Source organism: Lepidochelys olivacea, assembly GCF_965140295.1.
Source record: "Lepidochelys olivacea isolate rLepOli2 genome assembly, chromosome: 2".
Classification (NCBI taxonomy): Eukaryota; Metazoa; Chordata; order Testudines; family Cheloniidae; genus Lepidochelys; species Lepidochelys olivacea.
In genome coordinates, this window is record NC_140412.1 from 247,915,304 (window position 1) to 248,059,482 (window position 144,179).

Here is a 144,179-nt window from a genome sequence, read left to right on the forward strand (position 1 = left end):
TCACTTAATCTTCATCTCAGTTTATTGTGATATCAGTGGTAAATTAAAATTGTACTGTATTCATTTTAACTAGTTTCTTTAAGCACAAAAATCAATTTCATACAACGTTTTTTAAAAAAGGGCGTTTATAACCTGTGCAACAAGATGCAATTAAAGATTTGCTTATACGGAATTTGAAAAAAAATGGAAATAAAAGACATTTGAGCCCTTTTAAAATCTATATTGAACTGTCAGCATAGCAAATTACAACACAGAAGTCATGTTTTCAGGGACAGCTTTAGCCCTTTTCCAGCAGCAATCTGCCTGCCATTGCCTTGGAAACCGAACTAGAGTAGAAGAAAGAGATCAGGGTTGAAAATTATGATGGTGGCGGGGAATCATTTGATTGCTTTCCCATTGGCTGCAATACTGAGGTAACAGCAACACTAAGGTAATAAGGACAGAGTTTATGAACAGCAAGTTACAAAACTCTGTTGAATGATTTAATGCATTTTCAACCTGTAATGAAGAAAACACTAAACATCTAAAAACAATCAGCAGAATACAAGTAAATAAAAACAAGTCGTTTCACATATTTATAAATTCAGGATTTTTCCCCCCCAAAAAATTGGCTTTCACAGACTTAGACAACAAATAAGATGTTTCACACCAAATTATTCTGACTCTAAAGTATGTACAGAATTTGAGTCTGTGAAAACCAATATTCACTGCTTATGTTGAAACACCCTCCCCACCACAAAAGATCTTAGAGTTTGTCCAGTGATGCATCCAAGTGAAGTTCTGCATCAATAATGAAAATATGTAACAGCAACTTTCCTCCATTTTATGAAATGTTGGATATAATTAGTTCAGCACTGATTAGCTCTCTTTTGAACACTCTCGATTCCATGCATGACCAAAACTGAAATGCTTACACATGTTCAGTCAGCGTAACATTGTCCACCACCAATCTTTGCCTTACTGGAAAGGGAAATGTATGGCCTCAATATTTCATCCAAGTAGTAGAATATATAAAAGTTAAAAGATTGTACAGTCATTCAACTGATTAAGTATTAGTCTGCTCCTGAGAACCTGTCTCTAGCACCTTGGTTGGTTCCTCCACTCCATCCCCAGAGGAAATAAGTGTATACTTCTTTCTGATGTCAGAGCTTGATCACTCTGGTGATATAAAGGTCAGCAGCCACTGGAAACAATGACAATTAAACTGCATAGATTCTAATGGTTGTGTTACATATGTATATGTTAAATACAGTTTAGGATAGTAGAATCACACTATTAACCTTTCCTCCAACCTAAGTTTGTCAAGTCCAAGCAAATTAAATGGTTAATCATTGCTTGGGATACTGGATATGGACCAACCTGAAGCTGCTTTGATTCTATTAGCAGGAGGTGCACATGGCAAAATGTGAACTTTTTATTTATTTTTTTTAAGTATCCAAACTGCATCTGTGCTTATGTTTCTTTTCCTTCCTCTCTAACAAAAATATGTTTTAGTCTTGTAAAAAACATGTCTGTAGCCCAACACCAACCCAGTGTGTATGCCCCTGAGAGTAAAAAAAAAAAAAAAAAAATCTGATGAGAGTTTAAATTCTATCTTCCAAATTGTTAGAAACAAAAAACCACTTGACAATTACCGTAGATACTGTGACAGGGTCCTCTAAATAGAAGTCTTCAGTTACCAGCAATTAAAGCCTACAGCTGATCATCTGAACTCTTCACTATCAGGTATGAAAGTGTGGCAATTCTGAAAGACTCACAGTCTACATATATACTGTTACTCAGAAAAACATGTGTTTTGAAAGATCAAGCTACTGTAAGATGTTCTGCTCTATGAAGTCGCCACATATATGCTCTTTTAGTCTCTCCATTAACCACCTCACCCCTTATTATCCTTTCATAGTTTTATGCTTCAGTTTACTGCTAGGACCCCAATTTTTTCATAATTACTTAATGGTGCACTTATTCTCCCCTCCTACTCCACCTCTTTGCCTTCATATACTAATGAATGAAAGATCCGGTTAACAAATCAGCCTCTCAACTTCATTCTAAGCAGTGCTGTAGAGGACTCAAGCTCAGCTTTTGTTTCATATAATCATAAGAATGTGATTAGAAGATCATAATACTTAATATCTTATGGCAATCCACTTAAAATATCCTACTATATAAGAAGCCACCATCTAATTACTTTGATCTTTCATCTTATGCTGTGATATGTCACACACTTAGGGATAGAGCTAAAAGGTCGGTCTAAAGCAGCCTTCCTCTTCCTTCTGAAAATGTCAGCTGCCATATGCATTTGCTTATTTGAACAACAGCTGGGAATAACTCAACAAAATGCCAGTACAAGGCTAAACACAATGAGGAGAAAAGCCAGTGTAAGATCACTTGGGAGTAAGGAGGGAAAAGCTACAGAATTATTCCCTCTGGAATGGAGAAGGGACTGCAGCAGCCCTAGTTAGAGCTGAAAGAACAAAGATGACACATGATGTTTATCTGTGGTATTGCCCCACTAGCCTTAAATGTTAATCTTAAAAAATCACATTTGGCATGATTGTCTTTCTTCATCTTAAAGACAGTATTTCAGACACAGACCAAAAGCACTTTCTCGAGGTTATGGAAAGACTCAATTTATCCTGACCGAAATTCATTTTTTGAGGTAGTACTCATTTACTTCATATTGCTGGCTCAAAATAAAACTAGGGAAATGAACCCATTTAAAAACATGTTCACTGAAGGTGTAAAAACAAACAAAATTTCCTTTCGGGGTAAGTAACCAAAAAGTGTCAAATCCTTCCTATATAAGTCAACTCACATTCAGTGGAACATCTGAAACTTTCATAAATGGTTTATAACAATAGCTATAAACTAAAGTGCTTTAAAAATTTGCTTGAATAGATTTCAGTGATTAGAACCATAATATTCTGGATTTTTGCTAGTGTGAGATGATATAAGATTGGAATGAGCTTTATGCATGAAGGGCAGAATGAACATTTTCTTGTTCTTTTTCAAGAGAAAATGTGCAAAAACATCCTGAATGTTTTAACGCAGCATTCTATGCACACTACAAGAGGCTGCTTGTTTTTTCCTTTCTCAACTCCATGTTATTTCTCCAGTAACTAGAAATAAAATTGGAGTTGAAGTTACACTACATTGCAGCACTAAAAATCATACTTCAGACAGATGCAAACAAGAAAATGTTTAACATGATACTATTACTGAAATTCACACTTCTTGAAGTTCAGCCCTGCAGATTCCTTTTAACTCAAGGCAGATATGTAAAATTATGGAAAATGCAATAGACTACTATATATTCTTCACAATAAGTATATAAATTTCACATTTAAGTCACAAATGTAATGCCCTACTGTTCATCTAGCAAATGCTGAATAACTTACAAACACTTATGTGCTCTATATAACAGTGAACTCCTTTCTACTGACTAGTGGATGCCAAGATATAAAAGTTCATACACAAGACAAACTATTTTTTAAAAAAAGTCACATTTTCTGTACATTACATGCAAATGGTGCACAATGTGGTAACAACAAAGCACTCCTTTTAAGGGAGAACTTTTACAATGAAGGCAGACTAATATTCAGGAGAGTCTGCAACAACAAAAAAGTTTACAAGTCCATGGCAACAAAAGCAAAAATTGTTCCAGCATCTCATTTTTCCTGTAACAAGGCAGGGATGTTGATGTTCCAGCCAATAGCTTGACGATCAAACCCACAGGTAAATAGGTTACATATTGGATGGTCTTCACTCCAAGCTGAACAGCAAACCATTCTTCTATGGCCCTATTACAATTTAAATAAATAAATTAGTATTACATTAAACAAAGGTGTTTTAAAATTAGCAACCTATTCACTATACTAATTCATGATGAACTAATTCATGATGAACTGATACAAGTATATGTTTGCATTTACCAAATAAGCCTATTCAAATAGATTTTTTTTATATTATCTAAAAGGTCACACCAGGATGAACCTTCCAGTATCTTAAGCGCCAGTGTTTAACAGAACACTGGATGTTATTAATTTTTATTAAAAATTCCCAGTCTCTCTCTTGCCATGCATACTTCTATCAGAAAAAAATAGCTCAAATATAATGAAGTACATTTGGCAAGTTTTAGAGCACAAAAAAAATGTAAGAACAAGTTAGTTTGTAAAATAAAAGTTTATATGCCATGAATAAGGCTATGTTTTAGCATGGGTATTTTTAGTAAATGTCATGGACGGGTCACGGACAGTAAACAAATATTCACAGTCCATGACCTGTCCATGACTTTTACTATATACCTTTGACTAAAACAGGGGGGAGGGGGCAGCCCTGGGGGCACCACGGGTGCTGGAGGTGGTGTTCCAGGTGGTACGCCATGGGTCCTGGGGGCCATAGCCGGGGGGGGCAGAGGGGTGTGGGTGCTGGGGCAGGTTCCCTACCCGGCTCCTGGGAAGCAGTGACCTCCAACTCCTAGCTCAGTGTGCTGCCTCTGCTCCACCCCAAGCCCCAGTTCTGCAGCTCCCATTGGCTGGGAACCCCGGCCAATGGGAGCTGCAGGGGCAGCACCTGGAGGCAGAGGCAGCATATGGAGCTAGGAGCTAAGGGAGAGGAGTTCTTGTCGCCCTACCAGGGAGCCCCCACAACACATAAGCACTGCCCCACACCCCAATCTCCAGCGCTGAGCCCCCCCCATACCCAAACTTCTGTTGCTGGGGGTCTGGGGGCCCGAGACTTCCCCATCAGTGGTCAGTGCACCTGGCCCAGGGGCTACCTAGCTTCTCAGGCGGCTTCCAAGCCAGCCACACAGGCTGCTGAAGAAGTGACGGAATCCGTGACTTCTGTGACAAACACGTAACCTTAGCTATGAAGTCTGCTGTGGATCTCTTGGAATATTGTGAAAGAAAATAGCTTTGTTTAGAAAAGCAGGCATTGGACTTTCTATAGAAAGTTTCACAATCATTTTAGTATGACTGTACAGATCTGTGCTGCTGCTATTAAAGTACTACAAACCTAAAGGAGCATTCACAGTCTAGAAAAATCTACATCCTACAGAAAAATGTCAGAGATTTGTAAACATGGTTTCTCCAGAACAGCAAGAGTTCTGAAGGACTTTGGTCCTTTTACTTATTTCCTGTAAAAATGTATCTACAAATTTAACAGAAAAGAGCATGAAACTATGATCCCTCTCCCCATTTCTATAATCTTCAATATCTTAAAGATCTATCAAGTAGCACGAAAATCCTCAATTTAAGTATTACATCCTCTGTTGAACTGCTTTGCTGCGATCTACTTGAATTGCTTTCCTGATGCTTTTTAGAATTAAAAACAGGATTAATGCCATATCGCAAAATGTTTTTTAGTTATACCAAATAAAAGACAGAAACCACTTCTCTCTCAACACTGCCCCCTAAGGGTGTGTCTACCCAACAACAACAACAAAACCCTGTGGCAGAGAGTCTCGCAGCCCAGGTCAACTGATTCGGGCTTGCTCTACAGTGCTAAAAATAGCAGTGGAGATGTTTGAACTCAGGCTGGAGACCGTCCCACTCTCACTGGGTATCACAGCCTGCGCTCCAGCCCAAGCCTGAATGCCTACGCTTCTAAATTTAGTCCTGTAGAATGTGCCCAAGTCAACTGACCCAGACTGAGACATACTGCCACAGTTTTTGTTTTTTTGCTGTGTAGATGTACCCTAATAGGGACCCTAAAGATCATTTGTTGGTCTCACCTGAAAGGTAAGTTCTTCATCACACAGTATCACTTATAACCATGCTGGGGCACTGGTAATACTGGCCAATATAAAAGAGTATCACCAACTGAATCACCAGCACCCTGGGTCCTGCCTAATTACTGATCTTGCCCGGAAGTCTTAATCTACTTTTGTTTTGTTTTTTTAAAAAAGTATTAACAAAAGTTACTTTCTGTAAGAAAAATAATAGCAGCCTGTTCAGTGACATTCCAATGGCTCTGCACTCACAAGAGATTTGGTTTTGGTTTCTGATCATTCATTCTCTTAACAAAGAATGGCTAATACTACTGTGGAGTCATGACATTAGTCGCACTGTGGGAGAAAAATAATGTCTCACAACAGCTACCCCTCAAGTCAATTAACAAGCAGTCCCAAACAGAATCCTTGCCATCCCTCAAATCAAAAGGATCATTACTGCAGGCTGAAGCATCAAAACACCAAACTGAAATACTGACACTTCAATACTCCCCTCCCTGTTCCTTATGGTTAAGCTATTCTTAAAACCCTTCTTTTAAACTGTGTAGCAGTGTTTTACAGCTGTTGCATTCCACCCCCAGAGTGGGCTGCGTTTCAGTGGCATGCAATGTGATTTCTATACATCTACCTTCCAGGAATGTTGTGCGATGCAGAGTTTGTAACATGCTTTCAGGTCCTATGGAATGCTTGAAACATGCTATAGAACTGCAATATTAAGTAAGTTTATTCTAATTTTAAATGGTAGTTATTGTTAGAACAAGTGACTATATAAAGTGGCATCTTATTACTCAGATCTATTTTATGTCTATTGTGAGTCACACTAGCTAAATTTTTCAGGACTGTTTTGACTACATTATTCCAGTTAACTCTACAGCCCCTACACAAAAGGAGAGAAAAATGTTGCGGGGTTTTTTGTTGTTGTTTTTTTTTTAAAACCTACACATCAGCTCTCTTACTAAGTCCCAAGTCCAAAATGGATACTAGCACAAGCATGGGAAAAAAGCATCACTATTAAAAATCTTCAGTTTGCAGGATGGACTGCAACATTTTTTTTACTTGTAAACTAAACAAATTTAACAGGCAATCACTGAGAGACCTGGAACTTCAAGATGTTATGTAGTCAGTCATTTTTCAGAGCAGATCCATGTTCTAAGATACACTCTACATTTAGACTTCAAGTGGTTTTTAAGCATTCTTCACTTCATTTATAAAATTTTTAAAAGTCAGAAACACTTCAGCACAGAGAAGTCAAGGTGAAACCAGCTAAATTGAAAATATACATCATACATATTTTGAAGACTCAGTAAAAAAAATTAAAAATATTATATTAATTTATCTGTTCCAAAGTTTGCAAGATTTACCCAAATTTAGAAAACTCAAAATGGTTTTGTATTGAACACTAATTTTCAGTAACTGACAATATTTGCACTCCAGAAATTCAGCTACCTGTCTGTTACTGCGAGGGAGCCGTGCTAATCGCACTCCTGACATGTCGAATAATCTAACCTGACGGTTGTCATGTGGAAGGGCAATGATTCTTTGGCCAACACATACATTAATCCTGCACAGAAAAGATAAAAGTAGGTTATGTACAAAACTGAGCCTGACAAATAGGACTTGACAGTACAAGTCTGAGTTCATTGACAGTGATGTGGTTGAATATTTACTATTAAATTTATCAGTATTAATGAGTATATTACAGCAAAGATTTTTTTTTATTGGAATAAGCTTGATCATCTGTGGCACACACACACGGATGCACAACTACCACCAGAAACTCCAGGAAAGCAAAATTATCTGCTTTATAAGAAGGCTTTTTACAAATCCAACCAAGCTTTGTTTTCACTCTTGATCACTGAATTTTAGTTCAGGTTCAATACATTTTAATTGAAAATTTTTAGGGTTAACTCAATTGACTATTTGCTTACCTGTTCACTGCAGAGTCTGTACGGATAGTAGCAATAGGAGATCGCATATTTTTCAAGTCCCAGACTTTTACAGTACGGTCATCGCTACCCGAAACAACATTGTCACCCACTGTGAAAACAGCTGATGTCACGGTGCTAAACAATTGGAAGTAAAAAAGAATAATAATCAAAGCTTCAGGAAGAGTTAAGGAACCTTGATTTCAAATTCTTCTGTTAACTATTCTTAGGTTCTTTTAAATGTGTCATTTACAATAGATAATTTTAAACCAAAGTGACTAAAAATTAAGGCAATCTTCAAGTGACAGATATTAGACTTTGAATAAACTCTCAGTGGAAATGAGGGAAGCCAGGTCATATGGCACATAAAGCTAGACTGGACAAAGCCCTAGGGGAAAAAACAACACTGTAGAGAAAAGTGCTCCACTGGTACAGACAGACTAGAGAAACTAAATAGTCATAAGAACTGCCATACCAGTCACATCAATGGTCCATCTAGTCCACTATTCTGTCTCGAACAGTGGCCAGTACCAGAGCTTCAGGAGGAACATACAGAACAAGGCAATTTTGGAGTGATCTACGCCATCCTCCCCTTACAGTTTCTGGCAATTAGAGATTTGGGATTGCCCAGCCACAGGGTTGCATCCCTGACCCTCTTGGCTAATATCCATTGATAGACCTACCCTCCATGAACTTATCTAGTTCTTTTTTGAAACCAGTTATGCTTTTGGCCATCACAACATCCCATGGCAATGAGTTCCACAGGTTAATTATATGTTGTGTAGAAAAAAAATTTCCTCGTTTGTATTAAACCTGCTGCCGACTAGTTTCATCGGGTGACTCCTAGTTTTTGTATTGTGAAACAGGGTAAAAACACTTCTCTATTCATTTTTCCACACCATTCATGATTCTATAGACCTTTAACATATGTCCTGTCCACCCTTGTCTCTTTTCTAAATCCTTTCCTAATAGTTCCTAACACTGTTAGCTTTTTTGACTGGTGCTGCGAACTGAGCTGAAGTTTTCAGAGAACTGTCCATAGTGACTCCAAGATCTCTTTCTTCAGTGGTAACGGCTAATTTAGAGCCTATATGTACATGTGTGTAGTTGAGATTATTTTCTCCAATGTGCATTACTTTGCACTTATCATTGTTTAATTTCATCTGACATTTTGTTGCCCAGTCACCCAGTTTTGTAAGATACCCCTGTAATTCTTCAATCAGCTTTGGACTTCACTATCGTGAATCATTTTTATCATTTGCAAACTTTGCTAGTTCACTATTTACTCCCCTTTCCAAATCATTTATGAATACACTGAACAGGACAGGCCCTAGTACAGAGGACCCCACTGTTCACCTCTTTCCATCTTGAAAGCTACCTTTTGTTTCCTATCTTTTTTTAACTAGTTCCTGATCCATAAGCGTACCTTCTGTCTTATACCATGAGTGCCTGCTTTCCTTAAGAGCCTTTGGTGGGGATCCTGTCGAAGGGTGGTTGAAAATCCAAGTATAGTACATTGACTGGATCACCCTTATTCACTTGCTTGTTGACACCTCAAAGAATTTTAACAGACTGGTAAGGAATGACTTCCCTTTTACAAAAACAGTGTTGACTTTTCCCCAATAAATCATGTTTATCTATGTCTGATAATTCTGTTCTTTACTATAGTTTCCACTAACTTGCCCAATCTTCCACCTCTAATTTTAGTTATCAAATCATAACATCCCTAATGAAGACCTCTTCATTCACTCTGGTCACCCTGGCAGAAAATAAAGTACTAAACTATTCATTAAAATGGAATGAATGCTACATTTAAAGGTAAAATTAAACTATTTTAATCTCCCAACACCCAAGCTTCTATATTTTTCCTGCCAAACTGAATTTCTGTACTGCTTTAGTCATTTGTATTGTCCACATCAGGAAGACAATTAAGCTCCTTTAGAGACTTCAGATGAAGTTAGAAAATGTTTTGGTTTAAACTATTTAGATTTTATGGTACACACACGTAATGGTATATAGACACATTTCATGGGTACATTTCAGATACTGCTAGAAGTATCATCAGCTGATACTTAGGATCTGACCCATTATACCTAAATCTGTGATATGACAACATAAAAAAAAAATGTATCAGCACCCGTAAGGAAGAAAAATGGTGCCAAGAAATGTAAATACAGAATGTCAGATATATTGCTGAACTCTAATGAAGGATGAAGATGTTATGAAAAGTGACCATAAAGGAATACTCATTTAGTTTTTAAACTTGAAATGATAGATCTCAGGGGTTTTGGCCTATTTCTTCAATTTTATTTCATTAATACATACACAAATTTTCAACTAAAAATTTGTTGGCTAGTTTCCACCTATCCAATGTGCTCAAGGCATTTTCTTCCCTCTCCTAAACCATTAAAGTATGCTTCTCAGCTCAGTTTCTATGGATGTGATTTAATGACCTATCCTGTAGTTGAGGTCAGGCACATCAATTTCTTGGAATTTAGTAATTTTAATTTAAGATGTCAGTTGTTCCTGTCATTTCTGTTGTACTGTGAGAATTTGATTTCATGTCTATTCAGACTACTGATTGAGATTAGCACTATCCAGGTCACAACGGACCAGTTTACGCAAGCCCTCTTAATTTAAATTGACATCAAATTAAACTCTAATTAGGACTCAACTCCACTGTATTAATGATACAAAGTTTCTTAATGCACTATTAGAGTGCAACTAAGCTATCCAGGGAAATTCACACAGCATGAATCAAAGGTGTTCACAACCCAATCTTCAGAACTCCATGCTCCCCAGCACAAAAATAGAGACATCTGTGCACCTAAATAGTACTTTGGGGCCACAAATACCGAAGGCACAATCTGGCTCTCACCAACAATTGCAGGATGGAGCCCTTGGACAGCAAAGTAATAGATGCCCTAGACGACTGGAATGAATACCCTTTCATGGTAAAATTACTTCATTCTTGGGCTGGAGAATTTTATATGGTACATGTATTTTCCATACCATGCAACAGAGTTAAACAAGTAGTAAATCTTTCCTCCAAAGTATAACCTACAAATACATGGTTTCTGTATGATGCTACACTAGCTCTTTATGCAACTAAGAGACTTCTCAGTAGTAAGTTTGTCATAGGGTTTCCCCAGAAGCCATCAAATGAGATTTTTCCCCCTCCACCACATTGACTGTTCCCCTCCTGGATCTCTTCAATAGAGAGGCAAAGAGGGTATGTCTACATTGCAATTAGGCACATGTAGTGGGCCCATACCAGCTGACTTGGGCTTGTGAGGCTCAGGGTAAGGGGCTGTTTAACTGAGGGTCCCAGAGTCCAGGCTCCAGCCCAAACCTGAACATCTATACTGCAATTAAACAGCATAGGCCAGCCACAGGTTTTTAATTGCAATGTAGACATACGCAGAGAAGGTGCAGTTGCCACCACCTCCCTGCAGACAGACAAGCAGTAAATTATCGGTGCTTAAACTACTGTTAGATAAACAAGTTTACTAAGCACCAAGTCTAAGTTTCTTGAAGGTGGAACGCATTCAATGACACATTCAAACTGCTTGTAAATTAAATTCAGAAATGGGTGCAAATAATACCATTGGCCTAAGAGTGTGGGCCAGTGCTGCACTATTCTCATGCAATTCAAATCATAGCTCACTTGAAACTCCCTACTATTCCAATTTGGGGCTTTTCTTGATATGAGACTGGTAAAAATCACAAAAAAACTAAGGTTCTTTAATTTAGACAAAATAGGAACAACAAAAACCAACATTTTTCAGTTACAAACTAAAACAGAACTTGAACTCAGTTCCACGCACCAAACATTTGGAGACCTAGAAATTAAAAATAAATATATAAATATTTTTTAAAAAAAAAAATCAAGATTTAGCTGTACTGAATACAAACCATTAATGTAAGAAAAAAGGAAGAGATTAAATAACTTCTCACTTCTTCTGTATTTACTGGCCTTTAAGTGGTTCTAACCAAGTTAAAACTGTAGTTAACATCCCCTTGGTTAAATTAATAAAATGCATCAACAAAAGATCATTAGACCCTGTGTTAATGGAATGCTAAAAGACATTAGGTTTTTAATAACTCAAAAGGATGACAGGCATTGTAGGACAAAAAACTGGCAAAGAGGCAGTCGTCTTATAACACCTTAAACCGTGGGTCCCAAAGGGAGTTTGGTGTGCTACTACTGTTCTCCAGGAAAGCTTCAGACTCTGCCAAACCCCAGCAAAACTCATTTATCTTGTCGTAGCGAGCAGCCGAGCATATACTTCCAGCTGACAGCGTGGCACTTTCTCACCACACACCACTGCCTGATCTGGAACATTCTGCTCCCTCCGTGGGTCTCAATCAACGGAAATACTGTAATGCTAGCACTCCTCATTAGGACTAACAGCTGTCTCCCCAGTCACACAGAGACACAAAACTATTTTGCATAACAATCTGCTGAAATTTCACACACAGGAAAAAAAATGATGTTGAAAATGTTGGACCATGAAATGCTGATGCAGTATGCTTTTTGGCACCATATCAAAAAAATTAACGCTATAGTTTCCTTTATTTGCAGTACACACTATTTTAGGAACTGTTAAACATGTAACAATAATGCAGTGCTTTTTGTATCAAGGAAGATGCCTGGATGGTCTTTAACACTAAATATTTTGTGAGAAGTTATAACCAGGTACTAGGGTTTCGTTCAGGCCAGCCAGTTGAGCTTCCTTCTGAAACTGGACTTGCAAAGACAGACAACCCGGACATCGTGATTAACTGATTTTTTGCTATTCAATAAATTACTACTCAAAAGTGTTATTTTTATACAAATGCAGTGTAGTTATAGTTGGGTCGGTCCCAGGATATTAGGGAGACAAGGTGGATGAGGTAATATCTTTTATTAGACAACTTTGTGCTGGTGAGAGACAAGCTTTTGAGCTGACACACAGCTCTTTCTTCAGGCCTGATTACCTTTCCCAGACCTGAATAAGAGCTCCGAGTGGCTTGAAAGCTTGTCTCTCTCACTAAACAGAAGTTTGTCCAATAAAATATATTACCATGTTTATATAAAGTACAAGTTATAAAACTTAGAAACGTGACAGTTGAAAGAAAAAACCCCTACATTTTCTCTTAGTAGAGCAATAAGACACAGAATAGTTATTTAGAACATAAGGGAGATTTCCTATAACAATTCCTCCATATACCTGATTTTAATGCAATTATAACAAATGCTGTACACCACTATTATAGAAAATGACTATTAAAGCACTTTGAGATTATTAATTTAATTATGCTCTCTGGACAGAGATAACAATGTAAGAAAATGTCTAGTTAAAAATTCAGTGTAATGCTCCCAATAAAAACCAACATTACATATTTCATTATTTAAAAGTAGAGAAAGTACAGTTAGACAAATTTAAATTCTAATTATGTATCTGTATATCTCAAATTATAAATTTGAAATAATTTGCTCCGTTTACATTTTAATATTTTTCCCATTAGTTTAATAGTATTTTCCCACTGTAAGCATTATTAATTTCAAATTAGTTTAGTTTATAAACCAAAATGTGTTGTATTATTACAGCAAAAGTGATAATTTTTTATTTTCCTTCATTGGAGTTATTCCAAGTCAGTTGAAATGAAATGAAAAGAGACGTGTGTCCATTTACTGACAGGGGGAGGAAATGTATGATCTTTTCCATTCATCTGTATCTCAAATATCCTATATCAATTTAAAATCTTATCAACTGCCAAAATGTTGGTCCACTTAAAAATATTGTCAAAACTGGTACAAATAGAGTCTTTAGCCCACCTGCTGGTGAGGCGTAATGGCCAGTAACTGCCTCAACTGTCAGTTTCTTTTTATTGCAGTTGCGATGAAAAACTAAAGAAACTGTTATGCCCAACTCTACAGAGAAAAGGTGGGGAAGCGTGAGCACATAGGGAATATGTCAAATACTTGTAGTAATTCTTGTCAGAAAGCAGTAGGAAAACGATTTTTCAGAGCATATACTGTATTAGATCCCAATATAAAGACAACATCTCCACAGATGACTCTAAAAAGGCCATAAAAATAGGTAAACAAGCTTGGAAATTATTTATACACAAGAGTGTGGAAAGAGTGTGCAAGAACAAGTAAGATACCACAACTCACAACACTGCACTAGAGACATTCAAGACACGTTGGCCATACTATGCAGAAATGTCAGGAAGCTATTGGGGAGACACTCTAAATTTGGCAAGAGTAAAAACCATACTGCTTAATATACAGGTGTATAGACAACTTGATACTGCTGTTTTGCAATTCTCGTGGAACAGTTGTCTTAAGTTAGCATCACTGCACGTTGATTACATGCATATGTCTGATCTGTGAATGAACATCTAGTATTTAGATGTACAAGTTTAGGACACCACAAGTATACATGGAAAATCTGACTTTAGAAGATTCAAGGTATAGGGCTAAGAACTTATTTTCAGTGCTCAAAAGTGTGCCAGACACTTTACAGTACAGACAAAAATACATGGTCCCTGTCCAGAACAATTAATCCATTTACAGATGAATTGCAAAGCAGGGTAACAAAAACAAACAAAATGAAGGAGGAAAGACGAAGGGTTACAATTATAGGATCATACAGGTATTAATTAGCGTTTGAACAGATCATGAAGCTAAACATTTTAAGAAAAAAAAAGTTACATATGTAAACACTTGACCAATTTCTTATCGATATTGCATTAACAGAGAGGGTCTTAATGAGGTTATATGAGAAAGTAGTCTGGAAAAACCAGTCCTAGAGGGCATTCCATGCACAGGGACAGTAAGTAACTACGCAGTCATAGACTAAGGAGAAACTGAGAACAAAGCCTCAATGCTAGCATCACTAGCAGAGTGAAGGAGGGGGAATACCCTTGAGAAGTAGACACGCTCTAACCAGTTGTATTGGTGTCAACTTAAATCCGACTTTACAATATTTCGTTTGTGTGTAGGCCTTGTCCAGGTCCTCTGCACAGAGGTGAACTTCATTCCAAAGCACATAACCAGCAGATATTTCCAGCAAGGTTAGAATTGTATCTTAGACACTTTCATTTGGAAATTTTCATTGATCAAATACTGGCTGAAGTCCCCAATATCCGGGATGGGTGATATTAGACTTTTGGTATCAGAAAGTAGCTGGAAAAATACAAAACACTTGGTAGGTAGCATGGATTAGACATTTTTTGCAAGAAGGCAATGGATTTTTCAATCTTTGATATTCCAGATAGAACTGTACTCACGTGAGCTTGGCGGGAGAAAATTGGTGGGCTTTCCCAGATGCTGATTCAGTAGCCCTCAAAAATACTTAGAACCCACAGGTGTCCAAAGATTAGGGCCAATGATGGTAGAAGGCTGCTTATCCTCCAGGTCAGAAACTGATTGCTTACCTGTTCTACAGCCTTTCATAAACAAAAGGTTGGTACTGCTTGGGAGCATGGGGCTGGAACCAACAAGGGTTATTTGCAAGGTGTTCTGGACACCCCTGAATTCCTACTACTGCACTTTTAAAGGCAAGGGCTGGATGATTGCACCAAGTTGACAAAGGGTGGCTTTATTAACACATGTTCCACTCTTTCAAACCCCAGAAGCACATCCTCTACAAGAAAGAGGAGATGCTCTAGTTTCTGCTGAAATTTGAGACATCCCCAAAACCTGTAGCCAACACACGCCTAAAAGCATAACTCCAAGACAGCCACTCTCACTTTTGTAATATAAGCATCAGAAGCTGCCCTCATTTGATATTTGTCTCCAGTCCCCTCATTAATAAGGGTTTTTCAGGAAATGAGGAAATAAAATTTCAAGGCTCTCTTTCACAGAAAGAGAGACTCCCAGAGTTTCACAATTTCTCTTTCCCAATGAAGCTTGGTATTTTTTGCCTAGAATCACCACAGAGAATTAGTATACTGTCAATCAGGAGGGACGGTCACAATTTTCTGACAGTTCCAAACTTTCACAATTCTCTTCCTCACGAATGTTCCTCAGTTCCAATGTGATTTTATTAGCTAATCTCTCCTAAAGAGCTAAAGATCCTGTAATGATACTTTGGGAATTGGAGATAGGAACTGAGTATAGACAGCTACATAATATTGCAGCTGGAGTGTGAAAATAGGTAAGCTGGTAATGGGAATTACATGATTTCAAAGGTCTGACCTCTGACTGTAAAACAACCGAAGAGGACAGATAGCATTTGTCTGCATGCACGGTTTTTGAGGTAGCTATACTGAATGATGAAATAATTGGTAGGAGCAGGTTGAAAGAACTGTCACAGATATGAGGAGTTCACATGTACTTTGAAGGATCAAGTATGCTTCATTTCTGTGAGTTCTGCAGTTTGCATCAGCAGCTGCACATGGAGGTAGTCTTGTTATGGGGACTTTCAGCAGTCTGGTGGCACACACGACTTTTGTCTCTGGTACCTGGCGAGGGGTAAGCGGAGGCAATGTTTCTGCAGGAATCCTCAGGTCAAGGGTAAAGGCATGGTTTGTGTGGAGTAGGCAGGCTTGGTGTGAGTCTGACAGCTCATGTTGACTATGCGTAACCTAACCCCAATTTTGCCTTAGAACTACGGTGTTAGACTTTGTCCAAGTGCTCATGTATTCCATTCCCTGAGCAGTCCATAGCATGTGTGTTATTGGAATGTTGGGGCATCACTCGAAGAGGGCAGAGTAAGGTTGTGTTGTAGAGTAGCATGTGCCTTAACTCTATTTCCTGGTTTTCAGAGGTGCGAGCATATCTGAATGAGACCTGTGAGGGCCGGACATACTACTGAGCAACTTTAACTCTGTGTTAAAGTTCTTTGGCATTTAATTCCCTTTGTTTAAAAAAATTATTATTTTTTTTTCCCCTCAACAGACCCATGGATCACAGCCCAGCTCTCCTTCTCCACTACTTCTGGCTCCGTAGCAATGATTATCCAGGTAACTCAATGCCACTGGCTGTATGTTATTCCCTTCCCTGTTCCTGCATTGTTTCCTGTCTCTCCACTTGTCCCAAACAGCCTAGTCCTCCCTTCTCAACCCTCCTCGTCATGCAGAGACTGGTGCTGGCATGAAACTTGCAGGCTGAAGTGCTAGAGTGAGGAGGCAGGTACAGTGCAGGGACAAGCACAGAGTCAGTGGGGATATGTTTTGAAAGAGGACAGACCTTTCATGGCATGAGTGCAGTGGGGAGTTATGAAGGGTAGTGCTGAATCTGCCAACATCCCCCACTGAACAGGTCTATTCCCTCCTTTCCACTCCACTCTTCCCTGCACAGTTCCAGCACCTCCAACATTCTCCTTCTCTCCATTTCCCCTTCCAAATGCTCAGGCAGCGCTCCAATTCCAATACTACCTCCATCATACCTCCACAATTTGAGTAACCATGTGGATTTTAGAGCACTCCACAGCTCTCATTCAAAGCTTCTGAGCTGATACCAAACTGTATTTTAACTAAGAAAAAGACAGTTACCTTTTCCGTAACTGGTGTTCTTCAAGATGTGATGCTCAGGTCCATTCCATATTAGGTGTGTGTGCTCGCCACATGCACTGGTGCCAGAAGTTTTCCCCTCGGCAGTGTCTGTAGGGGACCGGCTCTGGTGCCCTCTGGAGTGGCGCCCGCACGGTGAGGTATAAGGGGCACTGCTGGCTCCCCGCACCCTCAGTTCCTTCTTGCCGGAAACTCCAAAAGTGGGGAAGGAGAGCAGTCATGGAATGGACATGAGCAACACATCTTGAAGAACACCAGTTACGGGAAAAGGTAACTGTCTTTCCTTCTTCGAGTGCTTAATCATGTCCATTCCATATTAGGTGACTCCCAAGCAGTACCCCTGGAGGTGGGTAGGAGGTCACAGATGAGAAGATTGCAACACAGCTCTGCCGAACCCAGAGTCATCCCTGGCCTGCTAAGTGATGGCATAATGAGCAGTAAACGTGTGGACAGAGGACTACGTTGCGACTCTACAGATGTCCTGGATAGGAATGTGTACCAGGAAGGCCACCGAAGACACCTGCGCTCTCGCAGAGTAGGCTCTGACAATTGGCAGTGGCAGAACCCGCACCAGGTCATAACAGGTCCTTATGCACGAGGTAATCCAATTGGAAATCCTCTGTGAGGACACCGGGTGACCCTTCATTCTATCTGATGTAGCAATGAAGAGTTGAGTCAATTTACAGAAAGGCGTACATTCTAAGTAGAGAGCGTTGGTACGTTCTAAGTAGAGAGCGTCAGGATCTCCTGAGCTGCTTGAAGGGCTTCGGGCGTCGCTATCTGGAGTCACAAGCAAAGCATGGGATGGGCTGCACCGCTTGACTTGAGCTGGGGCCCAACTGCCCGAGGGGGATGTTGAGCTGCCCGACACAGGCCTTGGCTCTCCCCATGCCCTTTCCGTTCCCTTGCAGGAGGTAGGGGATCTTCTCCTCAGTATCTTCTTGGGCAGAGCCATGGAGGAAGACTGGTGCTGGCTCATGGACGGCACCAGGGGAGCACTGTGCACAGCTTCTGCACCACTGTGCTCGGTGCAGAGTTGGACCACTGCTCCGGTGCCATTAGGAGTACTCTTAGATGGATATCGCACTTCTTCATCCTAGGTTTGAAGGTCTTGCAGATACGGCACTTGTCACTTATGTACACTTCGTCTAAGCACCTTAGGCGGCTGGTATGTGGATCGCTGACTGGAAGAGGCAGTTTGCAGCGAGCACAGGGCTTAAAGCCTGGGGACCGGGGCATGCCGCAACCCCTGGCTGGGTCCCGTCCCAGACTAATGAAGAGTTCAAGAACTAACTCCTAATGGTAACTAAAACTACGAACTATCTATAACTATTTTACAGGATTTCAAAGTTCACAAGAACAGAGAACGAAACAACGCTAGCCGAAGCAGTGGACGTACTAGCACCGTCACTCACGGCAAGAAGGAACTGAGGGTGGGGGGGAGCTGGCGGCACCCCTTATACTGCGCCATGCGGGCGCCACTCCAGAGGGCGCCAGAGCCGGTCCCCTATGGATACTGCGGAGGGAAAAACTTACAGCACAGTGTATGTGGTGAGCACACACACCTAATATGGAATGGACATGAGCAAGCACTTGAAGAAGAACTAGAACATACAAAATCAACATGGCACATATTAAATGGATTAAAAACTGTTTAACTGCAAATAGGGAATAATCAAGTGGTTTCTTTCTAACAAGGTCCTCAATGATTGGTTCTTGGCCCTATGCTATTTAATATTTTTATCAATGACCTGGAAGAAAACAGTATCACTAATAAATTACACAGATGATAAAAATACTGGGGACGTGCGAACTAAAGAACAGGACAGGTCACTCATACAGAGCAACCTGGATCGCCTAGTAAGCTGGCTGCAAGCAAACAATACGCATTCCGAAGCATTCAAATGTAAAGTACGTAGGCCATACTTACAGGATGGGACTCCTATCCTGGGAAGCAGGGACTCTGAAAAGGACTTGTGGGATGATAGTGAATAATCAGCTGAACATAAGATCCTAGGAGTATAAACTGGGGAAGAAAGAGGAGGAGTAGCAGAGAGGTTATTTTACCTCTGTGTTTGGCACTGATGCGACCACTGTTGAAATACTGTGTTCAGTACTGTTGTCCACAATTCGAGAAGGAAATTGAAGAATTGGAGGAGAGGGTTTAGAAAAGAGCCATGAGACAGATTTAAGGACTGGAAAAAATGCCTTACAGTGAAAGACTCAAGAAGCTCAATCTGTTTAGTTTAATAAAGAGAAAGTTAAGAGATGACTTGATCAGTCTGTAACTACATAGAGAACAGAAATTTGATAGTAGAGGGCTATTCAATCTAGCAGACAAAATACAATGGCTGGAAGCTGAAGCTAGACAAATTCAGACTCAGAAATAAAGTGCAAATTTTTTAACTGTGAAGGTAATTAACCATTGGAACAACTCACCAAAAACATGCATTCTTTGAAAGTAAGACAAGAATTTTATCATGTGCCTAGGACACCAAGTCTGGAAGTCTGATTTAGTTACCTTTGAGAATCGCCCCTGCTGATTTCTCTTAATTACATCTGGTATACATGGATCAAACATGAACGGTAGTCTAATTTTTCATTATGTTACCTTTTTAAGACACACAGCAAAAATTCAAGAAGTATTTTTAATGTAGAGTGCTTTTATAAAAATGTAACATGTTCTAGAATTAGCTTAGAACATGTGCAGCATTATAATAATTCAACGTTCAACTTGAAAGACTTAGAGGATAGCTCTCAGGAAACATGCTTTCTGCAATTTATGGTTTTAAAGATGCTCGAACAAAAATCATGTGACATTACACTTTGAACACAGATTTTAAAGACTGTTTTCCTTCAATGTGGACAGAGACACTGTACTTTTAAGTCATTTTACATTTTGAGTTTTAATATAGTGCTGAGAAAAAGCTTAGTTTATCATAACATCTAGTTCAGATTCCCTCCTTCATGCATCTTTCCAATTTTTTTTAAACAAGAAGCTGCTTGATGCATAAACCTATCTAAAACAGAGAAACTGTAGTGTCAGCCTTAAGTGGCTAAAGCAATGGATGCTTGAGGAGAATTTCATTCTGGTTTGTTTTCTCTTTTCCTAAATTTGGGACTCTTCTGGAGGCTGAGTGCCCAAGTGTTGTCATGGAACATTTTCAGCATTTAATAAAGGGTTATGGTGCCATCTGTTGGAAGATGATCTGAAAGCAGTTTGAACAAAATATTGCAAATATTTAACTGTAGGGCTCTGTGATGAATACTCTACATGGCACAGGTAAGAAGAGTATTCAGAATTCCTCTGAATTATAATTCTACTGAAATTCACATTTAGTCTCACATTACTTACTATCTCCTACTGATTAAGATGACAAAGCAGATGCTAGGCCCCACTTGAACAGGAAGTGCAAGGTTTTACTCCCACTTTAGAGATAAAAGTGACTGAAAAATCATTTCTTCTGATGGGGGAAGAAAAATGTACTTCTGATCCACGTACCAACAGGATCCAACCGTGGTTTTGAATCTCAACCAGAACAAGTGGGAATAACAATCTGTGACTTCAGGGGGAAAAACACAAAAGTGGCAAGTTAAATCATGTACGTGAATACTATCCATCCCTCGCAATCTACATCACCCACACTACTTTTATATATTTATACACATACACAGTCAATTTTTTAAAACTTGTAGGTTTTTTTAAAACTTGTAGGTTGTAGAACTTGTAGGTTCCCTTGGATCTTTTAGAGAGAAATAGGTTACATATTCCAAAGTTGATCAACCTATAAATAGCATGACAGTTCTTGAAGATGTCGTGTGAATAGTATCTTAGAAAAAAAATTTCTGGAATACACGCAGGAAAAAGGAGATTGCTCCAGTCACCCACCCATAAACTGACACTTAAATTGTTAAGCAACAATGCCAGAACTGTAAGCTTTTATGATTCTACTTCTGTCTTCAACCAGCTTACAAAACCGATGCTGACTCGGAACCACCAAGGACCAGGTCAAAAAACAAAAAACTACCCACTCCCAGAATTTAAAGTGACACACTCTCAAGAGAGCCTGTAGTTGTTCAGTGGAACAAGTTACACACAGTAAACTGTTGGGGATGAAGAAATAGTTTGGTCTACTCTAGGTTACCATCAAGGAGTACTAAGACTTTAGGTAAGATAGACATGCAAGCAGACTGTTTGAAAACCCTTTTTCTCTAAAAGATTTGTTCCTACTGCTAAACAAACAGTACTTCTGATGTAAGAAAGCTTATGGTCACTATATACCACTGGTCCAGACTCCCAAAGGGAAGAATTACAGGTGCCGAACTCAGACCTCTGGCTGATAACAATGAATACACAAGTACTTTAAGCCATGACATAGGCTACGAGTGGGAGAACTGCAAAATTCCAATCCTGGATAGGTAAAGACACAAGAGGCCCAACACCTGATGGGCTGCACTCAGAGATCCCAAGGGGGAGAGGCAGCTAGCCTTGTCACTATGACAAATGCACTACACCTTTTAATGTGTGAGCCTAATAAAATTCTCAGTGCTACAATGGGGTAATTTACACCTCCATCAAGTCCTTCTGTTATACCTCATTCCAGTAGGCAAAAGAGCTGCTCTCACTCTACATAATGGGAGCAGAGCATACCCAGCTATGCTAGCACATTGTGGGACTTATGCGCAGCACATAAAAACAGACAAACGGACCAGAAGTATGTCATCTATGAACTACGCGCTTTCCTCTTACAAGCGAGCTTAGGATCTCTCTCAGGTATAATATCCTGCTTAGAGCAAAGCATCATCTCTTCCACAAAGTAAGAATTCTAAGTATCTCTAGAATCTAAGGCTGTAAAAGCATTCTTCTGACATAAAAGGTACCAAAAATAAAGTAGATAAACAAAACTGATATACAGTAAAGTAAGTTTTCTAAATTAACTATTGGCAGGAGAGAAAGTGCTATATCAAATCAGTCAGATAATGCTGACCAAACTCCGATTCAGGACTCTAAAGGTGACAAACATACAAAAGAATGACACAAAAAGGGAAGACAAATGGAGACAGGAGTGGTGGTTGAAAGCTGAAGAAAGTGTGACCAAAAAATGGTCAAAATTTATTTCTACTGTTAAAAACATAGCCCCCACCACAATCTGCAATAGTTCAGACGGTAATTTTTCATCTTCAGTCTTCGATCCTTTTCAGCTTTTCCAGCCTCTCAAGATTCATGCCATTTGACATCACTGAGCATATAGTGAGGAATCTCGTACACCAATAAAACATTAATTTTCAAATCACATTTCTTCCCTCTGTGCTCAGTGTATATAATCTGTGAGTATTAAAGCACAGGGGAAAGGAGTATGAGCAGCACAAAACCTAATTCCTCCTATGTACAGGCCACAATTAACAGGTCCACAAACTAATTCAAGCCCTTAGGCCATGGTTCAGTCTACTCTACTGTAAGGAAAAAACAGATCAGTAAATGGCTAATTGTGATACACTGGCACCCATCATAGTTTGGAAGTATCTGAGTTTGGAACAAGGAGGTGGACACTTACAAAAACTATTGATACAGCAAATTTCAAATGATCATTAAGCAACAATGAAATATCTAATTGAGAATAAAAGGAAACTCCTATTTAAGTCAGTGCTCACCTTTTGGGAACCCCTGGCCCCCCCCCCCCCCCCACATCCTCTGGTAGTCAAGCTTTGCTTTCAAACTTCACAAGCAACAAGGGCTTTTAAATCTATACCACTTTCTAATTTGGGTAAGATATTTAGGATGTTTGCCTTCTGCTTTCCTCACCTCCCTCATTTCTGTTTTACTTCAAAAAAGGGTATGCTTTGCTACCATATTCAGAGACTCATACAGCGACCTCCGCTCATCTTCAGTAGAAGCCAGCAGATCAGCATCAAATCCCAAAACTCATCACAAAAGTTTTAAACACATCAGTCATTTTGGATAATGAAACAGTGTCTGAAATATCTGCATGCGTCTAGTTTGTAAGTATAAGTTGTGAAGTTAAAAATTACTGCAAAATGAAAAAGAGTATAGAAACTTAAAATGTTGCCTTGAATTTGTTTTCTTGGCTCTGTATAGGTCACCTTTATTTCACAATTAAGACTACAACAAATAAGGGAGGGGAAATTTCTCTTAATCAATATTTTACAGCAGTGTTCCTAAACTACACACAACACTGCTTAAACAAGCATCTACAGTAAATTTAAATGTAAAGAGTATGAACTACTTATTAAAGATGCCTACTTAAAAAGAGACCTATTGTGTAAGCAACAACAAGCAAGTGCAATTATTGCTTTTTTAGCATTTAATGCCAGTATTACATTTGCAGGAGAGTATTAAAGGGTTTCTGTGAAAGGCAAAGTTTACTAAACTAACACAGAGATGGTCTTAATATCATAAAAAGTACAGGAATCTTTTGGTACAGTTTATCAACTCAATACATTCATCCATTCTAAATACGTAAAAAACCTGTGAAGCAACTGTCACTTACTCTGTGTGGCCCTGAAAGACATTCACAGAATGGATAGAAGGATCTCTGAAATCCCACAGACGGAAGGTTGTATCACGTGATGATGTCACCACAAGACGTTGAGTGGGATGTGTACAACAATGGGTTAGCTCTTGGTCATGCCCTACAACCACAGATGAGAACATTTAAGGTAACGAAAACGCAAGACTTTTCATTTCCACAAACATTTGGAATGAAATGCTGATCAGACACAATTTTTATAAAAAAATAGTAATTGGTCTGGTAACAATAATTAGTAATGTTACTGCTGTTGCAGACATTTAGAGCTGTATTTGAAAGTTACAATTTAATGACTAGTCATTTAATCTGACCATTAAGTAGCCATATATTACTGCTACCTGAAGTAGCACAACAATGAAAAACAAAACTTAAGTACTAAGAAAAACTGCAGCACTAAGTTTCAAAAACAATTGCTCAGTTTTATAGGTTATACCAGATGCTCAAAGAAGAAGAATTACATGTTCATGGCATTCAAGGAATTAATATCATACATATATGTAATATTTATGCTTATGTTTTTTAAGTCCCTGCCTGCCCCAAAAAGACACATTACTCACTCAGAAGACTGTGATGTCTGGAAGGAGTGATCATTACCAAGAAACAAACCAGCAACCTTAAAAAGCTTTCATATAAGCAAAGAGATACCTGTCAGTGAATGGACAAGTTCAGATGTCTCCACATCATACAGATTTGCTGTCCTATCCCAGGAAGCTGTTACAGCTTGCTTCCCTCCAACCAACCAGTCAGCTGCTATGACTACTCCTTGATGGCTTTTCAGGGAGGTTAAGGGAGCTCGGATAGTGGGACAGTCACTGGAACCATCTGCATCTCCATCAGGTTCATCTTTATCTGAAAACTCAATTTCATCTTCCCCAGACATTTGCTGTTAATCACAAAAGTATAAATACGAACATTTTTTCCATTTATCAATGGAAACTTGTACTCCAAAAAAACACTCCCTTGACACAGCAATACCAGCAAAAACAAAACAAAAACAACAAAAACTATACACAGACAGCTATACATGGGGGAGATGGTTTAACCGTAGAGTATTCCTTTTGCTGGCATAAGCTGCATCTCCACTAAGGGGCTCTGCTGGTATAACTATACCAGTACAGCTGTTCCAAAAAAGCCTTTGTAGTGTAAGCTACTCCTTGGTAATGCACTATATTTCACTAGAACTTATGTATCTCTCAGATGACACTGAGCTATATATTATGATTAAGCACTAAATAATTAGGGTAAATAGCATTTACAGTATTACTGAGGGATGTAGGGGGAAGCAGAGGAGTTGAAGGCAAATATACGTAGAGTCACAGAGACGTGTAAGGGGCAAAATCAAGAGAGGGGAGGATGTGGAGGCGGAGAGGGGTCTAGGAGGAGGCATCAGATCACAGTCACCATAGACCTTGCCCCTCCCCATTTCTTACTCCACATGGCCTATCTGCAACTGGTGTTTAGGATCCCGGTGCCTCCCCGACACGAGCAACTGCTCCACTTCCCATCCCACAGCAGCTCCTGTGCCTTGTCCCAGCTACAAATCAGAGCCTCACAGTATCCACCAGCACCAGGCACTGCTGAGACTCCTTTCCTGGGGGTCTGTGGTTGAAGGAGGAAAGCAAGGGCCAAGCACTTCCTCCAGGGCTGGCTGTGCTCCTGATAGGTCCAGTGGCTACATCCCCAGTGCCACTTTGACTTGCACATGATAGTGGTGCCTCCTCCTCAACTGAAATTTCTCCCCAGAGGGCTGAGCTTTGGGGGTTACCTCGCTCCCCACCTTCCCTATGAGTCTCTGCATCCCCTTGACTCCAAAGCACCCCAAGCACCTTCCTGGGGACCAAGTCCAAGCCTCTCTCATTTTACTTTCACTTTTGCTGACATATCCCACTGCATAACGGAACAGGACTCAATAGCATCCAGGGCCAAAGCATATTCCCAGGCAGCCCCCCAATAGAGACACCCCAGCATCTTCCTGCCAAGTTTCCAACACCCCCAAGATCTGGGAAATCAGAGATTCAGAATCCTGAGCCTTATAATGAGCTGAGATCAAACACCAGATCCAGACACACTCTTCCCCTTACACCCCACTCCTCCTCCACATGCTGGGTGAGTCAAATATGAATTTTGGAACTTCCCCTGTTCTCAACCCCAATCATATCGGGATTTGGTCCCCCATGCAGAAAAGGCTGGCGATGCAGGGAAGACAGGTGGGAATAAGCGAAATCATCCAAGTTTACTGTCAACCCATGACATACACACCAAGAGATTCATTTAATGTGCGCGCGCACACAGTATGCAACAAGGCATGAGACTGATGCTTTACAGAGAGCCACAAGACATGGGATCAATGCATGGATGGTGCACACATACCAGTTAGATGTAAATAATGTGTATACCTTTTAAGTGAGAGTAATGAACTATTGAAACAATTTACAAAGGTGCAGGTGGATTCTCCTTCACTGACCATTTTTAAATCAAGATTGGATGTTTTGGAGATCTACTCTAGGAACTGTTTTGGGGAAGTTTTATGGCCTTTGTTATACAGGACATCAGAGTAGATGATCACAGTGGTCCCTTCCGGCCTTGGAATCTATGAATCTATTACCCCTTTAACTCTTCAACAGGGTTATACCAGCATAGCTATGGCACTGTAGCTATTCCAGTATAGCCTTCACAGTGTAGACATCCCTTCATTTTTTCATTTGCAAAATGAAAACGCTACTTTCCTACCAGATTTGGATGCTAGGAGGAGCATTTGTATAGATCTTTGATAATGGAAAGTGTCAAAACAAGTAAACCACCATATATCATTAAAATTTTCACCTTGAGTTTGGTAAAAATTTCCACTCAACCTTTGCCACTAGCTAAACTGACTGGGGAAACGGGCTCTCTCTCTCTGAAAATCTAAAATATATCCTTGCTAACTTGAAAGGGAATTTATATTTGCCATGACAGATCAGTGAGAAATTATCTGAAATGGCTGGCATTCAGACAGCTAAAAATGGAAGGTTACAATAGAAATACTGACAGTATTAACTACATATCCACTCATTGCTTGACTAAGTCACATATTAGCTCACTATTCTGTTTTGTCCGTAATTTATGGAACTAGGGTATAGGATTCTTTGCACAGAAATCCACTAGCAAAATATCCAGTTTAAACAGCTTTATTTTTTTAAGTAGGAGTATTTGGTTTGATAACAAGTTAGAGGGATTGATAAAAGGTTATGTGGTTAACAAAAATCAACAGAACACTAGCAATTTAGGTCCCAAATTTCAGTTATTAAAAAAAGGTTTTAAACACCTCTAGAAGTGTTTCCACTGAAATTTTAAACATGTCAAAGACACCACTGGAATGAAACATTCCTTTACAGTGTTTGTAATCGAAACACTACAGCATAAGTGCATGAGAATCAAAGTTAAAACAGACTAGTCTCTCACATCTGAAATCCTACTGTGCCATTATCACACTAACAATTCCTACATACCCTAGCCTCCAAGGACAGACTGGACATTAACCTGTACACCATCTAACTTACCCTATGCATAGGTCACAGATGTCAGAGTGGGCCTGAAATCCAGATACACTAGTACCATAGACCAGAAAGGTGGGTGAAGATACCTCATACAATGGAAGACCATACCTTTAAGTTATACATGCAACAAAAAACTAGGGTTTCTCGTGTGGTAACTGGCACATTTCAGCCTCAAAGGAAATGCCCACACAGCAAAGAAAAAGCCCGAGTCAACTGGCATGGCCCAGCCCCACGTTTTCCTCTGCTGTGTTGACATACCCAAAATGTACAGCACATACAAATACCCTGATGGAGCTCAGCCTCATTAGATTTTGTCTGTTTGGCAGATCAAAGAAAACACTGCACCAGAATCTGTACCGTAGAACACAGCAGCTTTGTGGATTAGCAAAATTAAGTTAGCAGGTGTCTGTGATAACTGATAGTTTCTCCCTAGTTCTTGGCAAAGATTTAATAGCAAAAGACTGAAGTGAGACCATAATAACTAATATTACACTACTTTTAGAAAATGTACTACAGTACATCTGTATAATGTTTTAAAATCAAAAAATGTAGACTGAAACTGATCTATACTTACTAAAATAATGAAATACATAGAGGCGTTATCCTTATTATATTTGTTCACTTAGGCCCCAATTCAGAAAAGAACTTAAGCACATGCTTAACTTTAAAACATATATTTAAATCTCTTTGAGGCCCATACATAAGTGCTTTGCTGAATTTGCGACTTATGTAAGCCCAGATACTGTAAGACTCACTAAATGTGAGTAATTTTACATTTGTGAATAGTCCCATATTTAAGCATTTTCAGGATCAGGGACTAATTCAGAAAATTTGGTAATCCATAATAGGTCTCGCTGTTATTAGTACAAATTAGTGAACTGCTACTGAATTCAATCTAAGTATTGATGAATGGATACAAGATAAAGCTAAATCCTGAATACCAGTTCATTATTCATGCTAGTTAAGACTGATACATATGGACCCATAAACAACCTACTAATGTGCCTCAACAATTTTTTTTGAACATGGTTAGAGGTCCACTCAACTTTAATCTCATTTTATACAAACTTTATTAACAACTATATTTTGGATTACAATGCAAAATTTTACTTGTCACTGTTCTGTTTAATTATGCAATTCTCTTTATTTGGAAATTAAAAATCAATGAAGTCAGTTGCACTTTCAGATTCAGTGCTGCAATATGTGTCTTGGAAACACGAAAGGAAGACCACAGAAATTAATCTATTGACTACAGAGTTTTGTAATTGTCTTTTCACAAAAATGTAACATTTGGCCCAAATTTGAGTTGAAAATATCCCTTGAAATAAGAGTGTCTATTACACTTCTACATGTAATTATGTCACCTAAATTGGATGAAGTTGACCTAGGATCATTTTTTAGTCTGTGTAAGTTTATTGCTTACATTGCAGTCTGCTGTTGGCTGAGGCATGGGCAACTGTACCATATATCTCCAAATGTGAGCCGTCTGGTCTCCAGATGCTGCACAGAAATAAACTGAGTAAGTATATTTCCATAAACACAATACAGAAAATGTTTTGTTTTCACATTTTGACAACGCTGCATGAACACCACTTTTTTCCTCACAAATTTTGGTAAGACTCAGCATAAATGGTTGTTTCCAAGGCTTGACAGTTTGCTGAGAACATGATTCATTACGCAAAAGGGGAGAAGTCATCCAACTTAATTACTCTTAAAATGAAAACATTCACTTTCTTTTCGGGAAAACATACTGTTGAAAACAGTGTATACATGAACATTTTATTAGTCTTCTGTTCCAAAACACTAAGATGTTACTAGCAAATTTTAATATGGATTTTATTTATCAGTAAAACAACTGATGTGTCCTCAATGTTTTAGGAAATAAAAAGGAATTTTCTCCCCATCTTCTTTCCCATTGTCATCCAAGGATTTTTATCATCAGACACAAAAATTAAGTATGATTATAAGAAGAATCCAAACCAACAAATAGGTTTCTACCTTAAGTAGCTCAATGTAGCATCAAATTTTGTAAGGTTACAGACCTACCAGTTGCTGCAACAAGGAAAACTAAATCTTGATAGCATATGTGAATTAGAAACAAGGTAACTCTCACGCACCCGTGGCCTATACAAGGTACATTCCATGAGGATTTCAAGTTCTTATGAAAGTACACAGGATATTGTGGGATCTGCTGCCCAACTGTGTAATAAGAAAAGGGTACAAGCTGATCTCTGTTACTGCCCCTATGAGAAAGTATGAAGCAAGATGGCTTCTGGCTCATAGTGGACTCTCCAGCACATGTGGTTGGTAGATCTAAATGAGGAGTATTCTTTGGCATGTTTTTTCATGAGGATTTGAGGCCCTACAGTGATGCTAGAAGGAGGAGGATTGGTAGAAACAAGGGTACACTCAAGGTTGGTGTTAAAACTTTATCTGATAATTTCCTACCTTCAGCATTCTGGGTTTATTTCTTTCCATTATAAATTCACTTCATACTAGAGGACAGTGTAGAAACAGCTAGAGGTTAAGAACTTTGCCATTTTTCAGCATCCCATATCTCAAAAGTGGCTTGTTTGAGCAACTTCAAATTAAACAGAGAAAACTCAGCTTTGGCTTTTGGAGGAAGGAAAATGAGGTTTATAATTGCTACAGTATTTCAACCTTACTGCTATTAAGCCTCTACCAAACTCATGGCCATGAAGAACACGTCACAGACCATGAAATCTTGTCTCCCCTATGCAATCTGGTCTTTTGTCTACTTTTACCCTGTACTATACAGGTTTTCATGGGGGAGACCTGAAGGGGGTCCCACCCCAAAAAGGGGCTACTGGGTGGTGATGAGGGGGGGTTTTAGGGAGAGGAATCACAATGTTATTGTAGGGGTGCCACCCCTAGCAGCAGCGCAGAAGTAAGGGTGTCAATACCATACCATGTCACCTTTATTTCTGCGCTGCTGCTGGCAGCGGCGCTGCCTTCAGAGTTGGGCTCCCTGCCAGCAGCCGCAGCTCTCCAGCCGCCCAACTCTGAAGGCAGCACCGCCGCCAGCAGCAGCACAGAAGTAAGAATGGCAATACTGCGACCCCCCTACAATAACCTTGCAAATCCCCCCCACAGAACCCCGTTTTGGGTCTGGACTGCTACAGCTACACCACTGAAATTCATGATTTCAGATGTTTAAATCTGAAAATTTACAATTTTTAAAATTCTATGCCCGTGAAATTGACCAAAATGGACCTGTGATTTTGGTAGGGCTCTAGCTATTATATAACTCTAAGCTTGAGCAGATTCAACTATAAATGCTAGAGAAAATCCACCACAAAAGATTGTCTGGGAAGAAATATTTACTTTCATAGGTATGTATATGGTCCCCATAACCCTTGTATGCCTCCCAATCTTGAACATATTTTTCCTCATCACCCCTGTTTAACAGGGAAGTTCCATTATGTCCATTTACCTATAGGGAAGTAAGGCACAGAGATATTAAGTAACTTGTCCCAGAGGTCACACAGGCAGCCTGTAGCAAAACAGGCAACTGAATCCCCGTCTCTTGAATCCTAAAGCTAGCACCTTAACTCTGAATCATATGAACTATAGGATTAACCACATCCTACAGATTTGAACACGATGCTGTATTGACGATGTTATGGCCAATGAAAAAGTTGTCACACTCATAACATATATCAGCCACTATACAGAGAATATCATTCCATTATTGCCTTTTGAAGTCGATACTTTTTAATATTAATGAAGAAACTATCATTAGGTTTTTCTTTATTTGAAGAAAATTAGAATAGAAAATAAAAATGTAAAATGGCAATGAGATATTTATTATTCTCATCTGCATACTAAGGACTACTAGATATTTCCCAAATCAGAAAAGACATGATCTCTGCACCAAAAGCTTATTAAATTAGAATGAGTTAATAAATAGTAGGGAATTGGAGAGGGAAAGATGGGGATAACATCAAAAATATCTGCTACTCAGCAAGAGCTAACACACAGTGTTACAGTAAAGAGTGGTTTGTTTTTACTTTCTTATGACTAGCACAATTCATGAAACAAAAATTCTACATACCTGTAAGGGCTACTTGCTCCGTTGGATGGAACTTTATAGAATTTACTGTGTAAAACAAACCAAATTTTAGGTGAAAGTTACAGGAAAAAATCTTTTAGAAAAGAAGTCAGCTTAAATGGTAAAAACATTTGAACAGTCAAATTTTATCCTGAAGGCTTGTGATAAGACAGTATGGTATAAGTACTAGTCAGCATGGATTTGTGAAGAACAAATCATATCAAACCAACCGAGCAGCTTTCTTTGAACGGTGACAAGCCTTGTGAACAGGGGAGAAATGATGGATGTGTATATCTTGACTTTCAAAAAATTTTTAATAAGGTCTTGCATGACCTTCTTATATAAAAATTAGGGAAATACAACCTAGATGGAACTACTATAAGGTGGGTGCATAACTGTTTGGAAAACTGTTCCCTCAGAGTATTTATCACTGGCTCAGCGTAAAGCTGGAAGGGCATATCGAGTGGGGTCCGGTTCTGTTCAATATCATCAGTGATTTAGATTATGGCATAGAGGGTACGCTTACAAAGTTTGTGAATGTTACCAAGTTGGATGGGTTGCAAGAGCTTTGAAAGATAGGATTAAAATTCAAAATGATCTCGACAAACTGGAGAAATGGTCTGAAGTAAATAGGATGAAATTCAATAAGGACAAATGCAAAGTATTCCACTTAGGAGGTAACAATCAGTTGCACACATACAAAATAGGAAATGACTGACTAGGAAGGAATACTATGGAAAGGGATCTTGGGGGCATAGAGAATCACAAGCTAAATATGAGTCAACAGTGTAACACTTGCAAAAAAAAAAAAGGGCAAAACATTCTGGGATGTATTAGCAGAAGTGTTATACGCAAGACATGAGAAGTAGTTCTTCTGCTCTACTCTGCGCTGATTAGGCCTCATATAAGAGTATTGTGTCCATTCTGGGTGACATTTCAGGAAAGATGTGGAAAAATTCAAGAAAGTCCAGAGAAGAGGAACAAAAATGATTGAATGTTGAGAACTATAAGGGAAAGGGTTTGTTTAGTCTGGAGAAGACTGAGGGGAGCACATAAAAGTTTTTTAGTACATAAAAGGTTGTTACAAGGAGGAGGGAGAAAAATTGTTCTCTTTAACCTCTGAGGATAGGACAAGGAACAACAGGCTTAAATTGCAGTAACAGCAGTTTAGATTGGACATTCGGAAACACTTCTTAATTGTCAGGGTGGAATAAATTGCCTAGGGAGGTTGTGGAATCTTTGTCACTGGAGATTTTTAAGGACAAGTTAGACACCTGTCAGGGATTATCTAGATCAGGGGTTGGCAACTTATGGCACACACGCCAGTTTTTAAATGGCATGCTGCTGTCTGCCAGACCCCAGCAGACAGCAGCATGCCATTAAAATTCCTGCCCGGCCTGCTCTTTTCCGCCCCCCACCCACCACTCTCTCCTTGCAGGGCAAGCAAGCTCCCCCCACACCTCTTTTCCCAGCATGCTGGATTCCTGCACCACCTTCTCTCCCTCCCCGCGGCCCATCAGCTGATGGCCCTTGCTACCTAGGGGGAGAGGGAAAAGCGGAACCGAAGCACACACTCTGCTCTGGGGACCTTGTGGAGGGGGGTGGAATCAGGGATATTCCCTCCAGCCCCCTGCCACGAGCCGCTTGGGGCAGGGGGCTGGGAGCACCCCCACGACCCCAGCCCACACCCCAGCCCTCTGCCCTGATTCCTGCATCCCCTCACAGACACCCCAGCCCCCTGCCCTGAACCTCCACACCCCCCAGCCCTGACCCCTGCACCCACCTCACACACCCCCAGCCCTCTGCCCTGACTTCTGAACCCTCCTCTCACACACCCAGCCCTCTGCCCTCACCCCTGCACCCCCACACACCTCAGCTCCATGCCCTGACCCCTGCACCCCCCCACAGCCCCAGCCCTGACTTCGGCACCCCCCACACATACCCAGCCCCCTGTCCTAAGCACCAAACGGGAGCTCCTGCACACACACCCCCCACATTCCTACCTGCACCCCTCACACCAAATGGGAGCTGACCAGGTAAGTGCTCCACACCCAAACCTCCTGCCCCAACCCTGAGCCCCCTCCCTCATTCTAGCTCCTGGCCAGACCCTGCACCCCAGCCTACTCCTTCACCCCCAGCACTGGTCTCAGCACACTCCCACCCTCATCTCAGTGCAAAGAGAGGAACAAAATGGCTAGAACCAGGGAGAAGGTAGGTACCTACCCTATGTGGACAGGGCCAGGACCCCTGACCGGCAGCGGACCCAGCGGGGCCAGCAGCCGGGACTCTGGCTGACAGGAGCCGGCAGACGGAACCCCAGACCGGCAGGGGATTGAGCGGCAGCGGGCTGAGCCACTCAGCCCACTGCTGGTCTAGGGTCCCGGCCGCTGGCCCCGCTCAGCCTCCTGCCGGTCTGGGGTTCTGACTGCCAGCCCCCTGCTAGCCGGGGTCCCTGCCGCAGGCCCCGCTCAGCCTGCTGCCGGCCTAGGTGAACAGAACCCCAGGCCGGCAACGGGCTGAGCGGTCGGCGGTGTAAGATCAGCATTTTAATTTAATTTTAAATGAAGCTTCTTAAACATTTTGAAAACCTTGTTTACACACGACAATAGTTTAGTTATACAATATAAAGACTTATAGAGCGAGACCTTCTAAAAAACATTAAAATGTATTATTGGCACGCGAAACCTTAAATTAAAAAGAGAATAAATGAAGACTCGACACACCACTTCTAAAAGGTTGCCGACCCCTGATCTAGAGAATACTTAGTCCTGCCTTGAGTGCAGGGAATTGGACTAGACCTCTCGAGGTCTCTTCCAGTCCTACAATTCTATGATTCTAAAATTATTAGCCACATAAACCTAAGTAGACTAGTTTATACATAAAGATAAAAGTTTCTCACTGTGACTACAATTAAATAAGCCACCTAGTGGATACAGCAGAAATATTTAATGTTTAATGACATGAGCAAGTAATACAAGTAACCTCGGGATTCCTTATGACTGGCAGATGGACCTTTTTCTACTTTAGTGAAAATATCTTAAGATCCACATACATTTGCAGGACCATAGAAGTCTTCACACTCAGTGTTGAATAATGTAAGGTAATGAAGAACTCTTTATACTAGAGTTATTGTATTAAATTCATTTTTACGTTTGAACAAGGAATGTACACTAGATTTCATGCTAGCTTTTTCATCTTCCTCTTTGGCCTCAGTAAAGAATTAGTTGTTTGCTGAAGGACTTCAAACAAACAACTTCCTACAAAGTTACTAATAAGTGCTGGTGAAACATTATGTTAAATAGAACATAATCTTGCAATAGCAGAGGCCAATATTAGGCCTACCAAAGTAGAATGCCAATAAATCCTTTAGACTATGTTCCAACAGCTGAGGGTCAAACATATTTGTTCACTACACATTTCTAATAATTTTTTTTGTATCTGTATATTGCCCTTCTGAAATGCTTCACGAAAAAACTGTCACTTAGAGTAACTACTCTATTTAGTAAAAAGTTGTTTAATTTTTTAGAATGCCTGTAATTTAAAAATATTACGGAAATTTTTTAAATGAGTTCTTGGGGTTTTTGTAATACATTTACAAAGCTAGCCCTGAAATTGTTTATAATTATTAATTCACAGAATCAATTCCACATTGCAATGATTATTGCTGTTCTACTTCACATCTGATGTATTCCATTTTAATTGCTCACAGAGTATGAATTAAGAGAGTCATACATGTCAATGAGAATTGTATTAACATGATAATTTAGGACCTTCATCGTGTTTAAGTGTTCTGCATATAAACTAAATAAATTTTAATTTTTTGTTTTAATAAAATTGACTAGAACCTTTATAACTTTCACATTTAATTACTTAGTAACTCAAAAATGAACATCTGTAAACAAATGAAGTGGTTGAAACTTTCAACATGATTTTTATAAAAGCTACCATATCCCTGGCAGCTTGATATATTCAAAAGCCCACGTAGTAACAAAGCATGTTTTAATTACAATATTATTCATTTTTATATGTTTTCAAAAGAATCAAATACATTTAAGAGTTTACGCAGGGCAGGCATCACCTCCCATTATCAGGTTTGCCAGATGCTTCCCATCATATGACTCTGTTTTTGACTGCTTATAACTTTGAAAAACTAACTGTTCAGACTAAAATTTTCATGCCAGGTGTCTGCCTCCAAGTGAGTATTATTAGATAATTTCAGCCAAAACAATTCTGCAATTTCCAAGAACAAGGCTAGGAAAAAAAGACACATTTTGCCCACATTAAAAAAAACTGTCAACTTCCTTTGAGAAAAGCTAGCACTCTCCGCTTGGGTGCAAGGACTTGAAATTTGAGAACAGGGATGCCGTTATGCCAAGGATGTGCCGTTTGCTATTCCAGTGAAAATCCACCTGTGCAACCTTTATTTGTCTGCCTTGTGCATGTGCATTATGATAAGATGTGATTATGTAATTAAAGACTTCTTTTTTCCCCATCCGATCTCTTTCATTCAGTGCACAGGACAGACCTTTTTTGGTAATGAATCAGCATTGTGCAGCACTGTACGCTATTTTCTGTTGGACCTGTAAAATGGAGATATCTCCTCATCTCAATGGGGGATTGTAAAACTAAGTTCATGCTTGTGGAACACTCATATTATAAATTAAAGGTTGCACAGGCCATCTTGATTCTAGCATATTCTACATTTGGAGTGCATGACTTGGCAATCTTAATAGTGTTCTTTTAACAGTTTTTGTCTATATAATGTATTTTATTCTCAACATTGATAGAAGTATTTTACAGGTTAGCTTTAAAGAGGAGCATTGTCAGAAAACATTTTTGTAAGACAAAGATTAGGGAAGCTTTACAATGGAATTTTCTAATAGAGTTGGGAACATTTATAATGGAAGGCATTATAGAAAGATTAACATGTATGTATGTGTATATGTATACATACATATATATGTGCACCCAAACCCCACTCCAAGCACCTTGTATGCTCTTACCTGATCCAACATGCCCTACATATTTGACAAGGCACTTTCCTGTTTCTATACTCCACAGCAAGGCAGTATGGTCTACAAAGGTTAAAGCAGAAGCATTTGTAAGCATTTCAAGTATATGCAAAATTTTATTTTTCAACTACTATTATACAAGCCTTACAGTGAAAAGCATAATTGCTAGCAGGACAAATGAAATAAGCTTCAATTGACTAAGTACTTAAAGGAAAGCTGCATTGTATTTTCAAAGTTTCCATTCACTGCAACTTGAAAAAAATGGTTAGTGTCAATTATAAAATTTAACAGGAAACTGCTACTTTAAATTAAGTTAGTTTGAGATGAGTTTTGACAGGCATGTTCTACTTCTAGAAGTTGTATTCTATTACTTAGAAAAAGATGAATGGAACTATGTACCCATCAATTTTAGGCTGTTTTTATGCCTAAAACATTAAAAACAACTGAAGTGATGGGGGGAAAAAAAGTCAACTTAAACGGAACCCACAAGGGAGTATTTGCTTCATTCACTCAAGAAGGCCTTTCAACAGATAGGAGTCCTCAGATTGCAAGTAAAGAGCATCCAACATGATCTGTTGCAGAGATGCAACAAAAGGAGAAAAGATGTTTCTAAATTCAACCAGGACCTAAAACATACAGGGCTTTGTAAATTAAAACAACTCATTTGTACCGAGAAGCAATACCCAGTTCAGTCTGTGGTGCACATATGGTAAGTGCTCCATACACTGAACACCACTAAGCATCTCCACATGCTGATCTACTCTCCAAGGTAACACCAATTAGAACATATCCAGCCTAAAGGTAACAAAGCTTTACTTTCTCAGTGTCCGTCCAAGATAGGGGCTGATATAGAGGTGATGCTGCTGTTGCCAAAAAAATATTTAAGTGTGAACTGACGGCTGTAGTATCTGCCTCGCAACTGAGGGACAATATACATTAATAAGGTCCTCAATCTGTGATCCTTACAGATCTTCAGCTGCTTCTAGATGCTTAGGTAGCATCAAAAACCTGGATTACTTTCAACTGTATGCCTCAGACACCATACAATTAAATGTATGGAAGCAATCACTACTGCACCTCTGGATCCCACAGAAACAAAGAAGACAAGTGTCATTAATGATATTAATGATACTGCTTCCCAAAGGGCTCATTAAACACACACAAAACCAGACACGACCTATTGTTAACTGTGTACATATAGCCTATCTCCCCCAATTGTAGTATCCCATGTGAGTACCCTCCAAGTTAACAACCACCCAAAATTACCTTATGGGACTTTTGAGAAAAGAAGGGAAAAAAGGAGCTCCCTAAATGATACTACATCCATTCCTTTTAGCACACTGAATTGCCATTAAATTGTAAGTGGATCACCGCTAACTCAGGACTGAAGGCTAACATGCAACTAGGATACTTGAACTTTCCCACATATATCCAGGCTAAACAGAATTTCAGATAAATTCATTTCATTTTGTTTAGAGAGTTTAAGCTCCTTAATATAAATCTATCATCAGGATAACTATCTAAACTACTTGAAAGGATAGTTAGCCAAACAAATGCAATTAAATCAAGATCTAAAATAAAAGACCCATGAAGACATTCTCATATATAGAACACAACTAAGCTTTCACTTATGCTTTAAATCGAAACACAAACATTGTGAGAGATACTGGAGTTAAAACAAAACATTACCAGCAGATGCCGTCCCCAACACCACTGGCTGAGTTTTCGTGACACTGACATCCCAAATACCATCCCTGTGGCCAACATACTCCTTCACCAGTTGACAGATTGCCCTCGATGTTGTAGTTTTGAAACTGGATACAATCTATAATAGCAGAAAGAACAATTTATTTTTCCTATCAATCGGCAGATAATTGTTAATCACCCCCCAAAAGGCACTATGCACAGCCTTTGTTAACATAAATAGATAACATTTTTCTCATAGTTCATTATTTATCAAGAGTTCCTTGACCTTTAACTGCAGGAAAATAAGTCTTTTGATGCATATGCTCTCAATGTTTTCTTATGAAGACAATGGGACACATTTTGTCCTGGGTTAGAATAATGCAATACAAATGAGATGGCACAGATACCACAGAACAGAATTTGGCCCAATGTCTACGCTTTCCATTCAGTTTGGTAGGAGGTCCTTGGTTATAAGAATTTCCCTTCCCCTCCCCACAAATGGGTATGTGCCTGAGGGTAGCTTATATTTTGCTGTCTGATGTGAACTGTATTGTATAATATAAGTCTGGGAAAATTTGTTTTCCATACAACATGTAGAGCTGCCAAAAATGCGTAAAAAAAAAATTCCAAAAATGTTAAGCCACTTTTCTTCAAAATTGCAAAACAATTCAATTAGTTTTAAGTCTTTAACATTTTGCAGTATATAAGAATTAACCAGGAAGCATATGCAGGCAGTTCAATTTGCATGATAATGAAGCATTCTTTCACAAAAGTGCCAAAAAAATCAGAGGCTAACAAAGTTATATCTGAGCCACTTGCTGGTCACATTCCCTTAGATTCAGTGCTGTTAAGAAGAACATTTTATTAAATCAAAATTAGTATTTAGATAAGTATTAACAGAACAAGAAAGCAGATAACAGAACCAAGAGAAAAAATACCCATCTTACAGGAAAATAAATTATTATATTAGTGCAGGAACGCTGAACACAGTGGTGACCCATCCATATTAGGGTATCTGAATCGGATAAATTCCAGATCAAAGGGAAGTGGAAGCAAGATAAAAATAAAATTTGCCTTGCCGGAGCATGACAGAGACATGCTGAAACTAAGCATGTACAAACAGAAAATCCCCCAACATAAAGGGGATAAAAAACAAGCTTCGCTCATTTATGATGTAGGCACTACTCCTTCATTTTCACAAACTTTGGAGCTTATTTAACAAGTATACTATGAGGAAGATGGCACCCCAAAGTTGGGTACAAATTCTGTAAATAATATATCCTGAAAAAATTCTTAAAATTATAATTATGAACAGATATTTTAAGTTATGTAGTCAGACACTGGTTAATTGAAACCCTAAAATGTCTGGAATTAAAAGCAAATAGGATCTTAAATAATTCTACATTTCAACTACAAAGAATTTCCTCTATCATAGGTTTTACTCTGGAAAAATATTATTACTAAGAATGAAGTCCTATTAATCTGTAATGACTGAACTAGACAAAGACATGGAATTCAAATATCATGTGATAAAACAAAGTGAAATTGTTCCAGGAAAGAGACTTCATAAAAACAGAAGAAGCCTGGAAGAATATTGAGAATTAAAATATTCCCAAGGTTTTTTTTGCATGTTGTCTTCTAATGATGAAATTCTCTATAAAGTCAAAATTTAATAGTTAATAAACAGAACAGCTTCAAATCAACAGAAGCAACAATCACTTAAGGATGCATTTAAAAGGAAACAGGTTAATCCTCACAAAACAAGGTAGAGATTAGTAGTTTAACCATACTGCAGAATTAATCAAAAAACCTTCAAGACAATCTTAAAATGCAGCTTTCAGATTTAATATACTCCTTAAAACAAAATGGAGCCATGTATGCAAAGCAGAATAGTAGAAGGAAGTTACAGAAAAAGGACTAACATACCTCTCAACTGTTTATTATTTCAAAGTTACATATATACACACCTTTCGGCTCTTGAGCCCACACTGCCCCCTTGAAGATGCCATTACAAAGTAACCTAGGCAAAGTTATTTTATCTTCAGTTTTTGAAAATGATTCTGTCAGTTTAAGTTCTTATGCATTTTCTTCCCATTGTCATTAAAGTCTCTCTGGAAAAGAGCTTCAACAAGGCAGGCTTGTCAAGCCATGTACTTAGACACATCATAGTTTGAGCATCTGGCATTTGCCTTCATTTTTAAAGCCCTTTTTAGTAGTCATTGCTATATTCTTCTGTTAGAAAAAGCCTTAAATTACTTACTCTTCAAGAGTAAGAATTATGTAAAAAATGGTGCCCATAGAGAAGAGCTAATTATTTACCTTGTAATACTGCTTCTCTGAAAACCATTTGGCAGAAATTCACTGATCCACTTCCCACAGATTTGATGGGTTTGTTTCAGGTGGTGTTTATGTTTGAATTCTAAGTTTGTGATTCTGAGCCATGATTTTTTCTATGCAGGAGTTCTTTGAGGATTGTCTTAGTTTTCTGGAAGGAGCCTTCCCAGCACCGCACCACCACCAATTAAGAATTGACTGTAATTTTCAAACACAGTAGCTGACTCTCCTCAGTTGGGTGTGTGGCCAACACTGATAGTTGACTTGCACCCAAGACCACTATTACTGACTTAGTGATAAACTTTTAAAGCCTGGGCAATTTTTACTGTGCCACATTTGGGAGCTAAAACTCAGGAATAAGAATTCTGAAACAAATATCTTTACAGGAGAGATAACAAATGAAATCTGTTTTCCTTTGCTTTCTCCCACTTCAAACACAGGTGATTTTATTTACTGGAATATTTTACTACTACTTCCACCTCCATGAACTACGGTGCAAAGAGGAAGCAAAAAAGTTATTCAAATACCACTGAATCGATTAAAAACCCTTTTCACAAGAGAAAACTTTCAGATATACCTTACGTGGATATTAATTTAAGATTTACCTATTAAAAATATGCCCTGTCACTTGCTATTTAAGATACTTTAGATAAAGTCTTCTTTCATAGAACTGCTCACTTTCACCTTCTTGATCTTGTATTGACGTCTTAATATCAAGCCAGTTACAAGTTATTTCCATTTCGAAAGGCGGATGTCAAAATGGCACTTAACTACACTACAGCATCAGTAGAAAGAAGAATGAAGAACCTGATCAGTCAAGCCCAATACAGCAGTCTGACACTTAAAGTGGAAAATTGAGGCTCCATTCCCTCTGACTTAACCATGCAGTTGCTATCCTACAGCTCTTTGGCAGATTCCCCTAAGGAGTTTGAGTGCAAGAGAATTTTATTTAACTTTAATTTTTTTTATTTTTTACAGATATTATTCTGTATATCTTTCCTGAACTTCTGTCTCTAAGTGCACTGTAGTTTCTTTGTTTTACAGAAGCCAAAGAGAGACTACATTCCCACTCAGAAAAGTGACTGTTCAAAATGAGCACACTCCCACAAACTGCAGAGGTTAAACTCAGCAGAACACAGTGGGAAGAGATGCTACTTCCAGTGCAGCCTTTTTTACTCTTCTGATTCATTGTTTTGTATATACAAGCAAGAGCAGTAAATGAGTAACAATGAAGAGTGCGAAGTCTTCTGACATGGTACAGTTGACAGATATGATACCCATGAAAAATTATGAGATTCTGCATGTTCCACCATTCGCCACTACTTAGCTGTACATGCATATTGGCACACTGGGAAGCAAAGCAGTTACCCATGAGTCTCCACCCCATATTTCCCAGCTTCCCACGTAGAAGTTGCGAGGTCCACCTGCTTTGCCTGGGAAAGAATTTGAGTGCTACATTGCAAGCAATTAAGAGAAGATAAGTATTCAACACCTGCTTTACAAACAGTAATTTCTGCATATTCATCGAAATGAAAAGTACTATTCTGTGACTACAAAATAGCTGTACAATTAATCCTATGTTGCCCATATTTTAACTAGCCTCGTTAATGAATTTGCAACTTATGCATTACAAAAAATGGGGGTATATGCTCATCACATTAGTACATGCAGACTGGTCCACAACAATAGGAACTTTATAAAAGTCTTCAGGGAGTAAGGGAATAAACTTGTTAGACTGGAATAAATAATAAAAAAAATACCTCATTCTTATCCTTTTGTTTCCCTGTATATGAATTTTGTCTAAAGAAATCCATGCACATTAAATACAGACTTTAAAGCCAGCCCAGTGCATCTCCTTACTTTTTATTTATCTAGATTATACACAAAATATTAACTTTGAATCACCCAAAAAATTAGCACTGTGTTAATTTAATTGGAAAGCAGACTTCGACTCCCTCAGGGAACGGATGGCCAGGATCCCCTGGGGGACTAACTTGAAGGGGAAAGGAGTCCAGGAGAGCTAGCTGTATTTCAAGGAATCCCTGTTGAGGTTACAGGGACAAACCATCCCGATGAGTCGAAAGAATAGTAAATATGGCAGGCGACCAGCTTGGCTTAATGGTGAAATCCTAGCGGATCTTAAACATAAAAAAGAAGCTTACAAGAAGTGGAAGGTTGGACATATGACATATGACCAGGGAAGAGTATAAAAATATTGCTCGGGCATGTAGGAATGATATCAGGAGGGCCAAATCGCACCTGGAGCTGCAGCTAGCCAGAGATGTCAAGAGTAACAAGAAGGGTTTCTTCAGGTATGTTGGCAACAAGAAGAAAGCCAAGGAATGTGTGGGCCCCTTACTGAATGAGGGAGGCAACCTAGTGACAGAGGATGTGGAAAAAGCTAATGTACTCAATGCTTTTTTTGCCTCTGTTTTCACTAACAAGGTCAGCTCCCAGACTGCTGCGCTGGGCATCACAAAATGGGGAAGAGATGGCCAGCCCTCTGTGGAGATAGAGGTGGTTAGGGACTATTTAGAAAAGCTGGACGTGCACAAGTCCATGGGGCTGGACGAGTTGCATCCGAGAGTGCTGAAGGAATTGGCGGCTGTGATTGCAGAGCCATTGGCCGTTATCTTTGAAAACTCGTGGCGAACCGGGGAAGTCCCGGATGACTGGAAAAAGGCTAATGTAGTGCCAATCTTTAAAAAAGGGAAGGAGGATCCTGGGAACTACAGGCCAGTCAGCCTCACCTCAGTCCCTGGAAAAATCATGGAGCAGGTCCTCAAAGAATCAATCCTGAAGCACTTACATGAGAGGAAAGTGATCAGGAACAGCCAGCATGGATTCACCAAGGGAAGGTCATGCCTGACTAATCTAATCGCCTTTTATGATGAGATTACTGGTTCTGTGGATGAAGGGAAAGCAGTGGATGTATTGTTTCTTGACTTTAGCAAAGCTTTTGACACGGTCTCCCACAGTATTCTTGTCAGCAAGTTAAGGAAGTATGGGCTGGATGAATGCACTATAAGGTGGGTAGAAAGCTGGCTAGATTGTCGGGCTCAACGGGTAGTGATCAATGGCTCCATGTCTAGTTGGCAGCCGGTATCAAGTGGAGTACCCCAAGGGTCGGTCCTGGGGCCGGTTTTGTTCAATATCTTCATAAATGATCTGGAGGATGGTGTGGATTGCACTCTCAGCAAAACTGCGGATGATACTAAACTGGGAGGAGTGGTAGATACGCTGGAGGGGAGGGATAGGATACAGAAGGACCTAGACAAATTGGAGGATTGGGCCAAAAGAAATCTGATGAGGTTCAATAAGGATAAGTGCAGGGTCCTGCACTTAGGACGGAAGAACCCAATGCACAGCTACAGACTAGGGACCGAATGGCTAGGCAGCAGTTCTGCGGAAAAGGACCTAGGGGTGACAGTGGACAAGAAGCTGGATATGAGTCAAGAGTGTGCCCTTGTTGCCAAGAAGGCCAATGGCATTTTGGGATGTATAAGTAGGGGCATAGCGAGCAGATCGAGGGACGTGATCGTTCCCCTCTATTCGACATTGGTGAGGCCTCATCTGGAGTACTGTGTCCAGTTTTGGGCCCCACACTACAAGAAGGATGTGGATAAATTGGAGAGAGTCCAGCGAAGGGCAACAAAAATGATTAGGGGACTGGAACACATGAGTTATGAGGAGAGGCTGAGGGAGCTGGGATTGTTTAGCCTGCAGAAGAGAAGAATGAGGGGGGATTTGATAGCTGCTTTCAACTACCTGAAAGGGGGTTCCAAAGAGGATGGCTCTAGACTGTTCTCAATGGTAGCAGATGACAGAACGAGGAGTAATGGTCTCAAGTTGCAGTGGGGGAGGTTTAGATTGGATATTAGGAAAAACTTTTTCACTAAGAGGGTGGTGAAACACTGGAATGCGTTACCTAGGGAGGTGGTAGAATCTCCTTCCTTAGAGGTTTTTAAGGTCAGGCTTGACAAAGCCCTGGCTGGGATGATTTAACTGGGAATTGGTCCTGCTTTGAGCAGGGGGTTGGACTAGATGACCTTCTGGGGTCCCTTCCAACCCTGATATTCTATGATTCTATGAATTTTTAGCATTTACTTTCTTATACTAATGTTTTCCCAGCTTGTTGGCAGGCCTTTGAGATTGTCAGACTAATTCTAAGGCGTAAAAGGGATCAGAGAAGAGAGTGGGGCCTGAAAAAGGTGCATAAGGTTAGGTCTGCTTCACCATACTGTATCCATGTTCCCACACTTTCAAGTAGAGCAGTAAATGGCTCCTGTAAAAATCTCCCACAATGCCTCTATACTCCCACAGCAGCACATAATGGAGCTAACCATGGGAACAGTTCAAGTATTTAATCTACAAGGTCGGGCACCATTTTTCATTGCAAACACCTCTACTGCCCTTTCCCATGAAGCGACCAATGAATGACCCTCACGCCAAGCAAAAAAGAGCAGTGTGTAGACATCTAGTGGTTTGGGAATGGGAGGGAGAAAAAGACGGGTAGATAAAAAAAAGTACAGGAATACAGAAAAATAAGACCAAAAATGGAGAGAAATGTCAACGTGGGGACATAAATGGTAAGACTGTGGCAATTGTGAAGAGACACAGTGCAAGAAGGGGTGCCTATCTGCCTATTGGAAAGGAGCATGATAGAGAGGTTAGGAACTTGAAGATCAAGAATAGACAACCTGTGATAGGACAAAGCTCAAAACCACACTACATAGACAATCAACCAGTTTAAATCAATTCAGCTGCAAGGCCTTCTAAGGATAGTTTTAGAGGTCATTCTCAAAGAAGTCCTTAGTCAAAACTTAACAGTTAATTTTGTATTTTCAACATGAAAATAACTCTTTTGTAGTTTACACTACCATAAAATCCCATACTCCAATTTCTATTAGCTTTCTTAATCATATTTTCCAGAAGCTTAGTATATCACTTCTGAAGTGAGGGATAATTGCTGAATCCAAGATAGATACTATTTACTAGGCATGTTTATTTACAAATGAAATTATACCACTTAACATACAATACATTATCACGTAGAAACAGCCACGTTAGTCTCATGAACGTTAAGGAGAGGTTTAGTTTGTCTCATACCTTGCTGGTAGATGCCTTGTAAGTGGTCTTCAATTTCTGTGAAAGCTGACTGGTACTATGACTGGCTGTTGAGACAAATAAGTTCAAAGGAAAATATTTCGGGTAATAAGTTTGTTAACTTATTTGTGCAATGGTATCAATTCCCTTTAACTAAATTGTAAATTTTGTTAAGCTAAGTAGGAAAAGCAAGCTACAGAAAACCTAATATTTGTTAATATTTATCTTACCTTTTGTTTTCAGTTGTCCTTTGCTCAGTTCAGCTCCGTCAATTGTCTGTCCTTCAACTGCTAAGCGCTCATTAAGTGTATCGATCTCTCGACGTACTAACAGTAGCAAAAAAAGTGAATATAAATAAGCAATTAAAAGCACATCATTAAAATACTGTACTCTAAGGAATTTCGTGGTATTAAGTCACCTATTTTATGTTATGAGTCACAAGAATAGTTTATTATATTCTTATAAAAGCAGTCTGCATGTTCTAAACAAAGAAAAAATGTCATGCTGAATTTCCCAACCAAAGATAAACCTTGACCCAGGTTCCAATGAAACTTTGCCAAATAGTCTTATCACTTCTCACTACAGTTTGCTAGCTGATGTGACCGAACACTAACAGGACAATACCTGTAATGTGTGTAGAACTCATGCATCAAAAACTCCACTCAAAAAATGGAAATTTGGGAAGTGAATGTAAGTCTGTGGCCTCATAGCAGTTATTTCATCCACAATTAGCAAGTCATTTCCAGGTTCTATTAAGTTATAAAGCAGAGTTTTTCCTTCTGTATGCTATTGATTTGAAGCTAGTGCATTGCTGAAAATCAAAAAGATACTGTAGGACAACAGCATATTGAAGCTAATAAGATTAAACAAGAACACTCATTACTCCTGGGGGAACTATGCGCTACTGTGCATTCGCATAATTAATGAGCCACGCATATTTTTAATTTTTTGCGCAAAAAAAAGCTTCTGCCAAAAAGTTACTGCAGTTCCACCTTTTGCCCACCATAGGGCGCTGTGGAACTAGAACACAGCAGCTCCCAGCCTGCCAAGAAAGAGAAAGAGCCTGCACAGACTTCTTCACAGGTCAGGAGACAGGGGCTACGGAGAGACAGACAGCGTGGGGGTGCTGGTGGGGGGGGGGGGGTCAGAGAGAGGCTCATAAGGGCTAGTGCGGGATGACAGACTGGGGCAGGGGCTGAATGGGAGTGCAGGTGCAGGTCCACATAGGGACGGGGGAGGTGGTTCAGGGATACATAGGGACGGGGGGAGTGCCTGGGTGGGGGCACAGAGCCACATGGAGATGGGGTGTCTGACTGTGGGTGGAGAGACATGTGGACAGGGGGTGCAAGGACACATGGGAGAGGCTGGAGTCAGCCAGAAGCTCCCTAACAATCCCTCCCAGCCCCCACAAAAAACCTGTTCCATACTTTTCCCACACATACCAAACACTCCAAGTTCACACCCAGGCTCCTTCCCAGCAATTTACTTCTCTCTCCCTCAGCACTTCTGTTACCCGACTCCCCCCAGCCTTTGCTCTGTTTCTGTGGAGTGCAGGAAAAACTGTTCTGTATAACAGTTTAAAATGAATTATTACTCAAGAGTTCTGTGTTAATATGCCTAGTAAGGAATCTATTTGTCAAAAAACATTCCCTGACCCTTTGTTGGCTCTTTAGTTACAGACATACTCGCTGACAGGTATTTTGAAATAAATGACCAAAAATAATTGAAACTGGTGTGATTGTATTGTGTTATTTTGACAAATAAAATATGCAGAATTTTAAAATATTGTGCACAGAATTTTTAATTTTTTGGCACCGAGTTCTCCCAGGAGTAACTCATTTTATTCCTAGAAGTATCTTAAGATTAACTTATTTTTAAAAGAAGAATTCAATGTTTGTACTATACATTTAATGTGTTTCATTCAAGTGTTCCATAAACATTTACTGTAATACAGAAGTAGTTTTTGCATGTAAGCATAAAAAACTATGTTCACAACATGAATGAGAATCTCAACAGCACCTCCGATACTGTGTACATACAGTATTGCACAATTTACTTTTACCATTACTTCTCTAAACCACCCATACTAACCATTTGTACTATACAATTTTTTATAAGCAGGGCTGATAGCACCACTAACTAAGGTTACCCAATACTTCCTATGATAAAACACACAGTTTTCAATGTTTTATACCTTTGCCAAACTTAATTGCTTGGCTGAAGTTTTCCATGCCTGGTGTCTGCCTCAGGCTAAAGTTTATTAGAAAATTTCAGCCAAAATGGTTCAGCCACTTCAGAGAACAAGGCCAGGGAAAAATATGTTTTGCACAAGTTCAATTATGAGAACTTTTTCTTCTAAAAGCTCTTAGCCCTGTATTTTAGAGCAGAGACTTGAAATTTGGCAGAGTGGCCTTTGTGCCAGGGATGTACAGTTTGCTGTTTCTGTGAAAATCCATCAACATCTGGCCAAATTACAGGCATTTGAAAAAAAATAGCAAGTTTGCACATACTCAATAGAAACCTAGATTTGAGCAGCTAAATTCCCTGAAGATTCCATCCACAATGGGCAGTCTCCAGCCAAGAACTGAGCAGGACTTTCCCTGAAACCACAGCTCTGGGTTGCTGGAGGCTGTGCCAGGTCTGCGCACCTAAATTGAGATCAGGAACACTCTCTCCCCTGTGCTCTCAATGACCACTCTGCTGGGCTCAGGCAGCATGGAGGAGGAAGCTGGTTGATTTGAATGTAGAGGGAGACAAAGCAGACCTGTTGGTTTAGTAGAACTGGCACAAGGAGCCCAAGGGGAAAGGGAGGAGGGACTAGCTGGACAAGGAGAGGAGGACTGGGAGCCAGTAGGTGGAAGAGGAGACAAATCAAATGAGTAACTGGGGAGAGAGCCTGGGCAAGGAGACCGTGACAATGGGTGCAGGAGCATGTGTATGTGGAGGGGGCGGGATGGACACTGAAATTAGACACGGAGCTTTGGCATGGGAAGCCAGAGGGGATGGGGAACATGCATGGGACGTAATGGTAGGCCAGGGCGGGGACAGAGATCAGATGAAGAGCTGGGAGGGGAAACCGCGACTGGCTGGGCACTGGGGCTGGAGACAAAGAGCTGGGAATGACTGGGCAAAGAGACGGACTGGGATTAGAAGCCTGAGTGGAGAGTGGGACTAGCTAGATGAGTAGAATGGAACTGAGACACAGAGCCAGGGTGGGAAAGAAAGAACTGGAACAGGGACAGATGGGGTCATACTGTGGGGGAAAAGATGGAAGAGCACAGTCCCCTCCAGAGTCTGGAATGGAACCCAAGACAGCCTGGTCCCATCATTCCCCTGTCGTCAGCAAATACCTGCAAAATCCACTGGCAAAATGTCCCATATTCCCCTCTAGTGCTAATTCGCACAGAGGATGGCAATCTACTATTGCTATCAGTTACTCCTAATTACAAAGGTGTGTGTGGTGGCTCTGAAGGTTCCAACACTGCTGATGAATGATGTGGGTGTCTACTAGATGCCAGATTTTTCTTTCCTGTTTGCTTTTTAAAAATACCAAGAAATTACACACACAGTGTTCAAAGAACTTTAAGGCTGCAGAGTTGAACACTCAAAAGTTAGGAAATATCAGAATTAAGGTTTGCTGTCCAAGCTTAATTTGAGCCCTTGTGTATATGCATTATGATACAGTCTTAAATTACATGATCACATACTTTTTTTCAACCAGACCCTAGGCATTTCCCAACTTTTGAGTGCTTGACTTTGCAACAATGGTCTTTTAATTTTTGTGTGTGTATAATATATACTAATATATACTAACTAATCAGAAAACCCCAGGTATTGAATAATGCTAATATATGTATTGTGAATCCTCTTTACTAAAGTAGCCCACACTAACAAAAAATAATGGTCTGTAGACATACTAGAACTATAATCCCATCTGATCTCACAACCTAATCAGGGTTACATCCAATTAATACCCTGATTGGAGACCTCTAAGAACACCTGTGTCATGCAGGAAGCTGTAGCGCTGATAATGGGAGACAGCAGGCTTCCCTTTGAGTCAATACTGAAACAATTCCCCAGTATGGTGCTTAGGAGCACAATGCTGTCAGAGTTTTATCTTTCAGGTAAGACACCACAGGAGTCCTAATTCCTTGTGGAAAAGATCCCAAGGCACTTTTTCAGAAAAGGGGCAGACTCCAATTTAGGGATATGATTTTAGGCGGTTTGTAAATCCTTCACAATGAAAAGTCCTAAATAAGGGTACATTACTTTCTAGCATACAGAGTATTTTATGACCACAATGAATCCTACTATAATCTAGCATACAGAGTATTTTATGACCACAATGAATTCTACTATAATCTAATTCCTTATAGTTGTTTTCAAATTATAAGAAAACCATACTCACATTCCAAATTTTCAATATAAAGGTTTTCAAACTCTCGCTCTATTTGCCCAAAAAGCTCCAGAAGTGTATTCCGAACAGATGAAGGAAGTTTAGTATCCTAGAGGGGAAAAAATGTTAACACTGATACCAAGTTTTAAGTTTACTTCTTAAACTATCGGCAGTTAATTCTGTAAATATTGCAGTTATGATATAATATGAATGTTGGGGTGCTGAGCACCAAAGACATTTGTTTTAATAAAAAAATCATTTCTGAACATTAGTTAGTTAGCAGAGCATTTAAATTATTTTTCTACTGTAGCATGCTTATATTTTCACTTAGTCTGATGCTGAAGAGCAAGACAAAATATGGTACTTTACTGTGGTGACCTGAATTTTTTAACTGGTATTTTGTTTAAATAAAGCTATTCAATACCTAGCAAGTTATAAAACAACATCATACATTTTAATTTCTTATTACATTTTTAATAGAGCAAGTCAGCAGATACATGGGCAAAAGTAAAAACATTAATTCTTCAAGTAATTTTAGCTGTAATAATTAAAAGCCTGAAACCCCAAGACTTCTTGGAATCACAAGTTCAACTGCTGTCAACTCACACCCTCCCGGCTGCATGAGATTTTTTTTTTTATTTAAATTCCAAAGGAAAGTTTGCTTTTAACAAAACATTCTCCAGCAGTGTTGGCACTCCAAATAATGCAACATTATGATAACTGGAAATTAAATTGAAGAGAAAGGAGTTTATTTTCTTTGTCCAAGATAAACTTTCAAGTTGAACTGAAAGAACGAACAGAAGTGGAGCCAACGTCCCTGCATGTAATGTTTCTGCACCAGCCCAAATATAGTGTAGCTGAAAACCAGACTCCATTTTCCTCTCATCTACAGCCTTTGATATCACCATCCTCCTAATTACCCAAGTTTTCAACTTGTGATTCTATTCCGGTCTCTCCCTATATATATAGGCTGTAAGCAAGTCACATCTGATTTCCTGACATCTCAAAATCTCAGTCATTCACACCTCCATGGCTAAAATTCTTGCTTCCTACTGACCAGTACAGCCCCTTCTTGCTCTGCTCAAGTTCATGAAAAATGCCATAGCTAAAATCTTCTTTTCCACAACTAACACCACTCCCTCTCAAGTCTTTCACTGGTCTTCTTTCAGTGTCTACATCAAAATTTCCTCATTCTCAGCTTCAAGATTTTGCACAGCTATCCACTGCCTACCTCTCTGTTCATTTCTTCCTACTCCTCCGCATTACCTTCACTCTGTTCAAGTCTCCTGTCCCACTGTTCCTTTTGTATCTTATGCTACCTTAATGCCGTCTAAATTCTCTTCATTCAAATACCTATTTTAAAAAAGGGGAAAAACTCACCAACTTTCCCCAAAACCTACCCAGGTTAACCACCATAAGAAAATTATTCTCCCAACTTTCAGCAAAAAACACAAGTGTGAGTGGCACTGAAACCTAAGTGTAGCTTCCCAGACCTAACTTAAAGGAGAGGAGATGTTTACTCTTTCAGAAAGTTTTTTCACCTAGTAATCTGGCATCTTCAGTTAAACAGGTTTCAACAAACAACTCAAAGGTATAAACAATTTGACTAAACCTCCCCTTGTAAAAGGGAAACTATAGCACCAATTTCAATCTCTTAACTCAATCTCAACAGTTCTCCCATTCTCCAGTACAGAGGAAAACTGGTATTTGTAATGTGAAACACAAGCAAGAAAACTCTTGGGCTGTATTTTACACATAATAAAGGCTTCATTTTCACACTGTTTTCCCTGTAAAGGAGAAATATCAAACCTGCTGGGTTAAATGAATTTCTTATTTTCTGCTAGAGAGCAATTTATACCAAGATGCTGCTTGTTTTTTCCTATGTAAATGGTTTTATAAATTAAAAGTGTGTGTATTATGTTATAGCTTAAGGTGTTTCCAGTTTATGAAGCAGTCATGCCTTGGAAGTACAAAAAATGAATAAAAAAAGTTGAAGAGTTTATTTGCTTGAGATGTGGTTATTACCTAAAACAGGAAGCACTCTCCAATTGTAATAAACAAAGTATCAAATTATATACATACAAAACAAAACGGGTTGCCAAACTTCAAAAAACATTCACTTTGAACAGTTAGCTATCCTGGCCACCCATCATCCATCTCCTCTCTCCTTTCATCTCATTATTTCTAATACATCTCCTTTCCTCCCTCCTCATCAAGACTCTTCTCTCCATAGTAAATGCAACACATTTCTTTACGCAGTATTCAGAACTGAATTCAAACAGATGAGCTGGGATACTTCTCTGTATACACAAATGTGACAGTTATTCAAGAGAGGAAGGGTGTTCTTGTGGTAAAAGCACTGGACAAGGACTTAAATGATCTAGGTTCAATTCTAAGCTCTGCCACAGAACTCCTGTATTGACCTTAGACAAATCTCGTTGTTTCATCGGCCCATTTGCAATATGGGGATATCTAGTACTTTTCTCCCACTCTATGTCTTATGTATTTAGATAGTGATGTCTTTGGGACAAGCAATTTTCTCACACTCTGAGCAGTGGGATTTCTCTGTGCTGTTCATAATACAAATAGTTCTGCTACCAAGGCCTTTAGCTGCTTTGCTGAAAGAAGGTGAGTAAACCAGAAGAAAGTAGGTAATGAATCAAAACGATTTAGCTTCTTTAAAAGATATCATTTCACTTTCATCAGTTTTACAGGACATTTTTTGTTTCATCAGCTTTACAGGACATTCTCTCATACATGCTGGAATCTCTTTAGATAGACTGAAGCTGAAACAACTGTCTGTTGAAGACAAACTACTTAGAATTGCTAAATACAAAAGTGTACTAGAGAAGGAGGATTATAAATAGCCAGAACAGAGTGAAAAACAGCTATACACAGTGATTATGCAAATCACTGAGTTACCTAGACTCAATGAATTGCCTATTTGGGGCAAAATTGTGTATTTATGTCTCTGTTAAAATATCCTTGCACTACGGATGAGACATTTCTCTTTCCTTTCTTCTGTTGTTGATATTACACAATAACTGAAGGTGAGCTATTAATTGTGTGTGTTATATTTTCAGTTTGCCAGTTGTAGGTTTTATTTTAGAGTAGTTTTCACTAAAGTGAGAATTATTACACTCAAGATATAAAACAGCAAATTTAGTAATACCTCTGAGTGCTTTAAGCATATGAGAAATAATTTCCATAGCTCAAAACTCTGAGCCCTTAAACCACAATCATCTGCCTGACCAGGTGTTCCAATAGCCAGTAAAAGGTAAGTAAACTTAAGTTTCTCCAAAGATACATTTATCAGACACTCCAAATGGTGATGTCTCTGGAAAATGGGAACTAGCAAGACATGTTATAAATAGGATAAAGACCACCAAGTGACAGCATCTCTTAAATCCACATAAACCCATGTTAATGCAATATTAAGGCTGAAAACTGAAAATAATCTAACATGAACTCACCTACAGGATTCAGAGTAACAGCCGTGTTAGCTCACGAAAGCTTATGCTCTAATAAATTGGTTAGTCTCTAAGGTGCCACAAGTACTCCTTTTCACCTACAGGAGTTATCCTGTGCACACCTGAATAAGTTTAGGTTAAAGTATGCAATACATGCAATGTAGCCACAATTACATTGAAAACATTAACTAACTTCCAGACTCATGCTTCAATTTGCAAACCTCAGAACGGGATTCATCACAAAACATTATAAAAAGAAAAGCGAAGAGGCAAAATCCAAATTTGTAATCATTTAAATTTCAAACCTCTGCCCCTATTTCCTATTTTAAGAAGCTACAAAGAGCACACTGTGCAGTCTGGTTTCAAAGTGGTAGCCATGTTACTCTGTATCAGCAAAAACAACGAGGTGTCCTTGTGGCACCTTAGAGACTAACAAAATTATTTGAGCATAAGCTTTCGTGAGCTAAAACCCAGTTCATCAGATGCATGGAGTGCAAAATACAGTAGGCAGGTATAAACACACAGCACATGAAAAGACCCCTCCCCACCAGTTAGTAAGGCAACTCCCATCTTTTCACATGCTGCGTATTTATACTTGCCTACTGTATTTTCACTCCATGCATCTGATGAAGTGGGTTTTAGCCCATGAAAACTTTTGCCCAAATAAATTTGTTAGCCTCTAAGGTGCCACAAGGACTCCTCGTTGTTTTTGATTGTGCAGACTGTATCAGGTAAAAGGAAAACAGAGCCAGGCAACAAAAGCAAGTAGGTGTAGTCCCAGCTTCTGTGTGAAGATGACAATAAAATAATGCTACCTACTAGCAGGGAAAAGGGAACTACCAACAGGCTGCACTGTCAGCTGCTTCAAAGGCTGTTTCGGAGAAAGCCTAAGCACTCAGATGAAAGGCTGAGGATAAAAGGCTCCCCAAGAGGCAACAACAGCTTACTTCACTTGGTGGGGAAGTGTACGCAACCAGGAAGTGAAGTACCTAGAGTCAGCAGTCACTGAGGACAGAGCAAGTAATACTGGAGAAATCACTATAGAACGGAAAAATCTAGGTTGGGGGGGGGAAAAAAAAAACAAACCTTTTTGGGGCTGGGGGTAGACGGGGGATGACGACTAAATTTCAGCAATGGAACAAATTACCATATATTTTCATAAAATAATAAAATTTCATCTAATCGGGATACCAAGGGGATTGACTTGATGACTCAATATACATGCCAACTTTAATCAACCTCTAGTCTCAAAAACTACTTCGTTTTTTGTACAAACAAAAAACGTCAGAATTTAATGTCCCAGCACAGTCCATGACAAGACAGGACTGCGGATGGACAAGAACAACTGTTAAAGAAGGGAGACAAATTAATCAAGTGTGATCTACAAACAAACTTATACTGAAACAAAAGATGTGAATTTAAATCAATTTAGTTACCTTTAGTGCAAGTTAGCTAAAAATAACTTGAATCACTTTTACTGTGAAATAAAAGTGTCCACACACAGACTTGATCTGAAATAATCTGTTTTATAAAACAGATTTAATTAAAAGTTTGTATGTAGACCAGCCATTAGACAGTGTCATACAAATGTGCTTGTCAGCAGAATTTAGCAAATTTACCAGGAGCCTACAACTAAAGAAAGAGCCCTAGTCAAGGTACTTAACCTAGGGTTAAAATGTAATGTAGACGCTCAAGCCCAGGGTTCCCTGACACAGGTCAGCTAACTCAAGTCCCACTAACCCTAGGCTTACATTGTTGGGCAGGTATACCCTTAGCTTAACAGCCTGCTAACTGTATTCTTTGATATTAAACAAAACTTCCCATCTTTAATTTAATATTTACCATATAAAAATACAAAATGTCAGCAGCTCTTAACCTCTCAAGCTTTGCCCTTGTTGTCCTGGTTGCTTTTAGACCAATGTCTGTAGTAATCCAAAATAACCTTTCTGCTCGGCCAGTATCTCAGCTGTCCCTTACCACTGCTTGTTTAAGTCAGGAAGGAAGGTAAGAAGATAGTCTCAGAAAGGACATTACCTACTCAGTACTTCTGAAAATATGAGACAAAAATGGATGTTTTATATAATGAGCTGAAAAAATACAGACTAACTGTAAGGTTTAACTTTAAACACAGTGAAGGTTTCTTTAGAAGTAAGTTACCAACTAATCCAAAACTTAGAAAAAGCTAGTTACCAACTCTAAATGAGTAACATTATGGGATTGATTACAAGGATTTTTGCTTCTGTCTAGCAAAATGAAGCAATATACCTTTGTCTCCACAGAAAGGGTAACTTTTCAGAGAGCCTTGCACAGTTAGACCTATTTTTCCTTTGAAGATTTGTGACTACAAAGAAGTTCATGACTTCTTTTTCTGATATTTTGTTCTTAATATTTCAAAGTCATCTCTCCTGGACAATCCAGTTAGAAATCTGATATTCTTTGCCAAGTCCATATTGCCCAGTATATGAAGTTAATGGCTGTTTGGAACTTAATCGCATTATGTTCTTCCCACCCCATTTCCTTACAAATTCTACATTTGTATTGGAAGAGTTACTAAAGCATTCAAAATCACTTCAGGTTAAAATGGAGTCAAGTTTGTATCTGTTACCAGAGCTCTGGGCAGGTAAATGAAAGTTACACAAGATTCTTGGATTTGTCTTTCTCTGCCCTAAAGGACGTGCACAATGATCTCATTTATACTTGAGCTGATTTGTACAGGCTGTTTTTAACACGGCTTGATTGTTAAAACCAGCTACCCAATAAATGTGGCTAGGCTATGTTCTTAGGGGCATTTATTTTATGGAAGGGTATTACAGCATAATTTGTAAAGTTTTCCCATTAACATTTGTCCACTTAAAGTTCCAGTTTAACTAGATATTCTTCATGACTTAAGTCTGTATTTATTTTTCTGTACACAAAGAAATAAGACAGTTCCATTATTTATTTGTAAAGAGTTTTAAGAAATTAGTTCTTGAATATCAATCTGTTCGTTTACCTGCCCTTCCAACATCTCTCTTTGCAATCCCGTCCTTTCTTGCTCAGAACTGTTGGTTCTTCGTATAGAAAGACTGTGCGATTTGCGCTTCTGCTTTGCTTGCCGAGCAGTTGCACAACTTCCACTTTCTGTGGGCATTACTTCAAGGAAATAACTTCACTGAGGCGCCTATGATAAACTAAGGACAAGTATAAGCATTACAATTTGCTCTAAGTAACAGGCCACGGTAAGAAGTATTTCTTGGAATGGAAACATTTAGGTCTATTGAATTCTAGTTTTGTTTTAGATTTCATTAAGCCCTTCCAGGAGGGACTGATTTCTATTAAAATTACAGCTGTAATTTAAGTAACTAATTTTTAAGAGTTTAAATATATGCATCTGAATAATCAGAAGTAGAGAATGGAATCACATTACACTGCACTTTTTCATTGGTTACTAACCCTCAACAAAATGAAAAAAATAATTTCACTATCTTGTGATAACTAACCACTTTCCAAATTAAAATCTAGAGATAGCTCCAAAATGCTTCCAGGAAACAACCAATATTCATATTGTATTTCACTGAAACACATGCAAAGTTAAAACCCAGCTGGAAAATGGAAGTACAGGGACTTGATAATTGAGGGACACTGTCAGGTTGCAAAATATATAAAACCACATTTGTTCGTCTACACAATTCCATAAGCGTGCTTGCTTTTTACCTCTAATGATAGTAATTTAAAGTAAGGTTGAAAAATTTGAAAATCTAGTTTTTCAACATTCACTCAGCTTGTAGAGAGAGACTAGCCTTGTCAGTTTCACGTTTGTTTATAGTCAATTTCATTTAATTTTTAATTAGTCAAAACATTTCTATAAATATTAAGTTTCATAAGGCTGTTTAAACAAAAGCCAAGTTATATACCTGACAGTATCTCTTCAACTAAATTTACTATGCATGACCCACTGTGTTTCTCAATTTAAGAAAATCAAATTATTTATTGCATAAACTATTGGAATATATACTTTGCTCAAAATTAAATGTTTTGAAACTGATACTGAAACCAGTTTTAAAACAACTGTTATAATTCCTGGATTTTTTTCAACATTAAACTAAATTTTTGACAATCTCAGTTTTACTATAAAGCAATTCAAATAACTTAAGTTCTCACTGATTTAAAACTTTGTTGATAATGTAACATTGAGATAACGGGAAAAAATATTCATTCTCCAGCCTTAATGATTTCTGAAAAAGTAATCACAACCCAAAGAATAGCTGCAGTAGTCTGCAGAGCAAAAGGAGAGCAGAGTTGGCACAGCTATTAAGGTTGAGTTATTAACTAAGTTTCCTAAAGAAGTTAATCAGAAGAAAAATTACATCAGATCCATGGCCATCTCCAGTTTAAGATCTGCCAAAATACTGAAGCTTGAGCAAGCTAGGAATGAGCACCATCACACTCTTTACAAGATTACATGTTAACTCATTTGGTTTTCAGCATTTTTAAATCCTGCATTATCAAATATTCAGCCAATGACAAAAGTAACTTACTGAAAAGTATTATGGACTAAGAAGACAATGTCCTTCAAATTGCTTTGATTTTTATTTATATTTATATATATAAAAATCAGTGTAAAAAAAACAGTCTGCAGTTAAAAAAAATCTGATGGACTCCAACCGTTAGTTAAGGCTTAAATGCTTGCTCTCGCTCTCTCTCTCACACACACATTCTCTCTCTCTCTCTCTCTCTCTCTTTACTTAAAATACAAAGATTATTTTTAAAGGTTTTGGGCCCCTTGATGTATCATCTGTTCTAGGAATCCCACTAAACTTCCAGTACCAAACCCACAATGAATCTAAAATAAAACCCAGGCTACAACAGTATCTTGGCTTCACTAAAATGCTTCCACTAAGTCTCACTGGGTACTTCGCATTGCCCCCTTACTCTCTTTTATCTGTGGTTTATTAGAAGGAACTAGTCACAACCAGGTTCACAAAATCATTGGGATGCAAGGACGAGGGAGAGAACTGTACTTTTGTGTAGGATGTTTCTCATTTCACCCAAAGTTTTTTTATTTATCACATAAAAGAAAACTTAGTTACTTATAAAAATAGGATTGATATAGCAAACAACTCTAAGATAGACCCAACAATTTATTTTCATCAGTTTGAAATGTTTCACTTCGAGTCATTGTCCTTGATCAACAAGGATGTCTAGATAGTTGCATTGAGGTTACACTACTCCCTTCAATGTGCACTGCCTTGGCTTATTAAAGGTATTTCATTTTGGTAGGTCTTTACAGACTTTACAACAGTCCTTTCTAGACTTCTTTCCCCCACTAGTTCTGGCAACTGCATACCCATACATTTTACATTGGAAAAAAAACAGACTAATAACTTGATACAGTCAACTGGGAGAAAAAAATTATTTCTCTCTGAAAAATGTATACCTACTGTTACACCTAATATTACAATAACTGAAAGATTAGAGGAAAACATCATTTCTCTATTATTTCAGCTTATTTTGTCCACATGATAGCATTCTAACACTTTCACTGATGATCAGTTGCACACTCTCTTTCTCATGCATCAGCACAACCACAAGACTCATGCACTACTCTGGAGACAGTTCACATGCACACTCTTCCCCAGCACTTGCATGGAAGTGTTTACTAGTACAGCAGCAGCAAAGCTGACATTGAATAGGCAGCAGGCAAGCATGTGCATAGAGAGGGAGGGAAGGAGGGAGGGGAAATAGAAGGGACCAGCTTAAGTACATTCAGAGTTGTTGCTCTTGTGCCCACCATAAAAACCTTTAGTAAAGGAGCAAAAAAACAACAAAAACCCCGATAATTAAAGATTATTTTTTAAATTTAAATAGTATATGTTGGTTTTAGATTTGTTTAAACAATTAGCTAATTCAAACTGTCAAGTTGACAATATCCCTTTAAATATCCATATGAAAACATTTTCAAAATTGTAAAAATGATTTTTTAGTCAAAAAGGTAAACATGTGATCACAATATAAGCTACATTTTCTATGATGTAGGCTTTACAAAAAATGTCTTTGGCAATATGATCCTACAGCATAAAACAATAAAGGTGCTCATTACTGGCAGTTACCTGGATGCCCCTTATTAGATAATGCTTTCAAACAGTTAAAGTTACCTGTCCAGAGTATCAGTGTCATGTTACATATCCTATGAAAACCATATTAAATATTGATTAGTAAACAGCACATAAACCGAAGTCTTTCACATCTTTAGCAACTAAAACATGCCAGACTTAAAAAAATAACCGCACGTCAATACTAAGCACCATATTTGACCCAAACATGGAGAAAGACTTAAAATTGTCATGTTATATAGTTAGTCTGATTAGTCAAGTATATTGGCTTTTCTTCCTGCTGATTCAGGAAGTGGTATCAATGGTTTCTGTAAAGAGCCATACCCATCTCTCCTCTGCTGACAGAGCTACCTGGCTGAAGAGCCAGCATGGGTCAATGATCCACTTGCCTCCTGAACCCTGGTTCCAAACCAAACGGAACTTCTCAAAGCTAATTCTTAGTGTAAAAGGGGGACAGCTGATCAGGAATAAACAAACAATCTGTACAGCAGCAGGATCTAATACTGCAATATTGTTAAACAGCATTCTAGAATGCTGATACAGATGTACTATAGAATCAGCACAATGAATATCTATACTCATTCTGCCAAGAAGCTTCGGACAGCTCAAGTGTTACAATAAATGCCTGGATAGTATTTTCTCCCACAGTGATTTCTCAAAGCCTTGACTTAATAAAGATGTGTGTCCAACTCATTTGCTACCAATCAGCACAAGCAGGGACAAACGATGTACTCTGGAGAATAGCCTAGTTGTGAATAATCACCTATTCTTACAATGCCATATTATTCATATATTTCAATTATCCTTTTTTGATACAACTAATAAACATTTTAAAATGTGAGAAAGTAAAGCCCTATCACCTACCGTTCTGTGATAAAAGTTACCATATATTGACTCAATTATAGTATTTTGTTAGAGTTGGAATAGATTTGTGTAACATATTATTGTTGTGCTTTATTGGACTATGATGATGAAGCAGCAGTCACTAATTCAAATTAAGGTGCAAACTAGTATTAGACTTCCATTCTTTTCAGAAAGGCACTTACTGCAACAATCAACCTACTCTGCTTGCATGTTTCTTCCCTGTTGTTCGCTGTTCAGGAGTTGAACAAGTTGTGTAATGCAAGGAAAGAATGCAAGGGGCAAGCTTGTTGCTGCAAGCCAGAGAGGAAATCCGTTTTAGGCAGTGTCAGAGTGCCGATGGAATGACTAAATCACTGCAGCTCCTTTTTTGTTCTTTCAAAAAAACAAAAAAGAGTTGGGAAAAAACATGGAGGTGCTCAGGGAGAATGAAGAGTTTGCAGCAAGATCTCTTTTACCTCAGAACGAAGTTCATTTTCCTCATTCCCTGCTCAATTTTGTTAAATTCTATCTATATTGATATTGAATACTTTAGAGGGAGATTTTCAAAAGCAAATAAGGAATGTAGTAGTCCCATTACCTTTTGCTCCTAAATCCCTTACGTACTTTTGAATATCTCCCTATCAAACATTAAGTTTCAGAATAACAACTACCTATTTTAGTGTGCAGTACATAATGAAGTAGATCTGAAAGTTTCTTATTGTTGAACAGGAGGATAATCGCGAAAATGAAGTCCGATTAAACAGGCTGATTTCAAACACTTTTAAGTCATTGTTTTCCCACAGGTCATGTTTGAAAATAAGAGTGATTAATTATTTTTTGGCAAGCCTTTCATTGTATGTGACTGATTTTGAAATTAACAAAAATTTTTAATTGAATTCCTAGCTTATGCAGTTATGTTCTCAGTGTCCATATAGCTCCAGAAATTAGTAGGAACACAACGGTTCCATTTTGAGGTACTCTGTGAACACTTTATTTTCGGGTACATTGACAACTCGCAACTCCCTCATGAATTCAGTGGGAGTTCCAAGCGTTCAGCAGATTTGAAAGTCAGGCCAACTGGCTTTTTAAGATAAAAGAATAGTTGTTTCTTCTAAATCAATACACATTTAAACATTATACCATATTAGATATAGTAGCAATGCTAAAGCGAAGGATAATCATTGTAAGGATGATCAAATATTTAATCTGACACTTATTACAAGGCTAATTTAGTTTCAACATACATTGTAGCATATTATCATTTAGAAAACAAAATTATAGACTGCAACACAGGCACTATCAATTTCAACATTACATACACAATACATTCATTTAATTATGGCATAACTAACATTGCAGTTTTCTTTAAAAACCAGACAGTGAAAGTGTAAGCCCTCAGTAGCTATTGTGACAACATATTTACTTGCTATATCAAACTACTACGTTTTTTCAGTATTCTGTTACTTTTAGAAGGGTCAGAAAGGAGAAAGGAACCTCTCCAGGGATGGTAACTGAACTTCCCATTTGGCCAGCTGACACATTACTCTGTTAAATGCCATGGCTGGAAAAGTTAACTAGGCAGCTACTAGCCAGAGGACTCAGCCAACTAGACAAGGGCCAATGTGAAAGACAGTAAGAGAACCCACTAGTGAAGTTCAAGAGCAATGTACTGGTGAAAAGCCCAGCCCTCATTCCCATGTTCTGAAGAGGCAGTAAATACTGCCCCAGATCCATCTCAGGGCTCCATCTTTCATTAGCCTATCTGAAATCTGTTATCCAACAACAATTATGTGGATCCCATCTTCATAGTATCCAAGTGCTAGATAATTATATGGAAGGTAGGGAATTATTATCTCTATTTCACAGATGGAGAACTGACACAAATGGTAGATGAAATTATTTGCCCAAGGTCACACACAGCAAGTCTATGACTGCGCTAGGAACTGAAAGCAGGTCTCTTGAGACTCCATCTAATGCTCTACCTCACATGATATCGACTCAGTGCCTCCCACTGTAAAGCAAAGTGACACCATCCTTTTAAATGTATGAATTTATTCTCTCTCAAGGGATTATTTTTCACCTGGAATAGTAATACGGAAGTGTTGAAGACTTTTTTAAAAAATATGGTCTCACAGTGCAGTGTCTAGCCTCTGACAACAGCTAGACCTAGAAAATGTAAAATTTTGATATATTGAAGGTGGACAAGTCTCTAAATCTACCCAGTAGACAAATTCATAGCACATCTTTATTGCTTCAATTTAACACACAGAAATAAAGCTCACCTCTCTAGGTACAACACTGGCTATCCAACAGCACACTAGTTCATATTAATGATATTTTCACAGTGACCTGATAACTTTATGCAAGACTTTTGAAGGAACAACTTTTCTTCAGTGAATCGCTGCCTGATATTACAGTAAGGTATGTAAGTGGCCTCCATGTTATTTCAACAGATTTTAATTCCTTAGAAAGATACAAAACTACCTCCCTCCAAACAATTCTGGATGTCTCAAATTCATGCATCACAATGCAAATCTAACAGTAGGGTACAGTCTTCTTGTAAATCAAATGGAAAAGGGCTTTTTTTTTTTATGGCTACAGCTATCTGATCATCAAGAAGCAATGAGGAACCCAGGTGAACACAAAGACTATGAGTATTTGAGGAACTATTATTCTTATCGGGTAGAACTTAGGCATCTCATTCATGGGCCAGGACCTCACTGTGTTAGTGTAGCGGGGTGGTCACCCCTCTCCGGCCCTGAAGGGGTTAAAGCAGCCCTGGAGAGGGCTGTGGCTGGGAACAGCTAGGCTGATTGGGGGAAGTAGCCATAGCTGGGGCCACACCCCTATCAGGCCACAGCTGGCCCTATAAGAGGGCTGAGGTCCGGGAACTGTAAAGAGTCTCACCCTAGCCCTGTAGTGGGAAGGGCTAGCTGCCTGGGAACAAGGTACCTAAAGCCAGAGCACTGCTGGGGAAGGGCAAAGGGAGCTGGGGAGCTCCAGCCTGGTAAACCTGCAGGCCTTGGTAAAGGCCCAGAAAGGTACTGGGGCTGCAGAGGGGGAGCCTGGGAATAGGCAGAGGCAGCTGGTCCTAACCCCTTGCCAACCATGAGTAGCCATTACACTGCAGTCTGCCACAGTGAGCAGGGGTTAGGTGATGACTGGCAGTAGCCACTGAGGCAAGGTGGGTTGAGAGGGTTGGGAGATCCCCTGGGAGGGGAGACCCAGAGTGTGGGGATACTGCTGGGGCAGAACCCTGAGGAAAAGGGCACCAGGGTCCAGTGGCAGGTGAGACACTGGCCAGGAGGAGGCGCCGCACCGGTGAGTCATCGCCCCACTACAGTTAGGTACTGGATAAACAGTATCTGGGTGTTGAAAACACTCAGTAGCTAAATTTCTATTATGCTCTTAAAATTTAATTTTTAAAAATAGACTAATCCCTAACAGCAATAAACCTCTTGTGTGTACCTTACTTAGCTATTGGATAACTGTTTAACCAATAAAAAAACAGTTAACAAAAAACACATAACAAGGACTCTCTAAGGGTAATACTTCTCAGTAAGATCACTCAGGTACTAGCAAGAATAATCCAACATTTGTACAACACCTTGTCTCAAAGCATTTGTAAGTGCACTAACTTATCCACTATACACAACAAAAACTCAAACGCTATTCAAATGGCACACACAAACACTGCAATGTCCAATCCTCCCAACTTCAAACATTAAGTGAAACTCTAAAACTGGTCAAACATAACCCAGAGAACATCCAAACTGAGCACTGCTCTTTAAATTACAAAAAGATTGTCGACTCAACACCACATTATGTAGCATCTGTCAATGAATCAGGAATAGACAACAATGACCAGTGGTTACTGGAAAAACCCCTAGCATACTGTGAGTCTCTCCTGACAAATGCTTGATAAGGTGGCCTAGTGGATAGAGCACTAGAGTGGGACTTAGAACACCAGGGTTCTACTCCCAACTCTGCCATTGACTTGCTGGGAGACCTTGGACAAGTCAATATACCTCTCTGTGCCTCAGTTTTCCCATCTGACACTTACCTCCTTTACAAAGGATGAAAAGACTATTTCTGTATTATTACAATGATCCAAGGATTCTGTCATTTTTACACTTTGGCAAGCTATGCAAGTATTACCATGTGAATAAAGGTTTTAGAGTGGTAGCCGTCTTAGTCTGCATCAGCAAAAAAAACAAGGAGTACTTGTGGCACACTAGAGACTAACATTTATTTGGGCATAAGCTTTCACGGGCTAAAACCCACTTTATAGGATGCATGCAGTGGAAAATACAGTAGGAAGATATATATATATATATATTATATATACACATACACACACAGAACATGAAAACATACCAACTGCAACGAGACTAATCAATTAAGGTAGGCTATTATCAGCAGGAGGAAAAAAACGTTTGTAGCGATAATCAGGATGGCCCATTTAAAACAGTTGACGAGAAGGTGTGAGTAACAGGAGGGGGAAAATTAATACAGGGAAGTAGTTTTTACTTTTTGTAATGACCCATCCACTCCCAGTCTTTATTCGAGACTAATTTAATGGTGTCCAGTTTGCAAATTAATTCCAGTTCTGCAGTTTCTCGTTGGAGTCTGTTCTCGAAGTTTTTTTTGTTGAAGAACTACCACTTTTAGGTCTGTAATTGAGCGACTGGGGAGGTTGAAGTGTTCTCTGACCGGTTTTTGAATGTTATAATTCTTGACATGTGGTTTGTGTCCATTTATTCTTTCGCGTAGAGATTGTCTGGTTTGGCCAATGTACATGGCAGAGGGGCATTGCTAGAACATGATGGCATATCACATTGGTAGATGTGCAGGTGAACGAGCCTCTTATGGTGTGGCTGATGTGATGAGGTCCTATGATGGTGTCCCTTGAATAGATATGTGGACAGAGTTGGCAACGGGCTTTGTTGCAAGGATAGGTTCCTGGGTTAGCATTTTTGTTGGGTGGTTGCTGGTGAGTATTTGCTTCAGGTTGGGGGGCTGTCTGTAAGCAAGGACTGGCCTGTCTCTCAAGCTCTGAGAGAGTGAGGGATCATCCTTCAGGATAGGTTACTACTGTTACTCACACCTTCTTGTCAACTGTTTGAAAAGGCCCATCCTGATTATCACTACAAACTTTTTTTCCTCCTGCTGATAATAGCCTACCTTAATTGATTAGTCTCGTTGCAGTTGGTATAGCAACACCCATTTTTTCATGTTCTCTGTGTGTGTGTGTGTGTGTGTGTGAGAGTGAGATATATAATCTTCCTACTGTATTTTTCACTGCATGCATCCGATGAAGTGGGTTTTAGCCCACAAAAGCTTATGCCCAAATAAATGTTAGTCTCTAAGGTGCCACAAGTACTCCTTGTTTTTCATGTGAATAAAGTATTCTGTTCCAAACCAACCACTTCATCTCATGTTCAAGAAAACAGTTTCAGTATACACAATCTATTTAAGCAAACTAAGTTTTAAAATGAAGTGCATTAGGCCACTTCTCCACTGGGAAAGTATATTATAGTAGACAGCACTAATATGTTTTACTTAACATGATAAATAATTTAGTAACTAGTCGGGGAGAAAGTAAAGGGGTACAGGCCGGTATGGCGTACGGGTAAAAGGTAGCCGCCAGTACCACCCGTATCTCTGACTTTAAAGCGCTGCCACAGCAGCTCTTTAAGAACTCTGCTTAAAACGCTGCCGCGGCAGCACTTTAACATGGCTGCCCTTTTTGCGCCCCCCCTCCCCGCCACTGGCTGCCCTGCCAGATCCCTACCAGAAGGGCTGCCAATGGGGAGGCGCAAAAGGGGCAGCGAAGTTAAAGCACTGCCCCTTTTGCCCCCCTGCTGCCGACAGTGTGGGAGTGGGGGAAGAAGTAGCTGCCCCAGGGCTGTGATTTAAAAGGACCTGGGGCTCCTGTGGGCCAGTGAGCACAGATGGACTGGCTGGGGAATGCTGACCCCCCCCCCCCCCACCCTCGCCCCTTCCGGGAGGAGAGGGCAGCACAACCCCATACCGGTAAGAGCTGCATTTTACTTTCCCCCTGTAACTCGTATAGACATGGACAAGTGATCTTTAAGAACATATTAGCTGGCATGCTTAACACTAATCTCTAGGGTTAACTACAACCAGCTAACATGTTTTTAAACAACTGTCCTCGTCCACATAAAGGACAAAGTTACATTTAATGTTTAAGACACAAAGGGCTGGTCTATACTCAAACTGGAACCAGAGTAACTTAATCAGTTTTAACTCACAGTTTTAGTGCAAATCTACATATGGATAATTATTTCAGATTAAGAGTTTCCTATTTCAGTTTAATTTAAATTGGTTAAAAAAAATTTAAGTTAGATCGGAATAGGACATTATTTGAAATAAGACTTCACACAGACTTTTACTGAAAAAACTTTAAATTTGTGAATTAAAAGTGATTTAATTTGGTTCTAGTTTGTACACAAGCCTCTCATTAAAAGAGTTCCTAATGTGATGCATTTACCTAAACAAGCTGTAGAAAAGCACACAAAACAACAGAAGAGTGAGTGCAGTTTGGAAGCTGCCTAAAACTAAGTATGTTACTGATGAAACCAAGTTTCTATCATGCAAACATCATAAAAGGTACTAATTTTTTCTAAACCCACTTGATATATATAAATGAAGTGAGATTTTGCTGCGATGAAGGAATATTTTTAACACCACACATTTATGTTTCCCTGAAAGGTTTACTCAGTGGAGTTGAAATAAATTCAAAGGAGCTATGCCAGTTCATTAGCTAAACCTTCCATGAAACAGGGTTACTGACAAGAACGTATTAAAATGATGACTACAATTAAGTGTCAACTTTCGAATTTCCTAGCATTTCCAATTTATCAAAGCTAAGAGAGGTAAAAGTTTTTGCTCCAAACACAACATTAGGGATACAATAACTGCATTAATTCCTGAGATACAACACTTACTCTAGTCTTTATATAAAGACTTTCTATCTCCTAATTTTAGGAAGGAAATGAAACCCCACCTTTCCTTTCACTGAAGAGTGTAAACGTGCTGATAACTCCTGGAAATTCATTGTGAAGCTTTCAAAGCTCAATTTATAAACACAGTTAAAAGATCTTTGTCACTTGTGGAAGAGCAATGATTTGCCTGGGTCCATAAAGTTTCTCCTCATGCCACTGCTGTACTGTATGCTAACTGAGCAGGGGCAGCACTTGACGCGATCTGTGCATGTGGAGTCTGTTAACGGTCATTTAACTCACAGAGGAAAATATAATAACGGAACTTCTTCAACGCAACTCGCCCCTCGCGGACCGGGCGTGTGACCAGCGCTCAGCCCTGAGCAAGGGGAAAGGGGGAGGCTATTTCTGCCGCGGCTCAGGGCAACAATTGTAAAATCAAATAGTCGCGGACAGTGAGGAGCTGACAGGGCACGGCCAGGGTCCATCGGCAGCACGCGGGAAACCCCTCTCGTCGCAGCATTTGGGGACCCTGGCAACGTCCCTCACCCGCGGCTCAGAGCACCTGTGCCGCCCTAGCTGTGCCCCCCAACAACGTCCCCCCCCCCCGGCTACGGCGCGCTCTCGCGCCGCCCCTCACCCACAGCCGGGGCCCGCTCAGACCCCTCCCCACCGTCACCCCGACCCCCGAGGGGGGGAAAGGAAGCAGCCCCCCCCTCCATCGCCGCAGAGGAATGGCGAGGGCCCCACCCCACCGGGAGAGAAGGAACGGTGTCCCGGGGAAAGGAAGCCGGCCCGGCGGGGAGGGGAAGGGAGGAACTGCTCTAAGATCCTCCCCCACCGGCCGCCTCGCCCGTCCCGACTCCGGGGGCAGCCTCCTCGGGCGCGAAAATGGCGGAGGGTCTGGGACCGGGCCGGGAGACGAGGCCCCGGCACTCACCTGTCACCAACGGCCAGGGCCGAGTCCCAAGTGAGCGCCGCGGAGGACCCGGGACAAGCGGGCGGGGCCGGGGCCTAGCGCGGAGGGGGGACGGGACACGCAGAAACAGGCGACAGCTGGTCCGAAGCGTCTCTGCACTAAGCAGCACCAAGAACCCGCTCGCAGGAGAAACCCGCCAACATCCGGCTCCCAGCGGAAGCGCCGCCTGCACCATAGAGAAGGGGGGGGGCTGCGCAGAGCGTAGCTTGCGGGCAGCCCGGGGGCGGAGCAAAGGCCATGGGCCCTTGGGCGGGGCGGGCCGAGGGCCGCCCAGCATAGGTCACTGGGCAGGAACCTGGCATCAGGAATCAGGCCTTTCAAAAAGCGGTGGGAGAGCACTTCAACCTGCCTGGCCGCTCAGTAACAGATTTAAGGGGGGCAATTTTGCAACAGAAAAGCTTCAAAAACAGACTCCAATGAGAAACTGCTGAGCTTGAATTAATATGCAAACTAGATACCATTAACTTGGGTTTGAATGGAGACTGGGAGTGGCTGGGTCATTACACATATTGAATCTATTTCCCCATGTGAAGTATCCTCACACCTTCTTGTCAAGTGTCTAAATCCCTGGTCTTGATTATCACTACAAAATTTTTTTTCTCCTGCTAATAATAGCTCATCTTAATTAATTAGCCTCTCACAGTTTGTATGGCAACTTCCACCTTGTCTCTATGTATGTATATATATACATATATCTTCTTCTTATATGTTCAATTCTATGCAACCAATAAAGAGGGCTGTAGCCCACAAAAGCTTATGATGTAATACATTTGTTAGGGTATGTCTATACTATGAAATTAGGTCAAATTTATAGAAGTCGGTTTTGTAGAAAGCGGTTTGTAAAGTTGATTGTGTGTGTCCCCACACAAGTGCTCTAAGTGTATGTAGTCGGCGGAGTGTGTGCACAGTACCGAGGCAAACGACTTCCGGAGCGTTGCACTGTGGGTGGCTAGCCCACAGTTCCCGCAGTCTCCGCCACCCATTTGAATTCTGGGTAGAAATCCCAGTGCCTGATGGGGCTAAAACATTGTCACGGGTGGTTCTGGGTACATATAGTCAGGCCCCCGTTCCCTGCCTCCCTCCGTGAAAGCAAGGGCAGACGATCGTTTTGTGCGTTTTTTCTTGAGTTACCTGTGCAGATGCCATACCATGGTAAGCATGGAGCCCACTCAGCTAACCGTCACCGTATATATCCTGGGTGCTGGCAGACGTGGTACTGCATTGCTACACAGCAGCAAATTGCCTTTTGGCAGCAGACAGTGCAGTATGACTGGTAGCCGTCATCGATGTAGTCCTGGGTGCTCTTTTAATCGGGCGCCTGGGCAAACATGGGAGTGACTCAGCCAAGTCTATCTACCATAACACTCTCCCTTCCAAAGTTTAGGGGACATAAGAGACCATCAGCACAACTAATAGTTGTCAGAGGCTGTGGACAAGTTGGAAGTATGAGTTTGTGAAGGTCAGGAAAGAGAGAGGGGGCTCAAAAAAGGCAGAAGTGGAAGCCTGAGTTTGGGAGATAGTAGGAGAGGTTGTAGAAGGGGCATGAGGGGTTGAGAATAGGGATTGAGAGAGGTGTGAGCAGAGAGCCCAAAGAAGATGAACTTGGGGTAGGGGCTGTGGGAATAGTGGAGGTGGTCTGGGAACCTGGCTAAGAGTCAGGAGTAACCCAGCTGAGGGGAAAGGAACTAAAAGTATGGGGCTGACACTGTTTTGAGAAGAAGCATCATAGGGCAGCAGGGGTGCTGGGAACAGGTGACAAGAGAAGTAAGGGGTGACACTAAGAGCCCCTCACTGCCAACTGGCAGTGGACCCACTATACCACCATGGCCAAACTTACTGACCCTCTGAGCCGCATAAGATAATCTTCAGAAGTTCGAGAGCTGCAAGACATGCACAACCTTTACATTTAAAATGAACATCCTACTTACTGCATCACAGCTAATTATTGCTAGAGCTAGAAGCCTTGAGAGTCTCCATCCTGATCATAAGTCTTTGGAAATCTGGTTGATACAGTATCAAGGCTCAGTCAGATGTTGATTTGTAAGGACTGCACGATGTTTCAATTTTACTAACTTCGTCACAGAGTGCACCAATACACAGCAGTATGTTGTGTCAAATGGAAATGAGTCACACACTAGTCTTCTTGATTTGAGAATACTTCGTTCCTGGCACTTGCTTCCAGGACTCAATTGTAGACTGAGTATGCATCATCTTTAAAGCCTGGTCTTCCTGGAGTTTCAATAGTTCCATTTCTACAGTAGATGGTTCTGTAACCATGGTTTTGGGAATTGGACAGCCATCATTGATCACATCAACCATGAATGAGTTTGCAAGAAAAGGCGAAGCAGGATCTCAGCTTCTACAAGTCTTCAAACCTGGCCTGAAAGTCATCAAGCAGTCCTTGTACTTTAGCTCTGTATTCCTCAAGTTTGTGATCTTCTACTTTGATTTCAGGGAATGTGTTTACCCTACTCTTGAGATGGGGAAAGTGGTTGCAGTCTCTTGATGCTATATCTCCTTGCAGAAGCTTTAACTTGTTCTGAAAGCTGAAGACTGTCTGAGTAAGGTCAGAAATAATCTTATCCTTCCCTTGGAATTCCAAATTGAGAGTTTGCAGATGCTGCATAATATCAGTGAAAAATATCAGATCCTGCATCCATTGCTCATCTTTTAGTTGTGGATCGGATTTTTTCATTTTCTTCAAGGAAAGCACCTATATGCTCCAACAATTCCACAAACCTATTTAAGATATTGCTGGTTAATAACCACCTCAAAATACAATACAAAGAGAGGTCATTAGGTTTGTCTTCAAGATCCAACTCTTAAATAAAACTTTTGAACTGTCAATGATTCTTCCCATTCGAGTGGATGAAATTTCTAGGACTATTTTCATACTTGAAGTATCTGCCTGTGAGATGTTCATAATGGGTGATGCAATGACCAGAGAAATTCCAGAAATTTGGGATCGCTTTTCAAGAGTCTGATAAGGCCTACTTTTTTCCCCCACCACTGCAGGTGCTCCATCTGTTGCAACACTGACAAGTTTATCCAGTGGTACATGAGCATTTGTCAATGTTTTGCCAAGTGCGTTCTTTATTCAACATCACAAGTTGTTTCTTTTAGCACCACTAAGTCCAACATTTCTTCTTTCATAATTACATCTGTGGAAACATAGTGAACAAATGTCACTGGTTGTGGTTTATCTTGAATATCTGTGGATTCATCAACAGCTAGGCTGAATGCTAGAGAATTCTTTAGATCGTTTTGCATGTTCCTTGCAACACCACTACTAATCTGGGAGATCCGCCTCTTTGTAATGTGACACGAAATTGGAATTTGCCATATTAGTTGAAGTTTTGTGTAACTTGGATCTAAAATTGCAACCACTTCTGCAATATTCTTCTTAACAAATTCTCCATCACAATATGGACATTTAGCACGAATGATATTCAGTGCCATAACAAAACTAGCTTCAGTCATTGTGTCAGCTTCCTTACTGAATGCAGAAAGTAGTGTCTGTTGATTGTTGAGGCATATTTTAATGTGGTTAGCTTATTTTTCCTTAATTCTGATCCAGGACGGTACTTAGACGAAAAGTTATTGTGAGTTGTTTCGTAGTGACATTTCAAGTTGCTCGCTTTGTCGTGAGAGAGTGATGCATTGCAGATTAGGCACAGGGGTTTGCCACCTTTACTAGTGAATGCAAAATCTTCCTCCCATTCTGGCTGAAAACTCAGTTTTCTTCTTCATACTTGCGTTTCTTACAGTTTGAAGATGTCATTGTCATCCACGAAATTAATGTAGTGTCCCTAAACCTCAGCGCCCCCCCGCAGGGCTGAAGCCATGAGCGCTGGCTCGCCTTACTGCGGAGAAAGCACCAAGTCTTGGCACCCCCTTCCCACTGCGGGGCTGGAACCACAAATGCTGGCTCATCCCTCTCTCTCAGGGGGAACCCCCAAGGCTTGGCACCCCTTCTCACTGCTAGGCTGAAGCCGTGAACGCTGGCTCATCCCACCCACAGGGTGAAGCCCCAAGCTCCACGAGCCTCAGCTCACCTGTCAAAGAGCCGCATGCAGCTCGTGAGCCATGGTTTGTTACTCGTATCAGGCCTGACACACTCACTACCCCACCGTCGTTGTCATATGTACATAAAAGGAATTTTGTAAAGTATTATATGTAAACTGGTGATACACTGGTTCTGAAAATTATTGCATGGTGTATGTACAGATTGTGTACAGTTGTGTGTGTGTGTACTGGAAATACATTCTTAAATGTGTTTGGGAGGCAGTGCATACATCTAGCCTGCCCTAGATAGAAGAAAGTGCATGTACCTGTCTGACTACCTCTGCATGTAATCAAGCCAAACAAAGCCATAAAGCTAACAAGCGGCCAAGATGACATGCTGGCCACTTCCGGGAGTGGCGTGGGGCCAGGGCAGGTAGGGAACCTGCCTTAGCCCAGCTGCACACCACTGCCACCCCAGAGCCGCTCGAGGTAAGCAGCGCTGGGCTGGAGCCCACACCCCAAACCACTCTGTACCCCAATCCCCTGCCCTGAGTCCCTTCCTGCACCCCCTCCCACACCGCAACCCCCCACCCCAGCCCTACATTCATGGCCCTGCATACAATTTCCCCACTCAGATGGGGCCCTTGGGCCAAAAAGTTTGCCCACCCCTGGCTTAAGAGTTAGGGGTTTTGGTAGGGGAGCCCAGCTCTGGCCCAGGGCCTTGTGAGATTTGAAAGGACTGAAACCCAGGAACACCTTAAGGATGCCCTCCCTAGGCACTTCCTACTACCCCTCTATTGTCCAAAGTTTAGTCTGCAGCAAGGAGGTGTGAAGCGGGTCTGTTCACTGCTGGGTGCAGCCTCATGGCCAGGCTTGGCATGGGAGCACTCCTTCTCAGGGTTGCAGCTTCCTCCTCCTGTGACTTGGCCCTCTGGCCCAGTCAGTTCCAAGTCTCTCCCCGTCAAGGTAGTCCCTAAACAACACAAGGGGAATTAACACAAACAGAGTTCATACTAGAGAGAAGAGGAAGTGCCTCCCTCTCAGGGTGTACCTGAAACAGATCCTCTAGTCTCTCAGGGAGGGACCTTTGAGCAGCTACTGATGGGCAAGAGCCTGCCTTCTCATAACAGTTACAGGTCTACTCTCTGCCATGGTCTACCATAAGTGAGCTGTTCTGCTCCCTTTTAACTCCTCTCCCAGTCTGGGCATCTCTTGCAGGTTGGACGGGGCTGGCTGAGTCCAGAGCAGTTCCTTAACCCCTTGTTGCCTGTGTGGGATTTGTAAACCCCATCACACTGTCATGTTAATGGCATTCAGCTACTGGCAACAGGCATGCTGCTTATTGACAACTTTGTGGAAAAAAGGCCCTGGCCACAGACAGGTTTGCGGGGCTGCAGCTAGGGAAGAAAGTGCTGGGATGTGCACAGTACCTCTCCCTGTGCTCTTAAGCTGCATCCTGCTGTCAGGCTCAGCACGTTCCACAGCTACCTTCCCTGCTGCAGTCCCACTAACCTGCCTGCTTCTGGGACCCACCACCCTCACAGGAGATAATGTGCTGAGACACCCGCATCCCTACCCAGCGCGGGAACCCTGCTGGAGTCCAGGTGCTAAGGGCTAGGAAGGGAAGCTGTGAGGTAAGGCTACAGGCAGGACAGGGGGGCGCAGCGGCATGGGTGCGGAGGCTTTCCATGGAGAACAGGGCAATGGGCGCCTGAAGAGCTGCGTGGTACTTTTTGTTACCCTCTCTGACCTGCACTTTGCCCTGGTACCACGGGCCATGCCTTAACACATCCCAGTGCTTCCTTCCTGGGCTGCAGCCCTGCAGACCTCCCTTTTGCTTACTGGCAACTTTCAGATAATAGTAATTTTTTGCTGGGAACTGAGAGGTGCTAAGAAGGGATATCCACTCCATTTGTAGCACTTTGCAACTGAGGAATGTGGCCAGACTTTCAAAATGAAAAAACTAGGACTCTTCTTATACAACAGAGATGTGTGTTGGGGTCTCAAGCACCTAAAGGTATTAGGGCTCATGCAGTGCAGGGGTCCATCTCTGCAGAGTTTATGGGAGGATCAAAGCATTAGCTGTGAGACACTCCAACCTGCAGGATTTGGGGAGAGGCCCATAGGTGGTGGTTAACTCTGTCCACTCTGAGCTCTTTGGAATGTCCACAGCTATGTGAATTTGTTGGTGAAGTGTGCACTGAATGAGACAAGGGTCCTCAGGAGCCATTAGAGGTTTGTGCATCACCTTTAATTTACTTTGGTGAACAGCTCATTTAATTCATTTAAATGTTACTAAATACATTTTATTTAATAAACCCACTGGAAAAGCCACCCAAAAAACCCCTCTTAGTTTCCAAATAATTTAACATCACTAAGCAACAGTAAACTTAGTTAACATGCCATTTACAAATTCAAGCACTTAAAAGCAAGGACATGAGCAAGTAAGAACATTATATTTCACACTATTCACATAACTAAACATGTTAAACCCTAATTCTTATAAGCAAAGGCCCATATGTGCTTTAATTTCATAACTTTATAATACTCCATATGATGATTGTATTGCTTCGTCTAAGCAAGAACTCAGATATGCTGCTGCAAAATCAAACTAAATTCTGCAGAAAGCCCCACTGTTTCACTATTTCCTTATGCACCCCCTTCTCTCTGTATCTCTTTGGTGTCTCTTGTCTTAGACTGTAAATTCTCTGGGGGCAGGGATAATCTTTTTATTCTGTGTTTGTACAATACTTAACACAATCTGGTCCTAGTCCATAACAGGGGTGCCTACATGCTAATGCAATGCAAATAATAACCTCCCCAGCACTTTTTTAGGGGGGCACCTAAAGCGTGACAGAGATCAGGATTATGGGGAATCAATACATTAGCTGGATGCTTTTGCTAAAATGGCCATTAGTGACATGATGGTTCCCAGTGCTGAGGTTTGTGTTACCCTCTGTAGGTTTCAGAGTTAATGCTCCATTGTGAAGAAAGGCTCAGGCCACACAGTCCAGGCCATGCCAGGCCAGCACCGCACTGGTCATAGTGCAGTCTCATTCCAGCTCACGTGTACCGCCAGGATGATTAACCCCCTAGATTCCGGGGGTCGTTCCTGCAGCAAAGACACAGGGTCAAACTTCTCCACGGCCATACGCTCAGCCTCATCCTCGCTTCCCCATTGGCCAGTCACTGCCTAACCCTCGCTCGCCATTGGCTGTTCCCGTTTCCTCTACTCTCACTCTCTATTCGGTCAGTACCAGGTGTGATTGGCTAGGCTGGATGGGACTCCGCCCAGCCCGGACGCGGGCCCTGTGCCGAGGCGCGGTGGCGCGATCGGGCGATGCGGTGACGTGCGGCTTTCCGGGCGCTGCTATTGGCGGGAGCGGGGTGACGGGCGATGTGGCGCGCGCTGTGCGGGTTTGTGGCGACGGTGGGTGGCAGGGGCGCCGCGCGCTCTCACGCCTCGCGACTGCCCGCCGGGAGCCTGCTGGGACAGGAGGCCCGGGCCGACAGCCCCGCGGGGTGAGTGCAGCGGCGGCGCCTGCCGCAGCGTCTCTGGCCGGGGGGGGGGGCGATGGGGGAGGAGTAATGGAAACGGAGTGGCGGGGCGGGGCGCTAACGGGAGCAGACCTTGGGCATGGTCTGGACAGGGGTTGGTGATGTAGAGTATGCGGGGGAGGCGGGGGTTAGGAGTGGGAGTGTCAGGGGACAGGAGGGTGGGGGTGTCGGGGTAGGAGGCTACGGGGAGGGGATGTCGCGGGGGACAGGAGTGGGGGTGTCAGGGGATACAAAGATGGGGTGGGGGAGTGGGGGGTTAGGAGGATGAGGGGATGTTGTGGGAACGGGAGTGGGAGTGTCGGGGTAGGAGGATACGGGGAGGGGATGTCGCGGGGGACAGGAGTGGGGGTGTCAGGGGATACAAAGATGGGGTGGGGGAGTGGGGGGTTAGGAGGATGAGGGGATGTTGTGGGAACGGGAGTGGGAGTGTCGGGGTAGGAGGATACGGGGAGGGGATGTCGCGGGGGACGGGAGTGGGGGTGTCGGGGTAGGAGGCTACGGGGTGGGGATGTGGCGGGGGATGGGAGTGGGGGTGTCAGGGGGTAGGAGGCTACGGGGTGGGGATGTCGCGGGGGACGGGAGTGGGGGTGTCAGGGGGTAGGAGGATACGGGGAGGGGATGTCGCGGGGGACGGGAGTGGGGGTGTCAGGGGATACAAAGATGGGGTGGGGGAGTGGGGGGTTAGGAGGATGAGGGGATGTCGTGGGGGACGGGAGTGGGAGTGTCGGGGGGTAGGAGGATACGGGGAGGGGATGTCGTGGGGGACGGGAGTGGGGGTGTCAGGGGATACGAAGATGGGGTGGGGGGGTTAGGAGGATGAGGGGATGTTGGGGGGACAGAAGTGGGGGTGTTGGGGGGTTAGGAGGATGGGGTGGGGATGTCAGGGGGACAGGAGGATGTCGGGGGACAGGAGGATGGGGGTATCGGGGATAGCAGGATGGTGGTGGGGATGCCGGGGGACAGGAACGGAGGGGTGTCAGGAATTAGGAGGATGGGGGGTGTCAGGGTTGGGGAGGGTCTCACACCAAGGTCTCCCAATCTCTTTATCTGACTTCCTATAGGGTCTGCTACTGAGCTCTCTGGGATTGGGGATGGGGTGTCGGGGAGGGAGGATGGGTGATATTGGGGACTGGGGTGGGGTTGGGAGTGTCAGGGGAACAGGGGCTTAAGGGGATGGAGGTGGGGTTGAGGGGATTTTGCGTGGAAGGGCCTTTTACACCCCTGGCTCTTTCTAGTGCGGGTGAATCTTCTCCTTAGCTGTAACTCCTCATCCACTTCATCTGGTCCCAGCCTGAGGCCCCAGGAGTATCTTTCTGTGCTGGGTGTTTTCTTGCGATTGCGTAGGTTGGTGTGTGAGGCTGGCACTGTTGCAGTGGGACCAACCTTCTCATGGAGAATTTGGATCATCTCTCTGAAGGGTTGTTGTCACCATCATCTTAAATCATACCTCAGTCGGAGACCTGCTTCTCAGTGTTGCTGGCAATACTGAAGAGTCCCTGTAACTGAGGGAGATTAAAGGAAACTATTTCCTTGATACATTTGATGGTATTCGTTGTCTAGTCGTCATCACTGTTTCCACTCGGTAGTATGGGTTTGTCACAAAGCAAAAATGAAACAATTTTTTAAAATTGCAAAAGGTGACTGTAAAACCCTCAGTCATTTGTAGGAGCCTTAGGGGCAGACAAATCACCTATAACTAACTTTAATTCCTTTTTTTAAAAGTATAACTTGATTTGTAGCACTAGTAAAGTCTCTATACAAACTTATCACACCTTGGGCAGATCGTGCAGCACTTTGGGCGCAGGAAAAAAACAGGATGAAAAAGGTATTTAGTTAGAAAATTGTTTAGAATCCACTGCCTCATGTTAGTTTCTGGGCATATTGCACCTCAGACTCCTGCTCTCTGCTCTGTCTCATTATTACTACACTGCGATAAGACATCTCATAGTGGTCTCAGAACCCTGGCTCCAGTCCAAGCCTGATCATCTACACTGGAATTTTTAGCCCCACAGCTCAAGTTCTATTAGACTAACTCAGATGACCCTGGCTCTAAGACCCAGTTCTGTGAGTTATTTTTATCACAGTGTAGATGTACACTCTGAGCACGCACCCTCTTGGTTTCGGGCCTGTAGTTGTCATGTGTCTCTCAGGGTGGAATCATGCAATTCTCCCACTCTTACAGGGCCCTAAGTTGCATTTTTCTGTGTATGAACTGTGATTATCTCACCAGATCTGACTTAATGTCCAGACTGCGATTCTGTTCCCTCTGTGGGGCAATGACAATGGTAAATCAGTGACCAAACAACCTCCTTAAAGCAAGCATTTCATAAAAAAAAATCTTAAAAATCTTAAAACAGATTGTACATGTTTACCTTATCAGATTTTTAACCATCTTTCACATGGAGACCCTGGTAGATATGACTTCTTATAGTGTCTTTCATTGAGCTTCTCTCTGTCTCAGCTCGTCTCCCTACTCAGAGCTTACTGACAACTCCCAAAGCCAGGGGTGGCCAACCTGAGCCAGAATTTACCAGTGTACATTGCCAAAGAGCCACAGTAATAGGTCAGTAACTCGCCATCAGCTCCTCCCTCCGAGCACCTCCCGGGGAGGAGTGAGGGCATGGCAGGCTCTGGGGAGGGGGCAGAGTAGAGGCAGGGCCTGTGGCAGGGCCACGGGTTGAGCAGTGAGCACCCCCGGCACATTGGAAAGTTGGCGCGTGTAGCTCCAGACCCGGAGTCAGTGCCTATACAAGGAGCCGCATCTTAACTTCTTAAGAGCTTCATGTAGCTCCAGAGCCACAGATTGGCCACCCCGCCCTAGGCAGTCTGGCAACTCCACCCTCTTTTGCAGGAGTCATGTCACTTTTTAGCCATTTGTAGTCCTTTGACCTGGTAATCTCTAGCTTTGGCAAAACAATCTTTGTAACTTGTTGGAGACTGAGTCCTTGAATCTACCAGATTGCCTCATTGTCTTTCATGTCCTTGGGAGTTCCTATCTGGGAAGCAACTGTGCCCCCTTCACATACATATATGTACATGTGGTCCAGGCCATATGATTAGTTTACAGAATCTGGTTTGGGCAAGCTGATCTGTACCATATGATGCAGGATTTCCTATATCAGATCAGAGATCCAGCGTCCTTCTAGGGCTAATACCTGCTCTTTCAGAGAAGAGAGACAAAAATCCATAAAGCATCTAGCTAATATTGCAGTACAGTACATATTGTGGGGTAGCCAATACCTTCATCTCTGAGCCAATCCATTTACATTTATCAGAATAAAGTTTGCTTATCCTTCTCTAAACAAAATAATAACTAATTGTAAAACTATCCGCAGTATTAGAGTCTACCACCTATGGCAGCAAATTCTGAAGGCTGAACATGTGATGTGTGAAATATTCTAACTTCTAAATTTGCTGGCCCTCAGTCTCATCAAGTGATTGTCTCTTGATCACTGTTTTCAGTAGAAAGAGAAGTACCACAGCTATGCCTGAAGTAAACACAGATAATCTTGATGAGCAGCAGGTGCAGCTTTTGGCAGAGATGTGTATCCTTATTGATGAAAATGACAAGAAGATTGGTGCAGATACCAAGAAAAACTGCCATCTGAATGAAAACATTGATAAAGGTACAGTTTAAATTGATAGGAAATCATGTTAATAATTGTATGATATATTTAAATAAACATAAACCTGGCCTTGAAGAGTTTACAATCTAATTTCAAAGCAAGATGCTACAGTGGGAACAACAAACAATTGGAGGCAATAAGGAAGGGAGAATAAAGATAATAGTACTAGGAACATGTGGCTGTGAACATTTAGCAAGGTGCTTTTGACTCACTTAGATTTTTTTTAACTTACAAAACATAAGCAAATAGATATATTATAACAAAATAAAAGTCTTAGAAGACAGTAATTAACTTTTATTTTAGTAGGTTTATTTTTTCAAACGGCAAAATGTAACCACTTCACAGAGGGGAGTTAAAAGGGAATTTGTCTCAATTTTATATGCTGGTTTGTGTCTACTAGAAACAGAGTCTGTATACTTCTTGAATGCTTATCCTTTTTATTTTTGGTGGCCCAATAAATGGTATTTCATGTAAGGTTTGCAGATTGCTTTTGTGTACTCACAGTAACAAGGAGCTTGTCCTGGAGAAGGACAGAGAGCTAACACTTTTGGGAAAGTTCTGGTTTTACATTCTACTACTTATTCTATGCACATTATTGAGAGCTGGATGCCTTCCAAAGTAAAGTTTGGGATTTTAACAGCCTGTTCTACATTATTTCTCTCTGATATAAAATCTCACATAAGGACTAAGCCCCGGTAGTGACTTGCCCAAACATGCCTTAGATAAACTTCCTTCAGAAACATTGAGCTTAATTGTAATAAGATATTGGAAGCAGATACTTAGAAATTTGTGCATGTATAGGAATAGGAAAAGCTAACATTTAACACAGGTCAAAATACAAAATCGAAAGTGTTTCTTTTTTTCCACTTCTTAAGAAAAGTTTCTAGTACGTAAGATTGAGGAAAAAAACCTTTCAAAGATGAACCTATTCTGGTTCCGTGATCTTTGCTATTGTACTTGCAGTTCTTTTTTAATCAGAGAATAATACTCATGTTTTTATGTCTGTTTTAGGATTATTGCACCGAGCTTTCAGTGTTTTTTTATTCAATACAGAAGATAAGTTGCTATTGCAGCAGAGATCAGATGCTAAAATTACTTTTCCAGGTTCGTATGTAAACATTTCTTGCTAAGGTAAAAAGCTGTGTTTGTGCCCCTCTTTCATTTCCCACCATAACTTCCTCTACAGACTTTAAGATCAGTTTCCTTGGGGAGAGGAGAGAAAGTTAATTAGTTTTGGGCTTTTCCAGAGGATGAAGCCAATGTATAGGCACATCAGCTTCTTGCATTAGAGAATAATTATAGCATGGATTAGAGACCTGTTGGGAGAGATTGTCCAAGGACATGTGCAGACATGTTTATGCAGGTCCAGGGAGTGCTTGTAACTAACTTTTTCAATAGAGAAGAGCTAGAAAGCAAAGTGGGAAAGTCATGCAACTACCTGTGCAAATGGAATTTGATCCTTTAGATTCTACTTGGAAAGAAGTGCAACTGAAGTTTCTCAGGAAAAAAAATATTTAGCTGTTGGAAGACGATCCTGAGTTGAATCTGAAAACTGACTCCTTTTACTTGACACTGCTGTTTTAGTGGTTCTCTTTCCACCCCCCTCATAAGGTAGCAAAAATACTGCTTTTGATCAAAAGGTACCGTGCCCCTATCGCACGATCTAGAGAGGCTCCGCACTGAGTGTGCGTATCTCAGGGCAGATTGTCAAAAACAGAATGGACACCCCAGACTGTTGGTATGTACTATAATTAGATTTCACCAAGCCAGTAACAAAAGTGAACTCCTAGATCACTGTATCTATCAGTGTTTCCATGGAGTCACAGTCCCCTTAAACTCTCCAGTCTATCTTGCTGTCCAGGCAAGCTGGACTTAGTGATAAATGGTCACTTACACCAAAATATTCAGGTTGCTCCCAGTTCCAAGAAGCCAGTCACTTACCCCAGATCAACTGGTACTTTAGATCTCATGTCAAAGACAATAGAATATAGAATCATAGAATATCAGGGTTGGAAGGGACCTCAGGAGGTCATCTAGTCCAACCCCCTGCTCAAAGCAGGACCAATCCCCAACTAAATCATCCCAGCCAGGCTTTTGTCAAGCCTGACCTTAAAAATATCTAAGGAAGGAGATTCCACCACCTCCCTAGGTAACGCATTCCAGTGTTTCACCACCCTCCTAGTGAAAAAGCTTTTTCTAATATCCAGCCTAAACCTCCCCCACTGCAACTTGAGACCATTACTCCTTGTTCTGTCATCAGCTACCACTGAGAACAGTCTAGATCCATTCTCTTTGGAACCCCCTTTCAGGTAGTTGAAAGCAGCTATCAAATCCCCCCTCATTCTTCTCTTCCGCAGACTAAATCCCAGTTCCCTCAGCCTCTCCTCATAACTCATGTGTTCCAGTCCCCTAATCATTTTTGTTGCCTCCACTGGACGCTTCCCAATTTTTCCACATCCTTCTTGTAGTGTGGGGCCGAAAACTGGACACAGTACTCCAGATGAGGCCTCACCAGTGTCGAATAGAGGGGAACGATCACGTCCCTCGATCTGCTGGCAATGCCCCTACTTATACATCCCAAAATGCCATTGGCCTTCTTGGCAACAAGGGCACACTGTTGACTCATATCCAGCTTCTCGTCCACTGTAACCCCTAGGTCCTTTTCTGCAGAACTGCTGCCGAGCCATTCGGTCCCTAGTCTGTAGTGGTGCATGGGATTCTTCCGTCCTAAGTGCAGGACTCTGCACTTGTCCTTGTTGAACCTCATCAGATTTCTTACCTGAAGGCAGTTCTGTAACAAATTAATTAAAGGTTTATGAACTGGGAAAAAGAAGTAAGCGTTATTGGCAGGTTAAAGCAAGCCAACATATATATGCAAATGAGTTGCAATCTAAGTCCTAAGAGTGACAGAGCTGTAGTGATCTATCAATTTAACGTATCTTTCAGGGTGGATCCAGGTGTAACTCCTGGGGGTCTCTGGCCCTGTGAGAGTTCAAACAGCAAAGAGATGGAAAATTTTGTTCAGTCTTCGTTTTATTTCCTTCATTCAGCCTCCAGTTCCATAGGATGAGTGTCCTTGCATGTAGCATTTCCAAGGTGTGATAGGGCCCTTCACCAATCCTTTGTATTGCACTGTTCCTTGATGTCCCATCTGATTTTGATGGTTATTCTGAGTGGGCAGGAGACACTCTTCCCATCGGAGTTCAAATTTAAAGCAAATATTTTCAAAGTTATAAAGCAAAACTTATGTATTTCCTTACAGCATGAAATACAGACATTACAAATAAAATGAATGCATGCAGCAACTAACAAACATACTATAGAGTCTAAGCCTGGGGTAATCAATAGGCGGACTGTGGGCCAAATCCAGACTATCAGACACTTTTGAATGGACCACAAAATTTGTTTATTTACTACTTATAATTATTGTTACTGTGGTGTGAAAAATGTTTCTTTGTAGTCTGAACCTTGACCGTGAAATTTGGACCTTGGGAAAAAAAATAGACTAACCTTGGTGCAAGCACTAAATACCGTCTTAGAAAACTAATACTGATTTTAAGCAACGCTAACACATAAGTGAGATGGTCCGGTCTGTATAGCTATGAGTTTGTCAGTTTTTAGCTAATGCCTGGAGCTTTAGCAAGACCTGGCACCTGGCCTGCCAGCGTCACAGCCATCTGCAACCTCCCTCTTTTTATCCTTTCATGCTTTGGTCTTTTTTCTCACCCTCTAGTTCTTTATTAATGTCAAAACAATAGGCAAGACAACTTACAGAGAAACCTAAATATGCCTATTTCCATTTAGAACTGTGAAACTCATCTTAGACTTGAAAATGTCTAAATCTTGTCTGCTCCAGAAAAATCTCATTGTATTATGAGATTGCTGCTTCAGTCAAAGCAGTCAGGCATGTGCTTTGCACCTGGGTTTTAATGATTATTTAGACTGGTTTGGTCACCAAGCAGCATTTACCATGCTACAATATCTGTAATTAATGTGAAAACATTCAGTGCAGTGGGTGGGTGCTCTTTTCTACCAATCTAAGGGCTTGTCTATGCAACTGCTAAGCTTGCAGCAAGCTAGGGTTTGAATCTACTCCTGCCATGGGTTAAGTATGTATATGGACCCTGGTGCACCTTGATCTACGTCATTTTGAAACTGGAGTAGATTAAAACGCTCTGGGGCAGTGTGTGGCAGCAGGGTCCACATGAATACTTAGTGTGCAGCAGCCTAGCATGTTGTTAATCAAACTTTTAGACACTCCAGGTAAAGTCTACAGGATAAACAATGCAGAGGGTTTTGCCAGCTGATCTTGCAACACTAGATGAGATCCTCTGGGGAGACAGCATTTGTTATCCAAGGTGATAATGCAGCACAAATAAGGCACTAACATGCAAAGTTAGGTTAATTTTAACTTCTGTTAGAAATATTTGATTAGGGGAAATCTGTTTCTGTTTTTTCTCAATCACAAACAAAGGGATTAGGAAAGAATGCTCAAGCTTTAAAGTGGAGGGTGTTTAGACATCTTTTTAAAAAAACAAACGGACTGGTGATGCAGCTGTTCTATACTAGATTTCTGCAATGTATTTTGCTGTTCTGAATACTGACTACACAAACTTTTTACAGATTGTTTTACCAACACTTGCTGCAGCCATCCACTAAGCACCCCACTAGAACTGGAAGAAAATAATGCCCATGGTGTTCGGCGAGCAGCACAGAGGCGATTAAGAGCAGAGTTAGGAATTCCTCTGGAACAGGTAACAGAGTGTGTCACTACAGATTAATAATTTACCTGAAGAAAAATTGTTGAACAGTAAACTTTTGAATTTGGCACAAAGTAACTACCTGCTAGGATTTGTAATCAAAAGCTTACACTGAAGAGGAATTAAATTGTTGAATCTTGTAGGTCTAGTTGCTTAGGGAATAGATGTAAATATTGGTGAGTCAATTGGCACAAGTGTCTTCCAGATTCTAAAAGTCTTGTCCAGCTGCCTACTAAAGGATCCTGGAAGGCAGCGCATAAAGTAGAGACATAGGATTCCAAATACAGTGTTTAAAATCAAAATTATTTACAAGAATCTGAAATAAATATTGCCATCTATTGTAAGTTACTGTAAATTAACAGTCATTGCCAAGAAACCCAACTGACTGTTAGCTGCCTTTGGTGTGTTTTATATTCTACAATGAACACAAGTTTGTGAGATACTTGTTGAAAAATATCCTGTTCTCTCTCTCTCCCATAACTGGACCCAAATACTTTAATCCTTGATACAGTACCAGAGCAATAAAATAAATTGTTCGCAAGAAAAAAGGATCCTTCAAGAGTACTTCTTCCTTCAACCTAAATATAAGGCAAAGAGTAAATAACATTGTGCAAAGTAAGACTTCATTTCAGTTTAAATCCTCTGTTTACTAACATGGGAAAGGACATTTAATCACCAACCTTAAAAAGTTGGACAACAATATTACAATGATTTTAAAAATACAAATTGGCAATGAGGGGTAGGGCTGCTGTACCTAGTCAATTATGAAAGTTGAAAGGGGTAACAAGTAGGATACCTGCCCGAGTCCCCTGGCAGTGTTGGGTTTTTTTTATAATTACTTCACTATTTAAAAAATGTTTCTTCTGTTTCCATGTAGAAAAACCCACACAAAACCAGAAAGCATACTGGTGTATAGGGAAACAATGAAGCCAACTCAACAGGAGTGCTGTCACATGCACCAAGTTGGACAAAAAAAACTGTTTTTTTTGCCTCTGTGTTTTAAAAATAAGCTTCAAACTTTTTTCCAGACCAAAAATGTATGTTGGAGTGTTTTTTAAACTGACAGTGTCCCTTCAGAAAGGTGATGCATAACGGTCTTGTTTTTTCCACTTCCAAAATATATTAATTAAAATGTCTTGCTGTATAGAATCATAGAATATCAGGGTTGGAAGGGACCCCAGAAGGTCATCTAGTCCAACCCCCTGCTCAAAGCAGGACCAATTCCCAGTTAAATCATCCCAGCCAGGGCTTTGTCAAGCCTGACCTTAAAAACCTCTAGGAAGGAGATTCTACCACCTCCCTAGGTAACGCATTCCAGTGTTTCACCACCCTCTTAGTGAAAAAGTTTTTCCTAATATCCAATCGAAACCTCCCCCACTGCAACTTGAGACCATTACTCCTCGTTCTGTCATCTGCTACCATTGAGAACAGTCTAGAGCCATCCTCTTTGGAACCCCCTTTCAGGTAGTTGAAAGCAGCTATCAAATCCCCCCTCATTCTTCTCTTCTGCAGGCTAAACAATCCCAGCTCCCTCAGCCTCTCCTCATAACTCATGTGTTCCAGTCCCCTAATCATTTTTGTTGCCCTTCGCTGGACTCTCTCCAATTTATCCACATCCTTCTTGAAGTGTGGGGCCCAAAACTGGACACAGTACTCCAGATGAGGCCTCACCAATGTCGAATAGAGGGGAACGATCACGTCCCTCGATCTGCTCGCTATGCCCCTACTTATACATCCTAAAATGCCATTGGCCTTCTTGGCAACAAGGGCACACTGTTGACTCATATCCAGCTTCTCGTCCACTGTAACCCCTAGGTCCTTTTCTGCAGAACTGCTGCCGAGCCATTCGGTCCCTAGTCTGTAGTGGTGCATGGGATTCTTCCGTCCTAAGTGCAGGACTCTGCACTTGTCCTTGTTGAACCTATCTCCCTATCTCTTACTGCTGATTAGTTAATTAAGGATTTTGGTTTTAGGTAACTCCAGAAGAAATCTCCTATCTAACGCGAATTCACTACAAGGCCCGCTCTGATGGGATCTGGGGAGAACATGAAATTGATTACATCTTGTTTGTGCGGAAGAACGTAACACTGAATCCTGATCCGAATGAGATCAAAAGCTACTGTTATGTGACACAGGAAGAACTAAAACAGCTCTTGGAAAAAGCATCAAAAAATGAAATCAAGATTACTCCATGGTTCAAATTAATTGCAGAGACTTTTCTTTTTAAATGGTGGGATAACCTGCATAATTTAAATAGATTTGTGGATCATGAAAAAATACACAGAATGTAAAAAGCTCTAAGTGAATGTAGTGGTGAGGGATAACAGTGGGATGCTGTCTTAATAGCAGTAAGGTGACTTTTAATTCTTAAGGTTTTGAATACTGACAAAAATGGTACATCAGCAGTACCTATTGTAGGAATTTCTGTTCCTATGCATAGTGATGTTGTTTCAGTTGGGCTGGGTTTTTTGTGTTTTTTTGACGGGGCGGGCAGAGCTGTTGGGTTATGGGTTTTTGTGTTAATTTACAGCTGAACAACAGTGCTGGCCTGACAGCATGGGTAATTTAAGTCCTCTTTTCAGAGCAGGCAAGCTGTGGTGTTACCCAAGTACTGAGAAAAGTTTTGAGTGTAAAGCCAGCCTTGATGACTATAAGTAACAGTAGGTATAGTATGAACTTGTTTGGGGCTTAATGAATACTAAGATAGAAAGCCTGTGTAGAAAATAAATTGTAAACCTTTATTTTGAGGGGCACTGAAATACATTTAATAAGGCTTATCAGATAAACACAAATAGGCAACAGCAAAGTAAACTTCCCTGCATTGCCTTTCCATGCAGTGCCTATAACCTGACTGGGAGTGATGCTGTCTAATGCATGGAGGATAATCCAGTCTCTAACTACATTTAGTTCAAAGAAAAGGAGTACTTGTAGCACCTTGGAGGCTAACATTTATTTGAGCATAAGCTTTCGTGAGCTACAGCTCACTTCATCGGATGCACGTAGCTCACAAAAGCTTATGCTTAAATAAATTCGTTAGTCTCTAAGGTGCCACAAGTACTCCTTTTCTTTTTGCGTATACAGACTAACATGGCTGCTACTCTGAAACCTCCATTTAGTTCAGTCTCCACTGTGACAGTAGATATGTGCCACTTCTGAAATAGACACCCAGCCACTTACAATTAATCTGACACATCTTCCAAACTCAATTTATGGAGGCAGATAGGTTAAAGGAATTTTGTCAATGTGTATTTATACTAGTTCAAGTTACACTGTTTAACTAGCATCTCTTCATCTTTTATAAAAACCTATGGCTTGTTGATTCCTCTGTTGCTTTTAAGATTTTTCATCAAGGAAAAAACTGATTTACTAGGGAAATGCTATCAAATGCACAAAGTAAACAAATCAAACTTCACAACTATGTCAGTCTCAGTAATACTTTAAATTTTCATTACAACTTCTGAAAATGTAAGTTACACAAACGCATGGGTATGTTACATGAAAAGCACCTGGAGTGACTGGTTCCTCTGCTCTTTTGTAAAAGTGTGAAGTAGAATACTAATATCACTGAACACTTCCACTGTTTAATATTTTAACATTTTATTGGTATTCTAAAGCAGAAAATGGAATTTCAACTTAGATGTTTTCATATAGGGCAACTACAATGGAAATCTGTTTGTTCTTGCCTAAAAAAAGTGAATGACAAGGCTGTTAACTGCAGTCCTTAAAAGGACATTTAGGATCACAGAAAGAAGTGTGACTTAACCATTGTTAGAATGTAAATATAAGAACCTTGGTAATTCACTGAGTTCTTTGAACTTAAATGCACTTAAAATTACTATTGGTGGTGTGATAGGAGTCTTGTACAGTGGAAGACAGTAAAACTAGGTTGTGGGTTCTCCATTAGAATCAGAAAGCAAAGAAAGCAGTACTACCTTTAACTAAACCTTTCAAGAAAAAGGTAACACCTTGTGACCCCATGACATCTTCCCCCTTCTCTTTAGTTGAGCAGCCTTGAAGTGTTGTAGAGGATTAGGTAGCATCATTTCTAAAATTCCTCTGATAACAAAAATAAACATTATCTTCCACATGAGCTTTTGAGAGTGGTTGTATTTTGGGTCAAGCCACCATTGGCACTGTTCTTCACTTCTGATTTTAGTCAACTGTTTTCCTGGTTCTTTAGTTTCCTCCCCTTCAATTTACATTGTGGGCACCAAAATGGAACTGCAACCCCCCTGAAACTGAGCCTACGGTTCGTACAAGCAGATCATGGAATATCAAAACACTTACGATTTGAATTATTGAGAGGTTGAAAGGAGAGCTGTTTTGGCTGATAAGTTAGGTAACAATCTGAGCAGACAGTGAAATTAAGCCAAACATTTATCCTGAAGGCCTGCCTTTAAATACAAAGTACATGTTACTGTAAAGATGTATATATTAAAAGCATATGAACTAAAATATTGTTTATTCAGGTAGTAGTTTTTTCAGACCAAAACTAGAAGATAAGGTTTTTTGCTCAGTGGGATCTGAATTGAGACAACTTAAGTGTAAGAGCTCTAATAGCATTGAGAACTGAACATTAAATTCTGCCTTCTGTAAAATCCACTCTGCTTCAGTGAAGTCAGTGTAATTGTAGGAGCATAAGAAAATAAAATTTCACGAGTTATCCCTATGTCTTTTCTCTATCGGACCCTGACAGTCACATTGGGTAAAACTGCTGGCATTCCAGGAGAAAAGTGACAGTATGCAATTGCCAGTTACATTACCCATTGTTAATGTGTAATGTAAATCTGTTGCTTTTCAGAAATGAAGGGAATATGTTTAACGCACAAATGTTTCACTAACATTAAAAAATGGGGAAGAAAAACAACAGTACAAACCATCACAACTAGTGCTTCATTACTGTATTGTCAGTGAAAGCTAATCATGTTCTTTAACATTAAAACAGGAACTGAAGTATCAGTGGAGAGGACATCTGCTGAAATTGCATTTGTGTACATCTAGAGACATTTCACTGAATACCCCCTTAAACTAAAGAAATATTTCACTAAAAGTGTCCTATTAACTGCTTTTGAAGATACTACATGAAGTCTGATTATCAGAATGAAACCAAAGATGGGGAAGACCATTCTACTCCATAGTAGAGGGATGTTACAATAAACTAAACTATAAAAACAGTTCAATAATGGAAAGTGCATGCTGCTTATTCGATTCATTAAACAAATAGATTAAAAAAATACATCCCACTCATGCAACAGAGTTCCCATCCCAATTCAAATGAAGGGATGAAAGGCACTGCCAACTACTTAAAGACAAGATTATCTCTTTGGTATAAAAAATAGCAGATTCAGCAATTGGGAGAGTACATCTTGTCTGGAACAAATACTGAAGCCAAAGACCAAAGTTTCAACATGTCAGAACAAAAGTACTATAGCTAAATTTGCCCTGATTTTGGCCAAGGTGTAAAAGGCAAAGTTTAGTCTCCCCTTTCTAAACATTATACTCTTGCAAGTTTTAAATTATTATACACATTTTAATCAAATTCTTATGCCAAAATATGTCCTTATACTAGTGCTGGAGGTTTTAACATCCACATTTTTCTTTATACTATACATAATGAGGCTACCATGTGTGTTAGGGGACGTGGCAGGGAAGACGGGCTTGGTTGTCAGACAGAGATAGCCAGTATCACTCAGCCCTTCTGACCATCAACAGTTTTCCCAGTGCCAGAAGAAATTATACTTGCTATTTTATTTTAGGGTTGTAGAGAATTAGCGCTGTGCTCCTCTATAGTTTGGAAAGTCTAAGCACACACTCCCCAACACGAAGTCTTTCATGGTTTGTTTTATCTCTATTACTGCAAAAAGTACCTCATTTTAAAAAAATACTTCTACGTTGCAGTGTAAATTAAATTAAATGCCCGAACACAATGGATGAAACAAGCTCCTTCTGAGCTGAGAACAAAGATAACACAGCCTATTGATTTACTAAAGAACATATATTCTTGCCTATTTTTCATTTATAACAGGTCATATGCAAATTAGGTTCAGAAACAAGCAAATGTTTCAATCATGATCATTAAAAAAAATGTAAGTGCTCTAAAGCACTGGATTTTTTTAAAATTTAAGATACTATTAAAGTCTCCGGCTTTGCATGTGCTGAATAAGTATGTAATCTTATATAACAAGCTATTTGTAATACTGTGCATGTGGCATAATGCTAAATATTACTGTTATTTTGTTATTGGCAATGTATTTTTTGGAACCACTGGGATGTAAAATATCCTTAAGGCCGTTCTAACTGGCCATGCTAATGTAAAGTTTCTCATTACGGTTACAGTTCTTATGACAACAACCCAAGTCCATTTGGGTTTAATACCCTCAACTTCTGTAGTCATTCAGACGGTTCATCTGGACTGATGCCAATCTGATGTCCATTCAAAACTCTGGTTCTAGTGGTGATAGTCAGATCAGTTTCCATGGCCTTACTAACCCACTTTGGCCTATGGAACCAAAATGTCAAACTTTCCCTCTGTACATTTAAATCTAAACAGTTACCAAGGAAAGATTTCTGAATTTCTTTATGATTATTTTTTGTTTCCAGATTATACAATCTACATTTTATTAGGAAAAAAACAAACAGGACAGCAAAGTAGTTTTAATTCAGAAAAATGTTTTTATCTTCTCTGTGTTGTACCAGATTTCCTTTTGCCAGACAGTAAATGTTTGGGTTTAAGGTCAAACACATGCCTATCTGCCTCTCCTTTCTTGCCCAAGCGATTCATTTTCTTTTGAGAATTCTTCATGATAGTCTTAACCTTCTTCACCATCTATATGAAACAGAAACAAACATTTAAGAGAGATTCATTCATTCTTTCTTCTCCTCAGCAAGAAACTTGAACAAAATTCTATTTAAAAGTCTAGCAAACTCAAATTGCAGAATGTCGGGAAGGAGATATCAAAACAAAGGCCAAGCACAAACCATCATCTCCGCAGTTAAAGACAAAAAGAGGGTTTTCAAGGCCACAGGTAAGAAAAAGTGACAAAGGGGAAACGAATCTCCTTTCCAAACAAAGTTAGTTCAGTTAGAAATTCCTTCAATGAGACGAACTCAGACTAGCATCCTATTTCCAAATATATTAAGAGTGACCTAATGAGATCTTTGGGCATCTAAACATTTAGACACAGGATTTAAGTGTCAGATTATGAGATGTGTGACGTTAATAATGAATTCCATTTCAATTTAGATTGCCTTTACTTCTCAGATGCCTAAAAATAAATTTAATAAATTCTGAGTGTTACCAAGTGTGTTTTGTGAAAGACATTTTTAAACATTTTGTATTACTACATTTTACTTTATATGTTGTCATTTTTCAGTTTGCATAAGGAATCCGATCAATATCTGATTTTAAATCATGAAGAGCAGACATATCCCCTCCACAAAATATATTCTGAAAAGAGATCAGAGCAAAGTTTCATTGAAGATCATTGGAAACTTTGTACAAATACTAAACCTCATCTATATTCTATTAAAAATATCTGTAAATGTGACCATGTACTATAGCAGTTACTGTAAAGTTTAGATAACGTTAATGAACTGAAACAAACCTTTGCATCTCGCAGACCAGAAGTGTCACGTGGTGTGCGAGAGGAACTGCGACTGCGTGCTGCAGACTTAGGGGGTTCAGATTCTTCACGTTTACGTTTCCTAGTAACACTCCTGGATCTTCTTGCTTGGACCACGTAATGTGCCTGAAATTCACAAAGTAATCATTAGAGTTGCTATTGTCTATTTCAAATAGAATAATTTAAAAATCCCTGTAAAAAGACATCCTGTGGCTTCCTGATTCCTACAGCACTCTTGGCTCTTCCTCGTTAAGCTAAAGACCATTGGATAAAGTCCTTAAGTCCACTGTTGATCAAAGCTCTCTGCTGTATTTCCAACAATTCTTATGCAAAACATCACCAAAATGCACTTAGTATCACTCATTCAACATTCTCATACTGATTCCCCTAAAATACCACAGTGTCTATCTTTCTGCGCCAGACTTTTGAGGTAGATGACTTCAAAAATATAATTCAGAAAAGTGAACAGATAATAAAGATTGCAGCAGCTCAGCAAAAAACAAACAAAAATAAACAAAAATAAACTTTACACCGTGGGGAAACCCAGACTAAGGTAACTACCAGTAGCTTTATATGATAAAGCATGAAAAGGCTTCAAAGTCACGACAACCAGCATCGCTCCACACCAGTCTTAGGCTCCTTCCTCTATAGAGTCTGGCTGAGATAGCAGGCCTTTGGGAAGTATGGCTCCTAAATAAACCTGGATTCCAAGATCTACAGACCATGAGTATTTACTTCAAATGTATAATGGCACCACTTATTATTCCTAACATCTCAACCCCTCATTATCTGAAGACTTTGGGTCTCACCTGAGACCTCTGTATATGGTTGTGCTATATTAGGAGTATAAAAAGGAGTGCTGGGATCTTGTGATACAATAAGGTGGCCCCCAAAATCCAGGGATGGACAATTTACTCCATGACTGCATTACCTGCTAAGTGCTAGTCAGGCACTTAAAGTCATGCCTGAAGAAGAGCTCTGTGTATGCCTGAAAGCATGTCTTCTTTCCCCAACAAACAGTGATCCAATGAAAGATATTACCTCACCCACCTTGTCTCACTTAAAAAACAGTAACTTATGGTGCTGATGTATGATTAGCCTGCTCAATCTGTCACGGTCTTTAAGCCACATTTTTAATGGGCATTTATCCTAATAAATATTTTATCCTCAAAAATTAAAAATACTAAAAAATTGTTGCTCTTTAATTCCGTATCCCCAAAGTAGACTCTTGTACGTTAAGCTTATTCTGGAGAGCTGGAATCCCACCCGAATCAACCTGAGGTGTTCTAATTTAAGACAGCGGTGCCGATACAAGCATAGCATTCTGAACAAAGATGGCAAAGAAATCTTTTCTAGTTAACTAGCCTGGCCTAACAGTAGAGATCAATCAAGCCAGATAAAGCAACAACAGAAGTTCTGCATGCCCACACATGAATGAATGGTCCGGTTCACTCAGTTTATCAACTGTAGAGGTAACTGACATTTTAGGAAGATTTTCAAAGGCATCCAAAAGGAGTTCAGCACACAACTCCAATGGGATTTTCAAACCCTCACTCTTCAAACATACATTTGTAATACTTAATTAGCAAAAGTCTTACTTCATCTTTACCAGCCATGTCAAGACCAAGACTGCTCATTTCCTTCTCTAGTATCTTACGTTGGACCTAAAAAAAAAAAGATAATAAAGAAAATGTTTCTTTTAAAAAGGTGGTTCCATATGTTTTCTTAATCAAACAAAACGTCTATGTATTATACATACACCCACCATTATATGGACATATACGTTCAACAAACTGCAGAGCCACATGATAAATGAATTTATCATGCGCTTTTGATCACTTTACTGGCTCTCTGCCCACTAATCCATCTTTGTGGAATTATTTTAATAGTCCAAACTCTACACCAACTTCAAATAGCTGCCAGGTTTTGCTGTTTGTTTTTTAACTCTACTTGTTACATAAATATTTCCTTTTCTTCCCAAAATGTGCAAAATTCCCCTCTTTTACCCAAATTACATATTCACTATTAGCAAAATTCTAACCTAGGATAGTAAGAGTTTTCTAAAAATGTCACAGCTTTACAATATGACTTCTTGCTACCCTGCTGGGCTAGACACAGCTGCTATAATTGGAAAGAGAGTTTCCCGAACTTTCCAAAGGGAACCAGCAATCACTTCCAGCCCAGGAATGGTCTAAAATAATAGACTTTATGTTAGTGACATTTTTATGTATACACTGCTATTTTATATCATTGCAAGAGGTTTTCATGGCTCTCTCCAAGCCACATACAGTTAGACTCATGACAACTAAAGAACACCGGGTTTGCAGGTGAAGAGGGAAAACCAAACCCACTACAAAAATTTTAAATAAATTCCTATGAATTTTTCTATATCATATATATCATAGTGTGCCATAATGTGATGGTACTACTGGCATTTGTTTGGCATGACCTACATAACTCACTAAAGTAGAGTTTTGGACACAGCAAGCCCAGAGGTAATATGGAGGAGAGAAGGTAGGGAGTGAGCAGCAGGAAAGAAGCGAGAGGGGGCAGAACAACAGGGAAGAAGCCATGCGGAAGATCAGTTCAACTTGTTATAGAACAGCCAAATTGAGGATTATGCTGCCATAATTCTGTTTTAGGTTTTCAGTGTTTTTATGACATCACCAGATCCCCTTAATGGAATTACAGCTCTATTATATAGTTTACCAATTTTTATTTAATAAGCTAAAAGGTCCAAAATGCCAGATCCATTTCTTATGGAGGCTCCCACCCTTTCCCTTGTCCAACATGTCTCAGACTGTTCCTTCTACTGCTTCCCCCATATTTCCACATCTCTTTACCTACCACCACAGTAGCTATTCCTAGAACTCCAGTGGTATTCGTTGAACCTGTTTTTGGCAAGGAATGGAGGAGTAGGGGAGAAAGTGCTACATTGATTGATAGAATCTTGTAACGGAAATCACACCTAATAATGAATCATTTGCCATTTGCATATTATCCATGAACAAGACTATACTACTGAAAGTATTTTATACTTACCCTTCTAGCTGTCCTAGGCATTTTTGGACCCTGAGTATCTTTTTCCTTGGATTCCAAAATTTTTAGTTTCTTTTTTTCTCGAATCTGTTGTGCCAGTTTTCTGATTTCCAACATTTCCTCATCTTCACTTTCTGGTTCACTGTCATATTCCCCAGCAGCTTGCCTCAGCTCTTCCTCTTTCTCTAACTCTTCCAGTTTCTTAAAATGTAAAGAGATCAAATGGAAAACAAGTTATTTGTATCACAGTTCAAAGCAACTGCACCTGTATTTGCCCACAGTGACTCATGAAGGGAACCCACTCTCAGGCTTCCAGCTCCCCAGCCATTCCCCAGAGGCCTGTGTTTTACTCCTGTCTGATCAGAGTATTTCCAGGCTGCATAGTCTGACTATATCGGGTTATCTCAGCAGAGACAAGCTGACCAAGCAGACCTGCTTGCTTTCTCTTCAGAGATGGCTAAAAGTGGGACTGCCACAGTTAGTTACAGTTACCACACAGCTCTTTTAATGTAAGTCTATTTTATTCTTAAAGTAACAAGCACTATAGAGAAAACATTGCATACACGCTAATAAGCTTATCGGAGATCACCGCAACCTAATACTGGTTCCAGCAGAAGCAGCCCTTCTCCAAACCCCACCCAAGAGGTTTCCTTGTAGTTTCAAGTTCATCACCATTTCAGCTCAGAACAAGCACACCGTCTTATGTGGCCTCAGAAGGTGCAGTCCTTCCAATCCTTCCCTAAGGATTGGGACCTTCTGTGGGCAGGGGTCTTGTCCGTTTGCTGGGTCAGAAAGAAGGCCATGAATCTATTTAAAACTAGGCTATTTATCCAAAAATCCATCCTCTGTTGTTCCCTGGAGTATCCAGTTTGAATTAATATATGTGAACCAGTCCAGTGGGGTGGTTTCAAAGGGCTGATATACAGGAGTTGCATACAATTCCACAACACACACACTTTCATTTTTAATATAATGGACTTGAAAGATATTAAACCTAATTCAGCAAGGTTTAACTTAATTCATTCAAGTTTATCTTAATTCCATAAGGCTTGTCTAGGATACTGCAGGATATCCTCAGTCTGTCACAGTCCATATTTAGGATCAGAAACATCTTGTTTATAGTGTTTACCTTTAAAAGGGACACTATCACAACCTTGTGGTCAGACTGTTTCCATGTAAAGAACCTTGATTCAATTTCCAAATGTCAGTCTCACCCTCTGGGCCAGAAGGCACTAGAAAGGCAGCACACTCAGCCCTTGAAGAAGGGAGCAGCTCATGTTACTCTATGATGATCCTTTTAACCACCTTAAGCTCCAGAATGAGTTCCCTGTTATTTCTCCTTGGCTAAACAAGATCATCATGAAACAGAAATGAAAACAGCAAGAGTTCTCCATTGCTTCGTCAAATTAAAAGGATGCTGTCAAACAGTTTAGGATCAACACTCAAACTACTTTAACAGTTTATTCTGGCAGTGAAGGCATAATAACAACAGCAATACTAATTCACTAAAAAAATTATGATCATTCTGTTTCCTCTGTCACTGCAGAGTCAGATAGTGGAAGGAATGCAAGTTCTCTAACAAACCTTATTTTTTAAGATGTTATAATGAAAAAAGATCAACATTGATTCTGATGGCAAAGCAAACTATTTGCTGAGTCACTATAGACAAAACTGCCACTCAGTATGAAAATATCTTTACCTATGATAAATGTTGTGTTCCTTCCAAGAATACACTAAGAAAAGTTACAAAACTATAGTTTAAAGTATCAGGGGGTAGCTGTGTTAGTCTGTATCCACAAAAACAACAAGGAGTCTGGTGGCACCTTAAAGACTAACAGATTTATTTGGGCATAAGCTTCCGTGTGTAAAAAACCACTTCTTCATACTATAAACCACTATATTTTGTTATTTATGAATTTAAGAAACTTCATCAGTTTATGCATGCATATCAGGAGAGAAATAAACTAAAGTTTTACTAACTTTATACATCTGTGGATTCATACTGCTTGAAGACAGAAACACTAAATTCAATGAGAACAGGAGAGAATATCCTCAACAGTGTAAAACAAATAGCATAAAGCTCACCCTCATGATATCTGGATCAATATAATCAGCTATGTTATGTCCTTCCCAGATCTCAGGTATCCTATCATATTTTTCAGATGAATTCATTAGATCCCAGTATTCTAAAAAAAGAAATTACGCAAAATTAACCAATACGTTAACTTGTTGAAACATTTTATAGAAAAATCAAGGATGGGAGAAAATATTTACATCATAATATAAAATACAAGTCTCTCTCTAAAATGTAAGAATTTGATAACATACAGAATCAGTGCCACACAGAACTTTACACTGGAAGTCTTGCCAAACAGTGATGATGCATGTAACACACAAATAATGAGCAATAATAATATAAGTGAAAAAGAACACACTAAATTATTCTCTCCACAAATCAACTATTTCCCGTAAGACAATGATCATGCTAGAATATGTATCAGATATGTTCAAGCAGGACAAAAGAAACAGAAGAGCTGAGTCATCAAGCCATTCATTCTGTTTCAGTAATTCTACAAACTGAAAGACACTCCAAATTACATCACAACACAAGTGAGAGCAGAAAGCCAATTCTTACTAATTTGGAATTAGAGAAGAAGTCTGCTAGTGTTCACTAAAATAGCAGCAGGGACATTTAAGATTGAAATAGTTAGGATAAGATTTTCCTGCTTGAAACTTTCTGCTATAAACACAAAAAGACAACCTCAGCCCAATTTCACTTCTTAAAATAATTATACTGAGACTTGAATAACACTTACTCTGAAGATCCAAAATATAATCATCTCCCATTTCCACTTCAAGATCTCTCTCCTAAAAAGACATACGTAGCATAAATATTGTACTTTTCAATGATCACTCTTTTGTTTTGATTTTTTAAATTTCACTACTAATTCCTCAATTCAAGGGTGTCAAATCTGTTCTGTAAGCCACTTACCCTCTTCTTTTTAGGTGCATCTACTTCCATGCGTTTCTTACGTGTTACTGCTCCCTCAGGAATGAAAGGTGGCCTTTCCTGAAATTAATGCAATAAACATGATCACAAGAGCATGTGATTCTTTTCTTTTTTAATATAGTGTGGAAATCCCAAATTTTCTGTAATGCAAATAAAATATTGTCACTATATGTTTCTCTGTAAGAAAAAGTTTCAATAATCTTAACCGATTGTGACAGTCTGTATCCCTATGTTCAAGCTTTTTACAAAAACTATAATGCATTTTGTACAAAATATGCCTTGTCAGGTATCATTTGAAAACTCAGTGTGCTGATCATTTTGTCCTGGTAAAATGTGTGTGGCAATATTGTATGTAAAGTTATAAGATTCTGCTGTATAACATTATTGAGACATATTCCAAGTTTAGAAAAGCAGGCACAAACTGCTTCCCCAAAGTCAAAAGGCAAACCGATACCTCAGCCAGGTTTCAACAAAATTCAATGGACTTTCTTTGGTTAAGTGGCCACTCTTTGGCAGGAAAAGGGTGTGAGTGAGAAAGTTATATCTTGGCAAAAAAAAAAAAAAAAAACAGCTGGAAGTTCCCGTCCCACAGACTGTCTCTCTTGAATCCCAACTGGAGAGGATTCTCAAAAAGGATGAAAAGATATAAAAATGGGGAACAGATGCCCCAAATTATCTCTCCCTTCATCTCTACTCACAGCATCAACACCACCTGAAGGACAAGGAAATTAACACTGAACTGGGGGAGGGATCCTGCCTGAAAGGATTCCAGACTGTAAGACTTAGAAAGCATGTGGTAAAGCAAAGGTTTCTCTTGAATTCATTTAGCTTAAGTTAGGAGTTAATTATGTTCTACCTTTTATTTCTTTGTAACCAGTACTGACTTTTATGTCTCATTACTTGTAATCACTTAAAATCTATCTTTCTGTAGTTAAGAAATGGGTTTTTTTATTGTTTTATCTGAACCAGTACGTCTTTGGATTGAAGTGTTTGGGAAACTTCATTTGAGATAAGACTTGTGCATATCATTTCCTATTAACAAAATGATGGACTTTCTATGAATTTGTATTGTCCAGGAGGGTGCTGGGCAGTATGAGACACACATTTCTGGGGCGGGGGAGGGAGGAGAGTCTGGCACTGGGAGTTTGCTGATGTTGCCCTGGTGTAATTCATGGCTGGCTGGCTATAGCACTCATACAGTATAGCTGGGAGTGATTTACATGCTGGAGGCTGTGTGTGGGAAGACCAGGAATGGTTGCTCTTACAACAAAGCAGCATAAAAGACACCCCCGGTCAGAGAATTGAGGGGACACAGCTATCCATCAGTCCAGTTTGTACCCTGGGTAATGTCAAACTGATTCACTATGCCAATACATAAACTGAGATCCTGAAATTCACAGGATTCCAACAAAATGAATCCCCACATTAAGTCAGCAAAGAAGGATGTTCAAAGACTACTGAAAAATATATCCAAATTTTAATAACCTACCTTATTATCTCTTTTGCTTGGTACAGCTAAATGTAGTCGGTTCAGCACTTCATTCACCTTATTTCCTTTCATTTTGGTATCAACACGATGGGACAACAGTCTGTCACAGGCCTAAAAAGGTATAAGGTGTCATTAATTATTGTCGGGGACAGAGAGAAGGCTGCATGATACAGTGATTTAATGCACTGGCTTTTTACCTATGGAGACCTAGTTCAAATCCCATTTTAAGTCACTGTTCCCCCCGCCACAAAAACACACTTTATTTTAAAACTCAATACAAGAGCAGTTATGTAACAATATTCGTATTTCAGTTATAACTAAATGGGAACGGAATCTCGTACAGTGAGAATCTACAAGCAATACAGAAAGAAAAATCAAAGCAACAAAGGCTTATAGAGGAAAAAAATCTCAGTCAAGTTTGTTTGTTTGTTTTTTAAAGAAATCTGGAAAATCATGCCAAGGAAATGTGATGAATTATAGTTAAGGATCTGATTGTCATATTGGTTCAATCTTGGATATGGAGTTTGAAAATAGTTTCCAATGTAAGGCACAAGTAATGTCCAGAAAATGGTTCCCAAAAAACAAACGGTCTTCAGATTTATTTCTAGAGATACACAGAACCTTTTCAAAACTGAGCTTTTGCTATTATGTAATATCTAGTGGGCGTGTTTTATTTTTAGCTAAGAACAATTCTCTGCAGGCCCAGACCAAAAGCAGGCCCAAATTAATGATTATCTTTTTTTATCCCCGCTAACAAAAGGTCTGATGGGACAAGAGTTCAAAGTAGGTGGAATTTCCTCATTTGTTATTTCTGTCTAGCAAGAGAGACACTGGTGTAATACTTGTAATTACTTGTGTAAGTAAAAGAAGAAACTCACCTCTGTTTTAACTTTAATCACACCTTCTTCTGTTAGAGTACTTGTCTCTATGACAGGAAATCCTTCCGCTTCTAAATTTTCAAACATTTTCTGAAAAACAAACAGAACACACAAAAATAAAGTAAGTTCTGATTATTTCTTAAAGATCATTGTTTCCAACTCATTAAACAAAGTCAAACTTCTTATCTCGTCTCAAAGTAAAAATTTCTTCTGACATTATTGAGCAACTGTATTAATAGATGTTTTCCTAAAGAGGAACTGCAGAAATTTTGCATATACTAACTTTTACACATAAATGCGGGGATCAGATGTAAATAGTAAGTTAAGTAGCAAATAGAATAAAATATATACCCAGCATTAGCTACATGCTCAGAACGTGTAAAAATCAGGGTAACCTGTGTGCATATGAAAAATCAGGCCTGTTTGTGCAGATACTGCTTCATCCATAACTTCCATTTCGACAGCTCAAGACACCGTGCCTCACACCAGTACCCAGTTGTCTCTACCCAGAAACTGTTAAATGAGGTTCATTGGCCTGTGTTATGCAAGACTTCAGATCAGATGACCCTTTCTGGCCTTACTATCCATGAAACCAAACAGCAGCTATGGGTGCTTTGCACTTATGAAACATCAGGCTAATCTCTCTCACACACATACCCCCGCCCCATACATGGAAATACACAAACACACATCTTAGTAGGTAGTCACAATTTTTATTTTATTTTTTTAAAAGAACAAAAATGAAGACCTACTCACTCTTCATCAGGATATTAAAACTGTCCAATTAAGACATTATACAACGAAGTTCACCCATGCACATTATAACTCGTATTATTCCACAACAGATGCATAGAATGCATTTGTAAATTACGAAAAGAAGAAAAGGCCTTCTAACCTGATTTTCTTCAGGAAGTTCAGAAATCCTTTTCACGTCACACTTGTTTGCTACAAGTATAAGAGGCTAATAGAAAGAAAGTAAACAATATTATTCAGCTTACTGTTCCACATTGTGAAAAGTTAGATTTGACTCATGTAAATCAGATCTACCTTATTAGCAAATAGTGGTTTAATATTTTTGAAGAGTTCTAGCTGCTTCTCCAGACTATGCCCGCACTGCTCAGACACATCCATTACAAAAAGCACAGCAGCACGAAGATGTGCAAGCGCTGTGATAGCCTGCATCTCAATGGTATTCCTTTCTTCCAAAGGATGATCCAAAATACCAGGGGTATCTACCACCTAAAATTTAGATTAACATAATTAGCTCACACCTTAATATAACATATATTAGCCACAGAAGTAATAAGATCGGGGGGGTTAGAGATGAGGGGAGAAAAGTGATATGGACCGATCAATCTTTCACAGTATGTTTGTGATTACTGGTTAGGAAAGAAGCAAAGCAGGAACATATCAAACCTGTCCTCTGCTCCCTACACTGGCTTCCCACAGAATATCAAATCAAGTGCAAGGTCCCTATCTTCATAGCCCCCCATGACCAGGTCCCAGGATATCTAAACAATCATCTAAAGCTTCAGGACAAAGACCATGATCAACAACTATTACTCCTGAGGGAATTCTGCGCCAAAAAAATACAAATCCTGCACATGGTATGTTCAAATTCTGCTCATTTTATTTGTCAATAAATAAATGTGGAGGCTCCAAGCATGGCAGTGGGGAGCACAGGCCACTGGCTGAACAAAGGTGGAAGATCACCCCCGTAGCCCCGCCTTCCCTCCGGGACATGGCGGTGAGGCTGCACTCAACCTTGACACAGCACAAGGGCTGGGCCTGCCCTAAAAACACTCAGGGGCCCTGCCCCTCTACTCTAGCTGCCCCAAGATAGTAAGTGAGAGGGCTTCGAGTGTGCGGGGGGAGGGGCTGCGTGCAGGGGTGGGGCTCTGGATATAGGGGGTCCAGCTGATGGGAAAGCAGCTCCCTGCATAGTGGCCCCTTCCCCCAAGGCTGGCGAGTGATGGGGTCACGAAAGTGGCGGGGGGAGAGGGAGAGGGAGGAATATGGAGCTTTCTGCAGGGGAACCCCACAGGCGCTCCCTTGCAGGGGAAGAGACAGCCCCATCCTCCTCCATCCCCATCTCAGCTGGGACTAGCAGGTGAGTCTAGCGCAGGGCAGGAGTCACCGGCCGGGGCGTCCCAGCCCTACAGTGATTTACCTCTCTGCCTGCTGCTCCAGGCACCCAAAATGACATGACCGCTCTTACGGCTTACCTATGCTTCCCAATCATTTTCTGCAGGGAAGCAAAGAAATCTGCAGGGGACAGGAATTCTACGCGTGAGTAGTGGCACAGAATTCCCCCAGTAGTAAACTATGCTCTTCTGGCATAATGGAACTCTCAACAATAAGAGTAAAGCTTGTATGTGCGTGAGAGTGCATCTTCTCTGGGGGCAGACTGAGACTGTAGAACGAACACCGCCAGGAACTTAGGAACCTCGCAACTTTCTGCTTCAAGTGCAAAGCACATTTCTTTGACCTGCCTTCTCTAACAGAAACACATAGCAACAAGTACATTTATATTAAAGAGAGAGAGAGACCACCAAAACAATACATTCTACTGCACATGCTTCTTTCTCTGGGGAAAGAATGAGAGAACAAACAACATATGACAGGTGTGTAGTTATGTGGCTTAATATACTACTGGAAAGTGCTCAGATACTATAGTGATAAGCATGGTATAAAAACCTAAAAGAATAGACGCTGACAATAGCAACTATATATATTGTTTCCTTTCAACCACAAGTTTGTAAATTCATTCAAAGTAAGAACATGAAAAATGAATAAGACGACAATAGTATTCGTGTTAAAATAAGATGAGACTGAGTAAGAGATTTGAAATACTTCAAATTATAGTCAGAGAAAAGAGTATCATAGTAATACAAGGAAAGACTACCTGGAGTTTCCGTGCATTTTCACTTGGACTGAATCAGAGGGAGGGAGACCTGCCCTGACCTGATCCAGTCTGGAGATGAATCACTTTCCGTTACTACTCAGGAGTTATGCAAGTGCCCTGTACCTCCCAGCAACTGAAAAACCCCAGGATCTACATTTTTAGAATAGCTTCTGATAGCTGACCTTACTCAGTACATTATGTAAAGAGAGATCTTACACAGCAGTTCTCTAGGTACAGTACTTTTAGAAACAGCCATCAGCAAACAAAATGGTATTCTCAACAGCAACAGGATCCTAACCAATTCATTCCTGTGGAAACAGAGTAGTAAGTTAGCAATAGCTCTTACCTGCCAACGCAGATACCTATAATCCATGTGTCCCACAAAGAGGGATTTTGTGGTAAAGGCATAAGGCTGCACTTCCACATCTGCTCTTGTCACCTTAAAACAAGAAAAATCCCCAAATAAAGATTTTTTTCATTTACTGAGACAATTATTTTCCTGACAGCAGCATATCAATTATAATGCACTTCCTTTACTACACCAAAGTGGTTAGTCTCAATGATTTTCTATAGAAGGTTAATTCACTTTTTGCTCTCTCTGGGAGAAAAATTTCACGACGCTGGGGAAGCTTATGATACAATAAATTGATTTAAAAATAAATCTGTTTTTCATTTCCTTCTACAGCCCTGAGATTCATACTAAATCCCTAACCTTGTATAGAGACCTGCTAGCTAAGATCCTTGGGTAGAGTCCCAACATTTCAAATTATTTAAACTTTGAAGTAATATTTTTTACAACAAACTCACATACCTTATTTATAAAGCTTGATTTTCCAACATTTGGGTAGCCACACAACAGAAGAGTTCGTGTATTGGGATCAATAGTTGGCAAACGGGACAAATGTTGTCGCACTGAAAAGTTTAAAAAGCTTGATTGAATTACATGGGTGATAAAATAAAGTTTAAATGTACTAAAACAGAAGGAAGACATCTTTCTTTGTAGATGGGAAAGTTTCTGATTTTATTCAGAAACATTATTCATAAACCACATTTAATTTAGACATATTTTTGCATTAAGTTTCCATTTGTAAGTGGTTCATAAAGTATTGTTAAATTATTAAGAAAGCACATTACAAGAATTAGTTGAATATGTTATAGTTATAAGTACATCAGTAGAAGGTGTTCTAGATGGTTATAAACAACCTATTGGCCTTTTAACAATTAACCATTTATGAAAACATTTATTAACCTGGATAATCTATTTACAAATAGAACCTTAATATAAAGTGTGACTTTCTTGTAAATATTATATTTTAATTAACACATCATCCCCCTCAATTAGATATAATGTGAACAAGAGGCAAAAAGGGCTACAGAGCAGAATGTATAAAAAATATTTGGCCTCTATTAAATCAGACACAACGAACTGATACAGATAAATAATGACAGCCTATATCATTTAGTCAAAGTAAATCAAATACTAGGAAAAATGCATTGTACAAACAATTAACTGTGAATGCAATGCATCTGCCAATAAGATGGGCGAGATAATTTCTTTTATTGGACCATCATTTGTTGCAGACAGACAAACTTTTGAGCTTACACAGAGCTCTCTTTCAGGTTTGGGAAACGTACTCAGAGTGTCTCAGCTAAACAACAGGTACAACAGACTGTTTAGCAAATGTAGTTAACACATTTCAGGGGATCATTATGCTAAATAATCTGTTCCACCTTGCATTTAGCTTATGACACTCCGAGTACCTTTCCTAGACCTGAAGAGCTCTAAGTAAGCTCAAAAGCTTGTCTCTCTTACCAACAAAAAGATGGCCAAATAAAAGTTATTACCTCACCTCCCCTTGTCTCTCTAATATTCTGGGACCAACAGGGCTACAACACCACTGCAAATAACAAGAAATCTAATCAGTTTTAGAAACAAGTTAAGAATACTTCAAGGTACTCAATCTTTCCAAGGCTCCTGCGCCAATTATACTTTCCTGTTTTTTTAAAAATGTTTTTCCCTCTCCTCTTGCCATGCAAAAAAAAATCTCAGAAAAAGCACGTGTATTTGACTGACTACTCAGGAAAAACAGTGAAACTAACTAGCCACAACATGTTGATAATTTCCCAAAGTAAATAAACTGAAAAAAGAAAAAATATTTTTCCTCAAACCTCTTTCAGTTAAAGTAAGTTTAGATGCTATTTATAAAAACAATTGGTAAAAAGTCTTCAGGCATAAGTCTGTATTTTAAATTCTCTCTTCAAAATGCTCCATTTTACTATATTTGCAATACATACCTTGTTCCAAATATTCTAAACTTTGCTTCTGCCTTTTGATAATTGTACACATACGTCCCAGAGCTGCCCGTTTCAACTGTTTGCATCGATAAAGAGAATCGCCATACTTCATCAGGCGCACATAATCTTTAGAAACACTATTGCGGGAGGAAAGAAAACATTAATCTGCTGTTATGACAAAAACAAGCCACAGAAAAATAAATTAAGGTATCTTACTTGTCAATCAGATTCTTGGCAATATTAATCTGTCCTAAGGCCAACTTGTAATGATCTTTGTCATAGAGAACATTCATCAAATCTGCATAAAAAGGATGGATATCCTAAAAAAGCATAAAATAAATTAATCAAAACCTTTTCTGAATGTTTTTTCATGAATGTAAAGACTTCTTACTGCTGATTTCAACTTTTTCATAGATACAAGAAACCAGTGGTACAGCTGACAAATACAAACTGAAGACCATTCTCCATATCTAAAAATCTTTAAAGAAAACAATCTGCTTATCCATGAATTTGAATGTTTTTTCCATAACTTTGATTTCCTGCTTTATTTTTCATTGGACTTTGGTTAAATTTCTGCCTGTGCCTTTTTCTTTGTAAGAATATTTTTTGTTAAAAAGGAAAAAATGCAAGATTATATTGTATAGAGGGAAACTGCAAGCATACTGTATAGTGCCAGCCTTTTTTCTAACATATTTCTGCTATTGTGGGAACACAGCAAAGTAATTCCTCTCTTTCACTGAACCCTAAATTCTGTAAGATTCATCTCTAGTTAGGCAGACAATTTTTCATGCCTGAATAAACTCGTCAGCATATGAAGAGTGTACCTTCTTCACATCAATTCTTTTTGAAGAGCGTTTACAACACATCCGTTCATCTCTTTGTAAAAGAATTAGAAAGAATATTTTACCCATCTATGTGATTTATTTTTAGAAATTTAACATTATATAGATACCAAACTAGTTAAGCAAATACAGAAGCTGTACTTCAGAACTTTGTAATAGAGATCAGGCATTAGAAACAGAAGTCAGAAAAAATCCCACGCAAACTAAGGTCTCAATTCTGCATTGGATTAAGTACAGGCATACACAAAGCCCCACTGAAGTCACTGAAAACTGCACATCTCCAACTGCACGATCAGTGCATTAGACTGTAAACACACTGATCAGACCTATATTTGGACGCTCATTCTTCCCTACAAAACATTTGGATGGCAATAACTGTGAAAATAATAATACCTTATGCTTCTTTAGCACCTTTCACTAGAAATAGGAGGTCACAAAGTCCTTTAAACAGGCTATATTTCTTTACCCATCATTCAACTGAAGTTTCTGTCAAATTTAAATTTATCTAGAAGCTAGTGCTAAAATTCCCACTCCTGGAAAAAGTGCCGTGGGATCTTTAATCGCCACTAGTGGTTAAGACTTTGATTTTACCTCTTGTCTACAAGATGTGAGCTCCAGGAAAAAGTTGCCCCAAAACCCTGTTCGAGCCCTGATTCAAAACTTTACTCAAAAGAAATAGAGCCATCTGAGTTATCAATACCTCTTCCTGCAGATATAAATTTTTCTTCCAAAGTCTCCTATCCAAGTAATAAGTAAGCTCGATTTTGCTTAGCCAACGAAACCTCACAAGACCACAATTTACAGTCACAGCATTAGATTTGATGAATTCAAGGTACATTTTCTTTCACTTATCAATTGCCAAAGTCACTTACATCTAATTTTGGGAAATCTGTTAAGATTTGGGTGAGTCTGTCATGGTAATTTTGCTGCGTGTATTTAACTTTTCTCATGTAAAACTGTCGAATGCGGTGGATTTGATAATGCTTATGAATGACTGTCGGAGTCTTTCGCTGAGTCTTCGACAATGTCAGATCTATAAAGTCCTGCAGTTAAAGAAAAGTACAATTTTCAGCAAAGACTGTATTACTAAGAACCCATATTCTAATATGAAAGTTATTTAGAAAAGGAAAACAGAGCAGTTAAGTGTTTTTAAAAGACACCTAAGCAGTTATTGAAAGAATCAGTACACACCACACTTTTACCTACAATTAGGTTGATAGAATACAATGCATCCACTTTCTATCATTGTTGTGGAAGTTACGAATTTTGCACATTGTGTAGGATAATCAAGTTTTTTAACACAAAAAAGCTGTTGTGTGGCTTCAAAGGTATCAATAAAAAACATGGATCGCATGTCACTCCAATTTTAAGATATCTAAACAAGTCCTTCCATTTAAATTAAGTTCAAACCTCCAGTCCCATGCACCACTCACAAATTTGTAAGCAGAACCTTTCGTTCTTTTATCCAGTGTTCATTTCAGCTATTTAAGAAACAGCCTCCTTTTCCTACATTCCTTAACAGTTCAGGGAACTTCCATGTATCCACTATCAGTGCTAGATCTCAAATGATCAGGGTGGGCAGTAAGGTGTTCAGCTGAAGACCCAAACCTCTATAACTCCCTCCCTCTCTGCTGCTGTGTCAGAGTCCAAGTTTGGTGGGGCACAGATCATAATGAAAGAATTCATTCCCCCCCACTTTTGACTGAATGTTAGATAGGAGGGGAGAAGTTGTTTGGTTTTTGTCCAGGTAAGTATTTTATTGACCCACTCGGAGTTGTGTACTGAGTTATGCATGTGCAGCACCTGCATACTCTCACAATAGATACAATATGAAACAATAAGTTATTGTTAATAAAAACATTTCTCTATATTTTCCTGTTGAGGCAATTCCTTATAATATGCACATTACTGTCCTTTCTCCAACCACCTGACCACCCTACTCAGGCTTCTAACCCTGATGAAACTCCAAAGCCAATTTCACACCATTTTCACAGATTTTAAGCAATTGTCTCCGAAGAGGGGTAATGAAGGGCTGGGCGAAGAAGAGTCAGCAGAAGCCTGAAGGAGGCAGGCACCCATCAGCACTGTCATCGGTATTAACATATGTCTCTGACAATGGCACAGAACTTCTGAAGCTCAAAACAAGGATTGAAAGCAGGCCAGTTCTGCATTTAGAAAGAGATGGCCAGAAAGAAAAACAAAAGGTGACTGTCCCGGGAAAACCAAAATGTATAAGCTCTCTTGGATGTAGCCACTTTATATTGATATCCCCCAGAGAACCTTTAGAGAGAGATTTACTATGTTTAGTCCCAAGAATTTACCTCTTTTAATCTTAAATTTGTTGAAGTCTTTTTTAACTAGGACAATTTTATTCACATTTCAGACATGAGTAATAGGTCATTTTGACGGAGATCTCCCGCATACACAGGGTTACGCACATAGCAGTGATGATACCTCAGATTATCACAGGACAATGAATTCCTTATAATAATCACTACTTGTGATACTACCTTATGTTCAGTACCCTTTGTGTTGCAGATTTGTATTGTTTAATTTCTCCCCTGTAAGAGTTAATACTGAGCACTTACATAGTACAATCAGTATATAATTATTAAATAGAGTAATTAATCTTTGCCAGGTAACTAAATAGATTACAAAAAGGAAACTGAGGTACAGACAAAGATTTAAGGCCAGACACCAAATCAGTAACAGCCTGGATTACAATTACAGGATTACGCACACCTGCTACATGATACAATTTAGAAGACTCCTGCCTGACAAACCCTAGTTTGGCTTAAAGACTAACAAGCTCCAAGTTTCTGCACTGTAGGAAGGACTGTAACAGAAAATGTGTGCTTATGTTTAAATTTGACTAAGACTTTGCTGGCCTCCTGGAAAAGCACAAGGCAGTGACCGTTGATAACCATCACCTTCCCCCAGTGCGCTTCACGTGTTCACGGCAGACACGGTTGCCGCGAAACCGGCCTGAAGCCACCGCGCCAAGGACTAGACCGGCTGTCGGGCTGACGCGGTTTCCTATCGCAGCCGGAGCAGAACCGCACCCAGGGTTCGGGGGGGCTGGATCTGCCCGCACCAGAGAGGCGCCCCGCTCTCCCCTTAGTTTCCCAGGGCAGCGATGCCTCTGACATGCGCGTAGCCCAATACTCCACTCCTCCCCCGCCCCCCGCCACTCCTCTGCTGGGCCCCTGCCCCCAACTTCCACTCCCTGCCCCGCGCCGGCCCCCTCAGCTCCCCGTGCCCACGGCCGGAGGCTGCACGGGGCAGCGAAGGTCCCACGCGCTGGGGACGGGGCGGCGCTCCTGACCCACACATGGCTCCAGCTCAGCACCAGCGGCCGCGAGGCGAGAGGGGGCGCGCGCCGCGGCCGCGAGGCGAGAGGGGGCGCGCGCCGCGGCCGCTACCACGGCGAGGGCGCTGACGGGGGACGGAAGAAGAGCTTCACTCACCTTAGCGGAAGGAACCACCATAATCTTCTTAAAGTTGTAGAGCGCCATGGCTGCAACCCCCCCCACCCCGCGCGTGTCTGCCTGCCTGCCTGGCGGGCCTGGGCCGGAACAGCCGCGTACAGTCTCGCGAGACTTCCAACGAGCTACGAGCCACCCCGCCCGGGACAAGAGTTAAAAATATCGGCCCTTTGCCAGCCGCGCGCCGTGGGCACAGCGCCCCCTGCTGTGGCGGTCTGAACTGCAGCGCCGCCCTGAGGCCCGACGCACGCGGCCGGGAACGGAGACCGAGCAAAAGGGGCCCAGGGGCGGCGAACTCGGGACCGGTGGAGCAGAAAGAAGCTGCAGAAGCTTCTAGTCTGACCTGCTGCCTAGAGCTGGCCCCAGCCGCCTCCTCTTAGCCCCTGGCTGGACTAGGGTGACCAGATGTCCCGATTTTATAGGGACAGTCCCGATTTTGGGGTCTTTTCCTTATATAGCAGGGGTTCTCAGGCTGGGGGTCGGGACCGCTTAGGGGGGTCATACGGGTCTTACACGGGGGGTGGGGGGGTCGTGAGCTGTCAGCATCCACTGCAAACCCCACTTTGACTCCAGCATTTTTAATAGTGTTAAATATATTAAAAGTGTTTTTAATTTATAAGGAGGGGTTGCACTCAGAGGCTTGCTATGTCAAAGGGGTCACCAGTACAAAAGTTTGAGAACTACTAGCATTTGGGCTCCAATTACTCCCCACCCCCGTCCCGATTTTTCACACTTGCTGTCTGGTCACCCTAGGCTCAACTGAGCCGGTTCAGCTGGATCAAATCCTTGGGAATGATGGAGCCCCCCTTCCCCATGTAAAATAACCCCCCTGGCCCAGCACCCCACTGTTAACTGTGCGCTTGGGTGCCATGCTGCATGGGTCCGGCTTCAGCTGCCAGCCCCGACACGTGTCTCACCGTTCTCTGCCAGGCTGGAGAGCCCCTTGGCCTGCGCGGGTCCAGTCTCACGCCTGGACATCGAGCTCCTACCATGAGATGTTTTGTAATCCTTTAGTCACATCCTGCTGGTTCTTCTCTGCTTCCTCGCCACTGGATCACCCTCCTTCTGCAGCTGCTGATCCTAGCACTGGACACAGCATTCCAGCAGTGGGCACACCAGGTGACATAACCTCTCTACTCCTACCCGAGATCTGGCTGTTTATACAGCTAAGGATCACATTATCTGCACTTTTGGTCACAGCCATGGTCAGCTGATTATCTACTATGACAGCTTCCCAAGATCAAGTCCCCTATCCTGTATGAAGGGCTTACATTCTTTGTTCCCTAGACGAATGACTCTACTTACTGCTAACCACATAAAAATGCATATTTTGGTTGCTTTGTGCCTGGTTTATCAGGCAATCCAGATTGCCCTGTATCAGTGTCCTATCTTCATTACTTATCCTTCTCCCACTGTTTGGGTCCTCCGCAAACTTGATCAGAGATGATTTCATGTTTACTTCCTGGTCATTGATAACATTGTTAATGTAACCCTTCTGCCCGTCAGAGTTGGCAGCAACAAGGGCCGGGTTCAATATCTAGGGGTTCCATTCCAATAACACAATGCAAACCGGCTCGAGCCCCCACCCAGTGACCTGGGACAAATATATACCACCCCCGCTGGGCGCCTCCAAGAGGCAATACTTCCCCTCTCGCAAGCACATAGTTTGAGTGTAGCAAAAGTCTTTTAATAACAGAGAGAAACAATGTGGCATTATGTTGGGGAAACACCACCAACCGGATTCATAACACAACCCATGAGCAAAAACAACCCCACCCCAGGCAAATTGGGGCATGCCCTTTTCCCTTTGGTTCTTGAGTCCAGCAACCCCAAAAGTCCAATGCCCCAAAAGTCTCTGTCCCTGGTCAGGGCAGCCCCAGAGTTCGAAAGTTTATCGGCGGAGCTTTACCTCCCAACCTGGGTGGAAATGGAACAGGGGTAAGAGGCACCTTACGTGATCTGAAGCTGACCGCCCCATAGCTCCATAGCGGCGCTCCGCTCCGCCAGCCGCCCCACGAACTCCTTCGCTCAGCTGTCCTCCGCTCCGCCAGCCGCCCCACGAACTCCTTCGCTCAGCTGCGCTCCGCTCCACCAGCCGCCCCACGAACTCCTTCGCTCAGCTGCGCTCCGCTCCGCCAGCCGCCCCACGAACTCCTTCGCTCAGCTGCGCTCCGCTCCGCCAGCCGCCCCACGAACTCCTTCGCTCAGCTGCGCTCCGCTCCGCCAGCCGCCCCACAAAACTCCTTCGCGCAGCTGCACTCCGCTCCACCAGCCGCCCCACGAACTCCTTCGCTCAGCTGCGCTCCGCTCCACCAGCCGCCCCACGAACTCCTTCGCTCAGCTGCGCTCCGCTCCGCCAGCCGCCCCACGAACTCCTTCGCTCAGCTGCGCTCCGCTCCGCCAGCCGCCCCACGAACTCCTTCACTCAGCTCCACGGCCCACAAGCAGCTCCTGCCATCCACACACCGCTCCATGTCGAACTGCTTCACCAGCCGTCCCGCAAACTGCTCCACAATATATCTTCAGGCTCCTCCACTACTTAACACAACACTCAGTGATTTCAGCTCTTAGGTGAATTCAGCTTATAGTAGGGGAGCCCCAGTGCTGGTGCACTGTCAGCCCAAAGTGAGCTCAGCAGCCTATAACTAGACTTCTAATGAAATCAAAATTAGCTCTGATATTTCACAGTAGAGAGAGGAGGAAGTGCAATCAGCATGTAAGGCCCTCACCAAGGGGCCCATGCCACCAAGTATTAATACTTGTCCCCAGTCTCTCTCCCTTCACACAGTTTTGGAACCCATGACCCTTGCCTAGCGAGTGCTACTTAGATGATGGTGAATCCCTCCATCGTAACAAAAGGCCACGTACAGTTCCAAGCACAGTTCCCATAATCAGGGTAATAACAGTTTATTCTTCCTGCCCCAATAACAGAGACACTGGGGATCCCACAGCAGCCAAAGTGACCATTTGGGCAGCTATGGTCTCATTCTAGGCGTGGTGGGTGTGCCTATGCAAATGAGATCGGCCCCTGAAGTTCTTTTCCACAACTTGCCACACCTCACCACCAGATGTCAGGGTGGAGCTCATCCTGACACTGCTTACATCCTCCCCCCAGCCGAGACTTTGTCGTCCCGACAAATCACACTCCCTTTATACCAACTCATTGGTTTCCTCCAAAGGGCCTCAGGAAGCCCACTTTAGCTTCCACAAGCCTGTGTGCTAAATGTATTGGCTCCTCACTAGTCACCCCAGGTGCATCATAAGTTAACCGTTTCACTGGTCTTATCACCCTGTCTCGTCTATTGAGAATCTCTGTTGCCGAAGTAAGGGGAACATCCTCTTGAGTGACGGATGGAGAGGCTTCCCTGGAGGGTCCCTCGGCTACTGGCGTAGGCCCCTGCACTCCTAGTTCTAACGCTGGAGGGTCCAAGGTGCCCAGGACATCCTCTACCTGTCTGTCCCCATTGTCCAATAACCTGTGTGTGTCATCACAGGGGGGTCTCATCAGCAGCACCGGGGTATCAGAAAGGGGCCTAAATAGTTCCGCCATTGGGTTTAGGGCGGAAGAGGGAAAACTCTCGTTTGGTTCAGCTGATCGAGACTGAAATCTTGTCTCCATCCCAGGATACACCAGGGTTGTGTCTTCCTCCTCAGACTCACTCTCAGATGTGCAGAATAGGGGTAAGTTAGCTGCAGGGGGCCCACTGTCTGTGTTGGATGGCGGCTTTGGTCTAGCACCTCTGTTCTGCCCGGCGGCCCTGCCGTGGCCCATCTCACAAGAGGTGCTTACCAATTCCCCCACAGGGAGCAAAAGGTTTCTATGCACCGTCTTTATTTGCCCTGGACCGTCTTCAGGTTTGATCTTGTAGACCGGCAGATCTCCCAGCTTTTCCATCACCAGGTAAGGTATTGCCTTCCATCTGTCAGCTATCTTGTGTTTGCCAGCAATACCCAAATTTCGCAGCAGGACTCTGTCCCCCAGCTGGAGCTCCTGCGAACGCACTCTAGCATCATATCGATGTTTGTTGCGGTCTGCGTTCTTCCGAGCCGCAGCGGTAGCTAAGCGATAAGCATCCCGCAGCTTTTCTCTTAGTCGGGATACATATTGCTGATGAGTTTCATAGCTATCTCCATCCTCTGATACACCAAAGCACAAGTCTATGGGTAATCTTGGTTCTCGCCCAAACATCAAGAGATATGGGGTGACTCCCGTAGCATCGTTCTTTGTGGCATTGTAGGCATGCACCAGAAATGCGACATGCTGGCTCCAGGTTGCCTTCTGCTCTGGTCGCAAAGTTCCCAACATATCTAATAGGGTTCGATTGAACCTCTCTGGCTGAGGATCACCTTGGGGGTGATAAGGCGTTGTCCTAGACTTTTTAATTCCTGCTATCTTCAGCACCTCCTTCAGAAGGTGACTCTCAAAATCCCGCCCCTGATCAGAGTGTATCCGAGCCGGGAATCCATAGACTGAGAAATATTTGTCCCACAATACTCGAGCAACGGTGGTGGCCCTCTGATCACGTGTGGGATATGCTTGTGCATACCGTGTAAAATGGTCAGTCACTACTAGAATGTTTCCAACATTCCTCTTGTCTACCTCTACAGACAAGAAATCAATGCATACCAACTCCAAAGGTTTGTTGCTGGTGATGTTCTTGAGATATGCAGCCCTCGTGGGCAGAGTTTTCCTTTGAACACATCGAGCGCAAGTCTCACATTTCCTGCGAACATCTTCAGCCATTCGGGGCCAATAGAACCTACTACGAATAAGTTCCAGGGTCCTCTCCATCCCTAAATGCCCAAAGTCATCATGCAGGGCCCTCATGGCCAGGGCTCTGTACTTTTTTGGCAGTACTAGTTGTGCTCGTTGTTTTTGTAAAGGGTCAGTGGTCATTCGGTGTAGCACTCCCTGAATCAGTTTTAGTTTGGTCCATTCTCTCAATAGTAGTTTACCCTCCGGGTTAGGTGGGACAACCGCAGTTGGGCTTCGCCCCTCCCTTTTGGCAAGTAGTGTATCACGAATGTCAATATCTTGCCACTGGGCTTCTTGCCAGTCAGCCGCATTGAGCATGGGCAAAGGAGATTGGTCTAATGCAATATAGTTCACCGAAGCAGAAGGCATGCATTCAGGGGGCAGGCCCAAAGCTTCTGCAACACATCCCTGAAAGTCTTCACGGGCCTCTGGCTCTCGGCGACTCACACTGCAAATAGCTCTCACTCCATCTGTGGGTATCACAGCAACTTCTGGAGCCTGCGGACGCCTGGACAATGCATCTGCATCTACATTGCTTCTCCCTGATCGGTACTGAATGCTGAACTCATAGCTAGCCAAGGCGGCCACCCATCTCTGCCCTGTAGCATCCAGCTTAGCACTTGTTAACACGTAAGTCAGTGGATTGTTGTCTGTCCACACCTGGAACTGAGCACCATACAAGTAGTCTCAAAATTTCTCAGTGATGGCCCATTTCAAGGCCAAAAACTCCAGCTTGTGGGTGGGATAGCGAGTTTCACTATCAGACAATCCTCGGCTGGCAAAGGCTACAGGTTTACATTTGCCTTCCACTTCCTGGTACAGGACTGCTCCCAGACCCTCCAAACTGGCATCAGTATGCAGGATAAATGGTTTGCTTGGGTCAGCAAAAACTAGGACTGGAGCATGAGTTAGGCAAGTAATGATTTCTTGAAAAGCCCTTTCACATCTCTCATCCCACCGTGGCCCAAATGGTGCAAAGGGGCCATTGTGTCTCTGCACAGGAGGCTTTGGGGACCTCCCCTTATTCTTGGACTTAGATTTGTTCTTGCTGGACTGATGTCCCCTGGTAAGATCATTCAGAGGCTTTACAATCGTAGCATAGTTTTTCACAAATCTGCGGTAGTAGCCACTAAATCCAAGGAAGGTCTTGAGTTCTCTGTAGTTACTTGGACGTGGCCATGTAGTGAGTGCTTCTATTTTATCAGGATCAGTACTCACACCTTCTTGGGACACAATGTGACCCACATACTTCACTGAGGTTCTGCAGAACTGGCATTTGTCAATTGAAAGCTTCAGACCATAATCCTCCAACCTATCAAGCACTTTAAGAAGTCTTTCTTCATGCTCCTCTAAGGTTCTTCCAAACACAATCAGGTCATCCAAATAAACTAACACTTGCAGTAAATTCATGTCTCCCACAACTTTCTCCATGAGACGTTGAAAGGTGGCAGGTGCTCCAGAAATCCCTTGGGGCATGCGTTCGAACTGATAAAACCCTAATGGGCAGATGAAGGCTGTCTTCTCCTTATCTTCTTCTCCCAGAGGGATCTGGTAGTATCCACTTCGAAGATCCAACACAGAGAACCACTGGCTTCCCAGCAAACAGTCTAAGGCGTCTTGCACTCGAGGCATAGTGTACTGGTCGACCACCGTACGGCTGTTTAGGGTGCGGTAGTCAATACACATCCGGATTTTCCCATTCTTTTTGCGGACTACCACAATGGGTGAGGCGTATGGGCTGCGGGACTCTGTAATGATGCCATTCGCAGCCAGCTCCTGAAGATGATGTCGCACATCTTCCATCTCAGAGAGAGCAATCTTCCTAGATCTCTCCCTGAAAGGTCGAGAGTCATGTAGTCTGATATTGTGCTCTACTCCTTTTGCACATCCCACATCCCACTCATGCAGTGAGAACACCTTGGATCTTTCACAAAGTTTCTTCCTCAGGCGATCTTTCCAGTCCTCGGACACTGGTGAATCTCCAAAGTCAAACTTTGCTGGGTCTATTGCCGGAACTGGAGTTTCATACTGGGGTTTTACAATCGACTCAGGCTCAAAGAGGTCTGCTATCTTTTGTCCTTGCTTCACAAAAATATCACGACTCGTTTCATTAACAATCAGTATAGTCACCCTTTCCTGGGCTTCAGCAGGTAGGGTTATGACTCCACTGGGGACCAGCACTCCTTCAGGGAGCTCTCCTCCCATCGGCTGCTCTATCATTGCTAACGTCCCTTTACTGCCTTTCAGACAGGTACTCATGACAAGCACTTCTTGCTCCGTCCTTGCAGGCACTACTAAGGGGGTTGTGCCCGCGTACTTCAGTGCCCCAAGCGGTAGCTCAGATGTGTCCCTTTTAGCGCTCTCAATTTTCCTATAGGCTTCAGCACAAAGCGTATGGATCATCAGGGTATTCAGGTACTGGTCCCCAGCCCGCCTTCTGCAGTAATCCGCGAGTACCTTGAAGAGACTGGAGTTGGTCCCTATCAGCACAGACACATCAGAAGTCCCTTTAGGGTCAGGGCATATTAAGGCAGCTGTGTCTACCTCTTCTCTTACCCCAGCAACCTCCTCTGGGAATTCCAGGTGCACTATGACATACCCTTGATAGGGGTATTCATCCATGCTGAGGCCACATAGGCCAAGGCCAGTCAGTGGCTGTATAGGCAGGTGCCTAAGCATCTGTTGGTAGAATGACTGAAATATAATAGTCACTTGAGATCCAGTGTCAAGCACTGCTTTACACTCCACCCCTTCGATCCTCACCATGACCTCTGCTCGAGGCCCTATCAGTCCTGCAGGGATCCCAGCTGGACAGTCTTTTCTGGGGGAATCTTCAAATCCTGCAGACCTGGGGGGTCCCCGTCCCCAGACCCTCTGGCAGCTACCGGATCTCTCCCAACTGATCCTCAGCTTTCCATACACTAAGGAGGGGTTTTCTTCATTACGGCACTTGGCAGCACTGTGTCCATCCTGACCACATCGGTAGCAGAAGAATTGACCTTTCCCCCTTCGCCTGGGGGGGATGGTGGCTCTAAGTGCGGGCTTCTCAATCGCCACAGTTTGAGGCTTCTTATTCCTAGAAGTCTTAACTCGGTCAACGGTACTTTGCAGCTCAGCTATCCGTTCCGTCAGGACCTGCATTTGTTGGGCAAGTTCCTCTCTGGTGCTCACCATCAGTACACTGGCCATTTGCAGTGGTGTTGTGCTGGCTGGCTCCGATGTTTGGGCTTCCCAAAACTCACTGGCAGCCTGCCTTTCTTCCTCCTCTCGGACCTCTTTTATCAGCTGGGAGTAACTTGGGGGATGTTCCCGTCGTTCTCTTAGCCGGAGATGAAGTAGAATCGGGTTCTGATACTGAGTTCCTCTTACAATTTGAGCCAGTCTGGTCTGATCCATCTGCTCAGCAGTCACTGCTCCCCTCATGACAGCTCTCTGAAGCAGTCTCTCCAGTCTCTGTATGTAGGCTGAAGCCTTCTCGCCCTTTTGTTGTCGGGAATTAAGGAATTTACAGTAGCTGTCTTCAGGGCCCTCTACGCTCCCAAAGTTGTGTTCAAGGGCCTCTAGGCAGTCCTTCACACTGACCCCAGGGTCAATGAGCTTCAGGGTGCGAATCACATCTAATGCTGGGCCGCCAAGGCTCTCTATAAGGCATCTTCGCTTTTCTGCATCTGGTACGGCCCACTCTTGCAGCATTTCAGTGGTATGCTCTAACCAGGGTTCAAACTCCTCCTCCCCAGCAAATAATCTTAACTTACGACAAGAGTCTGACTCAGCATGGGGCAGCACAACCTTTTCCAATATTTGCCCCAGAGCTTTTGTCCAATCATCAGCCGAGGCTGCAGCCTCCGAGCTAGAAGCTGCTGAGCCAGGGTCCAACAAACCTGACATATTAGCCATTATACAAACAGTAATTTCCTCAAAATATAAGCACAAACAAAAAAAATATAAATTGTTTCCCAATGTAGTGGATCACTCAACAGGTGCTTGCGAGGGGTACTGACCCAGGCAAATCCCGGACGAGCCCCCAAAAATGTAACCCTTCTGCCCGTCAGAGTTGGCAGCAACAAGGGCCGGGTTCGATATCTAGGGGTTCCATTCCAATAACACAATGCAAACCGGCTCGAGCCCCCACCCAGTGACCTGGGACAAATATATACCACCCCCGCTGGGCGCCTCCAAGAGGCAATACTTCCCCTCTCGCAAGCACATAGTTTGAGTGTAGCAAAAGTCTTTTAATAACAGAGAGAAACAATGTGGCATTATGTTGGGGAAACACCACCAACCGGATTCATAACACAACCCATGAGCAAAAACAACCCCACCCCAGGCAAATTGGGGCATGCCCTTTTCCCTTTGGTTCTTGAGTCCAGCAACCCCAAAAGTCCAATGCCCCAAAAGTCTCTGTCCCTGGTCAGGGCAGCCCCAGAGTTCGAAAGTTTATCGGCGGAGCTTTACCTCCCAACCTGGGTGGAAATGGAACAGGGGTAAGAGGCACCTTACGTGATCTGAAGCTGACCGCCCCATAGCTCCATAGCGGCGCTCCGCTCCGCCAGCCGCCCCACGAACTCCTTCGCTCAGCTGTCCTCCGCTCCGCCAGCCGCCCCACGAACTCCTTCGCTCAGCTGCGCTCCGCTCCACCAGCCGCCCCAAGAAACTCCTTCGCTCAGCTGCGCTCCGCTCCGCCAGCCGCCCCACGAACTCCTTCGCTCAGCTGCGCTCCGCTCCGCCAGCCGCCCCACGAACTCCTTCGCTCAGCTGCGCTCCGCTCCGCCAGCCGCCCCACGAACTCCTTCGCTCAGCTGCGCTCCGCTCCGCCAGCCGCCCCACGAACTCCTTCGCTCAGCTGCGCTCCGCTCCGCCAGCCGCCCCACGAACTCCTTCGCTCAGCTGCGCTCCGCTCCGCCAGCCGCCCCACAAAACTCCTTCGCGCAGCTGCACTCCGCTCCGCCAGCCGCCCCACGAACTCCTTCGCTCAGCTGCGCTCCGCTCCGCCAGCCGCCCCACGAACTCCTTCACTCAGCTCCACGGCCCACAAGCAGCTCCTGCCATCCACACACCGCTCCATGTCGAACTGCTTCACCAGCCGTCCCGCAAACTGCTCCACAATATATCTTCAGGCTCCCCCACTACTTAACACAACACTCAGTGATTTCAGCTCTTAGGTGAATTCAGCTTATAGTAGGGGAGCCCCAGTGCTGGTGCACTGTCAGCCCAAAGTGAGCTCAGCAGCCTATAACTAGACTTCTAATGAAATCAAAATTAGCTCTGATATTTCACAGTGGAGAGAGGAGGAAGTGCAATCAGCATGTAAGGCCCTCACCAAGGGGCCCATGCCACCAAGTATTAATACTTGTCCCCAGTCTCTCTCCCTTCACACAGTTTTGGAACCCATGACCCTTGCCTAGCGAGTGCTACTTAGATGATGGTGAATCCCTCCATCGTAACAAAAGGCCACGTACAGTTCCAAGCACAGTTCCCATAATCAGGGTAATAACAGTTTATTCTTCCTGCCCCAATAACAGAGACACTGGGGATCCCACAGCAGCCAAAGTGACCATTTGGGCAGCTATGGTCTCATTCTAGGCGTGGTGGGTGTGCCTATGCAAATGAGATCGGCCCCTGAAGTTCTTTTCCACAACTTGCCACACCTCACCACCAGATGTCAGGGTGGAGCTCATCCTGACACTGCTTACATTAATTAGTGTAGGGCCAAGAGCCAAGACCTATGGGACCTCACTAAATGCACAGCTGCTCCATGATAATTCCCCATTTACAATTACATTCAGAGACCAGTTAGTCATTTTTTAATTTAATGTGTGCCATGTAAATTTTGGCTCATTCTAGGTTTTTGCTAAAAATGTCACATGGCACTAAGTCAAATGCCTTACAGAAAACTACATATAATTACATCAGCACTAATATCTTTATCAATCAAACCTGTAATCTCATCAAAAATAAAGTTAGCCTGACAAGATCTATTTTCCATAAATTCAGGTTGATTGGCATTATATTGCTCTCCTTTCATATCAGCTGTTCCATTATTTTTCCCTGGATCAGTGTCAGGCTTATAAATATGCAGGTCATCCTGTTTACCCTTTTTCAATACTGGCTCAACATTAGCTTTCTTCCAGTCTTCTGGAACTTCTGCAGTAGTCCGAGATTTATTGAAAAATTAACATTAATTGTCCAGCAAGCTCCTGTTCTTTTAAAACTCTTGGATGTAAGTTAGTGGGATGTGCTGATTTAACAAGGTGCTCCTTTAGCAGCTGCAGTTTAAAAATCCTCCTGAGTTATGATGAGAAACGGGAATGGAAAGTGTTTCAACAGTCCATGATATGACATCAGTTTCTTTCCCAAACACAGAACAGAAATATATATGGTACACTTCTGCTTTTTCTGCATTAATAATACTGTTTCTATATAGTAATAGATAATACTGTTAGGATTCTTTTTGTTCTTATTATAAATAACTCGCTGTCCTTAACAATGCTGGTCATAGGTTTCTTCTTGTCATTGTTTCCATTATCGATTTTCTACAGTTCCCAGCTTCTGTTCCATATTCATTACCTTCAGCTTCCCCTTTCTTCCATTTGCTATATACTGTTTTTATAGCCACCTTCACTTCCCCTCTAAACCAGATTGGTTTTTTTAACCAGTGTGGCCTTCCCTCAGTTGTGGGATTATGGCTTTTTTGGCATTTCATAAAGTGTTCTTAAACACTGCCCAATTGTCATTCACATTTTTCTGTTTAAGTTCGTCCTTCCAGCTGATTTGGCTCCTAGTTGTTTTCAGTTTTGTGAACCAACTATAGATTGCTGTGATGCTTTCTCGGGGTGTCCAGAACTGAGAGAGTCATCTTGTAACCAGGGCCGTCCCTACCTATTTTGGGGCCCTATGCAGCCCCCCCGCGGGGAGGGTTTGTGGGGCCCCAGGCCTCCATGCGGTGGGGGGGGAGGGTGGAGACTGGCCCCAGGCCTCCGCGGGGCGGGGGAGCAGGGCTGGCTTGGGAGACAGGGGGAAACGCCCCCCAGCACTCACCAGCGGCACAGCTGGGACTAGGTCGCTGCACTTCCCACCGCCAGTGAGTGCAGGCCAGCCCTGCTGCAGTCCTCGGGGTAGGAAGAGGCAGGGCTGGGGTGGAGCAAGGGGGGGGCCCTGAGGAAGAGGCAGGGCAGAGGCTGGAGGAGCACGCAGCTGCGCAGGGCACCAGGGAATTTGGTGACCCAAATTTCCAGGTGCCCTACGCAGCTGTGTAGTTTGCATATGGGTAAGGACGGCCCTGCTTGTAACACCTGTGCCTCCACGAGAGAGAGATTTGTTGCTGCTAAACTGTGTGTCAGCTCCCTGAGACTGCAGTCTGTTAGCCAGCTGACCAAACTCCTCATGATTCTGCCAGTCCTTTTCTTGCAGGTTACGCTTGAAGCCTCCAGTTACTGAACGCCATGGAAGAACATTCTTCTGCAGTATCCAGCCCATCATTGGACACTTACAGAAATTACCAAGTCTGCTGCCTCTAAAGAGACAGCATACACACCAGCCTGTTGGCTCAGCTGAGGACTGAACTGAATTTATAATATAATAAGTTTTTTAATAAAGAACAGAGATTGTAGTGATTCTAAGTAGAGATAATAGAAACAGAAAATGGTTACAGATAAAACAAAAATACAACAGAACCTTGTTTATCCAATTTAATAGGGACCAGGGCCAGATTGGATAATCAAAAATTCAGCTAATCCAGAGAATGGGAAAGCGTGAGGCTGTGTGCCATCTAGCAGCCACGGAGAGATCACCCGCTTCTGGACCTGTGCGCACTGGTTGTTCAGTTAATACGGAGAGCCAGATAATGGAGGGTCAGATAAACGGGGTTCTACTGTATAATCATGCTTTCTAGTGATTAAAAAGTAACTCAACAAGCCACAATCTTTGTCTAAGATAAGCTTCTTACCTAAAGCATCCTTTCAGTGTCACCTTCCTACATGGAAGGGGATCCACTCTTTCAAAGTTAGAGAGCTGGCCTCTGTATCTCCCAAGGGCATCGGTGATCTTCCTGATAACACCATCCTGGCCACTATGGATGTAGAAGCCCTCTACACCAACATTCCACACAAAGATGGACTACAAGCCGTCAAAAACACTATCCCCGATAATGTCACGGCTAACCTGGTGGCTGAACTTTGTGACTTTGTCCTTACCCATAACTATTTTACATTTGGGGACAATGTATACCTTCAGATCAGCGGCACTGCTATGGGTACCCGCATGGCCCCACAGTATGCCAACATTTTTATGGCTGATTTAGAACAATGCTTCCTCAGCTCTCGTCCCCTAACGCCCCTACTCTACTTGCGCTATATTGATGACATCTTCATCATCTGGACCCATGGAAAAGAAGCCCTTGAGGAATTCCACCATGATTTCAACAATTTCCATCCCACCATCAACCTCAGCCTGGTCCAGTCCACACAAGAGATCCACTTCCTGGACACTACAGTGCTAATAAACAATGGTCACATAAACACCACCCTATACCGGAAACCTACTGACCACTATTCCTACCTACATGCCTCCAGCTTTCACCCTGACCACACCACACGATCCATCGTCTACAGCCAAGCTCTGCAATACAGCCGCACTTGCTCCAACCTCTCAGACAGAGACAAACACCTACAAGATCTCTATTAAGCATTCTTACAACTACAATACCCACCTGCGGAAGTGAAGAAACAGATTGATAGAGCCAGAAGAGTTCCCAGAAGTCACCTACTACAGGACAGGCCTAACAAAGAAAATAACAGAATGCCACTAGCCGTCACCTTCAGCTCCCAACTAAAACCCCTCCAACGCATTATTAAGGATCTACAACCTATCCTGAAGGATGACCCAACACTCTCACAAATCTTGGGAGACAGGCCAGTCCTTGCCTGCAGACAGCCCCGCAACCTGAAGCAAATACTCACCAACAACCACATACCACACAACAGAACCACTAACCCAGAAACTTATCCTTGCAACAAAGCCTGTTGCCAATTGTGCCCACATATCTATTCAGGGGACACCATCACAGGGCCTAATAACGTCAGCCACACTATCAGAGGCTCGTTCACCTGCACATCCACCAATGTGATATATGCCATCATGTGCCAGCAATGCCCTTCTGCCATGTACATTGGTCAAACTGGACAGTCTCTATGTAAAAGAATAAATGGACACAAATCAGATGTCAAGAATTTTTACATTCATAAACCAGTCGGAGAACACTTCAGTCTCTCTGGTCACGCAATTACAGACATGAAGGTCGCTATCTTACAACAAAAAAACTTCAAATCCAGACTCCAGCGAGAAACTGCTGAATTGGAATTCATTTGCAAATTGGATACTATTAATTTAGGCTTAAATAGAGACTGGGAGTGGCTAAGTCATTATGCAAGGTAACCTATTTCCCCTTGTTTTTTCCTACCCCCCCCCCAGATGTTCTGGTTTAACTTGGATTTAAACTTGGAGAGTGGTCAGTTTGGATGAGCTATTACCAGCAGGAGAGTGAGTTTGTGTGTGTATGGGGGTGGGGGTGAGAAAACCTGGATTTGTGCTGGAAATGCCCACCTTGATTATCATGCACATTGTAGGGAGAGTGGTCACTTTGGATGAGCTATTACCAGCAGGATAGTGAGTTTGTGTGTGTGGTTTTTGGGAGGGAGGTGAGGTGGTGAGAGAACCTGGATTTGTGCAGGAAATGGCTCAACTTGATTATCATGCACATTGTGTGAAGAGTTGTCACTTTGGATGGGCTATCACCAGCAGGAGAGTGAATTTGTGTGGGGGGGTGGAGGGTGAGAAAACCTGGATTTGTGCTGGAAATGGCCCAACCTGATGATCACTTTAGATAAGCTATTACCAGCAGGACAGTGGGGTGGGAGGAGGTATTGTTTCATATTCTCTGTATGTATATAAAGTCTGCTGCAGTTTCCACAGTACGCATCCGATGAAGTGAGCTGTAGCTCACGAAAGCTCATGCTCAAATAAATTGGTTAGTCTCTAAGGTGCCACAAGTCCTCCTTTTCTTTTTGCGAATACAGACTAACACGGCTGTTAATCTGAAACCTGTACTCCAGTCATGATTACTATTCCACCATGTTTCTGTTATCCCTATAATATCTGGTTTCACTTCCTGCACCAGTAGCTGTAGTTCCTCCATTTTGTTACCTAGGCTCCTTGCATTAGTGTACAAACATCTTAATTTTTGCTGTTTGGCTTCGCTCACATTCTTTACCCAATTGGGCATAGACATTCTACCACCAGTATCACCTATTAGACTGGCATGTACACTACCCTTCTTCCTTATGTCCATTCTCCTACCCACGGCTGTATCCTTTCTTACTTCGTTTTCTTCCCTCTCAATGTTAAAATCCGGTGTGGAGATTACCTGGATATCTCCCAACCATCTCCCCCAAATTCCTAGTTTAAAACTCTCTTAATCATTTGTGCCAGCCTCCATCCTCAAAGTCTATTTCCCTCCCTACTCAGGTGAAGTCCATCCTGAGAGAACTGTCCTCTGTCCATGAATGCTTCCCAGTGGCCATACATCCCAAAGCCCTCCTTATAGCACTGCTGCCTGAGCCATTTGTTGATTATCGTAATCTTGTCACACCTTTGTTGCTCTTTTCTAGGAACAGGCAGAATCCCACTGAAGATCACCTGAGCCTCGATTTCCTTTAGCATCTTCCCCAGCCCAGCACAGTCTCCCTTGATACATTCCAGAGAGAATCTAGCCATATCATTTGTTCCCACATGAAGGACAATCAGTGGATTCTTTCCCACTCCCGTTAGGATCCTCTTCAGCCTCAGGTCCACATCCCATATCTTTGCACCTGGCAGACAGCACACCCTTCTGTTCTCTGGATCAGCTCTGGTTACAGTCCTGTCTATTCTTCTCAGTAAGGAGTCCCCAATCACTTAGAGCTGCCTTTTTCTGGTGATGGTGCGATTCTCCAGTGTATCTCCTGTTCCCTCTGGCTGCAAGTCCTCTCGATTCCTATTATCCCTTGCAATCCTCTGCAACCCATCCCGTATCCTCCTGGGGCTCATATTTGGTGTTGTTATCTCCATTGACTCTTCCCCTCTTCCTGTAGAACTAGCTGCTCTTCTCTTCTTCCTTGCCCTCTCACCTTCAGTGACCACCTGCTGTGCCCCTTCTTCATCTTCCAACTCTGCAAACCTGTTCCTGATCTCTATTTCTCCTTCACTAGCCCGTCTTTTCCTCTGCTTGGTTCTTGTAGTCACATGCTTCCACGGTCCACTTTCCTCTCCCAGCAGTCTCCCCTCAGAGTTCTTTGGTCCTACTTCCATCTGCAAGTCTGAGCTTTTCCCTTCAGCCTCCTCATGTCTTTGCTCCATCATCCACTCGAACCCCCTTCTAAACTCAACCAGAGTTTCCACCTGCATCTCCAATCCTCAGATCTTTTCTTCCAGCAGCTCTATCAGACGGCACTTCATGTAGATGAAACTCTTTTCAGGTACCTCCCTCCAGGATCATATACATGCTACAGCTTCTACAACTCATCATCTTCACTGTGTCCTCCACTACTTGGGTCACTACAACTGCTGCCTCTGTATCTGTCATAGCCTTCTCACCTAAGTTCTGTTAGTCCAGGAAACACAAACCAAACGAAACCACCACCACCCACAGCAAAACAAACCCCGAACGAGCACCAAAACACTGCCAGACCACGACACAATCCCTTCACTAGCTTGTCTGTTTCTCTCCCTGGCTCTCTTAGTCTTCCCCGCAAACTCCCCTTGCAAACTCCCACTCAAACAAGCCTACAAAGAGCAAACATCAAGCCTGGCAGACGCTCGCCACTCATCCTGAGGCTATTATATGGCCACTAGCTCCTTGGGTGGAAGCTGAAAGCCTCTGCTTCCGCCAGGAGCCCCAGGCAGCAATGCGGACAGGCAGGGTACCCTTATATCAGAGCTTGCACTTCATATCAGCACCTTTGATGCATCCTAGTGCAGCTAAAGGACATGTTGTAGACATTTAATGGTCCGTATTTCTTGCCACTATTCCTCATCTCCCCTCATCTTCGTTTTCCCTTCCCCATACATAACAGTCCAGGAAAAATATAAATCGATATTTGAAAAAAATATATACCTAGAATGGATGGATGTGTGAAAGAACATTAAGCAGAAGTCTCGCAAGATTCTGTGAAAGTTGGATCCTCAAGCCTGGACAGCTGGAGATTCCAGTTGATGTAACTGAGAAAACTGCTTAAACAAAGATTGTAACTTGCTAAAATTAAGTTTTTGTCACTAGAAAGCATGTTTTGTTTTGTAACCCAACTGTCTTTTTCTCTTGCTTAGTATCACTTAAATCGCTGTTCTTTGTTGATAAACTGATTCTTAGTTTTACTATAGACCAGCTCAGTGCTGTTATATTGAAGTAAAGTAAATATTGAGTCCTCAGTTAACCTAACAAGCTGGTGTATGTATGGTCTCTTTGGAGACAGCAAACTTAATTTCTGTGTGCATTGCTTGAGAGGGACTGGATGCTATAGAGAGAAATCTCTGGGGAAAACTCAGGAACTAATTCACTAATTGTTACCTGCAAAGCAAGGGTAAGACTGATAGAGTCTTGCTGGTGTGATGGACAGACTGGTGTGGCAAGGAGCTGACACATAGTTTAAAACCCAGCATAGCTGTCTCTCTCACACATGGATCTGTATTCCCAGAGGAGACCATCACACATGCCACTAAAATACATTTGTTTTAAATAAATTACAATTTTTCTGGGATATTTGGACAATGAAAACTAAAGACGAAAAAAATATTGTTTGTTTTTGTTCCTTGTATCATACAGACAGTGAAACCTTCCACCTGGGTGTATAGCCATGGTGTGTAATATTCTGTCAGAATGCACATTTTTCTACAACACTAGGGGCTTGTTTTTAAATAAATTATTCATTCTGCATTTTCTTCACCTTGTTTGCCTTACAGTTTTGCTAGGATGCTCCAAGCAGATGTCAATGGTATTTCAGCAATAATAATCCATCGAATCACTTGAGTCACCAGTTAAGCTTTTCCACAAATTAACTTCAGTAATAAATATATGAATACCACTTATTGCAAAAATGTTAATAAAACCACTCAAGATTATTTTACAGCTGCCCTATCATCTTGAGGCATCATCATTATCACTCCCATAGCCGCATTGATCATTGGGACTCCATCATTGATGAGCAATCAACCAATTGTCTCCACCCCTGAGGATTGTGTGTCAGTGCTTGAGTCTCCGTGAAGTCCATTCCTGTCCACTCTTTTATGTTGTCAATCCATCTCTTTTTCTCTCTACACCTCTTCTTCTCTTCCCCTGTACTGTCCCTTGGAGGATGATCTTGTTACATGGCTGTACCACTTCAACTTGCGCTTCTTCACAGTCGTCAGGAGGTCTTCATATGACCCAGCGCTTTGGGTGATGATGTTGTGGACCTCTTCATTACTGACCTGTCTGAAGTAGGAGATGCCCAGGATTTTACAGAAGCATCTCATCTCTACTACCTAAGGACATAAGAATGGCCATACTGGGTCAGACCAAAGGTCCATCCAGCCCAGTATCCTGTCTGCTGACAGCGGCCAATGCCAGATGTCCCACGGGGAGTAAACCTAACAGGTAATGATCAAGTGATCTCTCTCCTGCCATCCAGCTCCACCCTCCGACAAACAGAGGCATCATTCCTTACCCATCCTGGCTAATAGCCATTAATGGACTTAACCTCCATTACTTTATCCAGTTCTCTTTTAAACCCTGTTATAGTCCATAGCCCTAGCCTTCACAACCTCCTCAGGCAAGGAATTCCACAGGTTGACTGTGCGCTGTGTGAGGAAGAACTTCCTTTTATTTGTTTCAAACCTGCTGCCCACCAATTTCATTTACTGGCCCCTAGTTCTTATGGGAACAAGTAAACAACTTATCCTTATTCACTTTCTCCACACCACTCATGATTTTATATACCTCCATCATATCCCACCTTAGTCTCCTTTTTCCAAGCTGAAAAGTCCCAGCCTCTTTAATCTCTCCTCCTACGGGACCTGTTCCAAACCCCGAGACATTTTAGTTGCCCTTCTCTGAACCTTTTCCAATGCCAGTATATCTTTTTTTGATGCAGTATTCAAGATGTGGGCGTACCATGGATTTATATAAGGGCAATAAAATATTCTCCATCTCATTCTCTATCCCTTTTTTAATGATTCCCAACATCCTGTTTGCTTTTTTGACTGCCGCTGCACACTGCATGGACGTCTTCAGAGAACTATCATGATGACTCCAAGATCTCTTTCCTGATTCGTTGTAGCTAAATTAGCTCCCATCATATTGTATGTATAGTTGGGGTTATTTTTTCCAATGTGCATTACTTTACATTTATCCACATTAAATTTCATTTGCCCAACTTGAATATATACCCCAAATTTAAAAACACAGTAAAAGAACTAAAAAAGAGCCACCGTGGCTTAACAACCATGTAAAAGAAGCAGTGAGAGATAAAAAGGCATCTTTTAAAAAGTGGAAGTCAAATCCTAGTGAGGTAAATAGAAAGGAGAATAAACACTGCCAAATTAAGTGTAAAAATGTAAAACAAAAAGCCAAAAAGGAGTTTGAAGAACAGCTAGCCAAAAACTCAAAAGGTAATAACAAAATGTTTTTTAAGTACATCAGAAGCAGGAAGCCTGCTAAACAACCAGTGGGGCCTCTGGACAATCAAGATACAAAAGGAGCACTTAAAGACGATAAAGTCATTGCAGAAAAACTAAATTAATTCTTTGCTTCAGTCTTCATGGCTGAGGATGTTAGGAAGATTCCCCAACCTGAGCCATCCTTTGTAGGTGACAAATCTGAGGAATTTTGTAGATTGAAGTGTCATTAGAGGAGATTTTGGAATTAATTGATCAACTTAACAGTAAGAAGTCACGGAGCAAATGGCATTCACCCAAGAGTTCTGAAAGAACTCAAATGTGAAATTGTGGAACTATTAACTCTGATTTGTAACCTGTCCTCTAAATCAGCTTCTGTACCCAATGACTGTGTTAGCTTTGGTCCATCTTTCCTTCATCAGATCTTTTACAACCTGGATGGCTCGTTTGCTATTTTTATTATTGATACAACTCTTCAATTTTAGAGCATTGTTTTTCAATCCATATCTCCTTGGCCACTTTCATTCCTTTCTTGATCTTTCTGCCAATTGCTCTGTATTTATCAGCTCCCTCAGTGCTGTTCTTGTCTCTCTTAAGTTCTCTTCTAATGTCACAAATTTGTAGTATTTCATTTGTGACCCATGGTTTGTTTTCTTACGATGTTTCCCAAGGATGTCCATTGCTGCCTCATTCATTACCGCGTTGAAATTGTTGGTCATTGTTACTCCTTCTTCCTCTAGAGCAGTGGTTCCCAAACGGAGGTTACAGGGGGTTCTCGGGAAAAAATTCCCTAATGGCAGACAAAGCTGTCCATAGGGACCCCAGGCAGCTCGGGGCCAGCAGCCCGGAGCCTTGGGGACTTCCAAGAGCTAAGCAGATCAAAGCAAGCATATCGATCACACTGAGGAGATTTAAACTTCAAGACTCCTTATACGAAATAGAAAGGGAGGTGGATATTTTTTGCTGTTTTTAAAATTAAATAGGCTGCTAGTATTGTTTTTAAATTATTATAAAGAACAAGTTTGAGCTTTGTTGTAACGTACGTTGTTTGCCCGGACTGCTCAAGACCTGAATGCTTGTGTAGGAGGAACTCTTGAGTTCTACTTAAGGTACTCCTTAAGTACCTTCTAGCTGTTTCATATCTGATACTCCTTGATGAAACATAGGAGCCAGAGGCACCAGTACAGGGGGGCGACGAGGGTCACGTGTCGCCCCCACATTGGCACACCCCTCCACGGGTCCCTCCCCTTTTTTTCAAGCAGTCCCCATGGGCCCCCCACTTTTCCAGCGGTGCCCCGCCAGGCCCCGGAATGCACAGGGGCTTTGCCCCTGCATCCTTTTTTCCTACTTGCACCTCTGATAGGAGCCTTGTTTTATAACAGGCTTAATCAAAAGTGATACAAACTCCAAAAGTGAGATCTTGGAAGAGTGTTGCTGTTTTCATAATGTAATAAAATACTGTAATGATAAATAGTAATTAATAAATAGTGTGTAATAAGCATCTCATAAAAACAAATTTTATATTTCCAAGATCACTGCTTTTATAATTTATGCTGAGGTAAGGGAGAAAATCCCTGGAAATATTCATTTTTAGGAAAGGGTTCATGAGACTTGACATTTCAGTGAAAGGGGTTCGTGGGTTGTTAAAGTTTAGGAACCACTGCTCTAGAGCAAGCAGCGAGGCATATTTTCCGCTGATCATTGCTTGGAATGATTCTGCAACTTTTCGGTCTCTGAATCTTTCTAAGTCAAACTTGGTTCTGGTGAACTTTGGCCTGACAATTTTCCTTAGCTGCAGCCAAAAATTTAGCATCACAAGGTCATGATCACTTCCAATATCAGTACCAGGGAAGCTCCTTGTTTTAGCTCTGTTAATCCCAGAAGGAAATCGGTTTTGCACCATGATGTAATCAATCTGGCTGTGATGTAGACCATTAGGTGCACACCATGTTGATCGTGTGGATGCTTTATGTGCTCCTAATGCATTTGCAAGAACCAGATTGTTATAGCTGGCAAACTCGAAAAGTCGCAATCCTCTCTCATTAGTTACCACATTACAGAAAGGGCCACAATAATCTCGCCAATCTGCCTGTGCGTCAGTACCCACTTTAGCATTCCAATCTCCTTGTAAAATCAGAATATATTTCTATCTATTTTGAGGCATGCTGCTTCATAAACATTTTAATGCAAGTACTTCATGTGTTCTTGAAGTGGAGAGAAGGTTCAGGTGGCCATTTTTATTTATATGTTGTTCTGGTTGCAAGAACATTTTTAATTATCTTGATGAAATGCATATAAATTGTTCTCTATATCATGCATACAAAGTGAACAAGATGGTGGGTAGATAGGTAAATAAAGATAAGTCCCAAGATCTGTCACTTACAGGGGTGTAATGCCACAGAACGTTAGTGGATTTATGTACAGGTTACATCATTGTGAGGTGAAGCAGCTCCACTGTCCTGAACAAATTGCATCGCCTTTCACGAGAAAGAAGGCATATTTGCCTGAAAACAGAGAAGACAATGGTAGCAGGGTGTTCTCACTGGAGACCTTTAGCTCTGGAATTCACTTTCTGACAAAGCCTGTGTTTGTAGAATTTCTATCTTGGTTTATCAAGATCTTTTCTCAGAATCCTAGAGATTGGCAGCCGGAAAGAGTCTTTTCTGCTTTTAATAATTAAAAGCAGAGTTACATATACATGCACTTTAAGATTAATCAGTTACATTTTATAAATGAAGATAAATTTGCAGATGACCACTAAATAGCAAAGTTTAAACAAAATAGAAATGTTTGTGTATGAAGAGAGAGAGTCATCTTCTCCCATCCACAGCAGCCATCCAAAGAAGAGGTTTTAGTTTTTTTAGTGGATACAGTCCTTATAATTTTTTTATGTTACAGATTCCTCTCTGATGCCATGATATCCCAGTTGTTCAGTGCTTCCCTCATAAGGAGCCATTACATTAGGGGACCTCCAAGGTTGTCTCAGGTATGATTTTACTGTCTGTCTTAGAATGACTGAATGATTGCCCTAAATGCTCTAAATGAGTGCTCTAACCACTAGGCAAGAGAATAGCCTGATGTGGGGCTCCATCAAATATCCCCTAGTCAAGTTGTTCCACTTTAATTGAATAATTAAATATTGAGCCAAAACAATGTAAGATTCCCTCTATAACCTAGTGGTTAGAGCTCACACCTGAGACTTACAGATCCCCGTGGAAATCCCTTCTGTTCATCAGGCAGAAGGGGGACTTGAACCAGGACCTGGGACTTGGCAGACTACCCTCTCCACTAGCTTAAAGGTTATACAGGAGAGCTGCCTCCTCCTCCCTCCCATGTGGCTGTTCTGAATTAAGTAGCCTCTGAACATGCGTACTGGATACAAGCCCAACACCTGTCTTTCCACTCCAACTTGTGGATTGCTCTGGCACTTAGGCAGGAGATAGGCATTTGGGCACCTACAGTGAGGCAGCAGTGCACATGACTAGAGGCAGTAACATGGGCACCTAGGGAACTTTTTACTGCAAAAACATAGGCAGTCAGTGACTTTAGGCACCTACATGGTTAGGCGGCAGCCAACTGGGAGTTTTGTGGATCATGGAAGTGCCCAAAAATGGGATTTAGGCCCTTAAGTATCTTTTTGGATCCGTGCCCCTGAGTCTGATTGTCAGAGGTGCTTAGCACCTGTCTGGCCCATTGATGGGAATGGAAATTTTAGGTGTTCAACAAGTATGAAGGAAGATGCCCAAAGTGTCTCAGTAGGATATCCAAAATCATCACCACTTCAGAAAATGTTGGCCATCCTGCCCCAGCAGACAGAAAAGACTTAATGGTCTTGTAGGTCTCTTCTATTTGATTCTAGAAGGCCTGATCTAAATTCAGATACCTCAGTCTAATCAGGAGTGGCTCCAGCTTCAACAGAATAAAAAATAGTTTAGCAAGTGTCAGGATCAGCCCCTGTGCATGTAACCAAGACATTGGTTTCATTTCATTAGGCTGTGTCAGACTATTTAAGCTAACCTACAGACACTGACTGCAATGAACTTTGCCTTCATGAAAGTCCTATCCTGCATTTCTTTATCAGTAAAGGGCACTTGAACCCCGTTCAATTGATAAAATAATGCGACTCAGAAGACTGGCAATGTCTAGGGAGCCTTTCACACTTAGGTGTCACCAGTCTGACTCACACCCAGAATTAATGATCAGAAGAGACAAAAAGAGATTTATGGTGCTGGTCAGATTATTAATGATCAGATCACAGAAGCCATCACACAAGTTGGCAGTGTTGTTTCCGTTTTAGTCCTGAAGCCCCTGCAGTACAGGGCAAAGGAACAGTAGTGTCAGAGACCAGAACTTGAGTGGTGAAGCCCTGTGGTTAGACAGAGAGTAGGTTGCCAAGAATAGGAACCCAGGTTTAGAGCCTGAGTCAGAGCCAAAGTCAGGAATAGGAAACAAGGGTCAGAGCTGGTTACCTGTTGCAAGGCAGAGCTAGGTCCCAGGCAGAGGGCAAACAGGAATTATCACAGCCCTGGGCAAATACTCTGAGCAGCTGAGGGGCTTAAGAGCCCATCTGCTGGTTCTTCCCACCAGTCAGTAGGGTGGCCCGGTGTCCAGTTTTCAACCGGAAAGTCTGGTCGAAAACAGCACCTGACAGTGTCCAGTCAGAAACACTGACCAGACGCCAAAAGTCCAGTTGCCGCCTGCAGGAGCAGAGGTAACACGTAGGGGGGACATGTGGGGGCAAGTGCCCTCCCAGATTGGCCTGCCGGGGCAGGGAGAGGGGCTCTGTCTTTCTCCCACTGCTGCCCCTACCACCCGCAGCCAGGGTCTCCCTCTTGCAGGCAGCCACCACGCTGGTTGGGCGGCAGGGCTCTCACGATGACCCAGAGCAGAGTGTCCGGAGGGAGAAGTAGGTGGTCCCGCCCCTTCCACTCCCCACCTGCACCCAGCTGCCAGAGTCAGAGGCTGAGTGAGCCAGAAACATGCTGGGGAACAAAAGGGGGGAACACACATTTCTCCCACCAGCCGTTTTGGGTTGACGTGAGAGCCCAGCCACCCAGTGTGGCAGCTGCGCTGCCTGAGAGAGAGCCTGGCTGAGGGAGGTGGCGGCAGGCCACCCCCCACCAGGGCCCAGCTGCTGGGGCAGGTGCAGCGGGGAGGGGAGAGCCTCCCCTGACCCTCCTGTAGGTAACTGGTGGGATTGGGAGAGTGCAGCAGTCCCCAGGTTGGGTGCAGGGGTAGGGTTGCCAGGCATCCGATTTTCGACCAGAACACCCAGTCAAAAAGGGACCCTGGCAGCTCTGGTCAGCACTGCTGACCGGGCCATTAAAAGTCTGGTCAGCGGTGCAGTGGGGCTCAGGCAGACTCCCTGCCTGCCGTGGTTCCGTGCAGCTCCTGGAAGCAGCCAGAATGTCTCTGCGGCCCCTAGGTACAGGGGTGATCAGGGAAGCTCTGCACGCTGCCCCAGCCCACCGGCTCCACAGCTCCCATTGGCTGGGAAATGCAGCCAATGGGAGCTGCGGGGGTGGCAACTGCAGCATGCACAGCACAGAGCTGCCTGGCCCCCCCTGCATCTAGGAGCTGAGGAACATGTCTCCACTTCCAGGGAGCCCCTTGAAGTAAGCACCACCCAGAGCCTGCTCCCCACATCTCCTCCCACATCCCAACCCCCTTTCCCAGCACTGAGCCTCCTCCTGTACTCAAATTCCCTCCTGGAGCCAGCATCCACTCCTGGAGCCCAATGCCAGTCCTGAGCCCCATCCCACACCCAAACTCCCTCCCAGAGCCTGCACCCTGCACCCCTTCCTGCACCCTGCACCCCAAGCCCAGAGCCCCCTCCTGCACCCCAAACCTCTCATCCCTGGCCTGACCCCAGAGCCCATACCCTCAGCTGGAGCCCTCATCCCCTTCCACACCCCAACCCCCTACACCAACCTGGAGCCCCCTTCCAAAGCCTGAACCCCTCATTTCTGGCCCCAGCCTGGAGCCTGCACCCTTGGCTGGAGCCCTCACCCCCTTCCACACCTCAATTCCCTGGCTCAAGCGCAGTGAAAGTGAGTGAGGGTGGGGGAGAGCGACTGATGGAGGGATGGGGGAATGGAGTGAGGTGGGGTGGGGCCTCGGATAAGGGGTGGGGCAGGACCTCAGGGAAGGGGCAGGGGGCTGGGCAAGGGTGTTTGGTTTTATGCGATTAGAAAGTTGGTAACCCTATGCAGAGGGTGGGGGGGAAGAGCAATGAGCAAGACCTTGTGGGGCGGGGTGGAGCAGGGTTGTCCAGTTTCCAGAAATTGGAAAGTTGGCAACCCTACCAGTCATGCAGTGTAGCCTGACAGCCTATTACAGGCCAGCTATGCTCGCTAACTTGCCAGGAGACTGACTCTGCTGCAGGCCCTGGGTCCTGACAGCACAAACTTCCCAAACTTCCTATTGCTTCCTCTATTGTTATCTAGTTAACCACAGAACAGTTACATCAGTCTAAGGGCTGCCAGTCCAGCACTGGTTCATTAATTCCTTAAGTAAAATAAAGCCATAGCCTGGCATTTGTACATGAGTTGCGTCCATGTGATATCTGAAATGTTTTTGTGCTCATGATTTTATTTCAAAGTAGTGTCAAATACCAGTTCACATCAGTACACACAGGGGGTAGGTGTCAAGATAGTTTGATTCTCAATATCTTACTCATTAAATCACTACAAAGGGCAGGCACCATCATGGATCATAAAGCTATGAAGATTAACAAGAATGCCAGTAAATAGGTAATGCATTCTAATCTCTTTGATGGTAACATGTCTGAGATACCTTTAGGATCACTCTCACTAATGCAATAAAACATGTTAACATGAGTTTATTGCAGTTACAGCCTAGTCCTGGGAAAACTTTTCAGTTTGTTCAAGCAATATAATAAAGATACAGTGAAATAACTACTGGGAAGACAGCACAGGGCACAATGTAAGAGCACTGGAGAAAACAGATGGGCTGAACAAAAGAGGTGAAAGGCTGGATTCTCCAGTCTGCTACACGTTCTCCTATGCAGCATGAAGTGTTCTTATCCCAGTCAAAAATGTATTAGAGGCCAGGTCAGGACAGAGAGGAGATGAAGCATGGCAGAGTCAAGCTTTCCTATACCCCGTCCTTTGCTGGCATAAGGCCTTTGAGGGACATTACACTGGTGTAAGTCATTGATACCCCTGTACAACACTAAGTTGAGCAAGGGCTGGGCCAGCTTCCAGCCGCCCTCTCCTTCCTCCAACCCACACTCAGTCCAAGTGGAGCATGGACAGAATTTTAAATAAACAAACAAACAAATAAATAAAATGAAAGATCAAGCCTAAAACAAACTCTGGAAGATTGGCTATTAAGTCCTAACATTTACTTGCTTCTTTGCTCCCCACATAAAAACACCACTGGGGCTGGTCGAGTAGCCCTGTAGTAATTATTGTTTAAGGTGAAGAAAGGGATACATGGTTCCCATGTCCACAGATAGCTGCTCACTCCCAGGGCTGGCAGGGATTCAGAATGTTGTGGGGCAACAGCTAATCCCTTAATAACAGTGCCTTATGGCACTCTACAACAACCTCTCCAGCCAATGAGAATGGCATCAAAGGACTCCAGTTCCAAAGGGAGTCCCATCCAGCCTTCCCTAGACAAATGAAGAGGACAGTGCACACTGCAACATACTCTACCTCAGACAACACGCACAGCCACAGAGGTTCGCTAACTATACAACTAGCAGCAGTCCATCTGTGACAGGGCACTCTATTCACTGCTAGGACAATGCCACCTCCTAGTGGTTCTGGGGCTTAGCTCTGACAGGCCAATACCCCTTTCCTGCAGCTGCAATCCATCTCTCTCTCTCTCTGTCCACAGCCCCCCTCTCAAACCAGGAGCTCCTGCTTCCTCTTTGTGACTCAGCCCTCCAGACAGGTCATTCATATTTTCCCCCTCCAGGGTAAAAACATCTTTCAGGGAAAACTGTCTCAGAGCGTCCCCTCTCCACTGCCTGGCCTGTGGCACTTCCCCAGTGGCTGGTAGGAGAACCCAGTCCCACCCTCTGCTCCAGGTTCCCGCTCAGCAGCAACCAAGTTCTGCCTTGCCCCATACCTTGCTACTTTTCCTGCAAGCCTTACCTACCTTTCTAGTTCTCTCCCTCCTTCCCTCCTGGGCTTGTCAACCCAAACTCCCTTTTCCCAGGGGGTAACTGTAGTCCCAAACAGCTCTCCCAGAAAGTAACTGCAGATTACTTCCCTACAGCCCCTATTCTGCACTCAGTTCCTATAGGCCCCTCCTATTCTTGTCCACCTGAGCTTCATTTAATTAATCCCTGCTCTTTGGCTCCTCCAGGTGAAGCCTGGGGAGTTAACTGGCCCACTGCCACCTCAACCCCTTCAAGTCTTGTGTGGGATGGACACCTGTGATGGGGCGCCTGCCCCATACTGGGCTCTAAGGGATTAATAGAGCTCTAGGGAAACTGTACAGGAGGCAGCCAATCAGAAAAGGGCTGAAGCGAGCAGCCAATCAGGGCCAAGCAGGCCCAGATAAAAACAGGAGCTGCAGGGCAGAGAAAGGCAGTTCTCTGCTAGGAGGAAGGACTGTGTCTCTGGAGGGCTGAGAGAACTACTAGCACCCTGGACAGAGCAATGCTCCTTGCAGGGAACAAGAGACAGTTCCTGGCTGGCTGCTGGGGTTTGTACACTGAGGTCCTAAAGCAAAGAAGATGCTGAGGCCATGAGGAAGTGACCAGAAAATTTGCTGCAGTAGCTACTGAGGGAAGTGGCTGAACAGTGGACTCCAGGTCCCCCAGAAGGGGGAGCACAGTGTGTGGCAGAGCCAGAGGGCTGTGTCACTGAAAGGATGTGGCAATCTTTGGAGAGATGAGGGTCCTAGAGCAGGACTGATGGGGGTGAGGCACCACCTGAAGAGGGTGCACTAACATGCAGAGCTAATTCCCATGACAGCCAGCAGGGGCGCCAGAGTGGTGAGCGAACCCCATTACAACACTCCATCACACATAGGAAACTCCAACCAGAGCACCTCACCTTGGTGCTCTGTGTGCGCCAATAGCTTACTCTTCAGTCCAGACCTGCTTTAGAGTTGTTGGCCTCACTTTGCAGGCTAGGACATTTATGACCTCTGTAACACAGCAAGGCAACTTTGCTCCCTCAGAAAACTATGTGTTGACAGAGGCCCATGAACAGGGGTACAATATTCTTGGCAGAGCCCCTGTACCCCCACCCAGATGTGGAATTCCTTATCAGAGATTAGAATAACCCAAGACTAAGACACTTTTAGTCTGAGACAAAACCTGGTTTGTCTGCAAGCCTTTCCTGAATGATGATGGTAGATATCAGCCAGGTAATGTTTTTTTAGTGGGAGAAGGGGAAACAGCGAAAAGAAGAAGAACAAAGGAACAAACTCTCAGTAAGTAACAATACAGTTAGCAGGTGATATCTAGGAGAGCTACCTTGTCTTGCATAAGATCAAATAATTAAACCAACTGAATACCACAGTGATGGGTGCCTAGACTGGACTGTGCCTTTAAGAGATGTGGGTGTAAACAATGGGGAAGTATGGAGAATCCTGCATTGAGGGCCCTTGGAATATAAAAAGAGTTATTTATACATAGTAAGGATAAGGTTGTACCCCTTATCTCATACTTAACACACTTAGGACCTGATGTGAAGTTTCCTCAGATTTCCCACTTGGGGAAATGTGCATGTGTAATTTTGCCGGCAAAAATAATTGCAGGCATATTTTACAGCATATTTTAGTTTGTTCAGAAGCCAAGCAGTTTGACATCAAAATGCATCTTTAATTAGCTGTGCCACCTTGATTATCATGCACATTGTGAAGAGAGTTGTCACTTTGGATGGGCTACTACCAGCAGGAGAGTGAGTTTGTGTGGGGGGGGGTGGAGGGTGAGAAAACCTGGATTTGTGCTGGAGATGGCCCAACTTGATGATCACTTTAGATAAGCTATTACCCGCAGGACAGTGGGGTGGGAGGAGGTATTGTTTCATGATCTCTGTGTGTATATAATGTCTGCTGCAGTTTCCACGGTATGCATCCGATGAAGTGAGGTGTAGCTCACGAAAGCTCATGCTCAAATAAATTGGTTAGTCTCTAAGGTGCCACAAGTACTCCTTTTCTTTTTGCGACTACAGACTAACACGGCTGCTACTCTGAAACCAGTTATATTCTAGACACAACATTGAAAAATGAGGAATTGTCCTTTTCAAAAAAGGAATCAGTGTCTTGATCTTCAAGTTTCTAGGTGGTAGGTTTGAGGTTTTATTAATGTTGTTTAAATCCTTATTAGGCTATATGTAAGAGGTAGTAGTAATGATATTCATTAAAGGAAGTATGCTATTAATATTATTATTTGCATTGTTCTTGTAGCTGTGTTGGTCTGAGATTATTTGAAGAATGAGGTGAATGAGGTATTATCTCTATTGGACCCCCATCTGTTGGTGAAAGACAAGCTTTCAAGCTGCACAGAGCTCTTCCTCAGGTCTTGAAGTTGGTCCAATAAAAGATATTACGTCACCCACCTTGTCTCATTGCTATTATTAGACACAGAGTTACAACTATAGCAATCCGCATCTAAGAAGAAAGATGGAGTTTAGAAAGTTACGTTAAGAATCAGCAGGTGGTGCTTTTGAGTCACCGGCTTAAGTTTCCTATTGCCAAATACAGCAACATTAAACCTTTAGTAATATATCAGAAGCTTTATGACATTCTACAGTATCTTTCAATAAAGGCACAAGGCACAATAGTAACACTCTTGCTTGCTACTTTGTGAGCTATTACTATTGTCACAATCTGGTCCAGTCCCCTTCTCTGGATGGATACCAGTCTGTGGCGAGTAGCACCAACTGCTGGCTTCCAAGCCTCACTGGGTCTGGGTAGTGACTGGTCACTCTTCCTAGCTCTCAATCTCTCAGGTGCACTCCCCAGTGCAGACCCCATGTCTGGCACCCTTCTAGGGCAATGGAACCCTGCAGTCTGGCCACTTAGACCCTGGAACCATTCCCACAGCCCTCCCAGTTGCTTAGACATATTCCCACAGAGCTCACCTAGCTGTGGGAGCTCTGGTTTCTCAAGTAACTCTTTCAGGGCTGATGTGGCAGGAAAGCAAAGAACAGAGCTTTAGCAAAGGAATTTCTTAACCATTCAGGTTTGGCCCAACTGCCTCTCCATCGTGATAGGGAGGCAGTTGGCCCAAATTTGAGTGAGTGGCATTGTGATATTTGCACAGGCTCACAGCACCATGTGACCCTGTGCACCATGTCACAATGCCCAGAAGGGAACCAAGCCCAGGCTCGCAAGACAGGAGCCACTGCTGCCAGCTGAGTGCGCAGCAAGCTCACTCTCCAGTCCTGTGTGAAAGTTTCTGTCGTACACCTCCTTTTGTAAACTGCATAATACACTTGAAGAGTGACCACACACACTGCAAGGGTGAAGTTGGGCTTAAAAAAAGTCAACTAAAAGGTCACAAAATGAAGGGGTGGGGGCGTGGAGCAAAAAATGGTTTCTTCACTTTTTGTCTCAGACATTTGCAACCATAAAGTGGTAAAGGCTTACGACAATGTCTGTCCTAATGTAAAGGGTGTAAAGTTGATCCCAAGGTTGAAAAACACTTTGACTGGTAATTCCCTGGTCCCCAAACCACCACAAAAGTACTATAAACTCCAATTGCACCATAAAAATCTATAAAGCACCATCTAAAACTAAACAAAACCAATCTACTTTTCTAAAATATTTGTGGTGTTTAAACACTGGGGTAGTAGTGGTGGTAGTTAAAAAAAACTACAAGGTTGAATTTAAATGGTATCTGTGGGTCAAAATGAACTAAAAAAGAAACTGCATGGTTTAAAAGTTCATGGGTCTATAATATATTCCCAAAAAACATCTTTAAAAGGTACTAAATGTTGTGGCACATAAACAAGTCCAAAGTTTTTCTAAGGCAAAATAATTGTATTTTAGTAGGCCCAAAATAATTGATAAATGTGTATGTAAATAAACCCCAGGTATTTTGATGGCAGATAATAAATAACATGCAACTCCCATGCTAGTCCAAAGTAAGCACCTCTACCATAAAATCTTTTTTTAAAAGGTGCTCTACAAAAACTGTAAAGCCAATAAAAACACTGGCAACCATACTGGGTGGCACAAAAGTTGGGGTCTCCCTATAAAATTCAGCAAACATTACAATATTTCCTGAATCTGTCTCTATGTGGCTCTGCACCACCTTCCTCCCTCACCATGTGGCCCTGTGCCTCCACTCCATTCAGACATACTTGCGGACAGGTATTTTGAAATAAATGACCAAAAAAAAGTAAAATTAATTCACTGTTATTTAATATATCTATAAATATTGTAATTAATTAATGTTTCTCAGGCAAATGTGTGTGGCATACATGGTACCAAACTTGTTATGCATTGAATAAAAAAAATAAAGAAGGGGGAATGGTCAAGGTTGTTAAACAGCACACTTATCTGGACCACACTAGTCGAAGAAGGAATTCATAATATTGGGAAAGAAAATTTGCAAGGCTAGAAAATCCTGGACCTTGGGCACTGCATGAAATTAATAATTCAACTGTGACAATTATGATTGCTATTCCTAGATGGATAGGAAATCCTAAAACAGGGTATATGTTAACAGTATGGGTCCAACAGAGAATGGACTTATAAACAGCACTATCCCATTGCAGCAACAAAAAAATAAAATAAAGAGAACCTGCTGTAAACAAATCAAGCACAGATGGTTCTGAGAGTGCTCAGCCCAAATAAACTTGACCACAAGCAAGGGAGGCTGGGTTATTAAAGAGAGGGAGGAGGTGGTACTGATACCGGAGAGATTCCCAGACTCCATGTCTGCATTCCTAACCTCCATTTTGTGTCCCTAGATTCCCCCTTGAATCATAGAATCATAGAATACCAGGGTTGAAAGGGACCTCAGGAGGTCATCTAGTCCAACCCCCTGCTCAAAGCAGGACCAATCCCCAACTAAATCATCCCAGCCAGGGCTTTGTCAAGCCTGACCTTTAAAAACTTCAAAAGAAGGAGATTCTGTCACCTCCCTAGGTAACACATTCCAGTGCTTCACCACCCTCCTCGTGAAAAGTTTTTCCTAATATCCAACCTAAACCTCCCCCACTGCAACTTGAGACCATTACTCCTTGTTCTGTCATCTGCTACCACTGAGAACAGTGTAGAGCCATCCTCTTTGGAACCCCCTTTCAGGTAGTTGAAAGCAGCTATCAAATCCCCCCTCATTCTTCTCTTCCGCAGACTAAACAATCCCAGTTCCCTCAGCCTCTCCTCATAAGTCATGTGTTCCGGTCCCCTAATAATTTTTGTTGCCCTCCGCTGGACTCTTTCCAATTTTTCCACATCCTCGTTGTAGTGTGGGGCCCAAAACTGGACACAGTACTCCAGATGAGGCCTCACCAATGTCGAATAGAGGGGAACGATCACGTCCTTCAATCTGCTGGCAATACCCTTACTTATACATCCCAAAATGCCATTGGGCTTCTTGGCAACAACAGCACACTGTTGACTCATATCCAGCTTCTCGTCCACTGTAACCCCTAGGTCCTTTTCTGCAGAACTGCTGCTTAGCCATTCGGTCCCTAGTCTGTAGCGGTGCATGGGATTCTTCTGTCCTAAGTGCAGGACTCTGCACTTTTCCTTGTTGAACCTCATCAGATTTCTTTTGGCCCAATCCTCTAATTTGTCTAGGGCCCTCTGTATCCTATCCCTACCCTCCAGCCTATCTACTTTTCCTCCCAGTTTAGTGTCATCTGAAAACTTGCTGAGGGTGCAATCCACGCCATCCTCCAGATCATTAATGAAAATATTGAACAAAACCGACCCCAGGACCAACCCTTGGGGCACTCCACTTGATACCGGCTGCTAACTAGACATGGAGCCATTGATCACTACCCGTTGAGCCCAATGATGTAGCCAGCTTTCTATCCACCTTATAGTCCATTCATTCAGCCCATACTTTTTTAACTTGCTGGCAAGAATACTGTGGGAGACCATGTCAAAAGCTTTGCGAAAGTCAAGGAATAACACATCCACTGCTTTCCCCTCATCCACAGAGCCAGTTATCTCGTCATAGAAGGCAATTAGATTAGTCAGGCATGACTTGCCCTTGGTGAATCCATGCTGATTGTTCCTAATCACTTTCCTCTCCTCTAAGTGCTTCAGACTTGATTCCTTGAGGACCTGTTCCATGATTTTTCCAGGGACTGAGGTGAGGCTGACTGGCCTGTAGTTCCCCGGATCCTCCTTCTTCCCTTTTTTAAAGATTGGCAGTACATTAGCCTTTTTCCAGTCATCCAGGACCTCCCCTGATTGCCATGAGTTTTCAAAGACAATGGCCAATGGCTCTGCAATCACATCCACCAACTCCTTTAGCACTCTCGAATGCAGCACATCCGGCCCCATGGATTTGTGCTCGTCCAGCTTTTCTAAACAGTCCCAAACCACTTCTTTCTCCACAGAGGGCTGGTCACCTCCTCCCCATGCTTGAATAAGTAGAAGTTGCTCCCCCACTGGAAGCTGCAGATCACATGCTGAGCATGTGCAGTAAAGGTAGGCTAAAGGTAACAAGGCTAAAAGGTCACAAACTGCTGAGCACGTGAGGTATAAAAGTAGGGAAAAGATCACTGGCAGAGAGCCAAGTGGGTAAGGACAGATGAGGTAATCCTGGCTCTGAGGTAAACAATGGCAGTGAGCATGTGCAGAATGTTTGAATGTTGGCCTGTGTCCAGGAACGAGGTAATGTTTGACACTGAGTATGCGCAGAGAATGTCTGATAGCTGACGGCACAGTATAAAAGGCAGTGGGAAGTAGTCAGCTGGAGAGGAGTGGGAGAAGAGATCAGGAGCTGCTGAGAAGGAGAGATTGAGAGCAGAGCTAAGGGAAAAAGCAAATGGAAAGCTGACCAGAGCTGACCACGCAGCAGCAAACAAATCAATTGACAGAATAAGTCTGCTAGTTTTAATTATGGTACAAGTAT

The 144,179-nt window shown here is 42.0% G+C and overlaps 3 protein-coding genes across 5 annotated transcripts; 1 reads left to right on the plus strand and 2 right to left on the minus strand.

Annotated features, from left to right (window-relative positions):
* Nucleotides 1-205: 205 nt before the first annotated feature.
* WDR37 (WD repeat domain 37) lies at nucleotides 206-68,349 on the minus strand. The gene is made up of 14 exons (XM_084620365.1): nucleotides 68,161-68,349; nucleotides 56,313-56,490; nucleotides 49,863-49,959; nucleotides 45,685-45,780; nucleotides 45,458-45,522; nucleotides 38,018-38,153; nucleotides 36,320-36,391; nucleotides 31,320-31,364; nucleotides 28,668-28,744; nucleotides 24,354-24,591; nucleotides 23,670-23,811; nucleotides 7,657-7,791; nucleotides 7,175-7,289; nucleotides 206-3,797 (listed from the first exon to the last, which is right to left on the minus strand). The coding sequence occupies exons 2-14, from the start codon at nucleotides 56,448-56,450 to the stop codon at nucleotides 3,666-3,668; spliced, it is 1,488 nt and encodes a 495-aa protein (XP_084476491.1). The 5' UTR covers nucleotides 56,451-56,490; nucleotides 68,161-68,349; the 3' UTR covers nucleotides 206-3,665.
* Nucleotides 68,350-75,498: 7,149 nt separating this feature from the next.
* Nucleotides 75,499-88,811, plus strand: IDI1 (isopentenyl-diphosphate delta isomerase 1). Of its 3 annotated transcripts, none has more exons than XM_084620367.1 (5): nucleotides 75,499-75,726; nucleotides 79,228-79,388; nucleotides 80,400-80,492; nucleotides 84,012-84,142; nucleotides 86,122-88,811. In XM_084620367.1, the coding sequence occupies exons 1-5, from the start codon at nucleotides 75,602-75,604 to the stop codon at nucleotides 86,437-86,439; spliced, it is 828 nt and encodes a 275-aa protein (XP_084476493.1). In that variant the 5' UTR covers nucleotides 75,499-75,601; the 3' UTR covers nucleotides 86,440-88,811. The 3 variants fall into 3 exon arrangements, with proteins under 3 accessions (XP_084476493.1, XP_084476492.1, XP_084476494.1); XM_084620366.1 differs by having other exon boundaries at nucleotides 75,501-75,726; nucleotides 79,225-79,388; XM_084620368.1 differs by lacking the exon at nucleotides 75,499-75,726 and adding an exon at nucleotides 77,471-77,587 and having other exon boundaries at nucleotides 79,225-79,388.
* Nucleotides 88,812-90,797: 1,986 nt separating this feature from the next.
* GTPBP4 (GTP binding protein 4) lies at nucleotides 90,798-109,819 on the minus strand. Its single transcript, XM_084620364.1, has 17 exons — nucleotides 109,696-109,819; nucleotides 107,101-107,271; nucleotides 105,603-105,706; nucleotides 105,387-105,523; nucleotides 103,903-104,003; nucleotides 103,438-103,530; nucleotides 101,234-101,425; nucleotides 101,082-101,147; nucleotides 100,187-100,276; nucleotides 99,309-99,419; nucleotides 97,802-97,879; nucleotides 97,626-97,677; nucleotides 96,895-96,995; nucleotides 94,813-95,010; nucleotides 93,369-93,434; nucleotides 91,753-91,896; nucleotides 90,798-90,974 (listed from the first exon to the last, which is right to left on the minus strand). Exons 1-17 carry the CDS (start codon nucleotides 109,741-109,743, stop codon nucleotides 90,822-90,824), a joined length of 1,905 nt encoding a protein of 634 aa, XP_084476490.1. The 5' UTR covers nucleotides 109,744-109,819; the 3' UTR covers nucleotides 90,798-90,821.
* Between the last annotated feature and the right edge of the window lie 34,360 nt (nucleotides 109,820-144,179).

Bases quoted from the DNA above. Each gene is read 5' to 3' on its own strand.
- IDI1 (XM_084620366.1), top strand. From the start codon at position 75,602: ATGTGGCGCGCGCTGTGCGGGTTTGTGGCGACGGTGGGTGGCAGGGGC. The intron at 75,727-79,224 runs GTGAGTGCAGCG...CACTGTTTTCAG, and splicing joins CGGGCCGACAGCCCCGCGGG to TAGAAAGAGAAGTACCACAG. The intron at 84,143-86,121 runs GTAACAGAGTGT...TTTTGGTTTTAG, and splicing joins TAGGAATTCCTCTGGAACAG to GTAACTCCAGAAGAAATCTC.
- WDR37 (XM_084620365.1), bottom strand. From the start codon at position 56,450: ATGCCCACAGAAAGTGGAAGTTGTGCAACTGCTCGGCAAGCAAAGCAG. The intron at 38,154-45,457 runs GTATGAGACAAA...CTGCTATTATAG, and splicing joins ACAAGGCATCTACCAGCAAG to ATTGTATCCAGTTTCAAAAC. The intron at 7,290-7,656 runs GTAAGCAAATAG...TTTTCTGTGCAG, and splicing joins ACAGACTCTGCAGTGAACAG to GATTAATGTATGTGTTGGCC.
- GTPBP4 (XM_084620364.1), bottom strand. From the start codon at position 109,743: ATGGCGCTCTACAACTTTAAGAAGATTATGGTGGTTCCTTCCGCTAAG. The intron at 105,707-107,100 runs GTAAGTGACTTT...ATGCTTTTTTAG, and splicing joins CAGATTTCCCAAAATTAGAT to GATATCCATCCTTTTTATGC. The intron at 97,678-97,801 runs GTAAGTGGCTTA...ATGTCTTTTTAG, and splicing joins ATGCACCTAAAAAGAAGAGG to GAGAGAGATCTTGAAGTGGA.